We start from the raw sequence: 144,179 nt of genomic DNA, 5'->3' as shown, positions 1-144,179 counted from the left end.
GTTCATGTTTGGAAATTGGATTTTTGTTTTGGGGGGGTTAGTTTTTTTTTTAAAGGTGTGGTCCTAAACTTTTGATCAGCTGAAAAACAGCCTGTTTCAGTTTATTTGTTTTCATTAAATTGAATGCTCCCATTTCTTCTTGTTGCATGTTGAAGCTCTTCTTGGAACCTTGTTAAGATTCAGCAATGCTAAATATGATTTTTTGTCATTTTTCAAGTGGTCTTAAACTTTTGATCAGGACTGTATATATATATATATATATATATATATATACAGACACACACACAAATGGAAAAAATGGCGGCACCAATAAACAGGCAATACATTGGGTGCAGGGGCGTAGCTAGAAATGACTGGGCCCCATAGCAAAAAAAAATTATGGGCCCCCCCTCCCGGATTTCCCACCCCCACACACCTCTCGGACCTCGCCACCACATCCGCAGCTCCTCATGCACTTGCGACGGTTACGCATAGGACTGAGCACATACAGTTAGTCACTGGCAACGCATTTGTGCCAGTGTAGGAAATGTATGAATCTAAATGTCTGTGTATTAAAGAAAATTGTTAAATTGTACAGGGGTCTGTAACACAAGAAGGTGAAAGTACATATTGTGGGGTGTGTATGTGCATTAGACAGAAGGTAGGGATATGTATCTTGTGTAGTTTGGGTATTAGGGAGAGTAAGGGGTATATATCTAGTGCTGATACACGTGTAGGTGAAGAGCCGCTCTGACATAATTCGTCTCTTTCATATTATAAGCTCCCCTTATATATAATTTACTTACAGTTCTGAAGACTCAGGGGTGCTGGCTGGCTTGGCCTCAGGGGTGCTGGCAGGCTTGGTCTCAAGGGTGCTGGCAGGCTTGGTCTCAGGGGTGCTGGCAGGCTTGGCCGGGCAGAAGGAGTGTGGGAGACTGTGAGGCCTTTTTTCTCCAAGCTGCTCCGGAAAAAAAATATTTTTCATTATACCTCAGGTCAGACCACCAATCAGACCCCCAATGTTAATCAGACCTCAGCTAACAGCCCCAATAAGATCCCCAATGGTAATAAGACCACAATAAGACTTCAGATCACACCTCAGCTCAGACCCCAATATGAATGACCCTCAATCAGACCTCAGATAAGAGCCCTCAGTAGCCTCATAGCAGCCTCAAGTAGCCTCATTGCAGCCCCCAGTAGCCTCTCCATCAGCCCCCAGTAGCCTCTCCATCAGCCCCCCAGTAGCCTCTCCATCAGCCCCCAGTAGCCTCTCCATCAGCCCCCAGTAGCCTCTTCATCAGCCCCCAGTAGCCTCTCCATCAGCCCCCAGTGCCCTCTCCATCAGCCCCCAGTGCCTCTCACCAGCCCCCAGTACCATCTCCATCAGCCCCCAGTGCGCCCTCCCCAGTATTAAAATCATTGGTGGGCAGTGTGCCCTCCCCAATTCCCCCCCCCCCCGGTATTTAAATCATTCATTGGTGGGCAGTGTGCCCCCCCTCCCCTGTATTAAAATCATTTATTGGTGGGCCGTTTTTTCCCCCCTCCCCTGTATTAAAATCATCCATTGGTGGGCAGTGTGTGCCCCCCTCCCCTGTATTAAAATCATTTATTGGTGGGCAGTTCCCCCCCCTCCCCTGTATTTAAATCATTCATTGGTGGGCAGTGTGCCCCCCCTCCCCTGTATTAAAACCATTCATTGGTGGGCAGTGTGCCCCCCCTCCCCTGTATTAAAACCATTTATTGGTGGGCAGTGTGCCCCCCCCTCCCCTGTATTAAAACCATTCATTGGTGGGCAGTGTGCGCTCCCCCTCCCCTGTATTAAAATCATTTATTGGTGGGCAGTTTCCCCCCCCCTCCCCTGTATTTAAATCATTCATTGGTGGGCAGTTTCCCTCCCCTCCCCTGTATTTAAATCATTCATTGGTGGGCAGTGTGCCCCCCCTCCCCTGTATTAAAAGCATTCATTGGTGGGCAGTGTGCCCCCCCTCCCCTGTATTAAAACCATTCATTGGTGGGCAGTGTGCGCCCCCCTCCCCTGTATTAAAATCATTTATTGGTGGGCAGTTTGCGCCCCCCTCCCCTGTATTAAAATCATTTATTGGTGGGCAGTTTCCCCCCCCTCCCCTGTATTTAAATCATTCATTGGTGGGCAGTGTGCCCCCCCTGTATTAAAACCATTCATTGGTGGGCAGTGTGCCCCCCCCTCCCCTGTATTAAAACCATTCATTGGTGGGAAGTGTGCCCCCCCTCCCCTGTATTAAAACCATTCATTGGTGGGCAGTGTGCCCCCCCTCCCCCCCGGTATCAAAATCATTGGTGGGCAGTGTGCCCTCAAGCCCCCCCATCAGTGGTGTCAGCGGCAGTTGGTAAGTTACTCTGCAACATACTTACATCATTACATGTGCTGTGGCTGCCTGGCGCTCTTTCTTCTTGTAACGCGTCACAGGTCTGTGCGGCGCATTGCTTATGCTTATAGCAATGCGCCGCACAGACCTGTGACGAGTTACAAGAAGGAGGAGCGCCCAGCGGCCACAGCGCATGTAAGTATGACTAACTGACCATGGCAGCCAGGAATTCAGTAGCGTCCTGGCTGCCATGGTAACTGATCGGAGCCCCAGCATTACACTGCTGGGACTCCGATCGGAGCTGCCGCTGCCACCAATGAGGAGAGGGGGGGCCCCAATCGCACCGCCACTTGAATTTTATTTTTTTTATCCTCAGCCGGCATCCCGGGTACCCAGTGGCGTAGGGCCCCATAGCCATTGCTATGGCTGCTATGGCGATCCCTAAGCCACTGATTGGGTGCTATGTCCAAGGGTGTAGCTCCTTACACAATAAATAATCCAAAAAACGGACAGCACATCCAGTAGAAAAAACTGTGGTTTATTCACCCATGTGGTACAGTGAGGCAATGTTTCGGCTCAAACACAGAGCCTTTCTCAAGCATGAAACACAAGTGAAGTGCAAGGTATAAATAGCTCAAACAATTCATAAAAAAGATAATTACATGATTAAAAGGTGGAGCAATCAATATACATGATAATATTAAGAAAAAACATAATACATAGTAAATACAAGTGAAAAACAACATAATGTGATACATGATTGTAGTTACAAAAACATAATTGCATATAAAATGAATTAACAGTGAATATACCTACAAAAAACAATATAATCAATAAGTGAGACCAATTAGACTCAAGTGCTGTGTATCATAATAATGATGATAAGATGTCAGGGGGTGGGACATTGGAATAAAACATTGGAATAAAACATAAACATACCCATCAGATATACCGTGAATCCACATGAGATCGGCCGCCAAACTCGGCGTGTGATAACTTACAATGCCAGGCGCCAGGTTGCGTCAGGAGTATGTTACTCGATGCCGTCAGTGGAGCATGCGTATCGCTTGCCTCCCCCTTCTCCAGCCATAGCGCAGCAAGTCACAAGAACTAAATCCCAGAGAGCATGCCCACGTGATGTCATAACGGGCAGCGCCATATTGGATATTGGCAAGATTGCCCAGAGTTATTTTACATTATAATAACGGCATGCAGGAGGACAATGGTAGGGAGGGGATACTCCTTGTCAGGGGGTACACCCTCCTCATCAATGGGCATACAATGTAAGCATGATCCGCACTGCCATGCAAATCGCGCAATACAAGACCGCCCCATATGAACCTCCTTGTATTATTTTATTGGGTAAGGAGCTGCATCCTTGGACATAGCACCCAACGTATTGCCTGTTTATTGGTGCCACCATTTTTTCCATTTGAATGTTAGCTTGTTTGGCTGAGCACAATATTTTTGGACTGTTTCATTTTTTGTTGATTATGGGTACAGAGTTTCCATATAGTTCCACCTATTCCCAGAAGGAGACTAAGCGTATATTGCTGGGCATCGGGGTAGATGCCACCTTTTTGAGTACCGAATCGGTTAAGGAGTTAAGAGAAAATTTTAATTTTTATTCAAAAAGACTGCTTCATTATGCCTACATATGACCACCTTGAGGGAATACTACAAGGCCCAAAGAATACCATGGGGTATGAGGTCCCACTTAATACCCAACTTGTTTTTCAATAATTCTGTATTTTGTAAGAAATTTGAAGCTCTCTCTAACAGATACTCTCTGGACTTCATTCTTCTCAATGTGCAATATTTGCAAGAAGAATTATCCTCTACAGCTACGGAGATGGACGGGATCGAACGATCGTTGCAGGCCTCTATGTCTACAGATGAGTATGCTTAATTTACTGATAATATATCGCTTTATGTGTCAAAATTCAAGGCTGAGTCAGAAGAGGGAAAACGTTCTAAATGGAACAGGGACTTGGACGATTATAAAAGGGGTTCTGTGTATTCATGGCAATTTGACAATGGTACTTCCAATCAAAAAGATGCTAGAAAGAGGAATTCAAATATACAGACATCAGGAATTAATCCATAAAGGGCATAAATCACCTAACATTCCTAAATTGTTTGGAATAACGTGCTTTAAAACATCCAGTGTGTGTATACGATCAGGTATGATGTTGTATCGATGAGGTAGTGTAAGGGTTACGCCCGCTTCACAGTGACAGACCAAACTCTGACAGACCAAACTCCCAGTTTAACGCACCGCAAACAACCGCAAACAGTCCATTTGCACGACCGCAAACTCCACATTTGTACAAGGTTGGATACCAAGCTAGCCATGTCCCGTTCCTTGTCCTCACTGACGTCATTGAAGGTCTCTTCCTCCACCCAGCCACGTACAACACCAAGGGTCCCCGAAAGGTGACAACAAGCACCCTGGGACGCCTGCTGTGGTTGGTCTTCCACCTCCTCAAAGCCACCTTCCTCCTCTGACTCCTCTTCTTCAGACCCCTCTCTCTGCGTTGCCGCAGGTCCAGCAATCGACGACGACAAGGCTGCTTCTGGTGGTGATGGTGACCACAACTCTTCCTCTTCATGCTCATCTACGGCCTGATCCAGCACTCTTCGCAGGGCACGCTCCAGAAAAAACGCATATGGGATGAGGTCGATGATGTTGCCTTGGGTTTGACTGACCAGGTTTGTCACCTCCGCAAAAGGACGCATGAGCCTACAGCCATTGTGCATGAGCATTCAGTAACGCGCCCAAAAAATACCCAGCTCCGCAGAGGCTGTCCTCTTTTTTTTTTATTAAAAAAATCTGTTCTTACCAGTTTAATCTCTGTATTGTCCCCTATCAGGGGCCGGTGTATGGAATAGATTTTAGGAACCGGGAGATGGAAAAAGATGGTTGGTCGGTCCTCTTACTTCCAATTAGGGGCACTGCGCGTGCGCCGTGCAATGTACTGTGCCACCCTATATGAGTGGTGTGTTAAGTAGTACTATTCCTATCAGTTTAATCCCTGTTACTTCCCCTATCAGGGGCCGGTGTATGGAATAGATTTTAGGAACCGGGAGATGGAAAAAGATGGTTGGTCGGTCCTCTTACTTCCAATTTGGGGCACTGTGCTTGCGCTGGGCAATGTACTGTGCCACCCTATATGAGTGGTGTGTTAAGTAGTACTATTCTTATCAGTTTAATCCCTGTTACATTCCCTATCAGGGGACGTGTATCGAATAGATTTTAGACAACCGCAAAGTTGTCAATAGATGACACACTCATGACATAAATTTTATTCCTCTATGCCTCAATCTTGGTGTAGTGATGACTGTGCTCGTGCGCACGTTTGGGAGATTGCAGGCGATGGCGGTTTTTCAAAGCCTATGGTCGTGCTGAGGTAGTTCAGAGACAGTTAAGTGACCCAGAAAACAATGATTCTGCAGTGTGGGCCCATTGTTGGCCTAGTAGGCTTTAATGATCACTTTATATGATCACAAAGAAAATTAATGTTTTTTCTATGCAAAATTATCCAGCCGAACGCTTTTGGTCTGTTCACAATGAAGCAACGACCTTATCATCTGGGGTGTGCCAACATTGCCAACACACTCATAGAGGTGATCGCTTCATTGTGATACGCAAGCCCCTTCACCACAACAAGGTAACGATCACGAAGGGGAATTGACACATGTATGTGCATTTTTTTTTGTTTTGTTTTTGCAGCCACAATGCAGCACCAGAGGCCAGAAAAATTAGGCATGTACACATGCCTGAAAAATTAGGTATTGTTGAAATTTTCCAGGCAGAAAGTGCACTAAAACATTGCAGCTTGAACCCTAGTTGGTGGCGGAGAAGTCACGCAAGTCATCCAGCATGCAGAGATTAAATACAGCAGCATGTGGACCATTTTTAGCCCAAGGCATCTCATCAGGCCTTTTTTAGTCAAATGCATCCCCCACTGTCAGTCCCTTCGGGATCCATGCCTCATTCATCTTAATAAAAGTGAGGTAATCTAGACTTTTTTGACCTAGGCGACTTCTCTTCTCAGTGACAATACCTCCTGCTGCACTGAAGGTCCTTTCTGACAGGACACTTGAAGCGGGGCAGGCCAGAAGTTCTTTCGCAAATTGGGATAGCTCAGGTCACAGGTCAAGCCTTCACACCCAGTAGTCAAGGGGTTCATCGCTCCTCAGAGTGTCGATATCTGCAGTTAAGGTGAGGTAGTCTGCTACCTGTCGGTCGAGTCGTTCTCTGAGGGTGGACACCGAAGGGCTGTGGCGATCCATAGGACTTAAAAAGCTCTGCATGTCCTCCATCAACAACACGTCTGTAAAGCGTCCTGTCCTTGCCTGCGTGGTCATGGTAGGAGGAGGATTACTTTCACCTCTTCCCCTGTTAGATTCCCATTGTGCTGTGACATAACCCTTATACGCTGTGTAAAGCATACTTTTTAACTTGTTTTGGAACTGCTGCATCCTTTCCGACTTCCGGTAATTCGGTAACATTTCAGCCACTTTCTGCTTATACCGGGGGTCTAGTAGCGTGGCCACCCAGTACAGGTCGTTCTCCTTCAGCCTTTTTATACGAGGGTCCCTCAACAGGCATGACAGCATGAAAGACCCTATTTGCACAAGGTTGGATGTTGAGCTACTCATGTCCCGTTCCTCATCCTCACTGATCTCATTGAAGGTCTGTTCTTCCCCCCAGCCACGTACAACACCACGGGTACCAGATAGGTGACAACGAGCACCCTGGGATGCCTGCTGTGGTTGGTCTTCCTCCTCTTCAAAGCCACATTCCTCCTCCTCTTCCTCTTCCTCAGACTCCTCTTCCAGCGTTGCCGCAGGTCCAGCAAGCGATGATGATAAGGCTGTTTCTGGTGGTGATGGTGACCACAACTCTTCCTCTTCACGCTCATCTACGGCCTGATCCAGCACTTTTCGCAGGGCACGCTCCAGGAAGAAAACAAATGGGATGATGTCACTGATGGTGCCTTCGGTGCGACTGACTAGGTTTGTCACCTCCTCAAAAGGATGCATGAGCCTGCAGGCATTGCACATGAGCGTCCAGTAACGTGGCAAAAAAATACCCAGCTCTGCAGAGGCTGTCCTAGCATCCCGGTCATACAAATACTCGTTGACGGATTTTTCTTGTTGGAGCTGGCGGTCGAACATTAGGAGTGTTGAATTACAATGTGTCGGGCTGTCGCAAATCAAGCGCCTCACTGGCATGTTGTTTCGCCGCTGAATATCGGAAAAGTGCGCCATGGCCGTGTAGGAACGCCTGAAATGGCCACACACCTTCCTGGCCTGCTTGAGGACGTCCTGTAAGCCTGGGTACTTATGCACAAAGCATCACTTATTCAACTTGCCCAAATTCAATGCCGCCAACAAATTGCTTCCGTTGTCACACACCACTTTGCCGATCTCCAGTTGGTGCGGGGTCAGCCATTGATCCACGTGTGCGTTCAGGGCGGACAGGAGTGCTGGTCCGGTGTGACTCTCTGCTTTCAGGCAAGTCAACCCCAAGACGGCGTGACACTGTCGTCTCCTGGATGAGGAATAGCCCCTGGGGAGCTGGGGGGTGCAGTTGATGTGGAGCAAGACGCAGCAGCAGAAGAGGACTCAGCCGAGGAGGTTAGCGAAGAGGATGGAGTAGGAGGAGTAGAGGAGGTGGCAGCAGGCCTGCCTGCAAGTCGTGGCGGTGTCACCAACTCCTCTGCAGAGCCACGCATTCCATGCTTGGCAGCCGTCAGCAGGTTTACCCAATGCGCAGTGTACGTGATATACCTGCCCTGACCGTGCTTTGCAGACCAGGTATCAGTGGTCAGATGGACCCTTGCCCCAACACTGTGTGCCAGACATGCCATGACTTCCTTTTCCACAATAGAGTACAGGTTGGGGATTGCCTTTTGTGAAAAAAAAATTGGGTACCTTCCACTGCGGTGTCCCAGTAGCTACACATTTTTTGAAGGCCTCAGACTCCACCAGCTTGTATGGTAAAAGCTGTCGGGCTAAGAGTTCCGACAAGCCAGCTGTCAGATGCCGGGCAAGGGGGTGACTCTGTGACATTGGCTTCTTGCGCTCAAACATTTCCTTGACAGACACCTGACAGTGGGCAGATGAGTAGGAACTGCTGAAGGTGAAAGGCGGAGTGGCGGGTGGTTGAGAGGGGGCAAGGAGGACAGCAGTGGTTGACGTGGCTGAAGATGCTGGACCAGGAGGAGGATGGTGGCTTTGAGTTTCTGTGCTGCTTGTACTCATCATGTGTTGATCCCATAGGCATTTGTGATGTGAGATCATATGCCTTCGCAAAGCAGTTGTACCTAGGTGGGTGTTGGGAATCGCTTTTATCAGAGGCAGACACACAAAAAAAATGCCACACTGCTGAACATTGCAATGACGGCATTCTGGTGGTGGCAATAGCATGCGTTGATTGGCGTGCTGTCTGGCTGACCCCAGGTGCCGATACATGGTGTCTGACTGTGCCACTAGCTCCTTGCGATGACCTCCCCCTGCTTCCAACTCGTCTACTCCTCTCTGTCTCCCCATCTGAACTTTCCCCCTGTTTTTCTTCTCTTCGAGCGGGCACCCACGTGACATCCACGGACACATCGTTATCATCAACCGCTTCACTTGTATCTGACAACTCAGCAAAGGAAGCAGCAGCGGGTACAACATCATCATCATCACACCGTACGTCCATGTGTGTAATGCTGCCTGACTGAGACATATCCCTGTTATCTACATCCTCTGGCAATAATGGTTGCGCATCACTCATTTCTTCCAACTGATGTGTAAATAACTCCTCTGACAGATCAAGTGAAGCGGCTGTGGTGCTAGTGTTGGTGGTGGCGGCGGATGGGCAAGTGGTAACTTGAGAGGTGCCCGAAGCTGAGCTGGAGGAGGATGGTGCGTCAAGGTTCCGATCGGAAGCTGTAGAAGATTGGGTGTCCTGCGTAAGCCAGTCTACTACGTCCTCAGAACTTTTTGAGTTCAGGGTACGTGGCCTCTGAACACTGGGCATTATTCTAGGGCCAAAGGAAATCACAGTCCCACAACCACAACGGCCCCTGCGGGGTGGCCTGCCTCTGCCTGTCATTTTTTTTTAGATTAGTGGTACTATGCGTGCAAGGTACTGTGCCACCAGATATGAGTGGTGGGCAGTGGGCACAGTACAGTCTGTGGGCCTGACACTCATTGGCAGGCAACTGCATTGTATTACAGAGAAAAAAATTAAATGACTTTTTTATCTGCAAGGTACTGTGCCACCCGATATGAGTGGTGGGCAGTGGGCACAGTACAGTCAGTGGGCCTGACACACACTGGCAGGCAACTGCAATTATATTACAGAGAAAAAATTTAATGACCTTTTTATCTGCAAGGTACTGTGCCACCCGATATGAGTGGTGGGCAGTGGACACAGTACAGTCTGTGGGCCTGACACTCACTGGCAGGCAACTGCAATTATATTACAGAGAAAAAAATTTAATGACTTTTTTATCTGCAAGGTACTGTGCCACCCGATATGAGTGGTGGGCAGTGGGCACAGTACAGTCTGTGGGCCTGACACTCACTGGCAGGCAACTGCAATTATATTACAGAGAAAAAAATTTAATGACTTTTTAATCTGTAAGGTACTGTGCCATCCGATATGAGTGGTGGGCACAGTACAGTCAGTGGGCCTGACACACACTGGCAGGCAACTGCAATTATATTATAGAGAAAAAATTAAATGACTTTTTTATCTGCAAGTTACTGTGCCACCCGATATGAGTGGTGGGCAGTGGGCACAGTACAGTCAGTGGGCCTGACGCTCACTGGCAGGCAACTGCAATTATATTACAGAGAAAAAATTTTATGACTTTTTTATCTGCAAGGTACTGTGCCACCCGATATAAGGTGGTGGGCACTGGCAGTGGGCACAGTACAGTCAGTGGGCCTGACACACACTGGCAGGCAACTGCAATTATATTACAGAGAAACAATTAAATTACTTTTTTATCTGCAAGGTACTGTGCCACCCGATATGATTGGTGGGCACTGGCAGTGGGCACAGTACAGTCAGTGAGCCTGACACACAGATAATTAGCGCTGCACGTCACTCTGCTGTTACAAGTGTATTGAGAGGATGCTGCTGGACTGGTGATTTTAGGAGAGAATAAGAGAGAATCTAACTCAGCGATCTACATACGATTAGTTGTGTGGGTGCAGGGCACAATCTTTTTACCCTGCCCTGAGCCTATTGACCGAAAAAAATATTACTTATATCCATTTGTTAGTTAGGTGGGTGGCGGCTGCGGCGGCCATGTTATGCAAGCTCAGTGCACCAGCACTGCATCTGAGCTTTTGTGACATTCTAATCCAAGCTTGAAAAACTGCACTAATTATCTGGTTGTAAAATAAACACCCTTTTTTGGCAATATACAACATCAGGTGCATTTGCAGGATTAGTCAGTGTGCAATTTTAGCTCGAAATACAAGCATAATTTTCTGGGTTTTTTAAAACACCCTTTTTGTGCAAAATACTCTATTTTACATCCCTAGCTGCATCTGGACATGTGAAATTCAAACGTTATATACAGCTTTCATATTCTGTTAGTAAAAAACCCACTTTTTTGGCAATATACAACATCTGGATTAGTCAGTGTGCAATTTAAGCTATAAATACAGCCATAATTTTCTGGGTTTTTAAAAACACACTTTTCTTTTGGCCATAAACCACTATTTTACAGCAAGTGTGAAATTCAAGTTAAATATATACAGCTTTCATATTCTGTTAGTAAAAAACCCACTTTTTTGGCAATATACAACATCTGGATTAGTCAGTGTGCAATTTAAGCTAGAAATACAGACATAATTTTCTGGGTTTTTAAAAACACACTTTTTGCCCAAAATACACCATTTTACAAACCTTGCAGCATCAGCACATGTGAAATACCAGGGTTATATACTGCTGTCATATTCAGTTATTAAACAAACACCCGTTAGGGCAAAAAAAGTTTATCTGGCAGCCTTTGCTGCATATGTCATTGCGAGATACACCCTTTATATATTTGGGTTATATTCAGATATTTGAAATACCGCCATTTTGTGCACAAATCTTTAATTGAGGCCTAGTGTGGGTCAGGCCGTGTGAGATACACCCTTTATATACAGGGGTTATATTGTTCTATTAATAAAACACCCTTTTTTGGTGCGCCCTTGCAGTATCAAGACATTTGAAATTCCAGGGTTATATACTGCTGTCATATTCAGTTATTAACCGCTTGCTGTCACACTAACACCAAAAGGCGTGAGTGCAGCGGCTCCCCAGGTCACACTAACGCCGAAAGGCGTCATCTCGTGAGACCCGAGATTTGCTGTGAACGCGCGCGTGCAGCTTAGAAGTTAATCTACAGCCTGCCAGCAGCGATCATTCGCTGGCAGGCTGTAGATGCGATTTTTTTTTAACCCCAGAAAGGTACAGTACAGACCAAAAGTTTGGACACACCTTCTCATTCAAAGAGTTTTCTTTATTTTTATGACTATGAAGGCATCAAAACTATGAATTAACACATGTGGAATTATATACATAACAAACAAGTGTGAAACAACAGAAAATATGTCATATTCTAGGTTCTTCAAAGTAGCCACCTTTTGCTTTGATTACTGCTCTGCACACTCTTGGCATTCTCTTGATGAGCTTCAAGAGGTAGTCCCCTGAAATGGTCTTCCAACAGTCTTGAAGGAGTTCCCAGAGATGCTTATCACTTGTTGGCCCTTTTGCCTTCAATCTGCGGTCCAGCTCACCCCAAACCATCTCGATTGGGTTCAGGTCCGGTGACTGTGGAGGCCAGGTCATCTGGCGCAGCACCCCATCACTCTCCTTCATGGTCAAATAGCCCTTACTTTCAAAGTTTTCCCAATTTTTCGGCTGATTGACTGACCTTCTGTCACGGCCATGGTTCTGGCCGTGACTCCTTGGGAGCCGCATACAGTTGCCCGCGGTTTAGGTTGTTGTTTGAACCGCAGCTTGAGGCTTGATGTAGTTTGCCTCAGGTGCGGTTGCCGCGGACAACAGGTATGTGTGCGGTCCCTTTGGAGTTTGTGTGTCTGTATGTATGCACTTATGTATGTCTGTGTGCACTCTGTCTTATGTTTGGTGTGCACTGACATCTTCCCCTCACTGTGGTTGCCCGTGGCAACGTTTGGTTAGTGTGTACATGTGGTGGCAGTGTCCCGGCCTTCGGGCTGACTCCTAGGACACGGTTGCCACCCATGTCGTTGCTTGCGGCAACAGCCACAGTGTGACTTAGGTGTTGGACACTTTTCCTTTAAGTTGATGTCTTCCCTTCCCTGGTGTTGGAAGGGTTAACTTCCTTCCTAGTGTGTGTGTGCACTGGGTGTGTCCGATTGTGGGTGTGGCTGCATGGGCTATAAAGCCTCAGTTTAGACCTGATGTCTGAGGGGTACTCCAGCCTTGTTGTAAGCTGGAGGAACTCTCCTGGTCACATTTCCATCTACCAGTGAGGGCCACCCTTGTGGTCATAAATTGTGATACACCATGTTATGTGATGTTCAGTTTATATTTTCCTGTTGTATATTGGTGCAGCTATGGATCTGGGTTCCTGTGTGTGGCTGTGTGTTTGCTGGGTTCATTGAATGTTGTGTGGTCTTCAGCTTGCCTGCACAGGGATCCAGTCAGCAAGGCTGTGGCAGGTAAATGGAACTTGTTCACATTACCTGCCATATCCATAGGACTGTTTGTGTTCCCCTTTTTCCCAGCAGCTTGGCCAGTGAGACTCCTCTTCCTTCGTTACCAGAAGGAACAGGTCGTCTTACCCTGCTCCTAGGTGAGGGCCATCTTGAGGGCTAGCAGGGACTTCTAGGTTCCGGAGCATGAGCCCTCCTACCATCAAGGTTGGCTCATGTAGCTAGGAGTCAGGGTCAGGTTAGGGATGCGTTTAGGAGGTGACCTGCTCCCTAATCCTGTCGTCCTGGTCGAGCAGCGACCAGCATCTCTGGACATCGCACGGCTGAGGGTTTTCCCCATCCTCAGCCGTGACACCTTCATTTCTTAAAGTAATGATTGCCACTCGTTTTTCTTTACTTAGCTGCTTTTTTCTTGCCATAATACAAATTCTAACAGTCTATTCAGTAGGACTATCAGCTGTTTATACACCTGGCTTCTCCTCAATGCCACTGATGGTCCCAACCCCATTTATAAGGCAAGAAATCCCACTTATTAAACCTGACAGGGCACACCTGTGAAGTGAAAACCATTTCAGGGGACTACCTCTTGAAGCTCATCAAGAGAATGCTAAAAGTGTGCAAAGCAGTAATCAAAGCAAAAGGTGGCTACTTTGAAGAACCTAGAATATGACATATTTTCTGTTGTTTCACACTTGTTTGTTATGTATATAATTCCACGTGTGTTAATTCATAGTTTTGATGCCTTCAGTGTGAATCTACAATTTTCATAGTCATGAAAATAAAGAAAACTCTTTGAATGAGAAGGTGTGTCCAAACTTTTGGTCTATACTGTATATCAGACACTGTTTTGTTAACAGCGTCTGATATACCTGCTACCTGGTCCTCTGTTGGTCCCTTTTGCTTGGATCGACCACCAGAGGACACAGGCAGCTCTCTAAGTAGCACCAATCACCACACTACACTACACCACACCCCCCCTGTCACTTGTTAACCCCTGATCACCCCATATAGACTCCCTGATCACTCCCCTGTCATTGATCCATTCAGACATCCGTATGTGTTTTGCGGATCCTCAAAACACAGACACCGGCAATGTGCTTTCTGCATTTTTGCGGATCCGCACATTGCTAGAACTATATAGAAAAAGCCTTTTCTTGTCTGCAATTGCGGACAAGAATAGGACATGTTCTATAGGCTCTACAAAAAACGCAGTGTTCGCCCGATCAGGCCTGATCTTGTGCGCACACTTGCGTTCAGTCCGCCCCACCGCAGTGACAGAATATATATTTTTTTGATCACTGCAAAAACACCGTAAAATCGCTGCGGCGCTATAAAGATCACTTTTGAGGGGCATGGCAAGTTCATAGATTTATTTTTTTTGCCACAAGTTAGCGGAAATATATTTTTTAGAGTCTCATATTCAACTAACTTGTGACAAAAAATAAAATCTTACATGAACTCACCATACCCCTCACGGAATCCAAATGCGTAAAAATGCCCAGTGAAATCCTAAAGGTACTCATTGGAATTTGGGCCCCTTTGCGCATCTAGGCTGCAAAAGAGTGTCACACATGTGGTATCGCCGTATTTAGGAGAAGTAGGGCAATGTGTTTTGGGGTGTATTTTTACATATACCCATGCTGGGTGAGAGAAATATCTCTGTAAATTGACAACTTTGTATAAAAAAAATGGAAAAAGTTGTCATTTACAGAGATATTTCTCACACACAGTATGGGTATATGTAAAAAAACACCCCAAAACACATTGTCCTACTTCTCCTGAGAACGGCGATACCACATGTGTGACACTTTTTTGCAGCTAAGATGCGCAAAGGGGCCCAAATTCCAATGAGTACCTTTTAGGAGGGCATTTTTAGACATTTAGATTCCAGACTTCTTCTTACGCTTTAGGGCCCCTAAAATGCCAGGGCAGTATAAATACCCCACCAGTGACCCCATTTTGGAAAGAAGACACCCCAAGGTATTCCGTGAGGGGCATGGCGAGTTCATGTAAAAAAAAATTTTTTGTCACAAGTTAGTGGAATATGAGACTTTGTAAGAAAAAAAATAAAATCATTTTCCGCTAACTTGTGCCAAAAAAAAAAAAAAACTTCTATGAACTCGCCATGCCCCTCACGGAATAGCTTGGGGTGTCTTCTTTCTTAAATGGGGTCACTTGTTGGGTATTTATACTGCCCTGGCATTTTAGGGGCCCTAAAGCATGAGAAGTAGTTTGGAATTCAAATGCGTAAAAATGCCCTGTGAAATCCTAAAGGTACTCATTGGAATTTGGGCCCCTTTGTGCACCTAGGCTGCAAAAAAGTGTCACACATGTGGTATCGCCGTACTCAGGAGAAGTAGGACAATGTGTTTTGGGGTGTCTTTTTACATATGCCCATGCTGGGTGAGAGAAATATCTATGTAAATGACAACTTTTTACCTTTTTTTATACAAAGTTGTCAATTTACAGAGATATTTCACTCACCCAGCATGGGTATATGTAAAAGTACACCCCAAAACACATTGCCCTACTTCTTCTGAATATGGCGATACCACATGTGTGACACTTTTTTGCAGCCTAGATGCGTAAAGGGGCCGAAAGTCCAACGAGTACCTTTAGGCTTTACAGGGTTGCTCAAAATTTAGCCCCGCCCAAAATGCCAGAACAGTAAACACACCCCACAAATGAGCCCATTTCGGAAAGTAGACACCTCAAGGTATTCACTGAGGGGCATAGTGAGTCCGTGGGAGATATTTTTTTTTTTTGCCAGAAGTTAGCATTTTCCGCTAACTTGTGAAAAAAAATGAAATCATACATGAACTCACCATGCCCCTCCGCGAATACTTTGGGGTGTCTTCTTTCTAAAATGGAGTCAGTTTGGGGGTATTTATACTATCCTGGCATTCTAGCACCTCAAGAAACATGACAGGTGCTCAGAAAGTCAGAGCTGCTTCAAAATGCGGAAATTCACATTTTTGTACCATAGTTTGTAAACGCTATAACTTTTGCGCAAACCAATAAATATATACTTATTGGATTTTTTTTTATCAAAGACATCTAGCACAATAAATTCTGTCACAAACTTGTATAGAAATGTAATTATATTTGAACAATTTAACCAGAGAAAGTTAAAAATACTCTTTTTTTTTTAGAAAATTGCGGCCTATTTTGATTAATATAAGGGGTTGAGTCCGCACAACCTGCCTGCAGGTGCACATCACTATGGCGAACTACATACACAAACGGAAAATGCAAATGTGATCGCACACTGCATCCAGCACTCTGCCCTCCATGCTGGATGAGACATTGGTTTATATTTTGGCCAAAGCATAGTAAGTCACTCACCGCGTCAAGGTCGTCTCAATTGAGTGGTCCCTAACTCTTGTTCCTACCTGTTCATGGGCCATGACAGCCACATAAAATCCAGGGAATGCAGGTCAGCATGCAAGCCAAGTACACTTTGCTTGTAACCCCGTCCGGTGCCATTACAGCTTTCATCGGATCCAGGGATGCAAGTACCAACATGCATGCTGAACCCACCATATACTTCTCCTGGAGCCAGATGGCTAATGGTAGGTTCTATATAAGCAGACTCAGTTTTATACTGTCTTTAAAACCAGCCTCCAGGACAGATTAACTGGTCAGGTGTGCTTGACTCAAAGGAGATCGCCACGCCTCCAATATATGCTACAAAGAAAAAAATATAAGGGGTTGAGTCCGCACAACCTGCCTGCAGGTGCACATCACTATGGCGAACTACATACACAAACGGAAAATGCAAATGTGATCGCACACTGCATCCAGCACTCTGCCCTCCATGCTGGATGAGACATTGGTTTATATTTTGGCCAAAGCATAGTAAGCCACTCACCGCGTCAAGGTCGTCTCAATTGAGTGGTCCCTAACTCTTGTTCCTACCTGTTCATGGGCCATGACAGCCACATAAAATCCAGGGAATGCAGGTCAGCATGCAAGCCAAGTACACTTTGCTTGTAACCCCGTCCGGTGCCATTACAGCTTTCATCGGATCCAGGGATGCAAGTACCAACATGCATGCTGAACCCACCATATACTTCTCCTGGAGCCAGATGGCTAATGGTAGGTTCTATATAAGCAGACTCAGTTTTATACTGACTTTAAAACCAGCCTCCAGGACAGATTAACTGGTCAGGTGTGCTTGACTCAAAGGAGATCGCCACGCCTCCAATATATGCTACAAAGAAAAAAATATAAGGGGTTGAGTCCGCACAACCTGCCTGCAGGTGCACATCACTATGGCGAACTACATACACAAACGGAAAATGCAAATGTGATCGCACACTGCATCCAGCACTCTGAAACTGAGTCTGCTTATATAGAACCTACCATTAGCCATCTGGCTCCAGGAGAAGTATATGGTGGGTTCAGCATGCATGTTGGTACTTGCATCCCTGGATCCGATGAAAGCTGTAATGGCACCGGACGGGGTTACAAGCAAAGTGTACTTGGCTTGCATGCTGACCTGCATTCCCTGGATTTTATGTGGCTGTCATGGCCCATGAACAGGTAGGAACAAGAGTTAGGGACCACTCAATTGAGACGACCTTGACGCGGTGAGTGGCTTACTATGCTTTGGCCAAAATATAAACCAATGTCTCATCCAGCATGGAGGGCAGAGTGCTGGATGCAGTGTGCGATCACATTTGCATTTTCCGTTTGTGTATGTAGTTCGCCATAGTGATGTGCACCTGCAGGCAGGTTGTGCGGACTCAACCCCTTATATTTTTTTCTTTGTAGCATATATTGGAGGCGTGGCGATCTCCTTTGAGTCAAGCACACCTGACCAGTTAATCTGTCCTGGAGGCTGGTTTTAAAGTCAGTATAAAACTGAGTCTGCTTATATAGAACCTACAATTAGCCATCTGGCTCCAGGAGAAGTATATGGTGGGTTCAGCATGCATGTTGGTACTTGCATCCCTGGATCCGATGAAAGCTGTAATGGCACCGGACGGGGTTACAAGCAAAGTGTACTTGGCTTGCATGCTGACCTGCATTCCCTGGATTTTATGTGGCTGTCATGGCCCATGAACAGGTAGGAACAAGAGTTAGGGACCACTCAATTGAGACGACCTTGACGCGGTGAGTGGCTTACTATGCTTTGGCCAAAATATAAACCAATGTCTCATCCAGCATGGAGGGCAGAGTGCTGGATGCAGTGTGCGATCACATTTGCATTTTCTATTTTGATTAATATCGGAAAAATGAAAAATCTTAGCAGCAATTAAATACCACCAAATGAAATCTCTATTAGTGAGAAGAAAAGGAGGTAAAATTCATTTGGGTGCCAAGTTGCATGACCGAGCAATAAACCGTTAAAGTTGTGAAGTGCCGATTTGAAAAAAAGGGCCTTTTCACTAGGGGGGTATAAACCTGTGGTCCTTAAGTGGTTAAACAAACACCCGTTTGGGCAAAAAAATATTTTTGGGCAGCCCTTGCTGCAGATGTCATTGTGAGATACACCCTTTATATATTTGAGTTATGTTCAGATATTTGAAATACCGCCATTTGGTGCACAAATCTTTAATTGAGGCCTAGTGTGGGTCAGGGCGTGTGAGATACACCCTTTAAATACAGGGGTTCTATTCAGGTATTTGAAATACATCCATTTTGGGCAAAAATCTTTAATTGAGGCCTATTTTGGATCAGGGTGTGTGAGATACACCCTTTATATACAGGAGTTATATTGTTCTATTAATAAAACAACCTTTTTTGGGAAAAATACACAGTTGTTGCACCCTTGCAGTATCAAGACATTTGAAATTCCAGGGTTATATACTGCTGTCATATTCAGTTATTAAACTAACACGCGTTGTGGGCAAATTTTTTTTATTTTGCAGCCTTTGCTGCAGATGTCATTGTGAGATACACCCTTTATATATTTGGGTTACATTCAGTTACTTAAAATACAGCCATTTTGTGCACAAACCTTTAATTGCGGCCTAGTGTGGGTCAGTGCGTGTGAGAAACACCCTTTATATACAGGGGTTATATTGTTCTATTAATAAAACACCCTTTTTTGGGCAAAATACACAGTTGTTGCACCCTTGCAGTATCAAGACATTTGAAATTCCAGGATTATATACTGCTGTCATATTCAGTAATTAAACAAACACCCGTTTGGGCAAAAAAAATATATTTGGCAGCCTTTGCTGCATATGTCATTGTGAGATACACCCTTTAAATACAGGGGTTCTATTCAGATATTTTAAATACCGCCATTTTGTGCACAAATCTTTAATTGCGGCCTAGTGCGGGTCAGGGCGTGTGAGATATAGCCTGTATATACAGGGCTAATATTCTTCTATTAACCACCTCCGGACCGCTGTACGCACAGACGCGTCCTGGAGGTGGTTGTTTCATTCCTCCTGGACGCGCCGGCGCGTCCTCTCGCGAGACGCGAGATTTTGGTCACAGCCGGCCCGCGCATGCGCATCGCGGGCCGGCAAAAGTTAAAGGACTATTGCATCAGCAACCTGCCAGCCAATGATCGTCGCTGGCAGCTTGCTGATTTTTAAAAAATCGAATCACAAGCCAGATAACAGATCATATTAGTAAATATGATCTGTTATATGGCTTCTCTGCTTCTATGCTGGTCCTTTTCGTCGGTTGGATCATGCAGAGGAGCAGACATCACTGTGAGTACACACAAAACACTACCCTTAGCCCCTGATCACCATCCATCACCCCCATCATCCAAATTAACCCCTTGATCGCCCCCTGTCAATCACTTAGTGAAAGACAAAAAGTGATCAGTGTAAACTGACACTTTTTTTTTTCACTAGTATTGGCTGTTAGGTTTTAGGATAGTTTAGGCCCCTTGGTTAGGTAGTTTAGGGATCAGTTAGCGCCCAGCCCACCGCACCGCAGTCACTTTTATTCGCTGTTTAGCTTATCGCTAATCAGCATTTGTACTTTTATAGTATCTGTAAGTGATCAAAACTGATCACGGTTAGATCTATAATAGTATTAGTGTCACCTTAGCTCGCCCTCCACCCAAAACGCAGTGTTTGCCCGATCAGGCCTGATCGGTCGCCCACACGTGCGTTCACCCACGCCCGCCCCACCGCAGTGACAAAAAATTAATTTTTTTTGATCACTGCATATTTACTTTACACGCTCTGCGGCGATCAAAAAATCAGTTTTGATATTTTTTATCAACCGCAGCGGCCTCCGATACTTCGCTAGCCTCCCCTTTGTAAGACAGGCTTGCTTTTTTTCTTGGGTAGTCTCAGGGAATACCCCTCAATTTAGTAGTCCAAAATGTCAAACAGGGGGTATTCTTCTGAAGAGGCCTACAGGATTCTGACCCAGTCGGATGAGGAATGGGAACCCTCATCTGACGAATCTAGCGGGTCAGAATATGAACCTGTAGAAAGCAGTGGCTCTCTGACCCAAAGTTCGGACGAGGAGGTTGAGGTCCCTGGCAGCACCAGGCGTACCCGGCCCCGTGTCGCTAGGATCCGCTTCAAGAGCAGCAGAGTGGGGCTGTCGCTGCCGGATCACGTGGTGAGGCATACACCAGCAGCGCAGCCCTCCCTGGACCTAGTACCAGCACTGCCGTACAACATGGTGAAGTAGCGAGCACCAGAAGGGCAGTTGAAGCTGGTACGGTGGCACGTGCACTAGTTACCCCGTCGCAGCCACCGCACAGACAGGCCCGTAGAGCCCCTAGAATCCCTGAGGTGCTGGCAAACCCTGATTGGCAGTCACCAACTTCAGCCGCACCATTAGTTCCCCCTTTCACCGCCCAGTCTGGAGTTCGGGTTGAGACGGCTCAGATCAGTACGGCCCTGGGATTTTTTGAGCTGTTCTTGACTGCGGAGCTCTTGGACTTAGTTGTGGCAGAGACAAACCGGTATGCCACACAATTTATAACCGCAAACCCGGGAAGCTTTTATGCCCAGCCTTTCCGGTGGAAACCAGTCCAAGTTTCCGAACTTAAAATTTTTCTGGGCCTTCTCCTCAACATGGGTCTAACCAAAAAGCATGAATTGCGGTCATATTGGTCCACGAACCCGATTCATCACATGCCCATGTTCTCTGCTGCTATGTCCAGGGCACGATTTGAGGCCATCCTCCGTTTCCTGCACTTTAGCGACAACACCACCTCCCGTCCCAGAGGCCACCCAGCTTTTGACCGGCTCCACGAAATTCGGCCCCTCATAGACCATTTCAACCAGAAATTTGCAGATTTGTATACCCCTGAGCAAAACATCTGCGTAGACGAGTCCCTAATACATTTTACCGGGCGCCTTGGCTTCAAACAATACATCCCAAGCAAGCGTGCCCGGTATGGGGTCAAATTGTATAAGCTCTGTGAAAGGGCCACAGGCTATACCCACAAATTTCGGATCTATGAGGGAAAAGATCAGACCCTGGAGCCGGTCGGTTGCCCTGACTACCTGGGGAGCAGTGGGAAGACAGTCTGGGACTTGGTGTCACCCTTATTCGGCAAGGGGTACCATCTTTATGTGGACAATTTTTACACAAGTGTGGCCCTCTTTAGGCATTTGTTTATAGAACGGATTTGCGCCTGTGGCACCGCGCGAACTAGTCGCGTGGGCTTCCCCCAACGGCTTGTAACCACCCGTCTTGCAAGGGGGGAGAGGGCTGCCTTGTGTAACGAAGAACTGCTCGCGGTGAAATGGAGAGACAAGCGTGACGTTTACATGCTCTCCTCCATTCACGCAGACACGACAATCCAAATTGAAAGGGCAACCCGTGTCATTGAAAAGCCCCTCTCAGTCCACGACTATAATGCGCTCATGGGAGGGGTGGACTTCAATGACCAGATGTTGGCTCCCTATTTAGCTTCCCGCAGAACCAGACGCTGGTATAAGAAGGTATCTGTATATTTAATTCAATTGGCGCTGTATAATAGTTTTGTTCTCTACAGTAAGGCTGGGAGAACACGATCCTTCCTCAAATTCCAGGAAGAGATCATCGAGAACCTCCTTTATCCAGGAGGTTCCGTGGCCCCATCCACCAGTGTAGTTAGCCGTCTACACGAGCGACATTTCCCCAGTGTCGTTGCTGGTACCTCAACCCAACCGCCACCCCGAAAAAAATGTTGTGTCTGTAGCAGGAGTGGAATAAGGCGTGACACCCGCTATTTCTGTCCTGACTGTCCGGACCACCCTGCCCTATGCTTAGGAGAGTGTTTCCGGAAGTACCACACACAGGTACACCTAGCATAGGGATCACATCTCACCAGGACAGGCACACAGGGCTATTAGGGCCCTTTCTCTCACAGCTGCTGCAAACCTCTCCTTTCACCTGGGATAAAGTGCATAACGTACTTCGCCACATCTTTGGGCGATTTGCGCTTTGCACATTGTCCCATGGGGAAGGAGAGGTTTGTTCTATAAAGGTAAAAAAAAAAAAAAAAACACTAGTAAGCAAAAAGGTTAATGTTTAGTTCAAAAAGTTAAAGTTAATATGTTCTGTTCCAAAGTTAAGAAAATTATTGTGTTGCGGCCTGGTTTTTTTTTTTTTTTTTTTTTTTTTACCTTCCAGGTGGACCAACCGATCGACTAGCTGCAGCACTGATGTGCATTCGGACAGAAGCATTGCGCTGCTGTCAGATTACACGCAAGTCGGTGTATGCGGCTCTGCAAGACGAGATTTCTCCTCTGCAGTAAAAGATACGTTTGCCGAGGCATATGAGCTGAGGAGGTGGCGGTGTTCCTATGCTTTGGCAAACACTTTGTATATATATAAAAAAAAAAAAAATCCCGGCAAGGATTTATTCATCCACATCGATTGATGTGAATGGAGAAATCTGGTTTGCCAGGGCATACGAGCTAAGTGGGTATGGATGTTGGGCGGAGCTCCTATGTCCTGGCAGACGCCTTTCCCCTCCTTTTTCTTTTTTTGGCAGAGATTTTTTCATGCACATTGATCGATGCGAATGAAGAAATCTGTGCCGTTCATTTTTTTTCTTTCAGCCCAGAGGCTGAACGGAAAAAAAAAATCTCATTACCCGAATGCTCAATATAAGGAGAATAGCAGAAACTCCTAATGCTGACCATACATGTAATGATTGCGGAGACCCTCAAATGCCAGGGCAGTACAAACACCCCACAAATAACACCATTTTGGAAAGAAGACACCCCAAGGTATTCGCTGAGGGGCATATTGAGTCCATGAAAGATTGAAATTTTTGTCCCAAGTTAGCGGAAAGGGAGACTTTGTGAGAAAAAAAATCAAAAAAATCAATTTCCGCTAACTTGTGCCAAATTTTTTTTTTTCTATGAACTCGCCATGCCCCTCATTGAATACCTTGGGGTGTCTTCTTTCCAAAATGTGGTCACATGTGGGGTATTTATACTGCCCTGGCATTTTAGGGGCCCCAAAGCGTGAGAAGAAGTCTGGTATCCAAATGTCTAAAAATGCCCTCCTAAAAGGAATTTGGACCCCTTTGCCCACCTAGGCTGCAAAAAAGTGTCACACATGTGGTATCTCCGTATTCAGGAGAAGTTGGAGAATGTGTTTTGGGGTGTCATTTTGCATATACCCATGCTGGGTGAGATAAATATCTTGGTCAAATGCCAACTTTGTATAAAAAAATGGGAAAAGTTGTCTTTTGCCAAGATATTTCTCTCACCCAGCATGGGAATATGTAAAATGACACCACAAAACACATTCCCCAACTTCTCCTGAATACGGCGATACCACATGTGTGACACTTTTTTGCAGCCTAGGTGGGCAAAGGGGCCCATATTACAAAGAGCACCTTTCGGATTTCACTGGTCAGTTTTTACAGAATTTGATTTCAAACTCCTTACCACACATTTGGGCCCCTAGAATTCCAGGGCAGTATAACTACCCCACAAGTGACCCCATTTTGGAAAGAAGACACCCCAAGGTATTCCGTGAGGGGCATGGCGAGTTCCTAGAATTTTTTATTTTTTGTCACAAGTTAGTGGAAAATGATGTTTTTGGTTTTTTTTCATACAAAGTCTCATATTCCACTAACTTGTGACAAAAAAAAAAACTTCCATGAACTCACTATGCCCATCAGCAAATACCTTGGGGTCTCTTCTTTCCAAAATGGTGTCACTTGTGGGGTAGTTATACTGCCCTGGCATTCTAGGGGCCCAAATGTGTGGTAAGGAGTTTGAAATCAAATTCTGTAAAAACTGACCAGTGAAATCCGAAAGGTGCTCTTTGGAATATGGGCCCCTTTGCCCACCTAGGCTGCAAAAAAAGTGTCACACATCTGGTATCTCTGTATTCAGGAGAAGTTGAGGAATGTGTTTTGGGGTGTCTTTTTAAATATACCCATGCTGGGTGAGATAAATATCTTGGTCAAATGCCAACTTTGTATAAAAAAATGGGAAAAGTTGTCTTTTGCCAAGATATTTCTCTCACCCAGCATGGGTATATGTAAAATGACACCCCAAAACACATTCCTCAACTTCTCCTGAATACAGAGATACCAGATTTGTGACACTTTTTTGCAGCCTAGGTGGGCAAAGGGGCCCATATTCCAAAGAGCACCTTTCGGATTTCACTGGTCATTTTTTACAGAATTTGATTTCAAACTCCTTAACACACATTTGGGCCCCTAGAATGCCAGGGCAGTATAACTACCCCACAAGTGACCCCATTTTGGAAAGAAGACACCCCAAGGTATTCCGTGAGGGGCATGGCGAGTTCCTAGAATTTTTTATTTTTTGTCACAAGTTAGTGGAAAATGATGATTTTATTTTTTATTTTTTTTCATACAAAGTCTCATATTCCACTAACTTGTGACAAAAAATAAAAACTTCCATGAACTCACTATGCCAATCAGCGAATACCTTGGGGTCTCTTCTTTCCAAAATGGGGTCACTTGTGGGGTAGTTATACTGCCCTGGCATTCTAGGGGCCCAAATGTGTGGTAAGGAGTTTGAAATCAAATTCTGTAAAAACTGACCAGTGAAATCCGAAAGGTGCTCTTTGGAATATGGGCCCCTTTGCCCACCTAGGCTGCAAAAAAGTGTCACACATCTGGTATCTCTGTATTCAGGAGAAGTTGAGGAATGTGTTTTGGGGTGTCTTTTTAAATATACCCATGCTGGGTGAGATAAATATCTTGGTCAAATGCCAACTTTGTATAAAAAATGGGAAAAGTTGTCTTTTGCCAAGATATTTCTCTCACCCAGCATGGGTATATGTAAAATGACACCCCAAAACACATTCCCCAACTTCTCCTGAGTACGGAGATACCAGATGTGTGACACTTTTTTGCAGCCTAGGTGGGCAAAGGGGCCCATATTCCAAAGAGCACCTTTCGGATTTCACAGGTCAGTTTTTACAGAATTTGATTTCAAACTCCTTACCACACATTTGGGCCCCTAGAATGCCAGGGCAGTATAACTACCCTACAAGTGACCCCATTTTGGAAAGAAGAGACCCCAAGGTATTTCGTGATGGGCATAGTGAGTTCATAGAACTTTTTATTTTTTGTCACAAGTTAGTGGAATATGAGACTTTGTAAGAAAAAAAAGAAAAATCATCATTTTCCGCTAACTTGTGACAAAAAATAAAAAGTTCTATGAACTCACTATGCCCATCAGCGAATACCTTAGGGTGTGTACTTTCCGAAATGGGGTCATTTGTGGGGTGTTTGTACTGTCTGGCCATTGTAGAACCTCAGGAAACATGACAGGTGCTCAGAAAGTCAGAGCTGCTTCAAAAAGCGGAAATTCACATTTTTGTACCATAGTTTGTAAACGCTATAACTTTTACCCAAACCATTTTTTTTTTTTACCCAAACATTTTTTTTTTATCAAAGACATGTAGAACAATAAATTTAGAGCAAAATTTATATATGGATCTCGTTTTTTTTGCAAAATTTTACAACTGAAAGTGAAAAATGTCATTTTTTTGCAAAAAAATCGTTAAATTTCGATTAATAACAAAAAAAGTAAAAATGTCAGCAGCAATGAAATACCACCAAATGAAAGCTCTATTAGTGAGAAGAAAAGGAAGTAAAATTCATTTGGGTGGTAAGTTGCATGACTGAGCAATAAACGGTGAAAGTAGTGTAGGTCAGAAGTGTAAAAAGTGGCCTGGTCTTTCAGGGTGTTTAAGCACTGGGGGCTGAGGTGGTTAATAAAACACCCTTTTTAGGGTAAAATACACAATTGTTGCACCCTTACATCATCAAGACGTTTGAAATTCCAGGGTTATATACTGCTGTCATATTCAGTTATTAAACTAACACCCATTTGGGCAAAAAAAAAAATATTTGGCAGCCTTTGCTGCAGATGTCATTGTGAGATACACCCTTTAAATACAGGGGTTCTATTCAGATATTTGAAATACCGCCATTTTGTGCACAAATCTTTAATTGCGGCCAAGTGTGGGTCAGGGCGTGTGAGAAACACAGGGCTTATATTCTTCTATTAATAAAACACCCTTTTTGGGGCAAAATACACAATTGTTGAGCCCTTATATAATCAAGACTTTTGAAATTCCCTTTAAATACAGGGGTTTTATTCAGGTATTTGAAATACAGCCATTTTTGGCAAACAAATTTAATTGAGGCCTAGTCTGGTTCAGGGCGTGTGAGATACACCCTATACATACTGTCGTTCTATTCTACTATTAATTAAACACCCATTTAAGGCAAGATCCTAAATTCAAGAAATATGAGGAGAGCGTCAAATAAGGGACGTGGCCCAGGTCGTGGTGCTGCTGGTGGAGCTCCTGTTGCAGGGAGAGGACGTGGTCGATCTGTGCCAGCTGCACACACAAGTGAAACCCCTTCCTCAGGTGTGAGTAGACGACAGAACTTGCAGCGGTATTTGGTCGGGCCTAATGCGACTCTACGAATGGTGAGGCCTGAACAAGTACAGGCGATAGTAGATTGGGTTACTGACAGTGGCTCCAGTACCTTTACATTGTCTCCCACCCAGTCTCATGCTGAAAGACCACAGTTGGCACCTGCAGCCGATGTAAATCAGTCTTTCACCTCACCCCCTTTCAAATCAGCCAAGCAGTCTGAGCCCCAAGTCATGCAGCAGTCTATTCTGCTTTTTGATGACTCTGTTAGCAGGGTTTCCCAGGGCCATCCACCTAGCCCTTCCCCAGAAGTGGAAGAGATTGAATGCACTGATGCCCAACCACTTATGTTTCAAGATGAGTACATGGGAGGACCATCGCAGCACGTCTCGGATGATGATGAAAAACAGGTGCCAACTGCTGGGGCTTTCGAAAGTGTGCAGACCGACAAGGAGGGCAGGGGTGAAGACTGGGTGGAAGATGATGTGGAGGACGATGAGGTCCTCGACCCCACATAGAATCAAGGTCATGCGAGTGACCTATGTAGTTCGGAGGAAAAGGCGGTGGTCGCACAGAGCCACCAGCACAGCAGAAGAGGGAGCAGGGTGCAAAAGCGGAGCAGCCATCCTCTAGACAGTACGCCTGCTACTGCCCACCGCAGCAAGGGACCGAGCACACCAAAGCCAGCTCCAAGGAGTTCCCAGGTGTGGCAGTTTTGCGCATGTCCTTTCACCACCGAGGATTGCAGGGCGCTTCAGTTTGCCTCCTGTTGCTTCCTCCTCCTACTTTGCTTCCTCATCCTCTACCAGCTCCTCATCCGTTCAGCATAACACCTTCACCACCAACTTCAGCACAGCCAGGGGTAAACGACAGCAGGCAGTTTTAAAACGTATCTGTTTGGGGGACAAACCCCACACCGCGCAGGAGCTGTGGACGGGCCTTGAACAACAGACCGATAAGTGGTTGGTGCCAGTGAGCCTCAAGCTCTGCCTGGTGGTGTGTGAAATCTCGTAGCAGGTCTGGGACTAGCCAGTTAGACACACATCCCTTGTCTGGTGCATGTGCTGAATTTGGTGGTGCAGAGGTTCCTTAAAAATTACCCCGATATGTCAGAGCTGCTGTATAAACTGCAGGCCGTCTGTGTGAGCTTTCGGCGTTCTCAGCCTGCTGCTGCTCGCCTGTCAGCGCTGCAGCGTAACTTCGGCCTTCCGCTCACCGCCTCATATGCGATGTGCCCACAAGGTTGAACTCCACCTTGCACATGCTGGCCAGACTGTATGAGCAGCAGCAGGTGATAGTGGAGTTTTAGCTGCAGCACGCACGGGTGAGTCGCTCAGCGGAACAGCACCACTTCACCACAAATGACTGGGGCTCTATGCGAGACCTGTGTTCCTTGTTGCGCTGGCCAGTGCCAGTGCCAGTGCCGATAACGCCATTCTCAGCGTAACTATCCCACTTCTATGCCTCCTTGAAAAAACGCTGCTGGCGATGATGGAAGAGGATGTGGCACAGGAGGAGGAGGAGGAGGAAGAGGGATCATTTCGTAGGGTTTCCAGCCAGTCATTCCCAAGTGGCTCCGAGGCTGGGTTCCTGCACCCACAAACCCAAGGTACACAATTATCCAGCCAGGGCACAGTTCTGGAGGATGACGAGGTGCAGGATGAGGAGATGGAGGAGGAGTAATCATGTTCACAGCAGGGTGGCACCCAGACCAGCTCATGGCCATCACTGGTTCGTGGCTGGGGGGATACAGAGGACACAGACGATACACCTCCGACAGAGGACAGCTTTTTGTTTCCTCTGGGCAGCCTGGCACACATGAGCGATTACATGCTGCAGTGTCTCCGCAATGACCGCCGAGTTGCCCACATTCTAACGTGTGCTGATTACTGGGTGGCCATGCTACTGGATCCCCGTTACAAGGACAACGTACTGTCCTTAATTCCGTCACTGGAGCGTGATCGTAAGATGCGTGAGTACAAGCGCACGCTGTTAGACGCGCTGCTGGTAGCATTCCCACCTGACAGCTTGGGCACAGTGGAAGCACAATGTGAAGGCAGAGGATGAGGAAGAGGTCGCCAACGCAGCTGGGGCACCGCCATCACCTCAGAAGGCATGGTTAGCATGGCCGAAATGTGGAAAAGCTTTGTCAGCATGCCACAACAACCAGTACCACCAGCTAATATGGAAAGCCTTAGCAGGAGGCAGCATTTCAGCAATATGGTGAAGCAATATGTGTGCAAACGCCTACACGTACTGAATGACGGGTCTGCCCCCTTCAACTTCTGGGTCTCCAAATTGGGCACATGGCCTAAGCTTGCCCTTTACGCCTTGGAGGTGCTGGCCTGCCCTGCGGCCAGTGTATTATCTGAACGTGTGTCTAGCACGGCAGGGGGCGTCATCACAGACAAGCGCAGCCGTCTGTCCACAGCCAATGTGGACAAGCTCACGTTCATTAAAATGAACCAGGCATGGATCCCACAGGACTTGTCCGTACCTTGTGCAGAATAGACATGTATACCGGCACTAACCAGCCATTGTTATACTGCAGCGGAATTGCTCATTCTTGTATTTTGGATATTTCACACTCTTTTGGAGTATACCCTAATTTAAAAAAATTAAATTAAAACCAAAAACCTGTGTTGGCTACCTCGTCCTCCTCCACCACCGCTTCCACCTACACCGCTACGTCCACCGCCTCCTCAAACTCCTACTCCGTATGGAACTCCACCTCATAAATAAATGTAAAAAAATGTATTTGTATGTATTTTATTTTATGTCATTTCACTACTTTGTCAGTTACATTTTCTGGTGAAATTCAACAATTTTTGTGTGTGAAGTACCACTGCTATACCTAGTAGACAGGTTAAAAAAAATATATAATTGTCAGTTACATTTTCCGGTGAGATGTACCACTGCTATACCTAGTAGACAGGTAAAAAAAAAAAAAATAATTGTTTGTTTCTTTTTCGGGTGAAATTCAACAATTTTTGGTGTGATGTACCACTGATATACCTAGTAGACGGGTAAAAAAAATATATAATTTGTCTGTTTCATTTTCGGGTGAAATTCAAAAAATTTTGGGTGTGAAGTACCACTGCTATACCTAGTAGACCGGTAAAAAGTAAAAAAAAATTGTCAGTTACATTTTCCAGTGAAATTCACAATTTTTTGGGTGTGATGTACCGCTGCTATACCTAGTAGACGGGTAAAAAAAATTTGGGTGAAATTCACCAAAATCAATTGCACATCAATTTATTAAATTATTTTTTTACCCGTCTACTAGGTATATCAGTTGTACACTGATATACCTAGTAGACGGGTAAAAAAAAAAATTGTCTGTTACATTTTCGGGTGAAATTCACCAATTTTTGGGTGTGAAGTACCACTGCTATACCTAGTAGACCGGTAAAAAAAAATAAAAAAAAAAAATTGTCAGTTACATTATCTGGTGAAATTCACCAATTTTTGGGTGTGATGTACCACTGCTATTCCGAGTAGACAGGTAAAATATATATATATATATATATTGTCCGTGACATTTTTGGGTGTAATATACCCCTCCTCTACCTAGTTGACAGCTTAATAAATTTCAATCATTTTTCTTTAACATTTTCGGGTGACAATAAACAATTTTTTTCTGTCATAGACCCTGCTCTACCAAGTAGACAGGTTAATACATTTTACAAATTTTTCTGTTACATTCTTGGGTTGACACTATACAATTTTAGACGTGAATAAATCCCTGCTCTGCATAGGTGACAGGTAATAAAATTTCAGAAATTGTTCTTTAATTGATGCGCGCTACCTCCTTTGATTTAATGCTTAAACTTTAACAAGTTGTACCTCATTTGCGCTTCAATAATTTGTCCCACAATTCCTCTTTACTCTTTTGGCCAACATTTTGGCTTCTGTAATTTGTACCACATTTGCACCTCAATAACTTTTCCCATAATTTCGCTTTACTTTTTTGGCCCACATTTGGGCTTCTGTAATTTGCCCCACATTTGAGATTTAACAGCTTTTCCCACATTTCCGCTCGATCCCAAAAATTTTTAATAAATTTATCTCCCTTAAATTTGGTCTCTTTTTCTCACACTCCATCTCCGGCGTGGAACCCCGATTCGCCGATAACCGTGATCAACATGGTAGGCTCAGAAAAGAACATCGAAGGTTGATAGAGAAGATATCGAAATGGATGGTGGATGTCACTGGGGCACGTCTACATAGGTGACAGGAACATAAATTTAAAAAAATCGTCAATTACATTGTCAGGTGACATTTTTCAAATTTTGCCGGATAGTAACCCCTGCTCTGCATAGGTGATAGGGAATAAAATTTAAGAAATTCTTTATTAATTAATGCGCGGCACATCCTTTCATTCAATGCTTAAACTTTAAAACGTTGTCCCACTTTTACGCTTTAATAATTTGTCCCATAATTCCACTCCATAATTTTAAATTTGAAAAAATGTATCTTCCCTTGGATGTGGTCTCTCTTTCTCATGCTCCCTCTCCGGCGTGGCACCCTGATTCCCCGCCACCCTTGCCTAGATTTTAGGGAGCTGAACCGTATCACGATTCGCGATCCCTATCCCCTTCCTCACATCCCGGACCTCTTCAACCAAATTGTTGGGGCCAAGGTGTTTTCCAAATTGGATTTGAGAGGCGCGTACAACCTGGTCAGGGTCAGAGAGGGGGATAAATGGAAAACGGCCTTTAATACCCCTAACGGGCATTTCGAGAATCTCGTTATGCCTTTCGGCCTGATGAATGCTCCGGCCGTCTTTCAGCATTTTGTTAATAGTGTTTTCTACCATTTAATGGGGAAATTTGTATTGGTGTATCTTGATGATATTTTGATTTTTTCCCCTGATGTTTAGACCCATCAGGATCATCTTTTTCAGGTTCTGCAGATTCTGCGGGAAAATAAATTGTACGCCAAGCTGGAGAAATGTCTTTTTATGGTATCGGAGATTCAATTTCTGGGTTTTCTCCTCTCTGCTTCTGGTTTTCGCATGGATCCGGAGAAGGTCCGTGCTGTACTTGAGTGGGAGCTTCCTGAGAATCAGAAGGCATTGATGCGCTTTCTGGGTTTTGCGAACTATTACAGAAAGTTCATTTTGAATTATTCCTCTGTTGTCAAACCCCTTACTGACATGACAAAAAAGGGGGCGGATTTTTCCTCTTGGTCGGAGGAGGCGCTTGCAGCCTTTTCTAAGATTAAAGAGAGTTTTGCGTCTGCTCCCGTCTTGGTGCATCCCGATGTTTCCTTACCTTTTATTGTTGAGGTGGATGCTTCCGAGGTGGGTGTGGGTGCGGTTTTGTCCCAGGGCCCTTCTCCTGCCAAATGGCGACCCTGTGCATTTTTCTCTAAAAAACTCTCCCCGGCAGAGAGAAACTATGATGTGGGAGATAGTGAGTTGTTGGCCATCAAGTTGGCTTTCGAGGAATGGCGCCATTGGTTGGAGGGGGCCAGGCACCCTATCACCGTTTTTACCGACCATAAGAATCTGGCATACTTGGAGTCGGCCAGGCGTATGAATCCGAGACAGGCTAGATGGTCTCTGTTCTTCTCCAGATTCAATTTTGCTGTTACATTCCGACCTGGGATAAAAAATGTGAAGGCTGATGCTCTCTCTCGCTGTTTTCCGGGAGGAGGAAACTCCGAGGACCCGGGTCCCATTTTGGCGGAGGGGGTAGTTGTTTCTGCTCTATATTCCGATTTGGAGGCCGAGGTCCAGGCTGCCCAGACTGAGGCACCTGCCCGTTGTCCTTCTGGGAAGTTGTTCGTGCCTCCTGAGCTACGTCACAAACTCTTTAAGGAGCATCATGATACGGTTCTTGCTGGTCACCCCGGGAGTAGAGCCACGGTAGATCTCATTGCTCGGAGATTTTGGTGGCCGGCTCTTCGTAAGTCGGTGGAGGGTTTTGTGGCTGCTTGTGAGACGTGCGCTCGCGCTAAGGTTCCCTTCTCCCGTTAGCCATAACTTCCCGTCCTTGGACACACCTGTCCATGGACTTTATCACGGATCTTCCTCGTTCCTCGGGGAAGTCGGTGATCCTGGTGGTGGTGGACCGTTTTAGCAAGATGGCTCATTTCGTACCTTTCCCTGGTTTACCCAATGCTAAAACGTTGGCGCAAGCTTTTGTCGACCATATTGTTAAATTGCACGGCATTCCCTCTGATATTGTTTCCGATAGAGGCACGCAGTTTGTGTCCAGGTTCTGGAAGGCTTTCTGTTCTCGCCTGGGGGTTCGGCTGTCCTTCTCTTCTGCTTTTCACCTGCAGTCGAATGGTCAGACTGAGCGCCTCAATCAGAATCTGGAGACATATTTGAGCTGTTTTGTGGCAGAGAACCAGGAGGATTGGTGTTCATTTCTCCCTCTTGCTGAGTTTGCTCTGAACAACCGTTGTCAGGAATCTTCTGATAAGTCACCATTCTTTGGTGCATATGGTTTCCATCGGCAGTTTGGGACATTCTCGGGAGGGGCTCTTTCTGGTTTACCTGAGGAGGAGAGATTTTCCTCGTCTTTGTCTACCATTTGGCAAAAGATTCAGAGTAATCTTAAAAAGATGAGTGAGAGGTATAGGCGTGTGGCTGATAAGAGACGTGTGCCTGGTCCGGACCTGAATGTGGGTGATCTGGTGTGGTTGTCTACAAGAAATATTAAACTGAAGGTTCCCTCCTGGAAATTGGGTCCCAAGTTTATTGGGCCTTATAAAATCTTGTCAGTCATCAATCCTGTTGCCTTCCGTCTTGATCTTCCACGGGTTTGGAAGATACATAATGTATTTCACAGATCTCTCTTAAAACCATATGTCCAGCCCACGGTACCCTCCTCTTTGCCTCCTCCTCCGATTTTGGTTGATGGCAATCTGGAGTTTGAGGTTTCCAGAATTGTGGACTCTCGCATTGTCCGCGGTTCTCTTCAGTACCTCGTTCATTGGAAGGGTTATGGTCCTGAGGAGAGGATGTGGGTTCCGGTGTCGGACATTAAAGCCACTCGCCTCATCAGGGCATTTCATAGGGCTCATCCTGAGAAGGTGGGTCCTGGGTGTCCGGAGTCCACCCGTAGAGGGGGGGGGGGGGGTACTGTCACTACCAGAGCTTTGGGACGTTCTCACAGCTCTGTTTCTCCACCCCTGTGATGATGTCACTACTAGAGCTGGGAGGAGTTCTCACTGCTCTGTTTACTTTTGGTTTCCTTCCTCCCAGCTGTTCCTCATGCGTTTGATTTCCCTCTCTTTATATCACCCCTCCTCCTATTGTAGGGCGTGGATTATAGTTCTCATTTCAGTTGTAGCTCTTGCTTTAGTATCTTCACTTGTAGCTATCAGTTCACTGGACCTGTGTTCTGCTGCAGCAAGCACTCCGGATATTGCCAGCTGTCCTTGGATCCGTCTTCTCTGCGGCTGCAACACCTTCAGCTAAGTGTACAGACATTGTTGTGTACCTGATTATTTTCTGACTGGATCTGAGGTGGCCACGGTTCCCTCCATATACTGAGTAGGGCACCGGTGGCCGTGCCCCTTCCACTATTGTAGGGGTTACAGTGGTCATCAGTCTTAGGCACGTGGGCATGCCTCGTTCCGCCATTTGTATCCGGGCATGTGCTTCAGCAGCATAGGGAGAGCTTTGAGGGTCTGACAGGGGTCATCCTTTATCCTCCCTAGTTTGGGTCCGGTCAGTAGCTCTTTTACTGTGTATACTATTGTTGCTCACATACAGCCGTGACAAGTAGAGATCCAAGTTAAGTATTTCAGGTCTGCAATCAAGTTGGACATCAGCAGCCGGATCCGTGTCTTCGTAAAAGATCTCTTTATTGAAAAGCATATACGTCTTAACGTGTTTCAGGGGTCTCAATACCCCCTTCATAAGGAGCAAATACAGGCAATCAGACACAATGTATGCTATAAATAACAAATGGATAAATAACAAAGGGGGGCGGTGCCACCGGAAGTGACCTCATCCGGTTAGCCAGCCCAGGTAAATACCATAAGGTTCATTTTATAATAATAATAACAATAATAGCTAAATCATGACACACATAGTACTGACGGTGGTATTGTCCTACAATCTGAGGACAATCTCTTTTCCCACCGTCGCTATATGTACTCACTTCTTTATATACTGTACATTACAGAGTGTTGACGAGAGATACAAAAGTAATGTAAGCATTGTACCTAGGCATATTCTTTCACGGATCTCTCCGATCCGCTCTGAGTTTCTCCTCTTCAGATAGGAACATTTATTTAGTAAGGCCATCTTACTGTGCCTGCCATTGTACTTCCTCCATAGCTCAAAACAGATCTCCCTTACAATCCTTTGCTTCTAAGACTGGACCGTCCAACATGCAATGCAGGATAAAGATGCAAGCATATAATTCAATTTTTTTTTTAAATACAAGTATTTAAAATAATGTCCTCAACAAAAACAGCAAAAAGTATTTAAGTCTTTGAAGGGGAAATATTAGATTTACTGTTACCGTTATAAGATCGGATTGTATTGTGATTGTATGTGTGTGGGGTCTGAGCAATCGGATATTGGCCAGCTGAGCAGAGATGTACCTGTCTAGTGAAGTGACGGTACGGTATGGGGTGTAAAGCTGGGTCGCCTCCCCGTGGTGCACCCTGGGTAACTCTAAATGAACCAGCAAATACTGGCGGTCTGACAAATAAAACTTCTCCTGAGTCCTGAGCAACAGGACACAAACTCTAATCTATAGATTGTGTTTCTGTGTGTGTGGTATTTAGTGTGTGGCAGGAAATTGATGTGCAATGTGCATGTGAGAGATATTTCTCTGCTGTCCATACATACATGTTACAGACACAGTGCTGTGATGTCACAGCAATACTTAGTACACCAGTCAGTAATATCTACTGAGACCTGATAAAATTAAAAGTTGTATGTATTGCAAAAAAAAAATTTGCATCATTAGCGACGATTTTCGCAATCGCGAATATCAGGAGTTCTTCCTCACTGTCACAAAAATGACTGCCAACCATGTTTTCTAATCTTATCAAACTTCGGGTAGTTTGAAAACAGTTGCTTAACTAGGCCACGCCCGTTTTGTGCATGCGCAATACCCGAATATTACATTGCCGATTTTCGCAATTAAGAAAATAATGAATGGACATCGCAAATTCTCGAATTCACAAATATATTACGAATAATCGCCAAAATATTAGTGAAATATCGAAAATTTGATTATAGCCCCTGCTACTCATCACTAGTCTTTATGACTATTAATTGGACCTTGGTGTGAATTGGACTCACTACGCCGGAGACCAGCTGCGCTCATAGTAGGAATAGCAATTGGGTAAGCAAGTTTTTATTCCTACTATTAGCAACATCTGCATTCCTGGCCTCAAGCAGGCAACAGTCTCCTCTATTTGCTATTTTACTGTATTTTAGCTTAAAATTAACAATATATAAGCTTTTCTATTTGTCTTGTTCTGCATGTCTGTATGGTTAAGTAGTTTGTTTCATACTTGCTCCAATTACTGGTACTTAAATGAATACATATAACTGTTTCATGCTATATTCTGTGATATTTAATTGGAACACCTACATCATCTCCCAGAACTTTCTCATCAGTGAAATGTAAAACTAGCAGCGAATAAATGTTATTGAACCCATAAGAAAAAGATCACAGTCAATGAGCTGTCTTTAGGTCAAGGGATACGTTCTGGATCATCAAAGCTGCTTTCAATGTCCAGAAAAGCAGAATAATACAGACAGTTTGTGACAAAGCTGACACCCAGTACTCCAAAAGGAATGGAATCAATTGTGACATTTTTCATTTATTTGTAAATGCCTCTTTGGCAGTACACTCACTCAAAACGACAATTGCCTCTTGCAGAATAAGGGAGGTGATGGCAAAATAGAGGAATCCTGACAGTTGTTTTAATGAGATTCTGCATTAGGGCCACTTTCTTACACTTTCCCCCGACAAGGAGCGCGCCCTTCACTTTCAATCTCATATCCTAGTAATTTAAAAAACGTTAACCCTATGAAAAACTAAACTAACCTCTGTTTAATCTGCATGACTGGTCCACTTTTTCATCACATCATGCAATTATTTGTGAAAGTAAGAAATCTCAATGTATTTTGGGGCATTTGTTTGCATATACAGTACAGCATGAGAAGAATAAAGTGATGCCTGCAAGATTAATCTATTACTGAATTCACTTTCATTGTTTCAGATTTCATATTGATTGAATAGATGAAGCACTTATCATACTTGCAGTACGTAAAAGTGCAAGTGTAGTTTTGTTAGAGATTTTCTTAGAGATTTATCATTTGCATGGATATGGGAAAAAATAACACTTAGAGTTTCAGATGGTGGCTATAGCCACTCTGTGCACACATTAAAGTAGTAGGTGAAATAAGGAATATTACAGGCAAAACAATGAGAAGATCTATCAAGAAGTGGCATAGAAAGTAACAAAAAGTTATGTTCCTATCCACTGTATAGGGGATACTGTTAGATCTATGAGGGTCTGACCACTTCCTTCAGACAGTACTTTATTAACTTCTTTAAGAGATAAAACATCTTCTGAAACATTGCACTCTAAAGGGATGCACAGTAATTATCTGTGTATAAAGAACAATATCTTTCATAATGAATATGGATAAGCAGATATGGTCACTGGAGCACTCATCTTCCTTCCTGTGATGCAGAAGTCCATGTCCATGCTGCCTCCTGGCTGGCATAGCTGATGGAGCAGTGCTGCTCCATCCACTCCACATAGCTGAGGCTGGCTGTGCGTCTGATATGCCACTCTTCCGCAATAGGACATGTCAGCCTTCTCCAGCTATTGGATGTCCCCACACCTAAGTCATTCCCAGCTAATTGCTTGCTACCTTAGGATACGTTTTAACGCAGCCATTTGTGATAAATTATTTAATAACAAATCAAATTTCTTTTCAAACTTTGGCAAAGCTACAGAATAGAGTTTTTCAAAACTTTGCCCATCTCTAAATATTGGAAAAGTGTCTGAACAATAGGTTATATTTAGAGATGGGCAAAGTTTAGAAAAATTCAATTCTGTAGCTTTGCCAAAGTTTGAAAAGAAATTTGATTTGTTATTAAATAATTTATCACAAATAGCTGCATTAAAACCCTATTCAGCCTATCAATCATTGGCACCATTTTTAAAGGGTTTCTACCACCAGAAATACTGTTATGTAGCTGACTGACATTAGCGATGCGCCAATGTCAGCACTACATAACAGTATGTTTCTAACATTAGTCCCTGCAGCCGTTTTTGTTAAAAAAGCACTTTTATAGATATGCTAATGAGCCTCTAGGTGCTATGTGGGCGTCATTAGCACCTAGAGGGCTCCGTCCACTAACCATTTCAGCCGCCCATCGCGTCCCTCCAGCCCGCCCTGCTCATGTTGATTGACGTGAAACTTCTCAGTATCTTGTACCAATTCCCACACCTGCGCCGTGCTCTTCTGTATTTGGCGCAGGTGCAGTGAGGGAATGCCGCGCTCCTGGTGCCGGCTTCCTCATTGTAACGTAGTTGGCGCAGGCGCAGTGAGGAAGCTGGCGCCGGGAGAATACAGAAGCGCACGCCGCAGGCGCGGGAATTGGTACGAGATACTGAGAAGTTTCACGTCAATCAACAGGAGCGGGGCGGGCTGGAGGGACACGATGTGCGGCTGAAATGGTTAGTGGACGGAGCCCTCTAGGTGCTAATGATGCCCACATAGCACCTAGAGGCTCATTAGCATATCTATAAAAGTGCTTTTTTAACAAAAACGGCTGCAGGGACTAATGTTAGAAACATACTGTTATGTAGTGCTGACATTAGCGCATCGCTAATGTCAGTCAGCTACATAACAGTATTTCTGGTGGTAGAACCCTTTAACGGCCGCTTAGACAGAAATGGACCCATCTGACGTCTGTTAAAATGGTAATAGACTAGTGCAATATGGTCTTTTGGGTTAAAAGAAAAATAATTACTCACCTCATCCACTTGCTCACACAAGACAGTCTGATCCTCTCTTGATTGAAAAAAACCTGCTGAAGGACCTGTGCTGAGTGTGATGACATCACTGTGTGCTCTTTGCTAAAATTTGGACTGGACTCCGCTTCAGATGTTTCGCTTCGCTGAACACTAGTTATAATGTCTAATGTCCTGATAAGGTGTACAATTTTCTTGTTTTGCCTGTTTATGTACTGACTTTACTGCCTGATCTGATCTCTGTCCTTGTACTGACCCTGAGTTGCCTGCCATGAACTTTGGACTTATTTTGGATTGCACAAACTGCCTGTCTTGACCTCGGTTTGTCCTCGACTACAGTTTTGCCTAAACCTTTAGGGGGAGATTTATCAAACTGGTAAAATGTAGAACTAGCATAGTTGCCCATAGCAAACAATTACATTCCACCTTTCATTTTCCAAAAGAGGAGTGATAAATAAAAGGTGGAATCTGATGGGCAACTAAGCCAGTTCTATCTTACACCAGTTTGATAAATCTACCCTTAGTGATTTGCACTGTTGTCTCTTGACCCCCATGGGTCAGCAGCTTCTGAGCTGCGGCTACTCTAGGTGGTAGCAGCCTAGTGGTTTCCCTGTAGAGGAGTCCCAACTCCTGTATATAGGATAAAAGGTGAAGTCCAGGGGGCTGCCAGGATAACACCCTTAGGAGTAGCTGCTTGTGTGTAAAAAATCCAGCATCAAGGATAACAGTTTATCTTTATTTATTCACATATCAGATATAAAACCAGTATTTGGTGAAATATAGGGAGGATCATATTTACACATGTAAATGATGCAGGATAATTTTACTGAATTAGAGAACGCCCTTGTGAATACTAAAAACTGCAAATTTACCAAAGATTTAAATGACTATGTCACAGACACAGATTATAATTGGAAACATAACTGTGAAGGACACACACCTGAAACATAATAATCCTAAAACATGTGGACAGATAACCCATTCACAAGTCACTTTCAGTTCAACAGAATTTGACTCCTCAGAATATTTGGACTGTGATAAGTCAGATAGAAATAGATCACAACAACAAAAATGTGGTCCACTACAGAATAGTACTATACATAGTGGCAATGGCAATCATCTGAATAAGAGTAATCTAAATTTAAAAATAAAAACCAGTTATGGAGGGCAAACGGCAAACATAGAAGCAGAAGGGAGATTTCCTGGGCAGAACAAGAATCTTTAAACTCATAACAGGTATGGAAAGTGTGTTCAGCTTGTCCTCCTTACCTCTATCACCAGAACAGATTGATTAGGTTACATTTTGTACCTGCAAAGCATTATGACAAGTTTGTAACATTGTTGGATGCTAAGAAATTAGCGTAGCGAGATTATTGACAATTCAAAAGACATTTTTATATGGCCCTACAGATCAGCCTTCAGATATTGCTAAATTAGTTAATTGATTTACCATATTTTCACTTTAGAAGATGCACCTGATTATAAGACACACCTACTTTTAGAGGAGGAAAATTTGAATTTTTTTTTCAGCAGACCTCAGATCAGACCGCTAAACTTTTTCAGACCTCAGATTAGACCCCCAGTCTACAACAGACCCCCATATCAAACCCCCAATCTTCATCAGACCCCCCCAATCAGACTCCCAATCTTTATTAGATCAGATCACCATTCTTTATTACTAGTGATGATCGGCACACGGCGGTATTCAGCCGAATACTGCATGTGCTCGTGAGCAATGCTCGAGTCTCTGCCCCGCATGTTTCTTAAACGTGTGGGTAAGTGTTGCCCTCCCTGTAATGCTGTAGCCATGTTGGCTGCTGGCATTACAGTGATTGGCTGGCCAGAACGCGTCATCAGGTGCTATATAGCACCCGATTACGCATGTTCAGCTCATTCTTAGTCAGGGAGAGCTGTGCTGAGGAAGGGACAGTCAGTGTAGGGAGTGATTTAGGAATATTTTTACCACCAAAACTTTTCAGAGACCCAAAAGTCCTTTTAAGGACTATTGTTTGTGGCAGCAGCAATCTATATTTTTAGCGCAACCTGCGCTATATTGCAAAAACTTTACAGACCCAAAGTCCTTCTAAGGAGTATTGTGTGTGGCAGCAGCAATATTTTTTTTTAGCGCAAACTGCGCTAAATAGCTAAAACTTTACAGACCCAAAAGTCCTTCTAAGGACTATTGTGTGTGGCAGCATATCTATTTTTAGCTCATCCTGTGTACAATAGTTAGGCCGCTGCAGACAGCGACATTAGCTGCGCCACATCTCCGGTGTAAAGTGTGCGCATCCCAAAAATATCTGTGACATCCAGTGTACTTTTTCAATAGATGGTGTCCGCTGTGGACAGTGACATTGGCTGCGCCACGACTCCAGTGTAAAGTGTGCACCTCCAAAAAGTATCTGACATCCAGTGTACTTTTTCCGTAGACGGTGTCAACTGCGGACAGTGACATTAGTTGCGCCAGATGATAGCTGGGCAGTTAATGTACAAGGTTACAGTCTGTTTAGAAAGGATCGTCAAAACCGGAGAGGGGGAGGGGTCTGCCTTTATGTAAAGTCCTGTCTAAAGCCCACACTCCGTGAAGATATAAGTGAGGGACATGAACATGTGGAGTCACTGTGGGTAAAGATACATGGAGCTAAGAACAATAATAAATTACTAATAGGAGTTTACTATAAACCACCTAATATACCAGAGTCCACAGAAAATCTACTACTAAATGAGATAGACAAGGCGGCAAATCATAATAAGGTGGTTATTATTGGGGACTTCAACTACCCAGATATAGACTGGGAAACTGAAACTTGTATATCTCATAAAGGAAACCGGTTCTTGGCAATAACCAAAGACAATTACCTCTCCCAACTGGTTCAGGACCCGACTAGAGGGACGGCCATACTGGACTTAGTATTAACCAATAGGCCTGACAGAACAACAGACGTGCAGGTTGGGGGACACCTGGGAAATATGACCATAAAGTAATAACCTTCCAATTATCATTCAAAAGAGCGTTTCTACACGGAGGAACAAAAATACCAAACTTCAAAAAAGCTAAATTTAGCCAACTAAGAGAGGCCATAGGCCTAACTAACTGGGACAAAGTCCTCAAAAATAAAAATACCGCCACAAAATGGGATATCTTTAAAAGCATCCTAAAATCTCATTGTGAGAGGTACATACCGTATAGGAATAAAAGGTTAAGGAACAAAAAGAAACCAATGTGGATAAACAGAACTGTAAAGAAAGCAATAAATGACAAAAAGAAAGCATATAAAACACTAAAACAGGAGGGTAGCACGGAAGCACTGAAAAACTATAAGGAAAAAAATAGAACATGAAAAAAACAAATAAAAGCGGCCAAACTAGAGACCGAGAGATTAATTGCCAAAGAGAGTAAAACTAACCCTAAAATGTTCTTCAATTATATAAATGTTAAAAAGTATAAATCTGAAGGTGTCGGCCCTTTAAAGAGTAATGAGGGGGGAGTCGCAGAGAGGGACGAGAAAAAAGCAAAGCTGTTAAATATTTTTTCTCCAATGTATTCACTGAGGAAAATAAACTGTTAGATAAAATGCTGAATGTAAAAAGAAATTCCCCATTAAAAGTGTCCTGTCTGACCCAGGAAGAAGTACATCAGCGACTTAAAAAGATTAAAATAGGCAAATCGCCAGGACCGGATGGCATACACCCCCGTATCCTAAGGGAAATAAGTAATGTCATAGCCAGACCCTTATTTCTGATATTTGCAGACTCTATACTGACAGGGAATGTCCCACAGGATTGGCGCATAGCAAATGTGGCGCCAATATACAAAAAGCGTCCAAAAACAGAGCCTGGAAACTATAGGCCGGTAAGTTTAACATCTGTTGTGGGTAAACTGTTTGAAGGTTTTCTGAGAGATGCAATGTTAGAGCATCTCAACGGAAATAAGCAAATAACGCCATATCAGCATGTCTTCATGAGGGATCGGTCATGCCAAACTAATTTAATCAGTTTCTTTGAGGAGGTATGTTCTGGACTTGACAGCAGCGAATCAATGGATGTCGTATATCTGGACTTCTCCAAAGCATTTGACACTGTACCACATAAAAGGTTAGCATATAAAATGAGAATGCTCGGACTTGGAGAAAATGTCTGTATGTGGGTAAGTAACTGGCTGAGGGATAGAAAACAGAGGTTGGTTATTAGTGGTACACACTCAGATTGTGTCACTGTCACTAGTGGAGTACCTCAGGGGTCAGTATTGGGCCCTATTCTGTTCAATATATTTATTAATGATCTTGTATAAGGCTTGCATAGTAAAATATCAATTTTCGCAGATGACACTAAACTGTGTAAAGTAATTAACACTGAAGAGGACAGTATACTACTACAGAGCGATCTGGATAGACTGGAGGCTTGGGCAGATAAGTGGCAGATGAGGTTTAACACTGACAAATGTAAAGTTATGCACATGGGAAGGAATAATGCAAGTCAGCCGTACATACTAAATGGTAAAACACTCAGTAACACTGACATTAAAAAGGATCTAGGAATTTTAATAAACAGCAAACTAAGCTGCAAAAACCAGTGTCAGGCAGCTGCTGCCAAGGCCATTAAGATAATTGGTTGCATCAAAAAGGGGATAGATGCCCGTGATGAGAACATAGTCCTACCACTTTACAAATCATTAGTCAGACCACACATGGAATACTGTGTACAGTTCTGGGCTCCTGTGAACAAGGCAGACATAGCAGAGCTGGAGAGGGTCCAGAGGAGAACAATTAAAGTAATAACTGGAATGGGGCAACTACAGTACCCTGAAAGATTATTAAAATTAGGGTTATTCACTTTAGAAAAAAGACGACTGAGGGGAGATCTAATTACTATGTATAAATATATCAGGGGTCAGTACAGAGATCTATCCCATCATCTATTTATCCCCAGGACTGTAACTGTGACAAGGGGACATCCTCTGCGTCTGGAGGAAAGAAGGTTTGTACACAAACATAGAAAAGGATTATTTTCGGTAAGAGCAGTGAGACTATGGAACTCTCTGCCTGAGGAGGTGGTGATGGTGAGTACAATAAAGGAATTCAAGAGGGGCCTGGATGTATTTCTGGAGCGTAATAATATTACAGGCTATAGCTACTAGAGAGGGGTCGTTGATCCAGGGAGTTATTCTGATTGCCTGATTGGAGTCGGGAAGGAATTTTTTATTCCCCTAAAGTGGGGAAAATTGGCTTCTACCTCACAGGTTTTTTTTTTGCCTTCCTCTGGATCAACTTGCAGGATGACAGGCCGAACTGGATGGACAAATGTCTTTTTTCGGCCTTATGTACTATGTTACTATGTTAGATCTGCAGTGTAAAGTGTGTGCATCCAAAAAATATCTGTGACATCCAGTGTACTTTTTCCATAGATGGTGTCCGCTGAGGACAGCGAGATTAGCTGCGCCACATCTCTAGTGTAAAGTGTGCGCATCCAAAAAATATCTGTGACATTCAGTGTACTTTTCCGTAGGCGGTGTCTGCTGCGGACAGTGACATTAGTTGCGCCACATCTCTAGTGTAACGTGTGCACTGACAAAATTCATCTGTGACATCCAGTGTACTTTTCAAATAGACGGTGTCCAATTCTGACAGTGACCTTACCAGGGCCACATCTGCAGTGTAACGTGTGCGTTGAAAAAATTCATCTTTGACATCTAGTGTACTTTTTCAATAGACGGTGTCTGCTTCTGACAGTGACCTTACCAGGGCCACATCTGCAGTGTAAAATGTGCACTGAAAAAAATTATCTGTAGCATACAGTGTACTTTTTATGTAGATGCTTTGGGCAGTGACATTACCGGTAGTACCTCTCCTGTATAACGTTTCCTCATCCCAAATACCTGTGACATTGCCTGTAATTTTTTATTAGCCGCTGGTGACAGCATTGACATTATCTGCGGGATATCTCCTGTTTGACGTTTCCACATCCCAAATACCTTTTTAAATTTTTTTGCACATACTTCCAAATCCTATGCTACAGTACGTGTGACATACTTTCAAGCATATATAACATTAAATATGTAGAAGGCGAGCAGTAAGGGACGGGGAAGTGGCAGTGATGCTTATGGTGCACGCAGAGGCCGTGGCCCTGGGCGCATTGAAAATGTGCCTGCTGCCAGAGCACAAGAAAAACAATCATCCATGATACCTAGCTTCATGTCCCAGTTTTCAGGGCAGTACAGGACACCACTATTGAAGTCAGAGCAGTGTGACCAGGTGGTCGGTTGGATTGCAGCAGATTGATTGGATTAATGCTTCCAGTTGGTTAAGCACCACCTTGTCTTCCACCAAGTCCAGTCTTGATACTCCTTCCTCCCACCGAGGAGAGTCTGGCCAAACAAGTGATCCCACACTCGGATATTCCAAGGACCTCTTTTCATCGCTATTCATTGATTTGGCTCTCTCGCCAAGCACGCTTGAAGAGGGACAGATTTTGTGCCCTGATTCCCAAACTCTTGAGCATCCACAGTCACAAGAAGATGAGGTGGATGAGGATGAGACACAGTTCCCAATAAGTCCACGGCAATTAGAGTCTCAAGAGGTTGATGAAGAAGATGAGACACAGTTGTCAATCAATGAGGTTGTGGTTAGTTCAACAAATCAGAAGGATGAGCAGAGTAAGGAAGTGGAAGAGGAGTCACACCACTGCCTCCTCTTCCCCTATGTTATGTGCTGGCCAATCCCCTGTTGAGGACACAGGCCCGGATGCCTTCCACCCTGCACCTGGACTTTCACAAGCACCATCAGCGAACACATCCACTTCCTTGTCCGAGCGCAGCGTCCAAATGTCCATACCCCAGGCCTTTGAACCCAAGTGCTAATACCCAGCCACCCACCCACCCACAGGCCATAGCACTAAATGTGCAGCTTTCCAAATTACTGGCCCTAGAATTGTTCCCACTTTTCCTCCTCCGCCTCCTCCTCCACTTCCACCTCCGAATTATCTGCGTGCAGCAACAGTCAGCCATCAGTCGGTATCTGGAAGCAGTGTAGCACTGCAGTGGGGAAGCGGCAACAGGCATATGCTGAAGCTGATATGCTTAGGGGACAAACAGCACACTGCCGCAGAGCTGTGGAAGGGGATAAGAGACCAGACTGAGCTGTGTCTCTTGCCACTCAACCTACAACCAGGCATGGTTGTGTCTGATAATGGCCGTAACTTGGTGGCGGCTTTGGAGCTCGGCACGCTGACACACATCCCATGCCTGGCCCATGTCTTAAACTTAGTGGTTCAGCGGTTTCTCAAAACCTACCCCAATTTGCCTGAGCTACTTGTGAAGGTGCGCCGTGTGTGTGCACATTTCCGTAATTCATTGACAGCTTCAGCCGGTCTGTCAGTGCTGCAGCAGCACTTGAAATTGCCAGCTCACAGGCTGTTGTGCGACATGAGCATGCGCTGGAACTCGACGTTCCACATGTTGGCCAGGCTTTGTGAGCAGCAGAGGGCAGTAGTGGAATACCAGCTGCAACATGGTCGTCGCCTTTCCAGTCAGCTTCCGCTATTCACAAGCGAGGAGTGGGCATGGATGTCTGACCTCTGTGAGGTTTAAAGAAACTATGCGGTATCAACCCAGTGAGCGACGATAACGCTATTATCAGCTCAACCATCCTACTTCTGTATCTACTCAAACGCTCGCTGCTCACAATTAAGGCCGATGCTTTGCATGTTGAAGAGGTGGAAATGGGGGAAGACATTACAGATCACTCTCAGTTCGTCTTCTCAGTGCGAATTGGACAATGAAGAGGAGGAGCAGGAGACGGTTGCCTCAGCTACAGAGGGTAGTACCCATGGAAGTTTAATTCCATCTGTCCTACGTGGATGGCAAAACTGGAGGAAGAGGATGAGGAGATTGAGAGTGATCCTCCTGATGACGACAGCGAAGTCTTGCCTGTTGGTACTCTGGCACACATGGCTGACTTCATGTTAGGCTGCCTTTCCTTATATGCACGTTATATGCATTTTAGACAACACAGATTACTGGATGTTCACACTTCTCGACCCCCGCTACAAAGAGAACTTCTCATCTCTTGTTCCTCTGGTGGAGGGGATGAGCAAAAAATTGCTCCAAAAATTTTCATCTGACAACGCTGGCGGCAGAGTCCATAGTTCCGAGCAACCAAGGAGGGGAAACAAGGGGAACACACAACAGTTCCAACAGAGGCAGCGAAACACTCTCCAAAGCCTGGGACAGTTTCACCCCGCCAGCACCCTCACCCTGATACGTGGCCTACTGTCACAAGGAGGGAAAAATTTTAGAAGATGGTGAAGGAGTACATAGCAGACCATGTCAGCGTCCTCAATGATCCCTCAGTGCCTTATAACTACTAGGTGTCCAAGTTGGACACGTGGCACAAACTGGCGTTCTACGCCTTAGAGGTGCTGGCCTGCCCTGCCGCCTGCGTTTTGTCTGAGCGGATATTTAGTGCTGCTGGTGGCATTATAACAGATAAGCGTATCCGCCTGTCAACTGAAAATGCTGACAGGTTGACTCTTATAAAAATGAACACGGCCTGGATGCCCCTGACTTCTCGACTCCATCAGATGAGGCTCTTTAAATGTGTTGTTTATAATGTACTGAATACACTGTATTCCCGTGCACCCCTTCCACCACAAAAAAGGTTATATAGTTTAATCTTCCTTTTCTCATCCTTCTCCTCCTCTTCCATCATATCAACATGCTTATTCGTCGCATATAATGCCCTCGCATATATGCCCTCGTATCTAATGTTTGACAGGGTCAGCTCACCTGCAGGCCCTCGCATATAAAAAAAAATTAGGGTCAGCTCACCTGCATGCCCTCGCATATAATTTTTTAGAGGGTCAGCTCACTAGCAGGCCCTCAACTAGAATCTTTTACAGGGTCAGCTCACCTGCAGGCCCTCGCATATAATGTTTTACAGGGTCAGCTAACCTGCAGGCCCTCGCATATCATTTTTTAGAGGGTCACCTCGCCAGCAGTCGCTCACCTATAATTCTTTACAGGGTCAGCTCACCTGCAGGCCCATGCATATAATGTTTAACAGGGTCAGCTCACCTGCAGGCCCTAGCATATAATTTTTTAAATGGTCAGATCAGCAGCAGGCCCTCACCTACAATCTTTTACAGGGTCATCTCACCTGCAGGCCCATGCATATAATGTTTTATAGGGTCAGTTCACCTGCAGGCCCTCACATATAATTTTTTAGAGGGTCAGCTCACCAGAAGGCCCTCACCTACGATCTTTTACAGGGTCAGCTCACCTGCAGGCTCACTCATGTAATGTTTTACAGAGTCAGCTCACCTGCAGGCCCTGGCATATAATTTTGCAGAGGGTCAGCTCACTAGCAGGCCCTGGCATATAATTTTGTAGAGGGTCAGCTCACCAGCAGTCCCTCACCTACAATCTTTTGCAGGGTGAGCTCACCTGCAGGCCCATGCATATAATGTTTTACAGGGTCAGCTCACTTGCAGGCCCCGGCATATAATTTTTTTAGAGGGTCTGCTCACCAGCAGGCCCTCACCTACAATTATTTACAGGGTCAGCTCACCTGCAGGCCCAAGCATACAGGGAGTGCAGAATTATTAGGCAAGTTGTATTTTTGAGGATTAATTTTATTATTGAACAACAACCATGTTCTCAATGAACCCAAAAAACTCATTAATATCAAAGCTGAATATTTTTGGAAGTAGTTTTTAGTTTGTTTTTAGTTTTAGCTATTTTAGGGCGATATCTGTGTGTGCATTTGACTATTACTGTGCATAATTATTAGGCAACTTAACAAAAAACAAATATATACCCATTTCAATTATTTATTTTTACCAGTGAAACCAATATAACATCTCAACATTCACAAATATACATTTCTGACATTCAAAAACAAAAATAAATCAGTGACCAATATAGCCACCTTTCTTTGCAAGGACACTCAAAAGCCTGCCATCCATGGATTCTGTCAGTGTTTTGATCTGTTCACCATCAACATTGCGTGCAGCAGCAACCACAGCCTCCCAGACACTGTTCAGAGAGGTGTACTGTTTTCCCTCCTTGTAAATCTCACATTTGATGATGGACCACAGGTTCTCAATAGGGTTCAGATCAGGTGAACAAGGAGGCCATGTCATTAGATTTTCTTCTTTTATACCCTTTCTTGCCAGCCACGCTGTGGAGTACTTGGACGTGTGTGATGGAGCATTGTCCTGCATGAAAATCATGTTTTTCTTGAAGGATGCAGACTTCTTCCTGTACCACTGCTTGAAGAAGGTGTCTTCCAGAAACTGGCAGTAGGACTGGGAGTTGAGCTTGACTCCATCCTCAACCCGAAAAGGCCCCACAAGCTCATCTTTGATGATACCAGCCCAAACCAGTACTCCACCTCCACCTTGCTGGCGTCTGAGTCGGACTGGAGCTCTCTGCCCTTTACCAATCCAGCCACAGGCCCATCCATCTGGCCCATCAAGACTCACTCTCATTTCATCAGTCCATAAAACCTTAGAAAAATCAGTCTTGAGATATTTCTTGGCCCAGTCTTGACGTTTCAGCTTGTGTGTCTTGTTCAGTGGTGATCGTCTTTCAGCCTTTCTTACCTTGGCCATGTCTCTGAGTATTGCACACCTTGTGCTTTTGGGCACTCCAGTGATGTTGCAGCTCTGAAATATGGCCAAACTGGTGGCAAGTGGCATCTTGGCAGCTGCACGCTTGACTTTTCTCAGTTCATGGGCAGTTATTTTGCGCCTTGGTTTTTCCACACGCTTCTTGCGACCCTGTTGACTATTTTGAATGAAATGCTTGATTGTTCGATGATCACGCTTCAGAAGCTTTGCAATTTTAAGAGTGCTGCATCCCTCTGCAAGATATCTCACTATTTTTGACTTTTCTGAGCCTGTCAAGTCCTTCTTTTGACCCATTTTGCCAAAGGAAAGGAAGTTGCCTAATAATTATGCACACCTAATATAGGGTGTTGATGTCATTAGACCACACCCCTTCTCATTACAGAGATGCACATCACCTAATATGCTTAATTGGTAGTAGGCTTTCGAGCCTATACAGCTTGGAGTAAGACAACATGCATAAAGAGGATGGTGTGGTCAAAATACTCATTTGCCTAATAATTCTGCACTCCCTGTATAATGTTTTACAGGGTCAGCTCACCTGCAGACTCTCGCATATAATTTTTTGAAGGGTCAGCTCACCAGCAAGCCCTCACCTACAAGTCCAGTCTCACTATCCAAGAGTCTGGTGAACACAATCCTCACTGCCGGGAGTCGCGTAACTAGTTATCATGGAGGAGTCTAGTTCGTTATCGGAATTAACCAGACAAATCACTCTACTAACTAAGAACGTCCATGCACCACCACCCACAGAATCGAGAAATAGCTATCAATCTGTCAATCTTTTCCGTGTCCGGGCCGGGTGAGGTTTCCCGTGTTGAGTCAAATTAAACGCAGGCTCCACTCTTGGTGGTGCCCTTCCGTCAATTTTTTTACGTTTCAGCTTTGCAACCATACTCACCCCGGAACCCAAAGACTTTAGTTTCCCAGAAGCTGTTTGGCGGGTCATTGGAATAACGCAGCCGAATCGCCAGTCGGCATCGTTTATGGTCGGAACTACGACGGTATCTGATCGTCTTCGAACCTACGACTTTCGTTTTTGATTAATGAAAACATTCTTGGCAAATTCTTTCGCTTTGGTTCATCTTGCGCTGGTCCAAGAATTTCACCTCTAGCGGCGCAATACGGATGTCCCTGGCCATCCCTCTTAATCATGGCCCCAGTTCTGATAAATCAACATAATAGAACCGAAGTCCTATTCCATTATTTCTAGCTTAAATATTATGTCCTCTATATAATAGAGTGCCCATGTGAAAAACAGTACATAGGCAGAACAAAGAGATTATTAAAAACACGAATCTCGGAGCACATGAACAAGATTCAAAATGGCTATGAAAAACTTTGTCCAAACACTTCAAATACCATCATAATAAAGATCCAAGCAAATTAACATTTGCTGCATTTGAAAAGATAGAGGCACATTGGAGGGGGGGAGACCATATTGCAAAAATGTCAAGACAGGAAGCTAGATGAATTTATGATTTCAACACCTTACTACCGGATGGCTCAAATTCAGACTTTGAACTGTTTGGCTTCTTGTAAGAACGGGGTAGGTGCCCTTCGCTGATGGGACATCGGAGTCATGCTGTTCTATCAGCACTCCGATCTCCCCTTGGTGGAGAGCACTCTACCTAATATCCACACGACCACACCTCAATATATTTACACATCTATTAAATCTCAATGCTCCTCCATAAACAGTAGAAGTTAACATATGAAAATTCTGAAATAACCAATAAAAAAAGCAGTAGATATTACTTTGTTGGACACTATTACCCAAATAGTATATAAAGGGATACAGTGTGAATATTAACTATGAAAACTAAATATAAAACCAAAATATTAGAAAAACGCATGAAAAACGCATGGAAATCGCACATGCAATTTTTCTATATACTTATACAACTTATACTAAGCTATGTCAACTACTAAGGTTTTTTTCTATATTTTTATCTGATTTTAATCTTATTTATGTTTTAATCATCTAAAAGGGTAATATCACCTTTCCAGGTTTTCGCAATAACCCATAACTGGCTCCAGGTTTTCCAAGTGACAGATAAAAGATATATAAAGGACTGACCTTGTGGGGGTTCAGATATGGCTACTGAGGAAGAGGTCTGGGAATCTCAAAACGCGTTTTTGCCGACATTTTGAAACACCCACATAAATATCTTAAAACAGCGATGAAAGACTTCGGATACTACTAACAGCGATATAACTAACAGCGATTTGTTAGCCGAACATCCGCTGACAACCAACATTACAGCAATCTCTGAATCCCGTGAGAACTACGGTCATCACGTGAGACGTCGAGCCGTAGCAGGAGCAAAAACAAGTGCGCATTCGGACACCAAACCAGAGTGATACCATAGACACCATGATCAAGGGGGTGAGTACACTGAATATCGAGTGGGACGCCACCGCAACCAGTGTAACTCAACAAAACAACTAAACAGTGAATATTAAACACATGAGTGTTCCTTACTAGTGTAACCAACAAGGTTGTTATCACCAAATTCCAAGTTTCAAGAGCAAAAATTAAGCAGTTTCAAGATAGATTAAATGCCACACTGTTGAACTGTGCCGCTGCCGATGCTGCTATAAGTCATTACTATTGCTATTTACCACTGTCACTATAGACTACTACTACCGCTGTTTACAATTGCTGGTGGTACTACTGATTGCTGCAGCTGTTGGTAATCGCTACTATTGACTATTGTTGCTATGGACTATCGCTGCAATTCACTACCACAGCTAACAACTGCTGTTATCAACAACTGCTGCTATTAACAACTGCTGCTATTTACAACTGCTGCTATTAGCAACTGCTGCTACTAACCATTGATACTACTGTTGCTATTGACAACCTTTGTTGATAACTACTGGTGTCACTATTAACCTGTTCCGGACATAGGGTGTACCGGTACGCCCTGATTTCCCGATCCTTAAGGACACAGGACGTACCGGTACATCCTATGTATTTCCGATCACCGCCGCAGGGTCAATGCCCAGGGGGGTCCTGTGACCCCCCCCCCCCGTATCGGCGATCGCTGCAAACTGCAGGTCAAATCAGACCTGTGGTTTGCAGCGCTTTCGGGAGGTTTCTGATCCCCGCGATCAGAAACTTCAAAATGGCTTTATTTTATGTTTAAACCCCCCCCCTGCAGCCCTCTGTGTTATGTGCCGGCGGGCGCAGCGGGGGGGGGGGGTGTGGGACGGTGCGGCAGTGTGGGCGGGAGGGCCGCGATCATCAGGGTGGTGCTGGAGGGGCGGGCAGGCACGCAATCATTTGCCCGCCCCCTCTCTCAGGATGGCCGAACGGTTTGCAGGGTGTCAGCACATTGCTGACACTCTGCTTGAAATGCCTGACATCCGTAGGGACCGCTGTATGGAAGAGGTTAACAGGGAGCTCCCTCCGTCCCCATCACCCACTGTTTTGCTGCGGCAGCGAGTGATGGTTACCATGGCAATCGGACGCCTTCACAGACTTTGTAAAGTGAAAATAAAGTACAGTACACTATATAGTGTACTGTATTATACAGACATCAGACCCACTAGATCTTCAAGAACCAAGTGGGTCTGGGTAAAAAATAAATAAAAAAAAAAGTGAAAAAAGTAAAAATAAAAAAACACATTTATCACTGATTAAAAATGAAAAAAAAAAAAATTCCCTACACATGTTTGATATGACCGCGTCTGTAACGACCTGATCTATAAAACAGTCATGTTACTTTCCCCGCATGGTGTACGCCATAAAAATTAAAAATAAAAACTATGATCAAATAGAAATTTTGCCCACCTTAATTCCCCAAAAAGGTAATAAAAGTGATCCAAAAAGTCGTATGTATGCCAAAATAGTACAAATCAAACTGTCACCTTATCCCGCAAAAAATGAGCCCCAACATGAGACAATGGCCCAAAAAATAAAAAAAAATATGGCTCTTAGACTATGGAGACACTAAAACATGATTTTTTTTTGTTTCAAAAATTATATTATTGTGTAAAACTTACATAAATAAAAAAAAGTATACATATTAGGTATCGCCGCTACCATAATAACTTGCTCTATAAAAATATCACATGACCTAACCCCTCAGATGAATTCCGTAAAAAAAAAAAAAACGGTGTAAAAAAAGACATTTTTTGTCACCTTACATCACAAAAGGTGTAATGGCAAGCGATCAAAAAGTTACACGCACCACAAAATAGTGCCAATAAAACCGTCATCTCATCCCACAAAAATCATACCCTACCCAAGATAATCGCCCAAAAATTGAAAAAACTATGGCTCTCAGACTATGGAAACACTAAAACATGATTTTTTTTGTTTAAAAAAAGAAATCATTGTGTAAAACTTACATAAATAAAAAAAAGTATACGTATTAGGTATCGCCGCGTCCGTAATAACTTGCTCTATAAAAATATCACATGACCTAACCCCTCAGGTGCATACTGTAAAAAAAAAAAAACGGTGTTAAAAAAGCCATTTTTTGTCACCTTACATCACAAAAAGTGTAATAGCAAGCGATCAAAAAGTCATTTGCACCCCCAAAATAGTGCCAATCAAACTGTCATCTCATACCGCAAAAAATTAGACCCTACCTAAGATAATCGCCCAAAAAGTGAAAAAACTATGGCTCTCAGACTATGGAAACACTAAAACATGTTTTTCTTTGTTTCAAAAATTAAATCATTGTGTAAAACTTACATAAATAAAAAAAATAGTATACATATTAGGTATCACCACGTCCGTGGCAACCTGCTCTATAAAAATACCACATGATCTAACCTGTCAGATGAATGTTGTAAATAACAATAAAAAAAAACATTGCCGAAACAGCTATTTCTTGTTACATTGCCTCACAAAAAGTGTAATATAGAGCAACCAAAAATCATATGTACCCTAAACTAGTATGGTTTACGACCACATATGGGGTGTTTCTGTAAATTACAGAATCAGAGCCATAAATAAAGAGTTTTGTTTGGGTGTTAACCCTTGCTTTATAACTGGAAAAAATTATTAAAATGGAAAATCTGCCAAAAATGTGAAATTTTGAAATTGTATCTCTATTTTCCATTAATTCTTGTGATACACCTAAAGGGTTAACAAACTTTTTGAAACCAGTTTTGAATACCTTGAGGGGTGTAGTTTCTAAAATGGGGTCACTTTTTTAGAGTTTCTACCCTAGAAATGCATCAGGGGGGCTTCAAATGGGACATGGTGTCAAAAATCCAGTCCAGCAAAATCTGCCTTCCAAAAACCGTATGGCATTCCTTTCCTTCTGCGCCCTGCCGTGTGCCCGTACAATGGTTTACGACCACATGTGGGGTGTTTCTGTAAACTACAGAATCAGAGCCATAAATATTGAATTTTGTTTGGCTGTAAACCCTTGCTTTGTAACTGGAAAAAAAATATTAAAATGGAAAATTTGCCAAAAAAGTGAAATTTTGAAATTGTATCTCTATTTTCCATTAATTCTTGTGGAATGCTTAAAAGGTTAACAAACTTTGTAAAATCAGTTTTAAATACCTTGAGGGGTGTAGTTTCTAGAATGGGGTCATTTTTGGGTGGTTTTTATTATGTAAGCCTCACAAAGTGACTTCAGACCTGAACTGGTCCCTAAAAATTGGATTTTTGAAAATTTCTGAAAAATTTCAAGATTTGCTTCTAAACTTCTAAGCCTTGTAACATCCCCAAAAACTAAAAATATTATTCCCAAAATGATCCAAACATGAAGTAGACATATGGGGAATGCAAAGTAATAACTATTTTTGGAGGTATTACTATGTATTATAGAAGTAGAGAAATTGAAACTTTAAATTTTTGGTAAATTTGGTATTTTTTATAAATAAAAATGAATTTTATTGACTTCATTTTACCAGTGTCATGATATACAATATGTGATGAAAAAACAATCTCAGAATGGCCTGGATAAGTATAAGTATTTTAAAGTTATCACCACTTAAAGTGACACTGGTCAGATTTGCAAAAAATGGCCTGGTCCTTAAGGTGAAATAAGGCTGTGTCCTTAAGGAGTTAACCACTGATGCCACAACATTACCAACTGATAGTATAAACTGTCACCAATTATATAAAGCAACATACCAAATATTACTAAGTATAACGGGATATATGTCAATGGTTTAAAGAAATATCAACATTTGTTGCCGTGACTACCACCAATCACTACTACAACTTGCTATAAATACTTAGAGCATTGAAGCCACTAGCAAATCTTGCCACTATAGATTGCTATTGATTAAAATTCTGGGACATATGGATTTATAAGTAATAGCAAATAACCATTTATTTTTGGTGAACGAAAAATTGCACGTTATTTATACATTAGCCCTAATTTTTATCTGGAGAGGAATTTTTTTCTGTAGAGATGTTCTTTAAGGGTCGTTTTTAACACATATTTAAAAAAAAAATTCAATAAATGATATAATTGTTCATATTAACCTCTCTTCAAATTGATTACTCTATACAACCAGATGGTGAGTGCCTGCTATTTGGAAAACGCTATACATTGTTATGTGATTGGGTGAAATCACTACTGAGCAAGATCACCAGTCCCTTGCCACATAGAGAGTGAGCCACTATATTTTCTTAAATATTCAGGTGACCCGGCCTGCTTTGAACACTGTAAATTTTTTCAATGGTCAGCTAAGCAGCAGGCACTCTCCCATAATTATTTTAATGGTCAGCTCAGCAGCAGGCCCTCTACCATAATGTTTTAGAGCACCAGCTCAGCAGGAGGCCCTTACCCCTAATGTTTTAGATGGTCAGATCAGCAGGCCCTTGCTCCAAATGTTTTAGAGGGTCACCAGCAGGCCATCAATCATAATTTTTCAAGGGTGTGTATGATGCCCACCTTTATGTGTAACAAAGGTAGTATTGGAGTGCCGGTTCCTTGTAATTTTTGGCAGCTCTTTTCACTTAGTGCATGAGTGTAGAAGTCCCACTACCTGAACAATTGTACCACAATGTGAATGAGACCCTCCTTTATGTGATATGCAGGATGTATCGGAGTGCCTCTTGCTTGTAAATATACAGGAAAGAATGTTTCCTAACAATTTTTCCTCTAAAATCGATTTTATCTTTGGTTTTGTGTGTATTATTGTCAGTCTGTAAAAGTGGCCTACTACTCGGACAACATCATTCCCAGCAGCAAACTGGGAGTCCAAGATGCATCCAGACATCCTCCCCATGCTGTTCCAGAACCATTTTGGTGGTGTCTTCATTAATTTCTGACATTTTCCTATGAACCAGGCACCCTCCCCTCTTCAGAGCAGGGGGTGCCTGGTTTAATGCTCGGGTTCTCCCATTGACTTCCATTATGCTCCTGATGTGTTCGGCCAGAGCACACGAGCACTTTGGTGCTCGATCAACACTATTTATTACACCTCAGATCAAAAACCCCAATCTTTATCAGATCTCAGATCAGACCCCTCAATCTTTATCAGATTCTCATATTTTATCAGAGCTCAGATAGATCAGACCCCCCAATTAAGACCCCCAATCTTTATTAGACCTAAGGTCAGACCTCCAATCTGTATTAGATCCCCCAATCAGACCCCCAAACTTTCAGACCTCAGATAAAACACCCCAATCAGACATCTGATCAGACATAAAATAAATAAATTAACTCACCTTTCCTGCACAGGAACGAACGCTCTTCCTGCACTCATCGCTCCCTGGTCTTCTTCCAGGCTGCACACTGCACTGTGACCTAACGATGCAAAGCGTCAGGTCATAGTGCAGACCTGCTTGCACTACATTCTGAGACTGTACGCAGTCAGGACACTGTAGTGCAGGGCCCAGAAGAAGACCAGGGAGAGGTGATTACTGGCAGCACTACAGTTGCAGCTCCCTGCGCCTCATGCAGTATTCACTTTTTAAGACTTACTGCCATTTTCTCCCACTTTTGTGGGGAAAAAGTGTCTTATAAAGCAACAAAAACAGGAAAATTTGTAGGAACAGTTTGCCCATGCAAATCTGAGAAACCTAGAATGGGACACAAGATATATAGCGTCCCTGACGATAGTGTGGGGATTTGCTCTGGTAGACAGTTTATCGGACGCAGTATAGAGGCAAGGAACCAGGTTGTAAATCAACTTCAGTGTTTTATTCACACTCAGCAAAAACATAACAGTCTTGCTGCTTGTTCACACACAGCAAAACATAATAGTCTTTGTGCTTGTTCACAGCAAAACAAAACAATGGTCACCTGGAATCTTAGGTGTCAGTTCAAACCCGGCTATATGCTCAGCCACAGACAAGTTCACTGCCAGGCTTCCAGTTTGCAGTCCTCAGCACAGAGTACTCCACAGCTTTACCATATGCAATTGTAACAAAACTGCAGCACTCTCCAGCCTTGGTATTTTCAATCTTTTATTCACCAGTACAAATAATGCGACGTTTCGATCTGTGTGATCTGTGTGATCTTGCTTGAGAAAGATCACACAGATCGAAACCTCGCATTATTTGTACTGGTGAATAAAAGATTGAAAAGACCAAGGCTGGAGAGTGCTGCAGTTTTGTTACAATTGCATCTGGATTTGGGAAGTACAAGACTGGCTTCTGAGAACAGCGGGCACCACCACAGTAAGGAACAATATAAATTTTTTGTAGTGCTGCTACATTTTTCTTTTTTCCACAGCTTTACCATCAGATGGAGGATAACACACACCACCTGACATTGCTGACTGCTTTTTATAAGCCTCCCAAGACCCGGCCTGGAACGTGGTGAGAAGCCACCCACCCAGCACTTTGGCTATTTCCAGTAGAAAAAACTGCTCTTACCTCACCGAGGCCAGGAACCTAGGTGACCCATACCAACCATCAACAACGGCCCCTTGTTGCTTCCTACAGTAGAAAAAATCCCTATTGTTACCTCATCAAATTAAAGATTCCAACCCTGAATAATTTTCAACTTGCTGTGGAACACAATTTCATAGATGATTCTTCCCCAAAAAATATGAAAGGATTTAATTTAACTGGTAGTCAAATGAAGGCCATACAAGATTTAAAGACCTCTGAGGCCTTCACAGAACAGCTGTAGTTATACTGAGCATAAATTATACACAGGTGGAATCTATTTGCTAATTAGGTGACTTCTGGTCACACTGGATTTTATTTAGGGGTATCAGAGTACAGGGGGCTGAATACAAATGTATGCCTCACTTGATAGATTTTCATTTATTTAAAATTTAGAAAACCATGTATCGTTTTCTTTTCACTTCACACATACTTGTTACTTTGCATTGGTCTATCACATAAAATCCTAATAAAATACATTTAAGTGTGGAAAAGTTAAAGGGGTATGAATGCCTTTTCAAGGCATTGTATACCTGGATATATCTAAGATAGTAAAATGGTACTCTAATATATTTTTTATAGTTTTAGTTGATTATTCATGGGTAATTTGTGATGTTATATCTCTCTATACTAGTATACCCCATAATATAGCTTTGACTGTATTATCAACTTTATAACTGTAGTACATATTCAGAAGAGCTTTGTACCAATATTTCCTAACACACGTTTTTCTCTGTTTTGACAACAATTAATATTTGCAGGTTTGGGGAGCAGCCATGGGGGTCTGTTTCTCACCATACATTGTGAACCATGGCTTGGTAGGGAGGAAAAAATAAATAAAACATTTTATATATATATATATATATATATATATATATATATATTGAAAACAATACTGTTTCTGGTCAGATATTCTGGTGCTACATCAATGATATACTCATTGTGTTGAATGGTGATTTAGAGTCCATACCAGATTTTCGGACATACATTAATAAGAATTTCTGTAATTTGCATTTCACCGGCCAAGTCCATCAAAGTGAGAAATTTTTTTTGGACCTCACCTTGTATGGCAATATTCAGACGGGCACTGTAGACATTAAGTTGCACAGAAAAGAAGTAACATGCAATACCATACTTCATGCGTCTAGTAGTCAATGATTGTCATACTTTCTCTACTTGTTCCTACATTCATTATGGTTTATATTATCACATGTAAAGCCTGCAAATTAAGATATGTAGGCTGCACTATCTGAAAATGAAATAGATAATTTTCTAAAATCTTCCGGATAACCAGAAATTAACATGTATTAAATGGGTTATGCAGCAATTATATTGATGACCTATCCTCAGGATAGGTCATCAATATCAGATTGGTGGGGATTCTACACCTAGCACCTTCATCAACCTTATATTGATGACCTATCCTCAGGATAGGTCATCAATATCAGATTGGTGGGGTTCTACACCTAGCACCTTCATGTCACGGATGTAGTAGGGGAGAACACCAAAAGACAATCAAGAAGGAGCTGTCGTGTCACAGTGGTTATTCAGCCATGCTGTTTTTTAGTCCTGTAGCTGAAAGGGCCACATGGGCTCTAATTAAACTAATGAAAGCATCACTGATCACTAGGTCTGTAATTTTGATGGTCTCATGGTAGAGAAAGTGCCATACAGTCTTTAAAGAGGACCTTTCACTAGAATAAAACATCTAAACTAACTATATAGACACGGAGAGCGGCGCCCAGGGATCTCCCTGCACTTACTGTTATACCTGGGCGCCGCTCCGTTCGCCCGGTATAGCCTCCGGTATCTTCATAGTTAGGCTTCACCCAGGGGAACCTGCTGGCGTCTCATTCTCCCAGGCTGTAGCGCTGGCCAATCGCAGCGCTCAGCTCATAGCCTGAGAGAAAAAAAAGCCTCTCAGGCTATGAGCTGAGCGCTGTGATTGGCCAGCGCTACAGCATGGGAGCATAAGATGCCTGGAGGTTCCCCTGGGTGGAGCCTAACTATGAAGATACCGGAGCCTATACCGGGGGCGAACGGAGCGGCGCCCAGGTATAACAGTAAGTGCAGGGAGATCCCTGGGTGCCGCTCTCCATGTCTGTATAGTTAGTTTAGATGTTTGATTCTAGTGAAAGGTCCTCTTTAACAATACAGACCCAATAAACATTGCAGCCTTCATTAGTTCATTTAGCGTTACAACTGCGCCCTGTGGTCGTACCCTAAAACAGACCTCATGTTTCATTATTGATATTTGGAGCTTATAATAGGACTTTAATTAATTTGCTGCTTTGGCTTGACATTGTCTTATCATTTCATGTGATACTTCATGTGGATATGCTATAGGGCTGTATTCACACTAAGCTTCTGGAAGTAGAGATCCATACAACCAATTGACTTGGCATGGTTTGGCAAATATACTGCCAAATTTGGTAATGTAATGATTCCAAGAACTGTTATACGTGATATCTGTGGGTATTTAGCTCGAATCCAGGGTTTTTAATCTTGTGATTTCGTGTTTTGCAAATATATTCTATGGATATGCAGAGAATCTCTTTTTCTGACTGCTGAAATTTTATATTTTAACCCCATCAGCCCCGGAGGTGTAGCATTTTTGCATTTTCCTTTTTTACAGAGTTATAACTTTTTTATTTTTCCATTCATATAACGGTATGAGGTATGTATTTTTTAATGGCACTATTTACTTTTGCATACAATGTAATGGGAAGCTGTTTTTACGGCGTTCTCTGTGCTGTAAAACAGACCAATTCCCTTCATTCTCTGGTTCAGTACAATCATAGCAAAAACACATTTGTATAGTTTTTCTTGTGTTTTAATATCTAAAAAAATGAAAGCTTTGGTATAATTTTTTTTTTTTATATATGGATCATCATACTCTAACCCTCATAACCTTTTTAGTTTTATGTTTACAGAGCTGTGTGTGAGAGTTCAGTTTTTGCAAGGCGATCTGTGCCTGGGGTGTGTATTACATTTTGATCACGTTTTGTTCAATTTTTTGGGGGGAGGTTAAGTAACAAAAAATACAGTGAAACGGCCATTTTGAATTATTTTTACATTACACCAATTAATGTATGGGTTAAATACCTTTATATTTCAATAGTTTTGGTGTTTTCGGACAAGGTGATGCCAATGATGTTTATTTTTTATATTGTTTATTTTTATTTTGGGAAAAGAGGAGTAATTTGAACTTTTATAAAAAAGTTTAGACTTTTTAAACTTTTTTTTTAAGTCACCCTACGTGACTATAACATGTAATCATAAGATTGCTATTTGCATTCTGTAATGAAATTTTCCATTAGAAAATAGAGACATGCTACAGTGTTTGGAGTTTTTGAGCATTTCCTCCCATTAAGGCCAATTTATTTTAGTGATTTTTGTTTATATTTATGGAATGTGCCATTCCGCAATGCTGTTAACATTCTAGTGCACCTGTTAGCCTGTGTCACATGGCCTGTTATAGGCCTATTATAGGCTAGCAGCCCTATCTCTTCTCCCACTGCATGAGTGATCTCAATATGGAGGTATGTTGGAGCTTGGCTGTGAGTTAGATCTTAGCACCATTCCGCAACGGGTCAGCCGCCACCATCTTGCTTGAAGATCTCACATAAAATCCCACTCCCTTTCACTGCAACTACTACTTACAAATAAATGTTCTTCGTGATGAAGTAATTAATCACTAAACAATTTTTTTGTAAAATTCATCAAAACAGCCAAATTAAACTTTTGAATAATTCGCTCATCACTACTTTGCACATATTTAACCATTATAATCCATTACCATTAAAAATCCATTACAGAATGCAAATGGAAATCTAATGTTACAGTCACTAGGGTAAATATAAACAAAATATATATAGAAATTAGAGATGAGCGAACATTCCTACTACACCTTGCAGCACTGACTGGAGATCCAAATTGCCATTATACAGCTCTGTAATTCCATCAAACCATTCTTATTAGGGTGCAAGTGCTGTTTGGTACAGGCATTAACAGGGTTTTTACAAGGAAATATTTCTATGTTTTATTTACCTATACTGTATGTTCTAAAGCATTCTTTAGCTTGTATTAGTGGGAAAAAGGGCTTATTAGCCGTTGTGTGGTGAAGTGTGAAAACTACAGCCATTTTTGTCGTGTATTAGTGCCAAAAGTAAAATATATTTGCAGCTCTGCGGTGCAGTTATCTGTTCTAAAGCCCTTTTTCCATGTATTAGTGGAAAAAGAAAAAATATATATTTGCCGCTCAGCAGTGCAGTTATCTGTTTTAAAGCCCTTGTTTGCGTGTATTAGTGGAAAAAAGGAAAAAATACATTTGCCGCTCAACGGTACAGTTATCTGTTGTAAAGCCCTTTTTTGCGTGTATTAGTGAAAAAAGGAAAAATATCTTTGCCGCTCAGCGGTGCAGTGATATATTCTAAAGCCCAGTTTACCGCGTATTAGTTGCGAAATAAAAATTCGTTCAGCGTTCAACTTATTCGCTTTTTGTGTAAATGTAGAAACAAAATTGGGCCTAATTGCTATTCAGCAGTGCAGTGAGATATTTTACAACCCAGTTTGCCGTGTATTAGTGGCAAAATAAAAATGTATTTGTCGTTCATCGTTGCACTTATCTGTTGAAATGCCTGTTGTGTTGTGTAAAAGTTGACAAAAATTAGGGCCTAATTGCCCTTGTGCCGTGCAGTGATATACTCTAAGGCTAAGTTCACACGATCGTGTGTGATCCGTGGCCGTATTGCGGCCCGCAAATCGCGGGCCGCAATACACTGCCACAGTTCCGTGTGAATTCTGCATCACGGATGCGGACCAATTCACTTCAATGGGTCCGCTAATCCGGAATCGCGGAACGGCCGCACGGGACGGGACCCCTCGGAAGCACTACGGAGTGCCTCCTGGGGTTACGTCCCGTTCTTCCATTCCGCAAAAAGATAGAACAAGTCCTATCTTTTCGCGGAACGGCCGGATCGCGGACCCATTAAAGTGAATGGGTCCGCGATCCGATGCGACTGACCTACGGCCGGCGAACAAGCATTGCGGGCCGCTTCACAGACACGGGTCACACACGTTCGTGTGAACCCGGCCTAAAGCCCAGTTTGCCGTGTATTAGTGGAGAAATAAAAATATATTTGCTATCCAGCGTTGCACGTATAAAGCCAGTTGTGTTCTGTAACAGTTTAAAAAAATTAGGGCCTATTTGCCATTTACCGGTGCAGTGATATATTTTAAAGCCCTGTTTGCTGTGTATTAGTGGCAAAATAAAAAATATCTGATCCAACATTTGGTTATTTGATTTAGCAGTATGTCAGGCAGAGAAGTGCCAGGCCCTGCACAGGGGAGTGGCAGAGGCCTAAATGTTTCTGGCGCAGGCAGAGGTCGCAGCAGAGTAAGGGGCTGTGGCAGCAGGGGTCACTTCGAGACGGGCGTTGCTTGGGTCTTCCAAACGCACTCCTCCAACCAAACAACCCGCCCCCCCCCCCCCCCCCCCCCTCCCGGAAAACACTTGCACTGAAGACATTTTGCTGTACTTGCTATACAGCAGCACGTACCGCTCACATCCAATGCCTCCCAGGTGACGTCTCCTCTGATATAGATCTTCTCTGTCATTGTCTTCTCCATTTGGTCCGTACAACTTCTCTCAGCCGTGCCTCATCTCTGTACAGTGCGACACATGAACATCTTAGCTTCCTCACATTTCTATCATCATCTCCCAACCTGGAGTCCCCGCTGTGTTATCCTGCTGCTTGCTGTACCTTCCAATACCCCCAAATACTATCTTGAAGAAAAATTTGTGCCCCCCATAGTAATAGTGCTCCTCATAGTCCCACCAATAGTAATTCCCTTCTAGAATGCCCTCATAATACTGCCCCCTACAGTGCCTCCAACAGTGATAGTTCTTCTCAAGAGTGCCTCCATTAGTAGAACAGCCCTCTAGTATTATTAATGCCCTTACAGAGCCCTCAGTAGAAATAAGACCCCCTATTGTTCCCCCAGTGGTAATAAAGCTCTCTACAGACCCATCAGTAGTAATAATGCCCCCCCATAGTGCTCTTAGTAGAAATAATGTGGATCTATAAGTCCCTCCTATAGAGCCCCCAGTAGTAATAAGAACTCCTAATGTCCCCAGTATTTATAATGCCCCCTACTGTTATAATGCTCACCCTGTAGTGCCCCAGTATTTATATTGCCCCCTACTGTTATAATGCCCTTACAGTGCCCTAGTATTTATATCGCACCCTACTGTTATAATGCTCACCCCAAAAGTGCCCCAGTATTTATAATGCTCCCTGCAGTGCCCCCTGTAGTTATATTCCTCCGTTTACTGTCCTCAGAAATTATAATTCCTCAGCCCCTCCACCATAGAGTCACATGTAAATAACATCACACCATCTCTCCTGCCCCCTCCAATATACAGTCCCACGTAAATAACATCACGCCATCCCCAGCCGCCTTCAACATACAGTCCCATGTAAATAACATCACCCCCTCAATATTCAGTCCCATGTAAATAACATCACCCCCCAGAAACCTTCAACATACAGTCCCATGTAAATAAAATCACCCCATAAACTTTCAGTCCCATGTAAATAACATCACTCCACCCACTGTCCTATGTAAATAACTTTCCTCCCTTCAGCCCTAACATACAGTCCCAGTTAAATAACTACAACTCCCAACATTGCTCTGCCTCTCACACTGAGCATTCTACCATTTCACTTACCTCTCCTCATGTAAATAGCATTACCCCTCAACATTCAGTCCCATATAAATTTTATCACTCCCTCCCATAGCCCCCTATAACATGCGTTCCCATGTTAATAACATCACCCGATCAACTTTCAGTCCCATGTAAATAACATCACTCCACCCACTGTCCTATGTAAATAACTTTCCTCCCTTCAGCCTTAACATACAGTCCCAGTTAAATAACTACAACTCCCAACATTGCTCTGCCTCACTCTGAGTATTCTACCCTTTCACTTACCTCTCCTCATGTACAGACATCACCACAGCTTCTTCCCAGGACTTCTCTTCACTGCTGAGCCATACTCTCCTGCACTGGTCACATTATCGCAGGTCCTTTTCAGCTACTGCATTAAAAACTGATCACATGGACTGTGATGTAACCAAGGTCCTTAAGCTCTTGCAGGGCATTAGATTCAATTGTATTGCCGTCCTGAGTACAGCAATACAGTTGCATCTATCTGGCAGGCAGGACATTCGGGGACAGGGACAAAACATCAGCGCCCCAGGCCCCAAATGTTTTAACCTAGCAACGCCCCTGCTTCGAGAGGCCTGAGCTCCTAGTGTCAACTACAGGTCATGTTGTGACCAGCAACCCAGCGGTTCTTGAATGGTTGACTCTATCTTCGACTTCGTCGGAAGTGACATCAGACACCCCCAGCCAAGAGTCAGTGGGGTCGCAAGACACAACCCTTAGTTGTCATGGCCCGGGAGCAGGCCCTGTGTCCTCACCTTTCCTCAACAAGCCTCTGTCCTTTTCTGTTCCCTCACTGCGAGAAGTATTATATGCTGTAGGCTCAGCTCCACTTTTCAGTGAGCACATTCAGCAGCTACCGCCCACCGAAGATCTGGAGGAGACATCCGCTGCTTCCTACGCTAGGCAGGCAAGTAGTGATGAGGAGATTGGCGTGCGAGCTGGTGTTGAGAGCGGTCAGGCTCCTGACCCAGAGATGGTTAAAAAGGACATCAGTGATGTGCAGACAGTACTCGATGATGATGATGTAGCTGATCACACTTGGGAGCCGGGTGACAAAGGGGCTTCATCATCATCGGGAGAAGAGGGTGGCAGCTTGCCCGTGAGCCAGCAAGTCGCTAGCGTGGGTAGACTACCCGCTTCGCAGGAGCCTACCTGCCCAGCAAGTAGCGGTGCAGGGGCTCAAGGAGGCAGCAGCGGTAGCAGTCGGTCAGTGCGTAGTGTTGGGGGTAAAATTACCTACTCAGCGGTGTGGCAATTTCTTTTTAAACTGCCGGGGGAGGTGAACGTGGCCATATGTCTGTGGGCAGAGGGTGAAGCATGGCCAGAGTGCCAATGTTGACACTATGGCCCTGCATCAACATATGAAGCATCGCCATACAGTAGCCTGCGAGAACCGTGGCTCCGATGTGGTGGTTCAGCCTGCTGCAGCAACCGCTGCATCACCCACTGGCACACACCCGGTTTCTGTCAGTCAAGGCTCCACCACCTCAGCCAAAGGTAGCAGTCTGTCCTTCCCATCATCTGTCGGTCCTGATGCTCCTCCTCCTCGTCCTCCTACTCCTCATCACGCATTCCGTCAGCAATCGATCACCGAAGCGATTGCCAAGAGACAACAGTATGCGTGCACTCATCCAACTGTGCAGAAGCTGAATGTGCTCCTGTACAAGTTGCTGGTGCTGCAGTCCCTCCCTTTCCAAGTGGTGGACTCTGCACCTTTCAGAGAACTGATGGCTTGTGCCGAGCCGAGGTGGAGAGTCCCAAGCCGTCATTTCTTTGCCAGAAAGGCAGTACCAGCCATGCACACACATGTAGAACAGAGGGTGGGCCAGTCCTTGAGCCTGTCGGTGTCTGCCAAAGTGCACGAAAGCGCCGACATGTGGAGCTGTAACTTCGGTCAGGGACAATACATGTCCTTTACGGCCCACTGGGTCAATGTGGTTCCTGCACAGCCACACCAGCAACTTGGACAGGTGATGCCTCTTCCGCCTCTACGTTGCCATGCCATTAGTCCAGCGATAATGTCCGCCTCTGCCTCCTCATCCTCCACTGTGTCCTCAGCCTCCACTGTAGGGACAATTCACAGTGCCCCTCCAGCATAATACATGTGCAGGGCATGGTGGTGTCAAAGGGCATGGTGGTGTCACACTGTTCTGCACCTCGTTTGCCTGGGCAAACGGAGTCACACAGGGGAGGAACTGCTCCGTGTCCTTCAGCAAGAAATCAAATCCTGGCTTTCTCCACGACAACTCAAAATAAGAACCATGGTGACCGACAACGGGAAAAACATTGTGTCGGCCGCTGCATCAAGGAGGTCTGAACCATGCGCCCTGCATGGCACACGTGTTCAATCTGGTTGTCAAGTAGTTCCTGAAGTTTTCCACCCATCTGCAAGACATCCTAAAAGTGGCCAGGAAACTTTGCATGCACTTCAGCCATTCGTACTCCTTAAAGCACACTCTCCTAGAGCTGCAGCGGCAGAACGGCAACCCCCAACATAGGCTGATATGCGACGTTTCCACCTGTTGGAATTCCACCCTCCATATGTTGGACCGACTGTACGAATAGTGAAAGGCCATCAACGATTTCTTGATAAAGCAAGCGGATAGAAGTACTCCCCTGTGTAACTTCGATGTCAGCCAGTGGCAGCTCATGCGTGACACCTGCCGTTTGCTAAGGCCCTTTGAGGAGCCCACGTTATTTGTCAGTCGCCTGGACTACAGGATAAACAATGTAATTTCACTGCTTTATGTCCCGGAACAGATGCTGGCAAATATGGCTGGTCAGGGCACTGGAGACATGGCACCTAGATCTCACGGCCACATGAGCCCTGTGGGGGCTGAACTGGAGGAGGAGAACATTGGAGCACAAGCAATGTGTAGCAAAATGGGTGGTTTTGCTACACATGTGACAGGAGAGAAGGAGCAGGAGCAGCCAGAGGAGCTACAGGGCAATAAGGAAGATGAGGCAGAGGACCCAGACACACCGTGGCAGTATGCAGTGGAGATGGAGATGGAGGCAGGCAGTCCCTCCAAGTCAATTGCGCAAATGGCCCACTGCATGCTCACTTGCTTGGGTAATGACAGCTGAATTGTCACCATTTGGCATGTTCGGCTCATTTGTAGTCAGGGAGAGCTGAGCATGGGAGGGGACAGAGAGTGTAGGGAGTGTAATTAAATATTTTTTTTGTACAAAAATGTTTCAGAGACCCAAAAGTCCTTGTAAGGACTATTGTGTGTGACAGCAGCATTATATATTTTTTTAGCGCATCCTGCGCTAAATACCGTGTAATGGGTAGCTGCGGAATTATTTGTGCCACATCTCCTGTGTAAAGTGTGCCCAACCCTAAAATATCAGTTACATCCAGTGTACTTTTTTCATAGACGGTGTCTGCTGCGGACAGTTAAATTATCCGCGCCACATCTCCTGTGTAAAGTGTGCGCATCCCTAAAATATCAGTGACATCCAGCGTACTTTTTCCGTAGACGGTGTCCACTGCGGACAGTTAAATTATCCGTGCCACATCTCCAGTGTAAAGTGTGTGCATCCCTAAAATATCAGTGACAGGCAGTGTACTTTTTATGTAAACGATGTCCGCTGCGTGTCAGGGAGAGCTGAGCATAGGAAGGGACAGAGAGTGTAGGGAGTGTAATTGAATATTTTTTTGTACAAAAACGTTTCAGAGACCCAAAAGTCCTTGTAAGGACTATTGTGTGTGACAGCAGCAATATATGTTTGTAGCGCAACCTGCGCTAAATTGCTCAGTTTTAGGGAGGGAGAGCTGTGCATAAGAAGGGACAGACAGTGTACTTTTTCCGTAGATGGACACTGCGGACAGTTAAATTATTGTTGCCACATCTCCAGTGTAAAGTGTGCGCATCCCTAAAATATCAGTGACATCCAGTGTACTTTTTCCGTAGACGTTGTCCGCTTCTGACAGTGACCTTACCAGGGCCACATCTGCAGTGTATTGTGTGCTCTTCAAGAAAAATTCTGTGACATACATTGTACTTTTTCCTGAGACGGTGTCCGCTTCTGACAGTGACCTAACCAGGGCAACATCTGCAGTGTATCATGTGCGATTATTTTTTTTTTCTGTGACATACATTGTACTTTTAACGTAGACGGTGTCCGCTTCTGACAGTGACCATACCAGAGCCACATCTGCAGTGTAATGTGTGCGCTTCAAAAATTTATCTGTGACATACAGTGTCATTTTTCTATAGACGGTGTCCACTTCTGACAGTGTCCATACCAGGGCCACATCTGCAGTGTAACGTGTGTGCTTAAAAAAATGTTCTGTGACATACAATTTTAAACAAAAATTTGTTTCGCAAACAGTCGGTTGCTGCTGTGCATAGGGTTCCCACCCCAAGTAATATTTTTACAAAGATCACAGCAGATAAATGAAATGTTCTTTGTGTTTTTCTTTTATTTGGTTTCAAATAGTAACATACGGCATTACGTGTAAACGTTTTCGGCTATGCAAAGCCTTCCTCAGACACTAAGAGATTGCAAAAAAATTACAATCAAGCCCTATTTAGATACTATATTCGATTAACAGCATATAGTTCTAGAAAATAATACATAAATAATATACGAAAATAAAATATGAAAATAATGCAAATAATAATATAAGATAAGATACAGATGTCGACTATGCGATCTAGTAGAACATACTTGTCCGGATCTCGAGGTCGTCTATAGTCAGTCAGTCTTATATTATTATTTGCATTATTTTCATATTTTATTTTCGTATATTATTTATGTATTATTTTCTAGAACTATATTTTTTTGTAATCTCTTAGTGTCTGAGGAAGGCTTTGCATAGCCGAAAACATTTACACATAATGCCGTATGTTACTATTTGAAACCAAATAAAAGAAAAACACAAAGAACATTTCATTTATCTGCTGTGATCTTTGTAAAAACTGTGACATACAATGTAATTTTTCCGTTGGTGGTGTCCGCTTCTGACAGTGACAATACCAGGGCCACATCTGCAGTGTAACGTGTGTGCTTAAATTTTTTTTCTGTAATATACATTGTAATTTTTCCGTAGACGGTGTCCGCTTCTGACAGTGACCATACCATGGCCACATCTGCAGTGTAACTTGTGCGCTTCAAAAATTTATCTGTGACATACATTGTCATTTTTCCATAGACGGTGTCTGCTTCTGACAGTGAACATACCAGGGTCACATCTGCAGTGTAACGTGTGCGCTTCCAAAATTTATCTTTGACATACATTGTAATTTTTCAGTAGACGGTGTCCGCTTCTGACAGTGACCAAACCAGGGCCACATCTGCATTGTAACATGTGCGCTTAATTTTTTTTCTGTGACATACATTGTACTTTTTCCGTAGATGGTGACCTTTTCTGACAGTGAACATACCAGGGCTACATCTGCAGTGTAACATGTGCGCAGACAAAATGTATCTGTGACATACAGTGGGCCCCATTCACTTTAAAGGCAGGCAAACCTGAAAAACCTTCAGCTCATATTTGCAACCACCAAATACTTAGTAGAAGTGTACAAATAGTCCCACAACATGGACAGTGACATACTAGTGGGGGATCAATGATAAAAATTCCAACAAAAAATATGTATCTTAATCAGGGGACATTTTTATGCATCTTAGGCCTCTTTCACACTACAGTATGTCCATTTCAGTGTTTTGCGTTCCGTTTTTCACGGATCCGTTTTTCCATTTTTTTGTTTCCGTTGTGTTTCCGTTTCGGTTCCGTTTTTCCGTTCCGTTTTTCCGTATGGCATATACGGTATACAGTAATTTCATAGAAAAAATTGGGCTGGGCATAACATTTTCAATAGATGGTTCCGCAAAAAACGGAACGGATACGGAAGACATACGGATGCATTTCCGTATGCATTCCTTTTTTTGCGGACCCATAGACTTTAATGGAGCCACGGAACGTGATTTGCGGCCAAATATAGGACATGTTCTATCTTTCAACGGAACGGAAAAACGGAAACGGAATGCATACGGAACACATTCCGTTTTTTTTGCGGAACCATTGAAATGAATGGTTCCGTATACAGACCGTATACGGACCGCAAAACGGAAAAAAAAAACGGTATTGTGAAAGAGGCCTTAAAGGGAAATTCTCTAAAATGTGCCATGTTGGAGTCTAGAATTTTTTTTATTTTAGGCCACGGGAGTACTGGCCTTAAAAATTATGCATTTGCCTGACATAAAATAAATTAGGATTATGTGGCTCGAGGTACATTATGCGGTCAATGGATAAAAATTTTACTGTAGCCCACTGGACTACAGGCCCCAAACATTAGCCATTCACCGGACAGAAAAAATCAAGTGATTATGTGGCCGGAGGTATATTACACGGTTAATGAATATCAATTTTACTGCAGGCCAGTACAAATACAGGTCAAATACATATGTTTAAATGAACTAAAAATATAAAATTGGATTAAAAACATGGCTAACGATTATGAAATCCCCCTCTTGAAAAAAACCCTAATGATAGTTGAAATTCGATAACTTGTGGTCCTCATTGGTGTTGAATACCTCCGAGGCCGCAACAATTATTCATTCAGCGTACATAAAACAAGTAAGTATGTGTCTGGAGGTAGATTAAACGGTCATTGGATATCAATTTTCCAGCAGGCCAGTGTACTATAGGCCCCAAAAATTATGCATTCAGCGTACATAAAAGATCAAGTAAGTAAGTGGCTGAAGGTAGACTACACAGTCATTGGATATCAATTTTCCAGCAGTCCAGTGTACTACAGTCCCCACAAATTATGCATTCAGCGTACATTAAAGAACAAGTAAGTAAGTGACTGAAGGTAGATTACACGGTCATTGGATATCAATTTTCCAGCAGGCCAGTGTAATACAGGCCCCAAAAATTATGCATTCAGCGTACATAAAAGAACAAGTGGCTGGAGGTAGATTACACGGCCATTGGATATCAATTTTACTGAAGGCCAGTAAAAATACAGATCAAAAACATATGTTTAAATAAACTAAAAATATAAAATTGTATTGTTGTGAGATAGGCGAGTGCTTTTATCGGTCACAATCCCCCTTGCTGTGCTGAACTTCCTTTCGGACAGAACATTCGACGAGGAGCAAGCCAACAGTTCCATGGCAAATTGTGCCAGCTCTGGCCACAGGTCAAGCCTGCACACCCTGTAGTCCAGGGGTTCCTCGCTTCTCAGAGAATCCACATCAGCAGTTAACCCAATGTAGTCGGACACTATCCGAAGTGACCAACACATCTTCAAACCGCCCTCTTTTTGCATGCGCTGTTGGATTGGTACCAGCAACTGTTTCTCTGTGAGTGGAAATTCCTCTGCCAGCGCCTGCAAAAGCAGAATGCAGCATTTCTCGAACAAGGCCTGGATGTGCTGCATTCTGACAGCCCTCTGTGATGGTGGTAACATGTCCGTCATTTTTTGTTTGCACCGGGGGTCTAAGTACATTGGCACCCAGTACTGGTCCTTGCAGTTTTAGTTTTTTTTTTATACTGGGGTCCCTCTTCAAACACTGGAGCATGAAGGCCCCCATTTGCACTAAACTGAAAGCGGTGGAGTGGCCTGACCCTTGCTCATCATCCAGGATAATGTCATCCTGGGTCTCCTCTCCCCAGCTATGGACAACACCAGGGATCCCAGAAAAGTTTAAAGCATGCTCTTCTTGCTCCTCCTCCGCCCTGTCACATCCTCCTCTGACTTCCCTTCAGACTCCTGTTGACTTGTCTCAGATGGAGTAGCCCGCCCTGGGAATTCATCCAGCATTGACACTTCCTCATCTTCTTGCCCCTCGACGGCTTGATCAGTGACACGACGCAATGCACGATCCAGAAAGAAGGCGTAAGGTACAATGTCACTGATGGCGCCCTAGCTGCTAATGACCAGTTTGGTAATCTCATCAAATGGCTGCAGAAGTCTGCATGAATCGCACATGAGCAGCCACTGGTGCAGTGAAGAAATACCAAGCTCCCCAGAACCTGTCCTGCCGCAGAGTTAGTACAGGTAGTCGTTAACTGCACGTTTCTGTTGGAGCATCCTATCAAGCATATACAAGGAGGAGTTCCATCGTGTTGGGCAGTCACAAATCAGACGTCTGACGGGCAGGTGGTGTCGCCGCTGCACGTCAGTAAGGCGAGCCATGGCCGTGTAAGATCTTCTAAAATGGCCAGATATTTTCCTGGCCTGCCGCAAGACGTCCTGGACCCCGGGGTATTTAGCAACGAATTGCTGCACAACTAAGTTCAGGATGTGTCCCATTCACGGCACGTGTGTCATTTTGCTCTGTTTCAGCGCGCTCAGCAGATTGGCACCGTTGTTGCACACCACTTTACCAGCTGTCAAATTGAGCGGGGTAGCCACTGATCGGCCTGTGACCGCAAAGCTGAAAGGAGTGCAGGACCAGGGTGGCTCTTGGCTTCCAGGCACAACAGCCACAGCACAGCATGGCAATGTCTTATCTGGTATGTCGAATAGGTTCTGGGGAGCTTGGGGGGTGCTGCGGAAGAGGCGGTAGCAGTGGAAAAGGAGGAGTCATCCAAGGAGGAGACGGAGGATGGAGTAGGAGAAGAAGAGGCAGGCCTGCATGCAATCCATGGCAATAACACCAAATTCACACAGGTGACACGTGTTGCATGTTTGATGGCCATCAGAAGGTTCACCCAGTGGGCAGTAAAAGTTGTGTACCCTGCCCGTGTTTGCTAGACCACGTGTCTGTGGTCAGATATATCTTGGCACCGACACTGTGTGCCAGAGATACATTCACTTGCCCCTGAACGTGGCCATATAGCTCCGGGATGCCCCTCTGGGAGATATATTTCCTTCCGGGGACCTTTCATTGCTGTGTGCCAATGGCCACAAATTTTCTAAAGGCCTCAGAGTCCACCAATTTATATGGCAGTAGTTGGCGGGCTAGCAGTTCCGACAAGCCGGTGGTCAGACGTTGGGCAAGAGGGTTATCTGGCGTCTTCATCATTTTTCGCTTGAACATCTGGGCCAGATGAATGCGACGATGGCACGGTGGAAGGTGGAGTGGAGGACAAATGGGAGGAGAGAGGAGAAGGGGAAGGAGAAGCATGCGATCTTTCCAATACAGTGGTGCAAATCTGCCTGTCTCTCCTGGGTCCCGATACAGCCGATGAGGTTATCTTAGAGATGGCTCACAGAGCCTTTAAGCCTAAACCAGCTCCGTCAGAATCTCCCAGGGACGTGGTTTGTAAATTCCTGGCATTTCCAGTTAAAGAGGCGATTATATCTAAAGCACGCACATCTGCCCCAATACACTGGGATGGCAACAACATTCTAATTTTCCAAGATCTGGCCCAGTCTACCCTGAGGAAAAGAAGAACCATCAAGCCACTGACTGACTGGCACAAAATAATCTATAGATGTCATTCCCATTTGGCATCTCATTCAGGGCCGTCTTTAACAAGGGGCAAAAGAGGCAGCTGCCCCGGGCCCAGTTGCTCCTGGGGGGCCCAAGGCAGCTGCCTCTTGAGCCCTGCTGGCCACTGCCCCGGGTGTCAGGCTGTCCGCTACACAGAGGGTTGCTGCCACCCCATGCCTGCCTGCCGACACTCCAGGCAGCAAACTATGAGAGCTGTGATTCTCTTAAGGACCTTAGATGACATCATCACCATGTGATCAGTAACCTAGCAATATTACTGGTCACATGGCTATGAGGTCATCCAAGGTCCTGTCTACCAGGAGTGTTGCTGAAAGAGAAATTTGCCAGACTTGTGGAGCTTTTTTTGTGGAGATTACATAAGGAAAAGGTGACAGGGGCTGATATACTGATATACTGTAAGCTACTGTATACTGTGGGGGGCTGTATACTGTGGGGTGCTATACTGTTCTACTGTATACTGTGGGGTGCTATACTGCTCTACTGTATACTGTGGGGTGCTGTATACTGTGGGGTGCTATACTGCTTTACTGTATACCTGTGGTGCTGTATACTGTGGGGTGCTGTATACTGTGAGGTGCTGTATTCTGTATAGTTTGGGGTGCTGTATACTGTCAGGTGTTGTATTCTGTATAGTTTGGGGTGCTGTATACTGTGAGGTGCTGTATACCGTGAGGTGCTGTATACTGTTGGGAGCTGTATATTGTGGAGTGCTATACTGCTCTACTGTATACTGTGGGGTGCTGTATACCATTGGGTTGCTGTATACTGTGCGGTGCTATACTGCTTTACTGTATACTGTTGGGAGCTATATATTGTGGAGTGCTATACTGCTCTACTGTATACAGGGAGTGCAGAATTATTAGGCAAGTTGTATTTTTGAGGATTAATTTTATTATTGAACAACAACCATGTTCTCAATAAACCCAAAAAACTCATTAATATAAAAGCTGAATATTTTTGGAAGTAGTCTTTAGTTTGTTTTTAGTTTTAGCTATTTTAGGGGGATATCTGTGTGTGTGCAGGTGACTATTACTGTGCATAATTATTAGGCAACTTAACAAAAAACACCATCTGTTCACCATCAACATTGCGTGCAGCAGCAACCACAGCCTCCCAGACACTGTTCAGAGAGGTGTACTGTTTTCCCTCCTTGTAAATCTCACATTTGATGATGGACCACAGGTTCTCAATGGGGTTCAGATCAGGTGAACAAGGAGGCCATGTCATTAGATTTTCTTCTTTTATACCCTTTCTTGCCAGCCACGCTGTGGAGTACTTGGACGCGTGTGATGGAGCATTGTCCTGCATGAAAATCATGTTTTTCTTGAAGGATGCAGACTTCTTCCTGTACCACTGCTTGAAGAAGGTGTCTTCCAGAAACTGGCAGTAGGACTGGGAGTTGAGCTTGACTCCATCCTCAACCCGAAAAGGCCCCACAAGCTCATCTTTGATGATACCAGCCCAAACCAGTACTCCACCTCCACCTTGCTGGCGTCTGAGTCGGACTGGAGCTCTCTGCCCTTTACCAATCCAGCCACGGGCCCATCCATCTGGCCCATCAAGACTCACTCTCATTTCATCAGTCCATAAAACCTTAGAAAAATCTGTCTTGAGATATTTCTTGGCCCAGTCTTGACGTTTCAGCTTGTGTGTCTTGTTCAGTGGTGGTCGTCTTTCAGCCTTTCTTACCTTGGCCATGTCTCTGAGTATTGCACACCTTGTGCTTTTGGGCACTCCAGTGATGTTGCAGCTCTGAAATATGGCCAAATTGGTGGCAAGTGGCATCTTGGCAGCTGTACGCTTGACTTTTCTCAGTTCATGGGCAGTTATTTTGCGCCTTGGTTTTTCCACACACTTCTTGCGACCCTGTTGACTATTTTGAATGAAACACTTGATTGTTCGATGATCACGCTTCAGAAGCTTTGCAATTTTAAGAGTGCTGCACCCCTTTGCAAGATATCTCACTATTTTTGACTTTTCTGAGCCTGTCAAGTCCTTCTTTTGACCCATTTTGCCAAAGGAAAGGAAGTTGCCTAATAATTATGCACACCTAATATAGGGTGTTGATGTCATTAGACCACACCCCTTCTCATTACAGAGATGCACATCACCTAATATGCTTAATTGGTAGTAGGCTTTCGAGCCTATACAGCTTGGAGTAAGACAACATGCATAAAGAGGATGATGTGGTCAAAATACTCATTTGCCTAATAATTCTGCACTCCCTGTACTGTGGGGTGCTGTATACTATAGGGTGCTATACTGCATACTGTGTGGTGCACTGTAACACTAGGGTGAGCCGAGCCCCGGTCTCCTTCCTGTAGAGCGGTGCACACTTCCAGCCTGAGCCCAGCTGCCCAGAGCACTGATTCTGAGCCGCTGGAGTCTTCAGAACTGGAAGTATTTACAGTCATTCACTGTACTCTACCAGGTGTGTGGATTTTTTTTTTGTGTGTGTTGTGGTGGAGGGAGTGATTGCATGCTAGGGTGTGGGAAGGCGGGATCCAGGGGGCCCCAAGTAAATTTTTGCCCAGGGTCCGATCAATATTAAAGACGGCCCTGATCTCATTCATGCTTGAGGAACGCAGAATCTCCATAACATCATTCCGGGACTTTGAACCTGCATACGACTTTCTAGGATGTGTTCCCTTAGACATCCAAAACTGGGACCCGGTTCAAGATTTAGCCTCTCTGCCAGACCTACCTCATGTGGAGCCGTGGGAAAGACAACGCACACCAAAGCTCCAGAGATTCAGAAGAAATACCCTTGGTCTGACACCAAGACGTCTTTCAGTGTAGAAATGAGGACCCTGGAGGACTTTATCTGATCCATACATAAAGAGAGTATAACATATTCCACCATTTTATACAATTCTCTTTCCTTGCCTTCCCTTCCCATTAAATTTCTTCAATATCTTACTTTCCATGATACCTATCTAAGCTCACTAACCTCACTTTTCTAATTGGTTACTAAATCCTACTGTGGCGAAACCGACCTCGCCACTGGGTTTTGGAGAGGACTGGCTGCTGGCCTCTTGCCCCAGGATTATGGGCCATATACTAACTTTTAAACCCCTGAACCGATTCAAGTGAATTTTGGATAGGTTTGTCCCCACGTTATACGGTTTGAATTAATGTAAGTTATATGTATGGCCAATGTAAACTCACAAAGTTGTAACAATCTATAATAATTGTAACTTGTCAGCTTGGGAGGAAAATGCTGGGTGTGTTTCTATTGTGCCATTGTCCCATTGTGTGTTTAAATGGTGATGTCTGTCCTGTTGTATCTACATGTGTATTGGCGATCTCCCTTTGTTCTGAGAGATAATTGGATTGCTCCTCAGGTTGTCTCCAGACAGAGGGGAGGAGACCATGATGCATTGTGGGGATATGTTGTCCTATGTCCCAGTCTTCATTCTGGTCCTCTGGGGGCGTGAACGATTGGTTGCTGTAGTTACATTGTATGTGTTGTTAATTACTGATTGGTTGTATTTCAAACCCCTGTGGGCAGTACTATGTTTGTGGTTTATGAATAAAAGAGGCTGTACGTGAAGTACAGGCAGACCACTGTTTGACCCTCAACACGGAGCCTTGTCTCGTTATTGGGGGGATTCACTGTATGCTGTTAGAAGACCGATTGCCAGGATTGTATGCTTTTCCTGTTCGTCTGCTAGCAGCTATTCGTGAGGTTCCAGTTTGGAGTGCTACTTTGTATCCAGTTCGGGAGGTTGGTGTATCCTGCAGTAGCTGTGCCTGTCTCTCAGAAAGGGGCATATCGCCTAAACGGATTTTAACCCCTTGTCTGCTGAAACGGTCTGTTACACCTACTAAGGGTGTCCAAATCAAGAACTCAGTTCTTCCTACCCCCCCCTATCTACTTCATCCGGTACCTCCAGAATTTGAGATTTTCTACATCCATATACTTGCATAATGTTATTACTGTTCTTATGGTTAGCATTTGCAGGGTCATCAATCCTTGCTAATTGCTTTGTTCTTGTTTTTGTTAATTTTTGTTTAAAAGGGTACTGCTGTGAACAACGGATTTCTGGACACACAGGGTGGTTTCTTCCTGTGGGAGAGATTAATGCGCTCCTGGAGGCTGAGTACTTGGGGTCTTCACCCCTTCTAACTTTCTACTGCGCCACTGTCACTCACATTTACAAGAAATTATGACCGACCTTCATATTGCCTCATATAATGTTAAAGGCTTTAGATCATCCTCCAAAAGATCTCAAATTCTCTCCCATCTGAAAAAAAAGTTAGCTCGGTCATTTTCCTTCAAGAAACTCACTTTAAATTTGACCAATACCCCAATTTATCATACTCGAGCTTCCCAATATGGTACCACTGTGGTTCCGATTCCTCAGCCTCCAGGTGGGTTATTATTGGTGGCAGGAAGGGATATCCATTTCAATACTGTTTTCATGTCCAGGATCCTGAAGGTCGCTATATAATGTTAAAAGGAATCATAGCGAATCAGATATATACATTCATTAACATTTACACCCCAAATACACACCAACATCAATGGTTTAAAATCTTTTATCCAATTATGGAGAGATTTAAAGAGTGCATGGTCATTATGGGTGGAGATTTCAACATTTCATTGGAACCAATGTTAGACTCCTCTTCACAAAAATCTTCTCTTTCCCCCCAAAAAAACGTAGGGCAATACGCAAACATATCCATAACTCCCATTTAGCAGATGCATGGAGACTCCTAAACCCACAAAATAGGGATTATACCTTTTACTCCAACTTACATAGATCCTACCACAGATTAGACTACCTTTTTATATCTAAGGAACACCTTCAATATTGCACCAAAACTGAAATAGTATCCATACACCTTTCGGACCACTCCCCAATTTACCTTTCTCTTACTACCCCCCCAACAAGTCCCCAAGGCATTCAAATGGAGGCTGAATGAACAATTAATCACAATCCCGGAACTTAAAACCCAGGTACAAAATCTGCTGGACGAGTATTTTCATCTGAACGCCATTCCTGAAACATCCCCACATATTGTGTGGGATGGTCATAAAGCATTTATAACAGGCCAATTCATTAAATTGGGAACCTTCTTAAAAAAGAAATGGTCAGCACGGATGGATATGCCCCTTTCAGAAATCCAAAAAATCGAAGGTTTACAGAAAAAATCCCTGCTGGAAGCACATCTTTCCCAGCTTAATGATCTTAGATCAGAACTAAAAAACCTTCTCAACACTAAATCAGCTAAATACTACTTACACTCCCAATTTAAGTACTTTGCACATGGGAACAAAGCTTCCAAACTGATGATGAGCTTTATTAAAAAGAGGAAAGCACAAAACTTTATTAATAAAATTTATAAACAGAATGGAGACATAGCCATAACAACTAAAGAAATTGCTCTCCAAATTCAAACTTACTATCAAACACTTTATAATATCCCACAACATACTCCCCAGAATACCAACCAAACCCTCTCCAAATCTATTGACTCTTTCCTCAGTTCTGTATCTCTCCCTAAGTTATATGGCGCCCAAAAATCAGCCCTAAGTTCTCCCTTTAGCTCTGAAGAGCTAGAAAAAAAACATAAAAAATCTACCAAAAGGGAAGGCCCCAGGTCCTGATGGCCTCCCGGCTTTATATTACCTCTCATTTAGTAAAACCCTAATCCCTCATCTACTGCAAAAATGCTTGCCAATCGCCTCTCTTCTCTCCTCCCCACTTTGATTCATAGAGATCAGACGGGCTTTGTCAAGGGACGAGAGGGAAAGGACAACTCGACCAGAATTCTAAATGCCTTCTATCACGCAAAAAAACAGGGTTAACTAGGAATTTATGCATCATATCTTGACCAAATTTGATATCCCTACACCCTTCATAAATGCCACATTTACCATGTGTAACATCCCAGAGTTATGTTACTAAACTCTTTTTCCCCGCTACTATTTGTTGGTAACATGTGCCTTGTGATTTAATGTGATTTATGTAATATTCCTCACAAATGTGCAATTTCTAATCCTTGTTACATGTATTTTGCTGTAATTTCCATGTACACCAGCAGGTGGCAGCAATGTTTAGCAAGGTCTTAGGTCAGTTTAGCATATCTAGACTGGAATAGTACATTCCAGTTCAGCTCCCCCTCTATGAGCAGAAGTGGGCTGGCCCATGTCCTGCCTCATGGGGAGGAGAAGGAAGTTATAGTTAGTGTGTGCCAGCCATCCCAGCTAGGGGAAGGTTGTGCTGGTAGGAGCTCCCAGTTCTAGGGATCCCAACCCAGGATCTGTCTCGGCTGAGACCAAAGATATTCATCCCCAGTCTGAGCCTTCAGCCTCAACTGGTGACAAGCAAGCAGCATCTCCAGATCTCCAGGACGAACCATTCCATGTGAGCATAACTGTGAGTAACTATCCAGAGACCAGGAGAAGCCAAATTCCTCCTCAGCTAGTCAGTCCCCAACACAGCAGAAGATAGACAGAGCAGAAGACAGATTACTGCCATATTCTCCAGGCATATGATAGGAGCAGAAGAGATATTGATTCCTGCCATACATTGCCAATACCTGCTGGGACACAAAGACTATTGCTGTACCTCATATGGATTAATGCTGCCTCCAGTAAAGACAAGTTAAACTTTATTACAAGTCTGGATCTCATTCACTGCTACTAAAACCCTCAACTACTCCTACTAGCAACACACTCATTTATTGCAAGTGAGCCAGGATCCAGGAGTCCAACCGTACCAAGGTAGCAGACACTGTTGACACTATACCTACTACCACACAGAGACATTACACCACTCTGGCATTCCTAACCTGGTACGTGAGTTGCAACACCTTAAAGGGCCCTGAGACTGTACCCTGCGCACGCTGCAATTGGCGTCACGAACAAAAACAATAGACTTCTATATCCATATCCAGACCCACTGCATAATTTTGCCGTCCGCCTAACCGTACCACGGTCCTGCTCATTGCACATGTACTTGAATGCCTCTGCAGCAGTGCTAGTAAACGATACACTATCCCCTACATTCAAGAGACGCAATGGTACAAGACAGGGGTGTCCTTTCTCCCCCCTACTGTTTGTAATGACATTGGAACCACTTCTCCAAGCCATCAGACAAGACTCTAATATAGAAGGGATCAAAATGGGCAAACAAGAACACAAAACTGTGGCCTTTGCCGATGATTTATTGATAATTACAACTAACCCCCAATCCTCAATGTCCCTCATATATAATCTATTAGAAAAGTTTAATCCTCTATCCAACTTTAAAATAAATAGAAATATGAAGTCCCAGATTATGAACATTGGCTTACGCTCCTCCACAGTTAAATCCCTAAAACTCAACTCACCCTTTAACTGGGATGCCCCAAACATCACATACTTGGGGATTAAAATTGGTCCAAACCCTAATGATCTCTTCAAACTTAACTATACCCCATTACTCCAAGCTTTAATTGACCAACTGACCCAAATTGACCTTCACACTTTGTCTTGGTTCGGTCGCAAAAACCTAATCTCCTCCTTAGTCATCCCCAGATTCAATTATCTACAACAAGTACTTCCCATTCCAATACCAAAAGACTTCTTTATTACTTTAACTAAACAGGTGCGAAGATTTATATGGAAACAGAAAAGCCCAAGACTAGCTATAACAATCCTTCAGAGACCAAGAGACAGGGGTGGGATAGGTCTACCCAACCCCTTGCTCTATAATATGTATATCACATCCCTCAGTATGTCACCTATCGATAGCACACCTATACCAGTCCTTCAAAGGACTTTTGTGGCCTATTAGCTAGCGTTTGGTGTCCCTAACAGTCTGTCCCTGCTCCACACAGCAACCTCTCCCTACACTGGCAAAAACAGAATGAAAAATGGCTGCCAGATCGGGTTTATTTATAGGGTAGGGTGTGTGTCCATGTGCTGAAACGTCTCAAATGGCTGTCTTGTCCCACCTGATGGATGTGTCATGGGTCAAAGTTCTTCCCAATGCTAAGAATATGGCGCGGGCGGACATCCCCATATGTTCGCCTGTTCGGCAAACCGCAAATGAGCAAAGTTCGCCGCGAAACGACCGCCGGGCGAACCACAAGGCCATCTCTATCTGTCATTATGCCACTCTGTGTTCTCCTCATGTTGCTCCTACCTCCACTCTATGTCACATAGCAACTCTGTGGCCTTCTGATGCTGCTGCCACCTCTAAACTATGTCACCTAGCCACTCTGTGGCCTCCAGATGCTGGCGCCACCTACACATTGTGTCATCATGCCACTCTGTGGCCTCCTGATGCTGCCGCCACCTCCACACTCTGTCATTGTGCCACTCTGTGGCCTCATCCTCATCCCTAATAGCAATTCAAATCACCCCCTTTCCGTAAAGTGAAAATAAAAATAAATAATCATAAAAATAAACCTCATAAGTATTGCCCTGTCCACAAATGCCATGTCTGTAAATTTAAATAGCTGATTTCCTGTTTTTTCATCACTTCACTTCTCCCCAAAAATTTAATAAAAGTGATCAAAAAGTCATACACACTCCAAAATGGTATGACTAAAAACTACAATTGCTGCACCAAAAACGATCCCTTACACTAATGAAAAATGAGTCCTCATGGTGATGATTATTTTTTTTGAATATTAAAACACAAGAAAGATCTATACAAATTTGTTATCTGTAATCTTATCGACACAGAGAAGAATGATAACATGTCAGTTTTACCGCATAGGGAATGCTGTAAACCCATTACTTATCCCACAAAAAATGAGCACTCATACGCCAACGTGAATGGAAACATAAAAAAGTTATGGCTCTAGGAAAGAAGGGAGCAAAACACAAAAATTCAAAAAAGGAAAGTTGCCTAAGGGTCCATTCACACGTCTGTTTTTTCTTTCCTGATCTGTTCCGTTTTTTCAGGAACAGATCTGGACCAGATCTGGACCCATTAATTTTCAATGGGTCCTGGAAAAAATCGGACAGCACAATGTGTGCTGTCCGTTTCCGTTGTTCTGTTCCGCATGTCCGAAAAAATATAAAACATGTCCTATTCTTTTCCGCAAAAATCGGATCCTGGACCAATATAAAGTCAATGGATCCGCAAAAAACGGAAGACATTCGTATGTCATTATGTATGTCATCCGTTTTATGCGGATTCCATTCCTGGAAATTAGGCTTCCTCCCCAGTATTAAATGTGACCAGTGAAAATGTGACCAGAAAATTAATGTGCTTTGTCCGGTTTTCAAATTGCATTTGGTTTTGATGGAATTTCTTCACGCGTATTCTGAACAGCCAGAAAGCTGCCATAAGCTCAATATGCGCCTGAGGGGTTAATTGTGCATATCATAGCCCCCTATAAGAGATCAGGGGCTGCCAGGCAGCAGGGGGCAGACCCCCCTCCCTCCCCAGTATTAAATGTGACCAGTGCGGCCTCACCTCTCCCCCCCCCCCCATCATTGGTGGCCAGTGCGGATTCCCAGTATTAATAAATGTGCCCAGTGCGGCCTCACCTCTCCCCCCCCCCCCATCATTGGTGGCCAGTGCGGATTGCCAGTATTAATAAATGTGCCCAGTGCGGCCTCACCTCTCCCCCCCCCCCATCATTGGTGGCCAGTGCGGATTCCCAGTATTAATAAATGTGCCAGTGCGGCCTCACCTCTCCCCCCCCCATCATTGGTGGCCAGTGTGGATTCCCAGTGCGGCCTCACCTCTTCCCCCCCCCCATCATTGGTGGCAGCGGAGAGTTCCGATCGGAGTCCCAGTTTAATCGCTGGGGCTCCGATCGGTTACCATGGCAGCCAAGACGCTATTGCAGTCTTGGCTGCCATGGTTACTTAGCAATAAATACAAGCATTATACTTACCTGCGACTGCGAGCTGCGATGTGTGTCCGGCCGGGAGCTCCTCCTACTGGTAAGTGACAGGTCTGTGCTAAAAGCAATGCGCCGCACAGACTTTTCACTTACCAGTAGGAGGAGCTCCCGGCCGGACACACATCGCAGCTCGCAGTCGCAGGTAAGTATAATGCTTGTATTTATTGCTAAGTAACCATGGCAGCCAAGACTGCAATAGCGTCTTGGCTGCCATGGTAACCGATCGGAGCCCCAGCGATTTAAACTGGGACTCCGATCGGAACTCTCCGCTGCCACCAATGATGGGGGGGGGGAAGAGGTGAGGCCGCACTGGGCACATTTATTAATACTGGGAATCCGCACTGGCCACCAATGATGGGGGGGGGGGAGGTGAGGCCGCACTAGTCAAATTTAATACAGGGGAGGGAGGGGGTCTGCCCCCTCCTGCCTGGCAGCACCTGATCTCTCACAGGGGGCTATGATTCGCACAATAATTGTGCGGATCACAGCCCCCTGTAAGAGATCGGGTGCTGCCAGGCAGCAGGGGGCAGTCATGTACACAGTTCTTAGTATATTCTAACTAGAAGCGTCCCCATCACCATGGGAACGCCTCTGTGTTAGAATATACTGTCGGATTTGAGTTTTCACATGTTTCCGTTTTTTGCGGATCCGCAAAAAACGGATGACATACGAAAACATTTTCAGGAACAACGGATCCGCAAAAAACGGACAGAAAATCGGATTATAGAAAAATACTGACGTGTGAATGTAGCCTAAAGGGGATAAAGCTTCCTTCTATAAATATATATTTATCCTAAGAGAAAAAATAAAAACAAAAGGATATGCTTTAAGGGCAGACTAGATGGACCTTGTGGTCTGTTTCTGTTGTCACTCTTCTTATTTCTATGTAAAGTGTTTAATGATTTTAAAGTGATACATCAATAAGAAAAACAAGTAAGACTAGAAATATTCCCTCTGCAGATCTATTTTAGTGTTCAAGCAAAGCTGACACAGCAGTCCTTCAAATCACAACCAGGGCCTGAGTATATCACCTCTCACTAAATGTATATTGCTGTCAGAAAGTAATCTTATTTATTAGAGACACAAAGAAACCATGGTTTCTCTATTACAGTGTTGTGATAGTAGTACTTTGCTGTACTTAGCAAACAATAGAGAGCCTGTGTCTAGTTTTTTTGTCGGAGACTGGATTGACCTTGAGTTTGTAACCTACCAATTTCCATGACTTTGCTTAACCATGAAAAAGAAGCAAAGCATCTTTATCTCCAAATTGCTAGAAAGTCAGCTGCTTAAAGTAACCTTCTACAGGGCAATGTTAAATTGGGCAGAAACTATTTTAGAGGTTATCGCTGTTATTACCTGCCGTGTAAGGCTGGTTCATATCTACGTTTTTATCCGGTCACTGTATCCGGTGTACATGCTGGCTTTCAGACGGACAAAAAAAATACTGCACGCAACATTTTTTGTCCTGCTGAAAGTAGACATACAGTATATGCATGAAAGCAGCCAGATTACCGCCGGATCCCATTTCAGTGAATGGGGATCCAGCAGTACAAGGTGGTATCCGGCTTTACTGATACAGTGAACTCCGGCAGAATGTTTCTCTGCCAGAACAGACTGTTTAAGTTCACAAATGTGAACCCAGCCTAATGGTTCTTTTTCTTCTTTTTACTTCTGCTAATGTTAAACAGAATATTTCTTAACAAAAGGAAATTCAACGATACATTTAGTATTTTTAGTATATCACATAATTTTTTTTTAAACTCAATCAAAAGTAATATACAGTATTAATATAATGTATACATTCTAAATGGGTATTCCAGCTTTAGATATTGATGACCTATCAGTCACTGATCAGCTATCATCTCTGGAAATTAAACTGGATAGAGCTGTAAGCAAACGGCTCCATCTATCGTATAGCTGCCATATCGTGTAATCCATCTCAGCTCTGATTTACTTGAATTAAAGCTGAGCTGCAGTATACCAGCACGGTCACTACACAGTGGATGAAGATTTCTGCTTTCACTGTTTAGTTCTCTGAACTGGCAGCATCGAAAAATCGTGGAGATCTCGGTATCTGCCCCCCACTAATCTGACACTGAGGATCTATCAAGAGGATAAATCATCAATATCTAAAAGCTGGTATACCCGTTAAATTTTCACAGTCAAGAAGGTTTCATTATAAACAGAGAGTGATTCAACCAATGTTGACAACTTGGGTTGAGCAAACTGTAAATTTGTTTTCGTACCGAACTTTAGGGTTTTTCGTACCCGGACCCGAACATTTTCGTAAAAGTTCGGGTTTGAGTTCGGTGTTCGGTGATTTAATGGCGCTTATTAAATGACTGCAGGGCAGCCAATCAACAAGCACTTAACTCGTGTGCCCTTAGAAGCCATCACAGCCATGCCTACTAATGGCATGGCTGTGATTGACCAAGTCCCGTGACTCTATATAAGCAGGAGTCATGCAGCTCCGCACATCACTCTGCTCTTACTAGTGTAGGGATAGGATGCTGCTGCTGTGAGGGAGAGATTAGGAAAGACTCTGATATCTGCACTTGGTGTAAAGTCTGCGATCAGCATTTTTTGTTTGGGAGTGAAATGCAACATTTTTGTACCCTGCCCTGAGCCCAGTGAGACAGAATTTTTTTTTTAATCCGTCTCTTAGTTAGGTGGGTGTCGGTGGCCATTTTCTGCAACAGCAGTGCACCAGCACTGTATATGTGCCAGGGACAATCATTTTATCCTGTTCTTGTAGTTCAGTGGCTGACATATACCCATTTTTAAAGTGCACCTGCACTGCATATGTGCCAGGGGAAGGGAAAATAATACCGTCTGTGAGTTCAGGGACCCAGGGGGTGACTTATCCCCATTTTTGTCTGTAAAGTACCCCAGTGCTGCATTTCTGAGAGTGAAATATAATCAGTTAAATCCATCTGTTCCATTGTGGGGTGACATATTTAAATTTTTTGTTGTAAATTACCTCTGAGGCCTGCACTGCATATGTGACAGGAAGGCACATAAATTCAGCAAATTGATCTGTTCCATTGTAGGGGTGACATATCCACAATTTGTTATGTAAAAAACCCCTGTGCTTAATTTGTGAAATTGAAATATAATCTCAGTTAAATCCATCTGTTTCATATATAGTTAAAGAAACCTTTTTTTTTTTTTAGCAATAAAGTACCTTTACGCCCAGTACTACATTTCTGACAGTCCAATAAAACCGCCAAATACTGCAGTTAATTTTTTCATTTGTGAGAGTGAAAAATAATCTCAGTTAAATCCATATGTTTTATTGTGTGTGAGAAAAAAACTTTTTTTGGGCAGTAAAGTACATTTGCTGCCTGTACTACATAGCAGACCAGGCAATAAGTTTAAAAAATTTGTCTATTCCATTGTTGGGTAACATTAAACCATTTTTAACGTAAAAAAAACACTGCTCTGCCTAGGTGACAGGGACCTGCTCGGCATTGTTCACAAGGAACTTAATTTAGTAAAAACGTCTTTTACTTCGGTGGGTGACCGCAAAAATTGAGGAGAGTGTCAAACAAGGGACGTGGCCCTGGTCGTGGTGCTGCTGGTGTTGGTGGAGCTCCTGTTGCAGGGAGAGGACGTGGTCAATCTGTGCCACCTACACGCCCAAGTGAAACACCTTCCTCAGGTGCGAGTTGCGAGTAGGCGACAGAACCTTCAGCGTTATTTGGTAGGGCCGAATGCGGCTCTACGAATGGTGAGGCCAGAACAAGTACAGGCGATAGTAGATTGGGTTGCTGACAGTGCCTCCATTTCCTTCACATTGTCTCCCACCCAGTCCCCTGCTGAAAGATCAGAGTTGGCACCTGTAGCCCATGGCCATCAGTCATTCACCTCTCCCCCTTGCAAATCAGCCAAGCAGTCTGAGCCCCAAGTCATGCAGCAGTCTCTTCTGCTTTTTGATGACTCTGCTGGCAGGGTTTCCCATCCACATAGCCCTGCCCCAGAAGTGGAAGAGATTGAATGCACCAATGCCTAACCACTTATGTTTCAGGATGAGTACATGGGAGGACCACCACAGCACGTCTCGGATGATGATGAAACACAGGTGCAATCCGACAAGGAGGACAGGGGTGAAGACTGGGTGGAAGATGATGTGGAGGACGATGAGGTCCTCGACCCCACATTGAATCAAGGTCATGCGAGTGACCTGTGTAGTTCAGAGGAAGAGGCGGTGGTCGCACAGAGCCACCAGCACAGCAAAAGAGGGAGCAGGGTGCAAAAGCGTAGAGGGCGTTCCCTAAACATTACGCCTGCTACTGCCAACCACACCAAGGTACCGAGCACACCAAAGCCAGCTCCAAGGAGTTCCCTGACGTGGCAATTCTTCAGACAATGCCCTGATGACAAGACATGAGTAGTTTGCATGCTGTCCAATCAGAGACTGAAGCGAGGCATAAGCGTTCTAAACCTGAGCACAACCTGCATGACCAGGCTTCTAAGTGCAAAGCACGAGCTGCAGTGGAGTAGACACCTCAAAAACCAAGAAAAGTCTCTGGCTCCTCCTGCTTCCTTTTCTGCTGCAGTCTTGGACTCTTCATCCCCCTCTGGACTGACAGTGGCACATGCCACCCCGCAAACAGAGGATGTGCCAGCAACGCCACCACCTCGGTCACCAGGCATCTCCACAATGTCCCATGGAAGCGTTCTGCTGTCTATCTCCCCACACACTGGAGCAAAAGAGGAAGTACCCCCTAACCACCCATGATCCCTGGCCCAGAATGCCAAATTCCTGGCCTTTGAAATGCTGTCATTCCGTCTGGTGGACACGGACAGTTTTAAGAATCTGATGGCGGTGGCTGTCCCACAGTACGTTGTGCCCAGCTGCCACTACTTTTCCAGGTGAGCCATACCTTTCCTGCACAACCAAGTGGGGGACAAAATCAGGTGTGCACTGCGCAACGCCATCTGTGGCAAGGTCCACATAACTACGCATACATGGACCAGTAAGCATGGTCAGGGTCATTATATCTTCCTAACAGCACACTGTGTAAATGCAGCGGCGGCTGGGCCTGAGGCGGATAGCAGTTTGGCGCATGTCCTTCCACCACCGAGGATTGCAGGGTGTTTCTCTTTGCCTCCTGTTGCTTCACCCTCCTACTCCGCTTCCTCCTCCTCTACCGCCTCCTCAGCCGATCAGTGTAACACCTTCACCACTAACTTCTGCACAGCAAGGAGGAAACAACAGCAGGCAGTTTTGAAACCTATCTGTTTGGGGGACAAACCCCACACTGCGCAGGAGCTGTGGACGGACATGGAACAACAGATGGATGAGTGGTTGGTGCAAGTGAGCGTCAAGCCCGGCCTGGTGGTGTGCGATAATGGCTGAAATCTTGTAGTAGCTCTGGGCCTAGCCGGTTTGACACACATCTCTTTCTTGGTGCATGTGCTGATTTTTGTGGTGCAGAAATTCCTGAAAAATTAACTCAATATGTCAGAGCTGCTGCAGAAAGTGCGGGCCGTCTGTGCACACTGTCAGCGTTCTCACCCTGCTGCTGCTCGCTTGTCAGCGCTGCAGCGTAACTTCGGCCTTCCCGCTCACCGCCTCATATGCGACGTGCCAACAAGGTGGAACTCCACCTTGCACATGCTGGCCAGACTGTGCGAGCAGCAGCAGGCGATAGTGGAGTTTCAGCTGCAGCATGCACGGGTGAGTCGCTCTGCGAAACAGCACCACTTCACCACCAATGACTGGGCCTCCATGCGAGACCTGTGTGCCTTGTTGCGCTGTTTCGAGTACTCCACCAACATGGCCAGTGCCGATGACGCCGTTCTCAGCGTTACTATCCCACTTCTATGTCTCCTTAAAAAATGCTTAGCTCGATGATGGAAGAGGAGGAAGAGGGATCATTTACAAGGGTTTCAGGCCAGTCATTCACAAGTGGCTCCGAGGGTGGGTTCCTGCACTAACCTAGTCCAGGTACACAATTGTCCAGCCAGGGCACAATTCTGGAGGATGACGAGGTTGAGGATGAGGAGTGGAGGAGAAGGAACCGTGTTTACAGCAGGGTGGCACCCAAACCAGCTCTTGGCCATCACTGGTGCGTGGATGGGGGGATACAGAGGACACAGGCGATACACCTCCCACAGAGTACAGCTTGTCATTGCCTCTGGGCACCCTGGCACACTTGAGCTATTACATGCTGCAGTGTGGTCCGCAATGACCGCCGAGTTGGCCACATCCTAACTTGTGCTGATTACAGGGTGGCCACGCTGCTGGATCCCCGTTACCGTGTTTAATTCCGTCACTGGAGCGTGATCGAAAGATGCGCAAGTACAAGCGCACGCTGGTAGGCGTGCTGCTAATGGCATTCCCACCTGACAGCGGGGGCACAGTGGAAGCACTAGGAGAAGGCAGAGGAGGGGGAAGAGGTCACCAATGCAGCTGGGGCACCACCAGCACCTCAGAAGGCAGGGTTAGCATGACCGAAATGTGGAAAAGCTTTGTCAGCACGCCACAACAACCAGCACCACCAGCTGATATGGAACGTCTTAGCTGGAGGCAGCATTTTAGCAACATGTTGGAGCAGAATGTGTGCACACGCCTACACGTACTGACTGATTGGTCTGCCCCCTTCAACTTCTGGGTCTCCAAATTGGTCACATGGCCTGAGCTTGCCCTTTATGCCTTGGAGGTGCTGGCTTGCCCTGCAGCCAGTGTATTGTCTGAACGTTTGTTTAGCACGGCAGGATGGGGTTATTCCAGACAAGCGCAGCCGCCTTTCCACAGTCAATGTGGACAAGCTCACATTCATTAAAATGAACCAGGCAGGGATCCCACAGGACTTGTCCATACCTTGTGCAGAATAGACATGTATATCGGCCTCACCCAGCCATTGTTGCACTCCAGAACACTTTCTCTTATTTTTTTTTTTATATTTCCCAATGTTTTGGGGTCTACCCAAATTTAAACAAAAATAAATAAAAAGACAAAACCAAAAACCAGTGTTGGCTACCTCCTGCTCCTCCACCGCCGCTTCCACCTACACCGCCACATCTACCGCCTCCTCAACCTCCTACTCCATATGGACCTCCTCCTCCTAGATCAAGATTATTATTTTTTTTGCGTATTTTATTTAATTTTAAGTCATTTCCCTATCCACATTTGCTTGCAGAGCACTTGCCATGATCTTAACCACATTTTGCTGCCTCTTGCAGCCCTCTAGCCTTTTCCATGACTTTTTAGAGCCATTTTAGTGCTCCAGAATTCGGGTCTCCATTGACTTCAATGGGGTTCGGGGTCAAGTTCGGGTTAAGTTCGGGTCCCGGACTCAAACTTTTTTGCGAAGTTCAGCCGAACCCGTCGAACCCGAACTTCAAGGTTTCCGCTCAACTCTATTGACATGAAAAAAAAAAACTGTAGGAAAAAGTGCCAGCGAATGACATTTAGCCAATTGGATATGAGTGACTACAACTAAACAAATATGGTCAAATAAGCAGTAAAAGATAAGTAAATAAGAAAAAGAAACTTGAAAATCTACCTGGTGAGTAAAACCAAGAAAGCCAATGTACACTCCAATGTATTAAGGAGCGAACTTGACTTCTAGAGGGCCCAATAGTAAACGGCCCACCTTCCCTACCTTCTTGACAGTAAAGTAAAATGTAGTGATGCAAATGCAATAGAATACTAGCTAATTTAATTGAGCCAAAATCAAATGATCAATGAAAGTGTCACATCTCAGATCTTTTGCACATAGGTGTATCTGTCTAGTAGAACTAAGCAGAGAAAGATTTTTCCTACACAAACAAAAAAGCATTTTTCCCACACCTTAACCCTGTATTACTGTATTACAAATTTTTGGGCGGATGATCACTAATGAATAGAGTTGAGCAGACACCTGGATGTTCGGGTTCGACGGGTTGGGCCGAACTTCGGAAAAAAGTTCGAGTTCGGGACCTGAACTTGACCCGAACTTGCCCCCGAACCCCATTAAAGTCAATGGGGACCTGAACTTTTAAACACTAAAATGGCTGTAAAAATGTCTTGGAAAGGGCTAGAGGGCTGCAAATGGCGTCAAAATGTGGTTAAGAGCATGGCAAGTGCTCTGCAAACAAATGTGGATAGGGAAATGACTTTAAATAACATAAAATACGTAAAAATAAAAAAATAATAATCTTGATCTAGGAGGACCAGGTCCATATGGAGTAGGAGGTTGAGGAGGCGGTGGATGTGACGGTGTCGGTGGAAGCAGCGGTGGAGGAGGAGGTAGCCTACACTGGTTTTTGGTTTTCAATTTTATTTTTAAAATTAGGGTACACCCCAAAACATTGGGAAATATAACCTGTGATAACCCCCTCCAGTCATGCTAAACACACGTTTAGACAATACACTGGCTGCAGGGCAGGCCAGCACCTCCAAGGGGTAAAGGGCAAGCTCAGGCCATGTGCCCAATTTGGAGACCCAGAAGTCTATCAACTTTCAATGTTCTTTTATGCGCCTACCATAGTGATTACGGGTGGCGGGGAATCAGGGTTCCAGCCCGGAGAGGGAGCGTGAGAAAAAGAGACCAAATTTAAGGGAGGATCCATTTTTTTAAATTTTAAATTAGAGTTGAAATATGGGAGAAATTATTAAAGCATAAAAGTGTGACAACTTTTCAAAGTTTAAGCATTGAATGTAAGGATGTGGTGCGCATTAATTACTGAATAATTTATAAAATTTTATTCCCTGTCACCTATGCAGGTGTTTATTCACGTCTAAAATAATATAATGTCAACCCAAGAATGTAACAGAAAAAGTATTGAAATTTAAGATGTCAACTAGGTAGAGGAGGGTATATTACACCCAAAAATTGGTGAATTCCACCTGAATATATAACTGACAATTTTTTTTTTAACCTGTCTACTAGGTATAGCAGTGGTACTATACACATAAAAATTTGTTTATTTCGCCAGAAAATGTAACTGACAATTTTTTAAATTTTTTTTTACCGTTCCACTAGGTATAGCAGTGGTACTATACACACCAAAATTGGTGAAATTCACCCTAAAATGTAAATGACAATTTATTTATTTTTTAACCGGCCTACTAGGTGTATAGCAGTGGTACTATACACCCAAAAATTGGTTAATTTCACCCGAAAAAGTAAATGACAATTTTTTGTTTTTGTTTAACCTGTCTACTAGGTATAGCAGTGGTACTATACACCCAATTTTTTTTTAATTTCGCCATAAAATGTAACTGACAATTTTTTTATTATTTTTTTACCGGTCCACTAGGTATAGCAGTGGTACTATACACACCAAAATTTGTGAATTTCACCCTAAAATGTAAATGACTAAGTAGTGAAATGATATAAAATAAAACACGTACAAAAAAAAATTTGATTTATGAGGTGGAGTTCCATATGGAGTAGGAGTTTGCGGAGGTGGTGGAGGCAGCGGAGTAGGTGGAAGCGGCGGTGGAGGAGGACGAGATAGCCAACACAGGTTTTTGGTTTTAATTTAATTTTGAAAAATTAAGGTACACTCCAAAAGAGTGTGAAATATCCAAAATACAAACATGAGCAATTGCGCTGCAGTAAAACAATGGCTGCTTAGTGCCGGTATACATTCTATTCTGCACAAGGTACGGACAAGTCCTGAGGGATCCATGCCTAGTTAATTTTAATGAACGTGAGCTTGTCCACATTGGCTGTGGACAGGCGGCTGCGCTTTTCTGTGATGATGCCTCCTGCCGTGCTAAACACACGTTCAGATAATACACTGGCTGCAGGGCAGGCCAGCACCTCCAAGGCGTAAAGGGCAAGCTCAGGCCATGTGCTCAATTTGGAGACCCAGAAGTTGAAGGGGGCAGACCCGTCATTCAGTACGTGTAGGCGTGTGCACACATACTGCTCCACCATGTTGGTGAAATGCTGCCTCCTGCTAAGACGTTCCATATCAGCTGGTGGTGCTGGTTGTTGTGGCGTGCTGACAAAGCTTTTCTACATTTCGGCCATGCTAATCCTGCCTTCTGAGGTGCTGGCGGTGCCCCAGCTGCGTTGGCGACCTCTTCCATGTCCCCTGCCTTCGCCTTGTGCTTTCACTGTGCCCCCGCTGTCAGGTGGGAATGCCACCAGCAGCGCGTCGACCAGCGTGCGCTTGTACTCGAAAATCTTACGATCACGCTCCAGTGATGGAATTAAGGACAGTACGTTGTCCTTGTAACGGGGATCCATCAGCGTGGCCACCCAGTAATCAGCACAAGTTAGAATGTGGGCAACTCGGCGGTCGTTGCGGAGACACTGCAGCATGTAATCGCTCATGTGTGCCTGGCTGCCCAGAGGCAACGAAAAGCTGTCCTCTGTGGGATGTGTATCGTCTGTGTCCTCTGTATCCCCCCATCCACACACCAGTCATATCCATGAGCTGGTCTGGGTGCCACGCTGCTGTGAACATGGTTCCTCCTCCTTCATCTCCTCCTCCTAATCCTCCACCTCCTCATCCTCCAGAACTGTGCCCTGGCTGGACAATTGTGTACCATGGGTTTGTGGATGCAGGAACCCACCCTCGGAGCCACTTGGGAATGAATGTCCGGAAACCCTACAAAATGATCCCTCTTCCTCCTCCTCCTGTGCCACATCCTCTTCCATCATCCCCAGGAGCGTTTTTTCAAGGAGGCATAGAAGTGGGATAGTAACTAAGGAGGCATAGTAACGCTGAGAACGGCGTTATCGGCACTGGCTATGTTGGTGGAGTACTCGAAACAGCGCAACAAGGAACACAGGTCTCGCATGGAGGCCCAGTCATTGGTGGTGAAGTGGTGCTGTTCCGCCTAGCGACTCACTCGTGCGTGCTGCAGCTGAAACTCCACTATCGCCTGCTGCTGCTCGCCAGCATGTGCAAGTTGGAGTTCCACCTTGTGGGAACGTCTCATATGAAGGACGAAGTTACGCTGCAGCACTGACAGGCGAGCAGCAGCAGGGTGAGAACGCCGACAGCGGGCACAGACGGCCCGCACTTTATGTAGCAGCTCTGACATGTCGGGGTAATTTTTAAGGAATCTCTGCACCACCAAATTCAGCACATGCGCCAGGCAAGGGAAGTGCGTCAAACCGGCTAGTCCCAGAGCTGCTACGAAATATCGCCCATTATTGCACACCACCAGGCCGGGCTTGAGGCTGACTGGCACAAACACCTCATCGGTCTGTTGCTCAAGGCCCGTCCACAGCTCCTGTGCGGTGTGGGGTTTTTCCCCCAAACAGATAAGTTTTAAAACTGCCTGCTGTCGTTTACCCCTGGCTGTGCAGAAGTTGGTGGTGAAGTTGCTACGCTGACGAGATGAGGAGCTGGTAGAGGATGAGGAAGCAGAGTAGGAGCAGGAAGCAACAGTAGGCAAACTGAAGCGCCCTACAATCCTCGCTGGTGGAAGGACATGCGCCAAACTGCTATCTGCCTCAGGCCCAGCCGCCAAAGCATTTACCCAGTGTGCTGTTATGGAGATATAACGGCCCTGACCGTGCTTACTGGTCCACGTATCCGTAGTCAGGTGCACCTTGCCACAGATGGCGTTGCGCAGTGCACACCTGATTTTGTCCCCTACTTGGTTGTGAAGGGAAGGGATGGCTCGCCTTGAAAAGTAGTGGTGGCTGGTCACGACATACTGTGGGACAGCCACCGCCATAAGGCTTTTGAAACTATCCGTCTCCACCAGACAGAATGACAGAAATTCAAAGGCAAGTAATTTAGAAATGCTGGCATTTAAGGCTAGGGATCGCGGGTGGGTAGGGGTATACTTCCTCTTCCTCTTCAGCGTTTGGGATATGGGGAGCAGAACGCTTCCGTGTGACATTGTAGAGATGCTTGGCGACCCAGGTGTTGGTGTTGCTGGCAGATCCTCTGTTTGTGGGGTGCCAGGTGGCACTGTCACTCCAGAGGTGGATGAAGATGCCGCGACTGCAGCAGAAGAGGAAGCAGGAGGAGTTAGAGACATTTCTTGGTTTTTGAGGTGTCTACTCCACTGCAGCTCGTGCTTTGCACTTAATTGCCTGGTCATGCAGGTTGTGCTCAGGTTGAGAACGTTTATGCCTCGCTTCAGGCTCTGATTGCACAGCGTGCAAACCACTCGTGTCTTGTCGTCAGCACATTGTCTGAAGAACTGCCACGCCAGGGAACTCCTTGGAGCTGGCTTTGGTGTGCTCGGTCCCTTGCTGCGGTGGGCAGTAGGAGGCTTACTGTCTAGAGGACGTCCGCTCCGCTTTTGCACCCTGCTCCCTCTTCTGATGTGCTGGTGGCTCTGTGCGACCACAGCCACTTCCTCCGAACTACATCAGTCACTCGCATGACCTTGATTCTATGTGGGGTAGAGGACCTCATCGTCCTCCACATCATCTTCCACCCAGTCTTCACACCTGACTTCCTTGTCGGTCTGCACACTTTCGAAAGCCCCAGCAGTTGGCACCTGTGTTTCGTCATAATCCGAGACGTGCTGCGATGGTCCTTCTATGTACTTATCTTGAAAAATAAGTGGTTGGGCATGAGTGCACTCAATCTCTTCCATTTCTGGGGCAGGGCTAGGTGGATGGCCCTGGGAAACCCTGCTAACAGAGTCATCAAAAAGCAGAAGAGACTGCTGCATGACTTGGGGCTCAGACTGCTTGGCTGATTTGCAAGGGGGTGAGGTGAAAGACTGATGGACATCGGCTGCAGGTGCCAACTGTGGTCTTTCAGCAGGAGACTGGATGGGAGACAATGTGAAGGAACTGTATCCACTGTCAGCAACCCAATCTACTATCGCCTGTACTTGTTCAGGCCTCACCATTCGTAGAGAAGCATTAGGCCCGATCAAATACCGCTGCAGGTTTTGTCACCTACTCGCACCTGAGGAAGGGGCTTCACTTGTGCGTGTAGCTGGCACAGAGCGACCACGTCCTCTCCCTGCAACAGGAGCTCCACCAGCAGCACCACGACCTGGGCCACGTCCCTTATTTGACGCTCTCCTCATATTTTTTAAATTTAGGATCTTGCTATAAATGGGTGTTTAATTAATAGTAGAATAGAACGACAATATGTAAAAGGTGTATCTCACACGGCCTGAACCAGACTAGGCCTCAATAAAGATTTTTTTGCCCAAAATGGCTGTATTTCAAATGGCTGTATTTCAAATGCCTAATTTAAACTCCTGTATGTAGAGGTGGTATCTCACAGTGCCTGAACCCCTGTAGGCCTGAAGTAAATATATCTTTGCACAAAATGGCTGTATTTCAAATGCCTAATTTAAACCCCTGTATGTAGAGGTGGTATCTCACAGGGCCTGAACCTTTGTAGGCCTGCAGTAAATATATCTTTGCACAAAACGGCTGTATTTCAAATGGCTGTATTTCAAATGCCTATTTCAAACCCCTGTATGTAGAAGTAGAATCTCAGAGGGCCTGAACCTCTGTAGGCTTGAAGTAAATATATATTTGCACAAAAAGGCTGTATTTCAAATAACTGTATTTCAAATGCCTAATTCAAACCCCTGTATGTAGAGGTAGTCTCTCAGAGGTCCTGAACCTCTGTAGGCCTGCAGTAAATATATCTTTGCACAAAATGGCTGTATTTCAAATGCCTAATTCAAACCCCTGTGTCACGAGGGTGTCAAGAACCACGCCTGACTCCGTTATACCCGGGGTCAGGAAGTCGCAGCGGTTGGCTGCGCTCTCTATGTAAGATAGGACTGTTTCCTAATGGTAGCTTTCTGGGTTTGCTTTGCAACCCTTTTTGGCTCACTCAGGGATCCGTAGCTCCTTCTCCTCAGCTGTTCCTTGTCCAGCACTCCCAACCTCCTTATATTCCCCTCTCACACTTCTCTGGTTGCCAGATATAGAGCTTCCTGCCTGGACATCTATTCTGACCCTCTGGAGCTGTGTTGCTGCGTTCTCTGGTTGTTGGTCCAGAACGCTACCCTCCGGATCCCTGTTGGATCTTTGTTGGGTGTATGTGTTTGTCTGTATTGTCTGTCCTCTCCCTGGTGTTTCCCTCTTAGTGTCAGTGGTGCGTACTAGCGATCCCACCGGCCTGTTCACTATCTAGGGCTCATTTTAGGGAAAGCCAGGGTTTAGGCGCGTGATCGCCGCACGGGTGAGGAACCCATCTAGGGACGTCAGGGCAGTCAGGTGCCAGCCGCAAGGTGAGTCAGGGGTAACCACCTTTCCCTCTCCCTTGGGCAGGGCTTTCCCTTTTCCCTCCCTGTGTGTGACGCCGGTCATTACATTATATCTGGCCCTTATTTTGTGTAGGTAAAAAAAAAGAAAAAAAAAAAGAAGATTTTTTTTTTACCTACTTAGAATCCAGTATGGATCAAATTGCTGCTCTGTCCAAACAATTTCATGGCCTGTCTTTGGAGGTGGCAGGATTGAAGGCGTTGGTCCTCCAGCAACAGCAGCAATTACAATTGACCGCTAGCCCAGCGGTTGCTACTGGTAACCAGGTTGTTGCGGAACCCAAGGTCCCTCTCCCTGACAGATTTTCTGGGGGAAGGGACAAGTTTTTGACATTCCGTGAGGCCTGTAAATTATATTTTAAACTGCGCCCTTACTCCTCTGGTAATGAAGAACAGCGGGTGGGGGTTGTTATTTCCCTGCTGCAGGGGGACCCGCAGTCCTGGGCGTTCTCTTTACCCACTGATTCCCAGGCTCTTCGGTCAGTGGATGAGTTTTTCGGGGCCTTGGGTCTCATATATGACGACCCTGACCGAGTCGCACTGGCTGAATCAAGATTACAGAGACTCCTACAAAGAGAGCGGCCGGTAGAGGAGTATTGCTCTGACTTCCGTAGGTGGGCTACGGATACCCAATGGAACGACCCGGCTCTCAGGAGTCAGTTCTGCTCTGGGTTATCCGAAAGGGTTAAGGATGCGCTTGCATTATATGAGACCCCCTTTTCCCTTGATGCGGTTATGTCCCTTTCTATCCGAATAGATAGACGCCTTAGGGACAGGTTGAAAAAACCGGAGCAATTGGTAACCCCTCCCAAGCAGCAGTTAGTCTGTACAGACTTAGACGAGCCTATGCAGCTAGGAGGAACTACTCGTCAGGTCCGTCCTCCTGAGGCTCGCCGTAGGCGTGGGGTTTGTTTTTTTTGTGGGGAGAGGGGTCATTTCATTAATGTCTGTCCTTCTTTCCTCAGAAACAAAAGACCGTCGGAAAACTACTAACCCCAGGCTGTGTGGAGGATGTCAGCCGGGGGGTATACGTTTCCTCCATACGTACATCGCAATTTGTGTTGCCAGCGGTTATTGTTTTTGGTGTTAAGACGGAGACTATTTCTTTCTTTCTAGACAGTGGAGCGGGGGCAAATTTGATAGATGCCCATTTTGCCCGCACTATGGGTTTGTCTCTCTGTACGCTACAGAGACCTATTCCCATATTTGCTATTGATTCTGCTCCTCTGTCTCAGAGAAACCTCACCCACATTGTTCATAATTTACACCTTCGGGTAGGGGACCACCATAACGAGATGATTTCATGTTATGTTCTGGAGGGGCTTCCCACTCCGGTAGTGCTGGGTCTTCCCTGGTTGGTAGCGCACAATCCAGTGGTGGATTGGCATGCCAGGGAGATATTGGAGTGGAGTGAGCAGTGCAGAGAAAATTGCTTAAATAGCAATTGCTTAGTCGCCACCATAACTACCCTACCTACATTTATTTCGGATTTTGAGGACGTTTTTTCTGAAAAGGGTTGTCAGAAGTTACCACCTCATCGTCCTTATGATTGCCCGGTTAACCTTATTCCCGGCGCAAAATTACCCAAGACCAGGTTATATAATCTTTCGGGTCCAGAGAGACAAGCCATGAAAGATTATATCTCCGAGAGCTTGGCTAAGGGACACATCAGACCCTCTTCTTCACCCGTGGCTACACGGTTTTTCTTCGTTAAAAAGAAAGATGGGGGCCTGCGTCCTTGCCTAGATTTTCGCGAATTAAATCAGATAACCATCCGAGACCCATACCCTCTTCCTCTCATTCCTGACCTGTTTAACCAGATTGCGGGTGCTAGGTGGTTCTCCAAACTTGATCTTAGGGGGGCCTACAATCTGATTCGTATTAAGGAGGGGGATGAGTGGAAGACACCTTTTAACACCCCTGAGGGGCATTATGAAAATCTAGTTATGCCTTTCGGTCTGACCAATGCTCCTGCCGTCTTTCAAGATTTCGTTAATGACATTTTTAGTCATCTAATCGGCAGGTTTGTGGTAATATACCTAGATGATATTTTAATTTATTCGTCTGATCTGAGAACACATGAGGTGCATGTCAGACAAGTACTGCAGGTCCTACGGACGAATAAATTATATGCTAAAATTGAAAAATGTGTCTTCGCCGTTCAGGAGATACAATTCCTAGGTTATTTTTTATCTGCTTCAGGTTTCCGTATGGATCCTAGGAAGGTCCAGGCAATTTTAGATTGGGATCTTCCTGAGAGCCTCAAAGCACTGCAACGGTTCTTGCGCTTCGCGAATTTCTATAGGAAATTCATTAAAAATTATTCACTTATTGTAAAACCCCTTACTGACCTGACTAGGAAGGGGACTGATTTTTCTAAATGGTCTGACGCCGCTAAAGTTGCTTTTTCCTCTCTAAAAGAGAGGTTTACCTCGGCACCTGTACTAGTCCAACCTGATGTCTCTCAGCCTTTTATTGTTGAAGTCGATGCGTCAGAGGTGGGAGTGGGGGCGGTGTTGTCTCAGGGTCCGTCTCCTGGCAAATGGCGTCCTTGTGCTTTCTTTTCTAAAAAACTATCTGCAGCAGAAAAGAACTACGATATTGGCAATAGGGAACTATTAGCAATTAAACTAGCGTTTGAAGAATGGCGTCACTTTTTAGAGGGGGCAGTCCACCCCGTCACTGTGATTACGGACCACAAAAATCTTCTGTACCTCGAATCAGCTAGGCGTCTCACCCCTAGACAAGCTAGGTGGTCGCTATTTTTTACCAGGTTTAACTTTGTGATTACCTATCGTCCTGGGGCAAAGAATACCAAGGCTGATGCACTATCTCGTTGTTTCCCTGGAGGGGGTAATGTGAGTGATCCGGTGCCCATTCTTCAAAGAGGAGTGGTTGTTTCTGCGGTACACTCTGTTCTGGAGGGGAAGGTGTTAGAGGCCCAGGGGGACGCCCCGGTCTCTTGCCCCTCAGAGAAATTGTTTGTACCGTTGAGCCTGCGTTTCGAATTATTAAAGGAACATCATAATTCGGCACTTGCTGGGCACCCGGGTAGTAAAGCAACCTTGGAGCTATTGTCTCGTTGTTTTTGGTGGCCAAGGTTGCGTCAGGATGTATTGGATTTTGTGTCTTCTTGTTCTACCTGTGCGCGCGCAAAGGTTTCACATACACGTCCTGCAGGGTCTCTATTACCACTCGTCATTCCCAATAGACCATGGACACATCTGTCAATGGATTTTATCACTGACTTACTCTTGTCTGCGGTTAAAACAGTTATTTTGGTAGTAGTGGTAAGGTTTAGCAAAATGGTACACTTCATTGCGTTACCCGCACTACCTAATGCTAAGACTCTTGCTCAGGTATTCGTCAGTGAAATCGTGAAGCTTCACGGGGTCCCCTCCGATGTTGTTTCGGCTCGGGGTACCCAGTTTATTTCTAAATTTTGGAAAGCTTTTTGTTCCCGTTTGGGGGTACACTTGTCCTTTTCCTCAGCTTTCCATCCTCAGTCGAATGGACAGACTGAGCGTACCAACCAAAACCTGGAGACATATCTAAGATGTTTTATGTCTGAAAACCAAGAGTTGTGGTCATCATATTTACCGTTAGCTGAGTTTGCCATAAATAATCGTCGTCAGGAATCCACTAGCAAGTCACCATTTCTTGGTGCATATGGTTTTCATCCCCAATTCTGTACTTTCAAAGAGGGGGGGGTCTTCTGGGGTTCCCGAAGAGGAACGGTTTTTGTCATCTCTTTCATCGGTATGGCAGAAGGTGCAAGCTAACTTGAAAAATATGGGAGGTAAATACAAATGCATGGCTGATAAGAGACGGTCGCCAGGTCCGGACCTAGGAGTGAATAACTATGTGTGGTTGTCTACTAGGAATATTAAATTGAAGGTTCCCTCTTGGAAACTGGGTCCTAGGTTTATTGGTCCTTACAAAATTGTAGCCATCATCAACCCCGTGGCTTTTCGCCTGGAGTTACCTCAGACTTTTAAAATCCATAATGTCTTTCATAAGTCGTTACTCAAAAAATATGTTCCACCTCTAGAACCGTCACCGCTGCCACCCCCTCCTGTTGTTGTGGATGGTAATCTAGAGTTTCAGATATCCAAAATTGTTAATTCTCGTCGGGTCCGCCACTCTCTTCAATATCTGGTGCATTGGAGAGGTTACGGTCCTGAGGAAAGAATGTGGGTTCCAGCGTCTGAGGTAAACGCCGACAGGCTAGTTCGGGTTTTTCATGCCTCTCATACTGAGAGACCTGGTCCTGATTATCCGGAGGCCCCTCGTAGAGAGGGGGGGTACTGTCACGAGGGTGTCAAGAACCACGCCTGACTCCCTTATACCCGGGGTCAGGAAGTCGCAGCCACGTCCTCTCCCTGCAACAGGAGCTCCACCAGCAGCACCACGACCTGGGCCACGTCCCTTATTTGACGCTCTCCTCATATTTTTTTAATTTAGGATCTTGCTATAAATGGGTGTTTAATTAATAGTAGAATAGAATGACAATATGTAAAAGGTGTATCTCACACGGCCTGAACCAGACTAGGCCTCAATAAAGATTTTTTTGCCCAAAATGGCTGTATTTCAAATGGCTGTATTTCAAATGCCTAATTTAAACCCCTGTATGTAGAGGTGGTATCTCACAGGGCCTGAACCCCTGTAGGCCTGAAGTAAATATATCTTTGCACAAAATGGCTGTATTTCAAATGCCTAATTTAAACCCCTGTATGTAGAGGTGGTATCTCACAGGGCCTGAACCTTTGTAGGCCTGCAGTAAATATATCTTTGCACAAAACGGCTGTATTTCAAATGCCTATTTCAAACCCCTGTATGTAGAAGAAGAATCTCAGAGGGCCTGAACCTCTGTAGGCTTGAAGTAAATATATATTTGCACAAAAAGGCTGTATTTCAAATAACTGTATTTCAAATGCCTAATTCAAACCCCTGTATGTAGAGGTAGTCTCTCAGAGGTCCTGAACCTCTGTAGGCCTGCAGTAAATATATCTTTGCACAAAATGGCTGTATTTCAAATGCCTAATTCAAACCCCTGTGTCACGAGGGTGTCAAGAACCACGCCTGACTCCGTTATACCCGGGGTCAGGAAGTCGCAGCGGTTGGCTGCGCGCTCTATGTAAGATAGGGCTGTTTCCTAATGGTAGCTTTCTGGGTTTGCAACCCTTTTTGGCTCACTCAGGGATCCGTAGCTCCTTCTCCTCAGCTGTTCCTTGTCCAGCACTCCCAACCTCCTTATATTCCCCTCTCACACTTCTCTGGTTGCCAGATATAGAGCTTCCTGCCTGGACATCTATTCTGACCCTCTGGAGCTGTGTTGCTGCGTTCTCTGGTTGTTGGTCCAGAACGCTACCCTCCGGATCCCTGTTGGACCTTTGTTGGTCTGCTGTGGTCGCCCAACTGGGTGTATGTGTTTGTCTGTATTGTCTGTCCTCTCCCTGGTGTTTCCCTCTTAGTGTCAGTGGTGCGGACTAGCGATCCCACCGGCCCGTTCACTATCTAGGGCTCATTTTAGGGAAAGCCAGGGTTTAGGCACGTGATCGCCGCACGGGTGAGGAACCCGTCTAGGGACGTCAGGTCAGTCAGGTGCCAGCCGCAAGGTGAGTCAGGGGTCACCACTTTTCCCTCTCCCTTGGGCAGGGCTTTCCCTTTTCCCTCCCTGTGCGTGACGCCGGTCATTACACCCTGTATGTAGAGGTAGTATCTCAGAGGGCCTGAACCTTTGTAGGCCTGCAGTAAATAAATATTTGCACAAAATGGCTGTATTTCAAATGCCTAATTCAAACCCCTGTATGTAGAGGTAGTATCTCAGAGGGCCTGAACCTCTGTAGGCCTGAAGTAAATATATCTTTGCACAAAAAGGCTGTATTTCAAATTTCTGTATTTCAAATGCCTAATTTAAACCCCTGTATGTAGAGGTAGTATCACAAAGGGCCTGAACCTCTGTAGGCATGAAGAAAATATATCTTTGGACAAAATTGCTGTATTTCAAATGGCTGTATTTCAAATGCCTAATTCAAACTCCTGTATGTAGAGGTAGTATCTCAGAGGGCCTGAACCTCTGTAGGCCTGAAGTAAATATATCTTTGCACAACATGGCTGTATTTTAAATGGCTGTATTTCAAATGCCTAATTCAAACCCCTGTATGTAGAGGTAGTATCTCACAGGCCCTGAACCAGTGTAGGCCTGCAGTAAATATATCTTTGCACAAAATGGCTGTATTTTTAAATGGCTGTATTTCAAATGCCTAATTCAAACCCCTGTATGTAGAGGTAGTATCTCAGAGGGCCTGAACCTCTGTAGGCCTGAAGTAAATATATCTTTGCACAAAATGGCTGTATTTCAAATGGCTGTATTTTAAATGCCTAATTCAAACCCCTGTATGTAGAGGTAGTATCTCAGAGGGCCTGAACCTCTGTAGGCCTGAAGTAAATATATCTTTGCACAAAATGGCTGCATTTCAAATGGCTGTATTTTAAATGCCTAATTCAAACCCCTGTATGTAGAGGTAGTATTTCAGAGGGCCTGAACCTCTGTAGGCCTGCAGTAAATACACTCACCTAAAGAATTATTAGGAACACCTGTTCTATTTCTCATTAATGCAATTATCTAGTTAACCAATCACATGACAGTTGCTTCAATTCATTTAGGGGTGTGGTCCTGGTCAAGACAATCTCCTGAACTCCAAACTGAATGTCAGAATGGGAAAGAAAGGTGATTTAAGCAATTTTGAGTGTGGCATGGGTGTTGGTGCCAGACGGGCCGGTCTGAGTATTTCACAATCTGCTCAGTTACTGGGATTTTCACACACAACCATTTCTAGGGTTTACATAGAATGGTGTGAAAAGGGAAAAACATCCAGTATGCGGCAGTCCTGTGGGCGAAAATGCCTTGTGGATGCTAGAGGTCAGAGGAGAATGGGCCGACTGATTCAAGCTGATTGAAGAGCAACATTGACTGAAATAACCACTCGTTACAACCGAGGTATGCAGCAAAGCATTTGTGAAGCCACAACACGCACAACCTTGAGGCGGATGGGCTACAACAGCAGAAGACCCCACCGGGTACCACTCATCTCCACTACAAATAGGAAAAAGAGACTACAATTTGCACGAGCTCACCAAAATTGGACTGTTGAAGACTGGAAAAATGTTGCCTGGTCTGATGAGTCTCGATTTCTGTTGAGACATTCAAATGGTAGAGTCCGAATTTGGCGTAAACAGAATGAGAACATGTATCCATCCTCTGATGGCTACTTCCAGAAGGATAATGCACCATGTCACAAAGCTCGAATCATTTCAAATTGGTTTCTTGAACATGACAATGAGTTCACTGTACTAAAATGGCCCCCACAGTCACCAGATCTCACCCCAATAGAGCATCTTTGGCATGTGGTGGAACGGGAGCTTGGTGCCCTGGATGTGCATCCCTCAAATCTCCATCAACTGTAAGATGCTATCCTATCAATATGGGCCAATATTTCTAAAGAATGCTATCAGCACCTTGTTGAATCAATGCCACGTAGAATTAAGGCAGTTCTGAAGGCAGTTCTGAAGGCAAAAGGGGGTCCGTATTAGTATGGTGTTCTTAATAATTCTTTAGGTGAGTGTATATCTTTGCACAAAATGGCTGTATTTGAATTGGCTGTATTTCAAATGCCTAATTCAAACCCCTGTATGTAGAAGTGGTATCTCACAGGGCCTGAACCTCTGTAGGCCTGCAGTAAATATATCTTTGCACAAAATGGCTGTATTTCAAATGCCTAATTCAAACCCCTATATGTAGAGTTAGTATCTCAGAGGGCCTGAAACTCTGTAGGCCTGAAGTAAATATTTCTTTGCACAAAATGGCTGTATTTCAAATGGCTGTATTTCAAATGCCTATTTCAAACCCCTGTATGTAGAGGTGGTATCTCACAGGGCCCGAACCTCTGTAGGCCTGAACTAAATATATCATTGCACAAAAAGGCTCTATTTCAAATGGCTGTATTTTAAATGCCTAATTCAAACCCCTGTATGTAGAGGTAGTATCTCAGAGGGCCTGAACCTCTGTAGGCCTGAAGTAAATATATCTTTGCACAAAAAGGCTGTATTTCAAATGGCTGTATTTCAAAAGCCTAATTCAAACCCCTGTATGTAGAGGTGGAATCTCACAGGGCCTGAACCTCTGTAGGCCTGAAGTAAATATATATTTGCACAAAAAGGCTGTATTTCAAATGGCTAATTCAAACCCCTGTATGTAGAGGCAGTATCTCAGAGGGCCTGAACCTCTGTAGGCCTGCAGTAAATATATCTTTGCACAAAAAGACTGTATTTCAAATGGCTGTATTTTAAAAGCCTAATTCAAACCCCTGTATGTAGAGGTGGTATCTCACAGGGCCTGAACCTCTGTAGGCCTGAAGTAAATATATATTTGCCCAAAAAGGCTGTATTTCAAATGGCTGTATTTCAAATGCCTAATTAAAACCCCTGTATGTAGAGGTAGTATCTCAGAGGGCCTGAACCTCTGTAGGCCTGCAGTAAATACACTGCTCAAAAAAAATAAAGGGAACACTTAAACAACACAATGTAACTCCAAGTCAATCACACTTCTGTGAAATCAAACTGTCCACTTAGGAAGCAACACTGAGTGACAATCAATTTCACATGCTGTTGTGCAAATGGGATAGACAACAGGTGGAAATTATAGGCAATTAGCAAAACACCCCCAATAAAGGAGTGGTTCTGCAGGTGGTGACCACAGACAACTTCTCAGTTCCTATGCTGGCGGTGCTTTGACTCTAGTGGTAGCATGAGACGGAGTCTACAACCCACACAAGTGGCTCAGGTAGTGCAGCTTATCCAGGATGGCACATCAATGCGAGCTGTGGCAAGAAGGTTTGCTGTGTCTGTCAGCGTAGTGTCCAGAGCATGGATGCGCTACTAGGAGACAGGCCAGTACATCCGGAGACGTGAAGGAGGCCGTAGGAGGGCAACAACCCAGCAGCAGGATCGCTACCTCTGCCTTTGTGCAAGGAGGAACAGGAGGAGCACTGCCAGAGCCCTGCAAAATGACCTTAAGCAGGCCACAAATGTGCATGTGTCTGCTCAAACGGTTAGAAACAGACTCCATGAGGGTGATATGAGGGCCCGACGTCCACAGGTGGGGGTTGTGCTTACAGCCCAACACCGTGCAGGACATTTGGCATTTGCCAGAGAACACCAAGATTGGCAAATTCGCCACTGGCGCCCTGTGCTCTTCACAGATGAAAGCAGGTTCACACTGAGCACATGTGACAGACGTGACAGAGTCTGGAGACGCAGTGGAGAACGTTCTGCTGCCTGCAACATCCTCCAGCATGACCGGTTTGGCATTTGGTCAGTAATGGTGTGGGGTGGCATTTCTTTGGAGGGCCGCACAGCCCTCCATGTGCTCGCCAGAGGTAGCCTGACTGCCATTAGGTACCGAGATGAGATCCTCAGACCCCTTGTGAGACCATATGCTGGTGCGGTTGGCCCTGGGTTCCTCCTAATGCAAGACGATGCTAGACCTCATGTGGCTGGAGTGTGTCAGCAGTTCCTGCAAGACGAAGGCATTGATGCTATGGACTGGCCCGCCCGTTCCCCAGACCTGAATCCAATTGAGCACATCTGGGACATCATGTCTCGCTCTATCCACCAACGTCACGTTGCACCACAGACTGTCCAGGAGTTGGCAGATGCTTTAGTCCAGGTCTGGGAGGAGATCCCTCAGGAGACTGTCCGCCACCTCATCAGGAGCATGCACAGGTGTTGTAGGGAGGTCATACAGGCACGTGGAGGCCACACACACTACTGAGCCTCATTTTGACTTGTTTTAAGGACATTACATCAAAGTTGGATCAGCCTGTAGTGTGTTTTTCCACTTTAATTTTGAGTGTGACTCCAAATCCAGACCTCCATGGGATGAAAAATTTTATTTACATTTTTTTATTTTTGTGTGATTTTGATTTCAGAAGAATATTTAATTAATTCAGATCTAGGATGTGTTATTTTTGTGTTCCCTTTATTTCTTTGTGCAGTGTATATTTTTGCACAAAATGGATGTATTTTAAATGGCTGTATTTCAAATGCCTAATTCAAACCCCTGTATGTATAGGGGGTTTCTCACAGGGCCTGAACCAGTTTTGGCCTGAATTCAATATTGGTGCACCAAATTACAGTATTTAAAATCTCTGAATGTAACCCTTATGTATTAAGGGTGTATCTCACAATGACATCTTTATCAAAGGCTGCCAACTAAATTTTTTGTGCCCAAATGAGTGTTTGTTTAAAAACTGAATTTGACAGCAGTATATAAGCCTGTAATTTCACACGTGCTGATGCTGCAAGGCCTGAAAATAGGGTTTTTTGTCAAAAGAGTGTGTTTTTCAAACCCCAGAAAATGATGGGTGTATTTCTACCTTAAATTGCACACTGACTAATACAGATGTTGTACATTGCCAAAAAAGTCTTTTTTTGCTAACAGAATATGAAAACTGTATGCATTAAACTTGAATTTAACACTGTCAGATCTGGAAAATACAGTTTATTTGAAAAAAATAGTGTGTTTTTAAAACCCCAGAAAATGATGGGTGTATTTCTACTTTAAATTGCACACTGACTAAGGCCTCATGCACACGACCGTATTTTGTTTCCGTGTCCGATCCGTTTTTTTTGCGGATAGGATGCGGACCCATTCATTTCAATGGGTCCGCAAAAAACTGTGCTGTCCGCATCAGTATGTCCGTCCCGTTGCTCCGCAAAAAAATTGTGCATGTCCTATTTTTTTCTAGTTTGCGGACAGGGATAGGCATTATTACAATGGATCCGCAAAAAAAACTGATCCGCAAAAAAAAACGGATGCCATACGGAACATCATCATTTTTTCTTGCGGATCCGCAATTTGCGGACCGCAAAACACATACGGTCGTGTGCATGTAGCCTAATCCAGATCTTGTAGATTGCCAAAAAAGTATTTTTTTGCTAACAGAATATGAAAGCTGTATATATTAAACTTGAATTTAACACATGCAGATCTGGATAATACTGTTTTTGGGGGAAAAAAGTGTGTTTTTCAAAACCCAGAATATTATGGGTGTATTTCTAGCTTAAATTGCACACTGACTAATACAGATGTTGTGGATTGCCAAAAAAGTCTTTTTTTGCTAACAGAATATGTATATATTAAACTTGAATGTAACACTTGCAGATCTGGAAAATACTGTTTTTTGAAAAAAATTGTGTGTTTTTAAAACCCCAGAAAATGATGGGTGTATTTCCACCTTAAATTTCACACTGACTAATCCAGATGTTGTAGTTTTCCCCCCAAAAAATGGTGATTTGCAATGTCCCAAAAGCTCAGATGCAGTGGTGGTGCACTGAGCATGCATAAAATGGCCGCCGCCGCCACTCACCTAACTAACAGAATTCTAAAAGTTTGTATTTTTTGGTCAATGAGCTCAGGGCAGGGTAAAATGATAGTGCCCTGCACCCACACAACTATTTGTCTGTAGATCGCTGAGTTAGATTCTCTCCTATGCTCTCCCTGAAATCACAAGTCCAGCAGCATCCTCTCCCTACAGTTGTAACAGCAGAGTGACGTGCAGCGCTACGTGACCCAAGCTTATATAGAGCCTGAGGCACATGCTACTCTGGCTAATCACAGCCATGCCAATAGTAGGCATGGCTGTGATGGCCTCTTGGGGCAAGTAGTATGACGCTTGTTAATTGGCTGCTGTGCAGCCTTTCAAAAAGCGCCAAGAAACCGCCGAACACCGAACCCAAACTTTTATGGAAATGTTCGGGTTCAGGTCCAGGGTCCAAAAATCCTAAAGTTCGGTACGAACCCGAGCTTTACAGTTCGGGTTCGCTCAACCCTACTAATGAACGTTCATATGAATTCTTGTTACCGATCATCTTGAGGTTTAATACTGCCGCCAATTGCAAGATGAACAAGCAAATCAGGCAATGGATCATCGGACAAAAATCTGAAAAAAAAATCATTGTTTGCAGGCGGCATATTGTGGTGTTTAATCACGATCTGCAGCCGGCAAACCCCTATACTGCATGAGGAGGAGCGATGGCATAGCGATCACTCCTCCCCATGCTTCGGGGGAGATTGCTGCATGTAATAGCAGTGGTCTCCTCAGCTAGAGAGCAGGCGATTGCCGGGAGGGAACATTTAAGATCAACCATCACAAGATTCCTCCCATTCATGTAAAAATGATAAAAGTGTAAAATTAATATACATAATGTCAAATAACAATGGTGAAATGGATGACAAAAATTGAATTCCAAAGTAGTTTTCTACATTGGGTGATTTCATAGTTTCTGCAGCATATTAAATCATCCTTTATGGTGGGTTTTATAAACAGGGATCAGCTGCACATAAGCAATGAATCTGTATGGGGACAACGGATCCGTGAAAAACGACCGCAAAACACTGAAAAAGCCATACGGTCATGTGCAGGAGGCCTAAGGCAGAGTGGCCTGGGTATACCTGATTTATAGAAATTTGCTACAAATTAATTTGTATTAAGAATTTTTATTGCGAATATCGGCACTTCAAGAATTTGCTAATATTTAGACTATAGTGCTATATATTCGGAATGACGTACACATCAGGTGATCATTCCTCCCTTCTTCTAGCTTGTGGGCCAATGAGAAGGCTTTGTCACAGCTTAGCAACACCCCTAGCAAAGTTGCCTACCCCTATCAACATTCACTTTAGAAAAAGTTTTTTTTTTCTCTCAGGCTATGAGCTGAGCGCTACGATTGGCCAGCGCTAAAGCATGGGAGAAAGAGACGCCGGCAGGCTCCACTGGGTGGAGCCTAACATATGAAGATACCGGAGCCTATACCGGGAGAACGGAGCGGCGCCCAGGGATAATAGTAAGTGCAGGGGGATCCCTGGGCTCCGCTCTCCATGTCTGTATACTTAGTTTAGATTTTCTATTCTAGTGAAAGGTCCTCTTTAATGTATACTCTAGCTGATTATGGAAATGTATTTCTAATGTTAGCAAGCAACTTATCTTAACCATTCTAGATTTATCTATGGAGCTAGACAGAAACATAAGGGGAAGGAAACTGCAAAACTCTAATCAATACATTCAGCAGTTTACTTTAGAACCATGTGGGAGATTTATCATTTCGCAAGTGCGAATTTTTTAAAAATTGTCCCATCTCCCCTTTTTTGCCATCCTTGCCACTTTTCTGAAAGGGTGCGTGGCATGGGTGTCGAAGGGGTCGTGGCCAGACTCAGCGACAAACTTATCTTTATTTATGCCAGTTTCTGGCAAAAATGAAAACAGAAATCTACAGCAGAAAGCGCCAGTCTTAATAAATCAACCCCATTGTGTTGATGTGTGGAATCTAGTGAGCATACTCCAGCAGTAAAACAAGCAGTATAAAAACACAAATGTTCTCATTAGAGCTCCTGCTCTGGGAAATAACATATTTGACCCAAGGATATTATCAGTAGATAGCATTAATCTCTCCTTCGGAAGCAGACTAGTTCCCTTGACCACTCTAGTTTTAGTTACAGATGTTGGTAAAATGTGAATTTGGAGGTGAAAAATATTTGGATGAACAAACAAAGCAAATATATTACAGGTTGAGTGTTGCCTGTGCATATGCAGTTTTATGGCTTCACTAGTAGAGCCCTTTAATCATGTTGTGTTTGGGTTGATAAATGTATTTAATGAGGTTCACACTGCTGTAGTTAACAAAAACATTTTGATTATGTTGCTGGGTGGGGGGTTCTTGTCACCTTTATTTGTTATAATAATAAAGATACACATGGTGCAATAGGCAAGATGGCACAATTTATCTATCAACACATCTGAGAAAATAGAGGATTTCAGAAAAATGATTTAACAAGATAATTTGATCTCACGCTGATGTTCTTTATGTGTAAAATTCCACATTTTGCAAGATAGAGAATATCTAGCCTTTTCATTACTATGAAAAGTAAATCATCTTTGAAAGCACAGTGAACTAAACTATTTTGAAAAATCTGGACCTTCAAAGTGTGATAATACTGTGTCTGGAACCTGCAAACGCTGCTTTAAAAATAATGGCATTGCTTATTCATAATAGACTGTTATCAAAATGCATTTCTGAATAAGATCCCTGTTTCATCAGAAGTTAATAGTGAATAATTATAAGCACAATAATCCAATTTTAAATAATATTTTCAATAGGTAAAATCATTCCATATGCAACCAACCACATAAAATGCTGAAATGAACTGAACAGAAGGCTTATTGCAGCCAGTAGCTACTGTACCAATGGACCAAAACTATTCAGGCTGAAGCAAATGTTAATTTACTTGTTGAACCTTTTAATACTTTATTAGGCCTCATGCACGGTCCGCAAAAAAACAGATCCTCAAAAAATACAGATGACATCCGTGTGCATTCTGTATTTTGCGGAACAGAACAGCTGGCTCCTAATAGAACAGTCCTATCCTTGTCCGTATTGCGGACAATAAAAGGACATGTTCTATTTTGTGGCGGAACGGAAATACGGACTTACGGAAATGAAATGCACATGGAGTACCTTCAGTTTTTTTTGCGGACCCATTGATATGAATGGTTCCGAATCCGGTCTGCAAAAAAAACGGAGCAGACACGGAATGAAAATACGTTTGTGTGCATGAGGCCTTAGGGTAAGGCTACAATGCAACATATGTTGCCTTACATGGACACCACGGTCTCACATTGCGACACTGCATGTAATGTTTGTTTATGAAGCCGCGGGGCAACTTGTGACTGTTCGAAATGTCAATGCGCCTGTCGGATTATTTGGTTTTAGGTTGCAAGTCGCATGCAACTTTATAATTGTAGACCACAATGCAAATCATATGCACTGCAACTTGCTTGTGACTTTTCAGTCTTAGGACTCATGCACACGACTGGTGCCTGTCTTGTGGTGCGCAAATTGCGGATCTGCAAAACAAGTATACCTGTCATATGCATTGTACATTTTGCGGAATGGAACGTCGGGCCACTAATAGAACTGTCCTATCCTTGTTCTATATTTTTGCAGTGGATGGATCCGCATTGAAGTGGATGGATCCGCATACGTGCCACAAAAAAAATGACACAGAAACTGAAAAAAAATGTGTTTTTGTGCATGAGCCCTTTAAAGCAATGATAGTAATAATAGATATAACAATGATCACAAATTTGGGAATTGTTTCCAATGAATAAAATAAATAAATTTAAATACAGAAACCCCAAAAGAAAGCAGCTAAACATTAAGAAAGAATTATATAGGAAAACAAGTACGGTAGTTCTCTGCAAATAATTGTCCTAATATATTAAAACCGAACAGAAAAACATTGTTACCCAGTGTTCAGCTTTTACTTCTTAACACCTTCATGATCAGGATATTTTAGCTTTTTTTTAGTACAGGCAGGTTCCAAAGCCATAATATTTTTTATATTTGGATACTAAAATAATATTCCTTATTGTTGATACAGGAGGCTATATTTATACGTACTTTTAATTTTTAGCACTTTTTGCTTTTATGTTTTACAACCAGTTAAATGGAAAAGAGGGGGGGGGGGAGTCTATTGTTCAAATTTTTCTTATTATTTTTTAATGGCACAAGTTGCACCTAAATTCTTTTAAAATTGTGTCTCTTTTCCATTACAGTCATTTTTATACAAGGAATACCTAGTTTACAGTTGCCCAGGTAGGGTATAGAAGTTGTGGCATTTTTTAAATGTATTTTTATATTTATTTTATCATTTAATCATATATTTATTTTATATTTATTTCATTGTACGGTCATACAACCTTTAGGAGCAATTTTGACATTGCATTAATATTATTTAACAGTATCTATTTATTTATTTTATTTTTTTTACTTATTTCTCATTTAACAAGGGCTGACATTTTTGCCCCAGGTACAAGAGAAACAGTCTTTGGGGTTTTACTGGAGAGCTGACTTGGTTCTGTTAGGACACAGTGATCACGTGATTGCCGGGTCAAGAACAAACAAAGTAGAAGTTTTTGAGATTTGATTTGTGTGAATCACTCAAAATAATGTCCACCATTTTACCATTTTAGGTGCTTCCTAAAAAGACATCTTTTTAGGGTGGCCTATCACGTTAAATCACAGAAAATACTGATAGGGATGTTTACCGTAACCATTAAAAATAAATTAATCCGTTTACATAAATAGGCCACTTCAATGCTGGGGTGGATAGGTATACAGCATGCGTGAAGTATTGTTGTAATGCACGCTATTACTGTATATATACCTTTACTACCCTTTTCCACCTCAGAAGTGATGTCACTCTACACTGTGAGCTCTAATTTCTGTTTCGCCCCATTGTACTACATCACAGATAAAAAATCACTGTTGGGTCCCTGTATCTTTGTATTGCACTGATCTTTTGTTTAGCTGATCAATTGAGGACCCTAAATATGGCTAGGCTCAAATCTGGTTGGTCTATGCTACCCCTACTCTACGTGTTTCCAAGACCCTATTGTGGGCTTTTCATCAGGAGTATTTGCGGGTATTCAGTTATAATATTAGCAATGTAGCCAAGCAAAGCAGAGAGATCGTCTGCACGTGGAGCATGCGGCGGTACCAGCACTGGTATGGCCGTACGCACCCACGCCTCCCTGCTGTTTAAATAGGGACCAGAATCAGGAGGGAGGCTTGGCTGAGATGGCGAATCAGAGCAAATGAGGGTGTAGTTCAGCACCGTGAACCATCCCACGAGCTAAAGTGCTGCCTCATAGTATGCAGTGTTGCGTCCCAAACCTTCAGGGGGGGTAAATTGGGGGGATATTAAGGCGACTACTCTTTTACAGACATGCCGGCTAGGGATAGGGAAATTAAGTAAACCTCAGCACTTGAGGTATTTCAGACAGGGAAGCAGCTGCACCGATACGTGCATTATAATAAACTATCAGATCCAGTGTATCTTGCATTAGCATAGCACTACATTTACAGAATGGAGAAATACCTTATTAGGGATATAGATAAGTGTAGATAGATCGGGATATATAGATAGGTACCCTGCAGATTACCGGGTGAGCAGATATATATACATGCCACTACGTCTTAGGCCAATAGGTAAGAGGTCCAATGGAATAATTTATACAGGGCTATATGAAGCATGTGTAACTGCTTCGTTCATTCAGTCCCTGCAGCTTTTCTGTACGTAGCCGGAATATCCATTCAACTTCCTTGCATAGTAGTTTGTGTAGCTTGCCCGAACATCCTGAGAACGACCACATTTACAGACAGCATGGGTCAGAGATCCTATCAGATCACACATACATTCTCCTGCACAACGATAGGCGTGATATATGGGGCAAGCTGTCCTTGTAATCTTTTTTACGTAGGCATGACCACACGACAACTAAAAAGACGAACTAGGGAGCATTTCCTTGGTATCTTTGGAACGAAAGATGAAGAAGATCTCTCTAATTTGAAAACCATCCCCCGGCACTTTAAAACATATCATGAATGCAATGGTTCACTCCTCAAGGTAAAGGGGGATTGATAGAATTCTGATTGGCGGGAGGGGTGGAGATTGGAAAAAACTCCTAGCACAGAAAGAGGTCAAGTGGATTTTTGATTTGAACACAATAATGCCGTGTGATCTGAATGAGGCTCTCAGTTTCTCTTAGATAAGTTGTGTTATTAAGTGGATATTTCCCATTTTTCCTCATTTTCTTTGGTCTCAGTGGTACTCCCACCTACTTCGACATTTTTATATTGTTTTTATGATGAGTTTTCATATCCCTTTTTGCTTTGTTTCATTAGGTTGTATGTTGGACCCATATTGACGCATATGTTATGTGGACCAATGGAACAGCGATCATGTAGAAGTGTCCAGTATAGGATCCTGGAAAGTATTGTGAAGGATTGTCCGGTGTATGATCATGTAAATACCAACGTTGTCCACAATAGGATGGTCTTAAATAAGTTTTGTTGTATATTGTATATAAAGAATGGTGTAATATGTGGTTATTACATCTATTGATACATTAACTGAGCTGTTATTTGATTGCATTTAATTGTAATCACATTTTTTACTTTGTCACGTTGCACTTCACGTGTGATTGCACTTGCACTTTCACTTAGTATGCCACTTTTGTTTGATTTTATTATATAGTTTTTTCACTTGTCTCACATTATATTTTTTATAATTTCATTATATACATTCAGATTCTTCATTATTTCTGTAATACCATTATATTTATGTACTTTATTCACTTATTGTATTATCTAAGTATTTTTATATATTACATTGCTATAGGTTATTACTGTTAATTATTGTGTTCACTTATGTATTTTTCATGTATTCAGCTTATAGGCATTGGTCACTGTCCCCCTTATCCATGGTGTTGTCAGTAGATAGAGATCAGCAGCATAGGGCACATATGGCACATGCGTCCCACTGTGGAACACAACCTGATATATTTCTCGGCATTGGTCCGTGATCTCGTGAGATCGCGTGACTATAGTTTTCCTTCATGCGCTGTCGTTATCTCGCGGGATCGCGCTCATTTTGTGCACTGGGGGGGGCGGACCGTGACTTTGGGTTCCACTGTGGGAATACCTCTGATCTGTCCTCCTGTTTAGTAAATCTTCTGTTTGGCCCAGCCTATATGTATCTCTTTCCCATATGTGAATTACGTTTCTATCTTCACCTGCTTTTAAATGATGTATATCCTAAACATGTGTCCGGACACTTGAGGAACCGGAAGTGATGTTGTGCGTTCCAGCCTGGAACACATGCCACTTCCTCTTTTCCCTCTTCTATTTTGATTGCATTAGGTTTCTTTTCCCATATCTATCTAACTAACCTAATGAAAAAGGTATATATAGGTAGTGAGCACACATCACACATATTCCTTGGGAAAGCGACCACAAAACACGTGTCGGGACTAGGACTACATTGGTCTGTATACTTTACAGTGGGGGAAATAATTATTTGACCCCTCACTGATTTTGTAAGTTTGTCCAATGACAAAGAAATGAAAAGTCTCAGAACAGTATCATTTCAATGGTAGGTTTATTGTAACAGCGGCAGATAGCACATCAAAAGGAAAATCGAAAAAATAACTTTAAATAAAAGATAGCAACTGATTTGCATTTCATTGAGTGAAATAAGTATTTGAACCCTCTAACAAAAAAAGACTTAATACTTGGTGGAAAAACCCTTGTTTGCAAGCACAGAGGTCAAACGTTTCTTGTAATTGATGACCAAGTTTGCGCACATTTTAGGAGGAATGTTGGTCCACTCCTCTTTGCAGATCATCTCTAAATCCCTAAGGTTTCGAGGCTGTCTCTGTGCAACTCTGAGCTTGAGCTCCCTCCATAGGTTTTCGATTGGATTAAGGTCCGGAGACTGACTAGGCCACTCCATGACCTTAATGTGCTTCTTCTTGAGCCACTCCTTTGTTGCCTTTGCTGTATGTTTTGGGTCATTGTCGTGCTGGAACACCCATCCACGACCCATTTTCAGTTTCCTGGCAGAGGGAAGGAGGTTGTCGCTCAGGATTTCACGATACATGGCTCCGTCCATTTTCCCGTTTATGCGAATAAGTTGTCCTGTGCCCTTAGCAGAAAAACACCCCCAAAGCAAAATGTTTCCACCCCCATGCTTGACGGTGGGGACGGTGTTTTGGGGGTCATAGGCAGCATTTTTCTTCCTCCAAACACAGCGAGTTGAGTTAATGCCAAAGAGCTCTATTTTGGTCTCATCAGACCACAGCACCTTCTCCCAGTCACTCTCTGAATCATTCAGGTGTTCATTGGCAAACTTCAGACGGGCCTGCACATGTGCCTTCCTGAGCAGGGGGACCTTGCGAGCCCTGCAGGATTTTAATCCATTGCGGTGTAATGTGTTTCCAATGGTTTTCTTGGTGACTGTGGTCCCTGCTAATTTGAGGTCATTAACTAACTCCTCCCGTGTAGTTCTAGGATGCTTTTTCACCTTTCTCAGAACCATTGACACCCCACGAGGTGAGATCTTGCGTGGAGCCCCAGAGCGAGGTCGATTGATGGTCATTTTGTGCTCCTTCCATTTTCGAACAATCGCACCAACAGTTGTCACCTTCTCTCCCAGCTTCTTGCTAATGGTTTTGTAGCCCATTCCAGCCTTGTGCAGGTCTATAATTTTGTCTCTGACATCCTTGGACAGCTCTTTGGTCTTTCCCATGTTGGAGAGTTTGGAGTCTGCTTGATTGATTGATTCTGTGGACAGGTGTCTTTTATACAGGTGACTAGTTAAGACAGGTGTCCTTAATGAGGGTGACTAATTGAGTAGAAGTGTCTAACCACTCTGTGGGAGCCAGAACTCTTAATGGTTGGTAGGGGTTCAAATACTTATTTCACTCAATGAAATGCAAATCAGTTGCTATCTTTTATTTAAAGTTTTTTTTTCGATTTTCCTTTTGATGTGCTATCTGCCACTGTTACAATAAACCTACCATTGAAATGATACTGTTCTGAGACTTTTCATTTCTTTGTCATTGGACAAACTTACAAAATCAGTGAGGGGTCAAATAATTATTTCCCCCACTGTATATAACTCCTGCATGTATTTATTGGTACTGTGGCACTTTGCACTTTATTCATGTGTCTTTGGGATTTATTTCATCCCTCTATATTTGTAGGAGCATCTTACTCTGATGAATTATGATTAGTGGTCATGTGGGCATTTTTCCTGTGAATGTCATGCTGCTAATATATATGTATGTAATTTTATCCTTTAAATTATTAGTCTAATAAAATTTGTTATCTGTTGTACTATATTTCAGGAGCCCTACAGTGGAAGCATTCTCTTACATACATAAATCAATGCAGCATCTGTCACTAGTGCGGCCTTAAAGCGGCCGCTAAAACTTAGTGCATTTAAATCCATAACCCCTCCCATCGCCAACATCCGATAAGTACCTATGTCGACCAGATTTTGAGGCCTTTTGTTTTGTCACTTCCACCTCATGTTTGGGATTCTATGGAAGTGATCAAAAGAGTATACGGTCTTAAGGTTGAAATGGATGTTCAATTAGCTAGTCTGGATGTTGAGGCGTTGTACAATTCAATTCCATATGAAAAAGGTTGTGCTGTGGTATCCTCCTTCTTACAGCAAAGGGGGGTGGACCTATGGTCACATAATGAATTGGTATTACAGCTGTTGAAATTCATTCTAGAACATAACTTCATGTTCAATAAGAAAATTTACCACCAAGTAAAAGCCGTGGTGATGGGGAGCCCGTGTGCCCCCACGTACGCAAACCTTTACTTGGGGGGCTGGGAGCGTGATGAGGTATTTGGAGAAAAAATATGGAATTTGCTTCATCAGTTGTACTTTAGATAAGGTACATTGATGACGTGCTGATCCTGTGGCAAGGAGATAAGAACAGCTTTGATTCATTTGTTCAACTCCTCAATGTCAATGATTGGGGCCTCTATTTCACCTTAGAGATCCATGATTCCACTATTACGTTTTTGGATCTCACAATTTACAAGGATCCTTGAGGCGTGATTGGTACTAGGCTCTTTTGGAAAAAATACAGCAATAAATAGCTTACTTGAATGGCAAAGCTGTCACCCAGTAACCCTCAAACGAGGTATTCCTAAAGGCCAGTACTTGCGCCTCTGCCGCAATTGCACCAATATGCATGATTTTCGGTTGACTGCCAAAGACCTCAGGCAGCGGTTTCTCCATCGTGGATACACCCCCAATGTCCTTAATCAGGCATATCCACATGCCCTGGGATGTGATAGGGAATCTCTATTGACTCCTCGTGTTAGACCATCAGAGTCTGATGAAATTCGAATTATTGGCGAATTTGACGAGGCCCACAATCATGTGAGGGAGATTCTGTCCCGTTATTGGGGAATCTTAAAAGCTGACCCTGATATTGGACACTTGGTGGGTGATACTCCAGCGATCACGTATCGGCGAGGCAGGAATATAAAGGACCATAGTTTTTATCAACCGATTCCTTGCACTCCAGATTGGTTAACTAACTCGATGCGTGGCACTTACCGTTGTAGTGGTTGCATTGCATGTGTGGCTATCAAAAAAGGCAGCACCTTTCAGAGCACAAGTACAGGCATTACATACCACACCAGGACTTTTATTAGTTGTAGAACTGTGGGCTTGGTATACCTGATTACCTGTATCTGTGGAATCCAATACGTGGTAAAAACCATGAGACAATTTAGGAGGAGAATTGGCGAACATCTCAATGGTGTCAAGAACGAAGCAGATACATCGGTCGTCAGACATGTAGTTGAATACCACAATGGGCACCAGCACGCAATAAAGTTTCAGGGCATTGAGGTTATTAGGCCATCCCCAAGAGGTGGCGATTTTGATCGGGATCTCCTGAAGAAAGAAGCACAATGGATTTTTCGTTTGAAAACCATATGTCCCAGTGGTCTAAAGGAGCACATATCCTTTACCTATTTTTTTATAATTAGATCGTGATGCACCTTATGTATGGATCGAGGGTATGTTGTCTCCATCAGCTATTTTGAGTAGATAATTTTCCAATATATTGCTCCCTTTAATTGGACAAAAATAAGCTTCACAGTCTGTGATGTATGTTTACTCCTTAGGGAATACAGTAGGTGGGCATATGCTATATTAATGTATACCTCTGGGGTCTATTTAAATATGCTAATACTGCACAGGTAAGAAGAAGAAATAAAGTGTATGTGAGGCTCTTTCCAATTGGGAGCATGACATTGTTATCTGCCAACTAATGTGTTGTGACGGAATATGCACTGGTTGTGGTATTTATGTTATCTCACGTGCCATATTCCGTACAAATCCTCAGACCCCCTTCTTGACCTTCTTTGATTAACATCATTCCAATTCTGGTGCTCGTTTTGTCCCCTGTGTTAGTATACAATGGTCCTCCTAGGCGATGTTTGTATATGCACCTTTTGATCCCAATTTTTATAAGGGGCTAGGTCCCCAAGTAAGTCCCCCACTTACAGGGCCAGCATTTGTGTATAGTAGAATCACCTCAGAGCTTTCCATCAGGCTCCAATCAGGCTCCTTGTTGGCAATGGAAGGGATTATGGATTTAAATGCCCTTGGTTTTAGCGGACGCTTCACGGCTGCACTAGTGCCGGAGCGCTCCTCCATACATGTGGGGGGTAGCGCAATGCTGCTTTGATTTATGTTTAAAGAGAGTACTCTATGCTTCCACTGTAGGGCTCCTGATGATTGCGAAAATAAACGCGTTGAGCCTGTGAATAATGAGTAAACAGCATAGGTAGTAACTAACTGTAATGAGTATTTAGCGGCAGAGATAGTTTGTTAAACCCTTGGCTGAAGTCCAGTGTGCTTTAGCTTAGCTTCAGCTGTACCAATATACAGCAAGAGTGGAGTCTTTGCGATGTACGTATGTGTCACACTGCTGTTTGAAGATTACAGAGTCAGTTGAATTGGGTTATACAGTAACAGGCTATTTTGAGCGGATAGGGGTGTGAACTATACCCGAGAGTGTGCTCCAATTTTTATTAGTGGTGGCAAATGCACACCTTGAAACTGTATGTGCCTTTGCTATTTGGTGTCCTGTGGGCTTATTTTGCCTGACCACCCGCAGTTAGCATTACCACCACTGATTGGTAATTGTTATTGTACGTTTTTAGGGTCCCAATATGAGAGTTAATTACGTGATTTATGGTGACGCAAACCTGCTTTGGCTATAAAAGCCCTCTGTGAGCCGACAATATAGATATGTTTCATAGGCTCTATGATCCCAAACAAGCTCCATGAGCTTGAACTTTGATTAGGCCGGATGTCTCTGCCACACATAAATCAAAGAAAGACAGTCATCTTTACACATAACCAATGCAGCAATTTCTGGGTGTTATAGAGAAAGATTTAGGGATTTAGATAGAGAAGTTTTAGGTAGGGACAAGACAAGGGTCTTGTTTTACTTTGCTGCAGCCAGTCACTGACAATCCGGGGCTTCCACTGCTATTTAAAATTACTTTTTTACTATTGCACATTTTTTTATATAACCTATGCAAAGTTTATTTAATGATATATGTTGTTTGTGGGTATCAATAAACCAGTATAGCTATAGCATATAGCATGGGTGAAGCATATTTTTGCATCTAATATATTAGTTACCACTATGTAAATTGAAATGAGGTTTCAAATAAGTTGTCATTGCCATAATGTACTGAAATGATAGAAATCCTAGTGCCCAATAGCAAAATTTAGAATGTCCCTACCCATAATTAATATCTGTTAATGGGACATAGTTATGCCTGATATTGTTTTCTGTTATTTCCTTCACACATAGTTTTTGTGGTGTTACTTGGCCACAAAAAAACTGAAAAAAATGGTGTGGTGTTAAACAGTCAGGATGTGCTCAACCCCATATGCAGTTGTGCATATATATATATATATATATATATATATACACAGGGGAGCAAATCCTGCACTTGTGGCCCCTTGCTAATGGCGATCCCCAGCAAAAATGCATACAGTGGAGGATGCCCGCAGCGGACCACAAATACCACAATAACCATCCTACACAAGATAGCAATTATGTGGATGTGATAACCAATATAACAATATAATGCAGGATTTGCTCCCCTGTATATATATCCACAACTGCATATGCAACGTGCTGGTCCGCAGGGGTAGAACACGTGGGCCGAAGGGTACAACAGTTCATCGGTTACTCACGGTTTAGAAGACGCCTCCCTGGGCCAGCAGTGCAGTGAAGGGGAGAACAGCACTGGATTCTCCGGGGCGCACTCTATTACAGGGGACACCGGCCAGGTGGTGATCAAGGTGCCCTTAATGGTGATTGGGTTTCGAAGTGCTTGTGCAGCTGGGCCCCTGATTTAGGTAATGTCGTGACGTCAGCACCTTGGTGGTGTAAAATGATGAGAGTAGTTGTAGAATGAGGCAGGGTTGAATCCAACTAAGAACTTTACTGTAACCAGGATCTTGATAACAGTTTACATCCAGTAATAAAACAGTCTCTTATGAACATGCAGGTTGGATCGGATGAATCCCAGTAACAGGCTGTACATGTAGTTATGTCCCAGGCTATCGTAGGTAGTTATGTACTCACTGATATTCAGCTCTTTGCCTTGCTTCAGTCTCAGTAGAGGTAGTTCAAGTCTTTATCTTCTACACACAAGTGATGCAACCGAAATCTTTTCTGTCCTTAAAATAACGGTGAAGCTGCCGGAAGCTAATAAATCCTTCACCTAGATACAGAGGCTCCTAGAGCATAGAATAATGGCTTTGTCCTTCCTTTGTCTTTTCCACAATCAACTTAGCAAAATCCACTTGACACTCCGGAAGAGTGAATGGTAGAATACAGACTTCACCTCTGCCTATTTTCCTGGCTTGACAGTGAGATATAAATTGCCTCCTCTGGACCGTGGAGCCAAAGAGAGAGCTGAGAGGAGAGGGGACCTCTCCTTCCCGCTTGCTCCTCACTCCATCTCCTTTTTCCTCTAAACTCTAACTCCAACTGCCTGACTAGGCCTGAACTGAGGTATATATACTGTGGTGCTATCCCTATCTACTGGTAGAATGTCTGTAGTGCACCTGACAGCCTGGTAACAGGGATTTCACATAAGAATAAAATACAGCATGATATAACATATGACAAAGCAAGCTTTAGCAGTGCCCACGTACACTAGTGGGACGCTGCACATATGGGTTTGAGCACTTCCTGCCTGTTTAACACCATGCCATTTTTTTCAGTTTGTTTGTATATAGAGATGCCTGGAGGTGTATCAACTCAAATTTAAATGTGCCAATTTTCCATCTACAGGCTACATTTTGGTGCACCTGCGAGGCCTGGGTCATATCAGCCAGTCTTGAATGGGACTCGCCGACTCCTCCCTCCTCCCATTATTAGCATGGCTAAATGCTGGAGGTATCTGGTGAGTTGTCTGTGAGTCGGACCTCACGCTCCTGTAATTCGCCCACTGGCCCCTAGTATTGTCCATATGGCTCAGGTAGGTGAGTTTTAGGACCCGAGCTACTTGAAAAACCTTGGTGCGGTGCTCGGACATGTCCTCCAAGGCAGGACATGTTGGCTAATCTCTCAATTTTAACATCAGTTTGAGGGTTTAGTAAGACCGCAGAGTGCACCGTCTTTGCTAATATTGTTTCTTGGCCACACCTAAAGTATGCTGTATTTTGGAAAAATGCTTTTTTTGTGGTGTATTTTATTGACTTTCAATTAACACTTGGTTTTGAACTAAAATACTGCAAATATATATATATATTTTAAACTATAGTGACAGATATTGTTAACACTTACAGTTGCATATGTCGTAAAAATCATGGTGTTTATCCCAAGCATATTTTTTATTGCATGTATGCCAAACTGCCATAAATACACTGCTTAATCATCTCAGTAAGGTTCATGTCTCACTGTAAATGATAAAGCTCTGGCTGCCAACCACCACTAGAGGGAGCTCAGTACATATACTGTAAAACTACTCAATAGCCTCAAAAGACCATACAGTGAGCTCCCAGTAGTGTTGACTACATGAAAATCACTTATGGTGAAAGAAATTTTCTGCTGAGTTTCCCTTCCCTCATGCAAGGTATGACAATGACTGAAATACAGTCTAAACAATTAGTGATTTCAAGCAGCACTGTATGCTCCTGGTGTGCAGGTACTTCAAGCTCATATAGAAATGGGCCTACTTATGTACATACATTAAGTCTTTGATCTGTTATAATTGACCCACTTACTGGCCTAATGCATACAAAGTTGCAGTACCATTTCAAGTGTACCATCCTATGAATCATTAGTTGATTGACTGGAAATAATGAGCTCATTATCTGCACTCATTCGATGCAGATTTATTTTTATATTACATATAACACAAACATCATGTATACCACACATTGTCCAGTACTTTAATCTATTGCAATGTGATTTTGGGCACACAATTTAATTGCGTATTTTTACCATATAGTGTATGCAATATGGCTTTTTTTGTATTATTCAATTTGCATATTGACACATGGAAATATGTGGTTTGATGTAAATGAATGACATAAATGAAACCAAGAGAAATTAGGTAAGTAATGGTATTCATCAATGAGGCTTAGGCACCTGACAGGTCTACAAAATGTGTTCCATTATTACTGATCCTGTATATGCCTAGGCGGTATTTCCATAAACATACAGTACTGGAGGGTTTAGTCAGCAGGAGTTATGTACAAACACTGTCAACTGATTGATGCGCCATTTACTACTGGCCCAGACGATACTATACACTATAGAGAAAATCCATTAATGATAAACAGTTCCTGATTAAAAAATTAATAAAAAGATACATACCACCTACAGTATGCAGCCTGAGTTGCAACAATGCTCCGAATTCATAAAAATAAACGTCTTTGCAATACATAACAGATTGGATGCTCACATCACCAATCATTATATGAAATTGTTTTGTGGGGAGTAAATAATTCTGTTGAGCATACTCCTATGTGATCGGATCAATAATTTAAGCTGTTTTGTTGGAAAAGTACACTCTCTTTCAAAGCTTCTATAAAATTCAGCTCTGGTCACCAAATTATTAAAAGCATGGAAAGAAGCACAATCAGACAGTCCTAACCTGTCTAACCACCTGTCACATTAAAATTGGAAAAAATAAAAATTCACTTTTATTGTAGATTGTGAATTTATATTTCAAATAAAAAAAGTTGACACAATTCACGGAATTTAAGTGCATTTTATCCCTGTAGTAACGTGACTAATTTTAACCTTAAGGAATAGTAACATTTTCCCCCTTCTGTGTTCCAGTTTTCATAACTTTTTTAGGTCATATGTGACCTTGAAATTTGCAAGATGAATTGCAGTTTTCATAGGTACCCCTTTGAGGTACATTTAGGCCTCTTTCACACGGGAGTCGGGGGTGGGGGCCGGATGCGATGGAGGCTCATTAGGGAAAATCTTGCGAGTAGGCATGCAATTTCAGACAGTTTTGACTGTGATTACGTTCCATTGTTCAGTTTTTTTCCGCGCAAGTGCAATGCGTTTTGCACGTGCATGAGAAAAAACTGAATGTGGTACCCAGACCTGAACCTGGACTTCTTCACTGAAGTTTGGGTTTGGTGTTCTGTAGATTTTATTATTTTCCATTATAACATGGTTATAATGGAAAATAATAGCATTCTTTAATGCAGAATGCTAAGTATGTCAATTGAGGGTTAAAAAATAATAAAAACATAACTCACCTTATCCACTTGATCGTGCAGCTGGCATCGTCTTCTTTCTTCTTCTTTCAGGACCTGCATGACGTAATCGCTCTCACCACATGGTGAGCGTGGTGACGTCAGCGCAGGTCCTGCTGAATGAAGATAGAAGGATTACGTCATCAAAGGTCCTTTTGCAGGTCCTGAAAGAAGAAGAAAGAAGACTATGCCAGCTGCGCAATCAAGTGAATGAGGTGAGTTAATTTTTTATTTATTTTTTAACCCCTCAAGACACATTTTACTAAGCATTCTGTATTAATAATGCTATTATTTTCCCTTATAACCATGTTATAAGGGAAAATAATACAGTGAATAGACTTTAATTGGGTTCAGGGTTGCTCATCCCTATCATCTCCTAGCAACCATGCGTGAAAATCACACCGCATCCGCACTTGTTTGTGGATGCTTGTGATTTTCACGCTGCCCCATTCATTTCTATGGGGCCTGCGTTGTGTGAAAAATGCAGAATATAGAACATGCTGGTATTTTCACGCAACGCACAAGTGATACGTGAAAATCGCTGCTCATCTGCACAGCCCCATTGAAGTGAATCAGTCCGGATTCAGTGCGGGTGCACTGCATGTGCTGCTCTCAGCGCGCTCCAGGTTCTCATCAGCAGCACAGTGGAGCGCTGTGCCATCACTGCCAGCAATGAGAGGAGAGAGGGGAGTAGGAGGAGTGGGGCTGTGGACACTGCTCCACCAATGAAGATAACCCTTACCCATTAATACAAATATAGGCGGCGCGTGCTGGAAGCAGAATCACATACCTGGCACCCTGCCTCTATGACAAGGCGCTGTGATCCACGGCAATTAACCCCTCAGGTGCAGCACCTGAGTGGTTAACTGCCGAGGATTGCAGCGCCTTGTCATAGAAGTTGGGTGAAGGGTATGTAATTCTGCCGCAGGCACCCTCCACCTATATTTGTATTAAATGGTTAATTATCTTCATTGGTGGGGCAGTGCGCCTCTCCCAACCCCCCCAGGTATTAGTCATTAATAGCAGTGGCCCCTGTTCATTGGTAGTAATGGAAGTTCCGATCAGAGCCCCAGCAGTGAAATTGCGGGGCTCCGATCGGTTACCATGGCAGACAGGATGCTACTGAAGCCTTGGCTGCCATGGTAAGCTCCCTGATGCTGTGTGCACAAAGCCCAGGGCAGCAGGGAGAGTGCAGGGAGTGTAGAGCTCTATTAGGGTGAATAGAACAATGGCTTAAAAGATCCCATGGGGGCTAATAAGTCATAATAGTCATAATAATATTATTAAGTAAAAAGTAAAAAAAAAAGTAAAAAACAAACAAACACCAAAATATTAAGTTTAAATCACCCCCTTTCCCAATTTTACATATAAAATATATAAACAACAAATAAATAAACATATTACATATCGCCACTAGAGATGAGAGAATCTTTGACGAAGTTGAATTCCTCACGCTTCGTGGTAACGAATCACATTTCTTTCTAAAATGACTGCTGCATGTTCTAGGACATGGAGCAAAGAACTCTGGGAACGAGGGATCACCTACAATGCCATGCATGCAGCCAATCAGCAGCCAGCCCCTGCAATGTCATAGACCTATAAATAGCCTCAGCCATTTTGGATTCTGCCATTTTCCAGTGTGCGTAGTGCAGGGAGAGCAGGCGCTAGGGACAGTGCTAGGAAAGACTTTATTGTGCTGAAAAAACGATTAACAAGTTCAGGGAAAGATTAGTCAAGGTGTAGGGAAATGATAGGGAGGCATCATCTACACTAGTGTTGAGCACGAATATTCGAATAACGAATATTTTTATATTTCAAATATAGTGCTATATATTCGCTATATCGAATATTCGTGATTTTTAAACATCTGAAAACATGATTCCTCACTGCTTCTTGCTTGTGGGCCAATGAGTCATTGGCCCGCAAGCAAATTAAGCTGGAAGGAATCATTTTTTCATATTGAAAAAATTTGACGAATATTCTAAATAACGAATATATTCGCTATATTGCTATATATTTGTTTTTTAGAATATTCGTCATATTCGCTATATTGCTATAACTTTGTTTTTTAGAATATTCGTTATGATCTAAAACAAGAATATATAGCAATTTAGCGAATATTCGATAAATGCAAACATAGAGCAATTTAGCCGATATAGTGCTATAATCTTTTTTTTTAATAGTCTTAATTTTTTTAAAATGTGAAGTTCAGAAGAGAAAAAAAGTTACAACTATTAGACAAAGAAAATTATGCCACTATATTAGCTAAATTGATCGATTCTACATTCGTTTTTTTCGAATATTCGCTATATTGCAAGAAGCAGGGTGGAATCAATCTTGTTATTCGAATTCCCGATTTTTTGCCGAAAATCGGGAACGTTATGAATGATCGCGTGAGGATGCGATCTTATGAGTGACGTAATCGTGTCACGTGTCTTGTGCCCTGGTTTCAGTTTCGGTTTTGCTACCAGTGGCGTTTGGCAGTCTGACTGAAGTAAAATCGGCGATCAAAAATGGGGCGAATTCAAAGTCAAAAAGAAGAAGTTATTCTCACTGTAAGTAATATTGTGTTACAGCACTGTATTTTATTTCATATTGCATGCATGGCAGAACAATATTTAGCAACACTCGATCTACGTATAAATTATTTATATGTAGATTGAGTGTTGCTAAATATTCGTGTATGCGAATAAGATCTACATTGATACAAATTTTCTTTTATTTATTTTTTCCTCCGCTCCCTGCCCCCCCAATAGTAGATACTACTGATTGGTGCACTGAGTATTCTTGTTACTTCGCAGCACTATGTCAGTAGCATGTATGTATGGACAACAGATAAATATCTATCACATGCACATAGCACGTCCATTTTACTGCCATGCAATATATACTACACACTATATACCATACACATAATATATAGATTTATGTCCATGAGCTTTTTTTGTCAGACCCAAAGTATTTGCTGGTTTATTTAGCATTATCTGGGTGCACCACGGGGAGGCGAACCAGCAGTACACCCAATAACGTACCGTCACTTAACTAGACAGGTACATCGCAGCTTAGCTGGCAAATATCTGTTTGTTCAGACCTCACATACATATAATCGCAATACAATCCGATCTTATAATTATAACATTAAATCTAATATTTCTCCTTTAACCACCTCAGCCCCCAGTGCTTAAACACCCTGAAAGACCAGGCCACTTTTTACACTTCTGACCTACACTACTTTCACCGTTTATTGCTCGGTCATGCAACTTACCACCCAAATGAATTTTACCTCCTTTTCTTCTCACTAATAGAGCTTTCATTTGGTGGTATTTTATTGCTGCTGACATTTTTACTTTTTTTGTTATTAATCGAAATTTAACGATTTTTTTGCAAAAAAATGACATTTTTCACTTTCAGTTGTAAAATTTTGCAAAAAAAACGAGATCCATATAGAAATTTTGCTCTAAATTTATTGTTCTACATGTCTTTGATAAAAAAAAAATGTTTGGGTAAAAAAAAAATGGTTTGGGTAAAAGTTATAGCGTTTACAAACTATGGTACAAAAATGTGAATTTCCGCTTTTTGAAGCAGCTCTGACTTTCTGAGCACCTGTTATGTTTCCTGAGGTTCTACAATGCCCAGACAGTACAAATACCCCACAAATGACCCCATTTCGGAAAGTACACACCCTAAGGTATTCGCTGATGGGCATAGTGAGTTCATAGAACTTTTTATTTTTTGTCACAAGTTAGCGGAAAATTATGATTTTTTTTTTTTTTTTTTTCTTACGAAGCCTCATATTCCACTAACTTGTGACAAAAAATAAAAAGTTCTATGAACTCACTATGCCCATCAGCGAATACCTTGGGGTCTCTTCTTTCCAAAATGGGGTCACTTGTGGGGTAGTTATACTGCCCTGGCATTCTAGGGGCCCAAATGTGTGGTAAGGAGTTTGAAATCAAATTCTGTAAAAAATGACGAGTGAAATCCGAAAGGTGCTCTTTGGAATATGGGCCCCTTTGCCCACCTAGGCTGCAAAAAAGTGTCACACATCTGGTATCTCTGTATTCAGGAGAAGTTGAGGAATGTGTTTTGGGGTGTCTTTTTACATATACACATGCTGGGTGAGATAAATATCTTGGTCAAATGCCAACTTTGTATAAAAAAATGGGAAAAGTTGTCTTTTGCCAAGATATTTCTCTCACCCAGCATGGGTATATGTAAAATGACACCCCAAAACATATTCCCCAACTTCTCCTGAGTACGGAGATACCAGATGTGTGACACTTTTTTGCAGCCTAGGTGGGCAAAGGGGCCCATATTCCAAAGAGCACCTTTCGGATTTCACAGGTCATTTTTTACAGAATTTGATTTCAAACTCCTTACCACACATTTGGGCCCCTAGAATGCCAGGGCAGTATAACTACCCCACAAGTGACCCCATTTTGGAAAGAAGACACCCCAAGGTATTCCGTGAGGGGCATTGCAAGTTCCTAGAATTTTTTATTTTTTGTCACAAGTTAGTGGAAAATGATGATTTTTTTTTTTTTTTTTCATACAAAGTCTCATATTCCACTAACTTGTGACAAAAAATAAAAACTTCCATGAACTCACTATGCCCATCAGCGAATACCTTGGGGTCTCTTCTTTCCAAAATTGGGTCACTTGTGGGGTAGTTATACTGCCCTGGCATTCTAGGGGCCCAAATGTGTGGTAAGGAGTTTGAAATCAAATTCTGTAAAAAATGACCTGTGAAATCCGAAAGGTGCTCTTTGGAATATGGGCCCCTTTGCCCACCTAGGCTGCAAAAAAGTGTCACACATCTGGTATCTCTGTATTCAGGAGAAGTTGAGGAATGTGTTTTGGGGTGTCTTTTTACATATACCCATGCTGGGTGAGATAAATATCTTAGTCAAATGCCAACTTTGTATAAAAAAAATGGGAAAAGTTGTCATTTGCCAAGATATTTCTCTCACCCAGCATGGGTATATGTAAAATGACACCCCAAAACACATTCCCCAACTTCTCCTGAGTACGGAGATACCAGATGTGTGACACTTTTTTGCAGCCTAGGTGGGCAAAGGGGCCCATATTCCAAAGAGCACCTTTCGGATTTCACAGGTCATTTTTTACAGAATTTGATTTCAAACTCCTTACCACACATTTGGGCCCCTAGAATGCCAGGGCAGTATAACTACCCCACAAGTGACCCCATTTTGGAAAGAAGAGACCCCAAGGTATTCGCTGATGGGCATAGTGAGTTCATGGAAGTTTTTATTTTTTGTCACAAGTTAGTGGAATATGAGACTTTGTATGAAAAAAAAAAAAAAAAAATCAGCATTTTCCACTAACTTGTGACAAAAAATAAAAAATTCTAGGAACTCGCCATGCCCCTCACGGAATACCTTGGGGTGTCTTCTTTCCAAAATGGGGTCACTTGTGGGATAGTTATACTGCCCTGGCATTTTCCAGGGGCCCTAATATGTGGTAAGTAGGTAAATGACCTGTGAAATCCTAAAGGTGCTCTTTGGAATATGGGCCCCTTTGCCCACCTAGGCTGCAAAAAAGTGTCACACATGTGGTATCTCCGTACTCAGGAGAAGGTGGGGAATGTGTTTTGGGGTGTCATTTTACATATACCCTTGCTGGGTGAGAGAAATATCTTGGCAAAAGACAACTTTTCCCATTTTTTTATACAAAGTTGGCATTTGACCAAGATATTTATCTCACCCAGCATGGGTATATGTAAAATGACACCCCAAAACACATTCCCCAACTTCTCCTGAGTACGGCGATACCAGATGTGTGACACTTTTTTGCAGCCTAGATGCGCAAAGGTGCCCAAATTCCTTTTAGGAGGGCATTTTTAGACATTTGGATACCAGACTTCTTCTCACGCTTTGGGGCCCCTAGAATGCCAGGGCAGTATAAATACCCCACATGTGACCCCATTTTGGAAAGAAGACACCCCAAGGTATTCAATGAGGGGCATGGCGAGTTCATATAAAAAATTTTTTTTTTGGCACAAGTTAGCGGAAATTGATATTTTTAATTTTTTTCTCACAAAGTCTCCCGTTCCGCTAACTTGGGACAAAAATTTCAATCTTTCATGGACTCAATATGCCCCTCATGGAATACCTGGGGGTGTCTTCTTTCCGAAATGGGGTCACATGTGGGGTATTTATACTGCCCTGGCATTCTAGGGGCCCTAAAGCGTGAGAAGAAGTCTGGAATATAAATGTCTAAAAAATTTTACGCATTTGGATTCCGTGAGGGGTATGGTGAGTTCATGTGAGATTTTATTTTTTGACACAAGTTAGTGGAATATGAGACTTTGTAAGAAAAAAAAAAAAAAAATTCCGCTAACTTGGGCCAAAAAAATGTCTGAAAGGAGCCTTACAGAGGGGTGATCAATGACAGGGGGGTGATCAATGACAGGGGGGTGATCAATGACAGGGGGGTGATCAGGGAGTCTATATGGGGTGATAACCACAGTCATTGATCATGCCCCTGTAAGGCTTCATTCAGACGTCCGGATGCGTTTTGCGGATCCGATCCATCTATCAGTGCATCCGTAAAAATCATGCGGACATCTGAATGGAGCTTTACAGGGGGGTGATCAGGGAGTCTATATGGGGTGATAACCACAGTCATTGATCATGCCCCTGTAAGGCTTCATTCAGACGTCCGGATGCGTTTTGCGGATCCGATCCATCTATCAGTGCATCCGTAAAAATCATGCGGACATCTGAATGGAGCTTTACAGGGGGGTAATCAATGACAGGGGGGTGATCAGGGAGTCTATATGGGGTGATCACCACAGTCATTGATCACGCCCGTGTAAGGCTTCATTCAGACGTCCGGATGCGTTTTGCGGATCCGATCCATCTATCAGTGGATCCGTAAAAATCATGCGGACGTCTGAATGGAGCTTTACAGGGGGGTAATCAATGACAGGGGGGGTGATCAATGACAGGGGGGTGATCAGGGAGTCTATATGGGGTGATAACCACAGTCATTGATCATGCCCCTGTAAGGCTTCATTCAGACGTCCGGATGCGTTTTGCGGATCCGATCCATCTATCAGTGCATCCGTAAAAATCATGCGGACATCTGAATGGAGCTTTACAGGGGGTAATCAATGACAGGGGGGTGATCAGGGAGCCTATATGGGGTGATCACCACAGTCATTGATCACGCCCGTGTAAGGCTTCATTCAGACGTCCGGATGCGTTTTGCGGATCCGATCCATCTATCAGTGGATCCGTAAAAATCATGCGGACGTCTGAATGGAGCTTTACAGGGGGGTAATCAATGACAGGGGGGGTGATCAATGACAGGGGGGTGATCAGGGAGTCTATATGGGGTGATAACCACAGTCATTGATCATGCCCCTGTAAGGCTTCATTCAGACGTCCGGATGCGTTTTGCGGATCCGATCCATCTATCAGTGCATCCGTAAAAATCATGCGGACATCTGAATGGAGCTTTACAGGGGGGTAATCAATGACAGGGGGGTGATCAGGGAGTCTATATGGGGTGATAACCACAGTCATTGATCATGCCCCTGTAAGGCTTCATTCAGACGTCCGGATGCGTTTTGCGGATCCGATCCATCTATCAGTGGATCCGTAAAAATCATGCGGACGTCTGAATGGAGCTTTACAGGGGGGTAATCAATGACAGGGGGGTGATCAGGGAGTCTATATGGGGTGATAACCACAGTCATTGATCATGCCCCTGTAAGGCTTCATTCAGACGTCCGGATGCGTTTTGCGGATCCGATCCATCTATCAGTGCATCCGTAAAAATCATGCGGACATCTGAATGGAGCTTTACAGGGGGGTAATCAATGACAGGGGGGTGATCAGGGAGTCTATATGGGGTGATCACCACAGTCATTGATCACGCCCGTGTAAGGCTTCATTCAGACGTCCGTATGCGTTTTGCGGATCCGATCCATCTATCAGTGGATCCGTAAAAATCATGCGGACGTCTGAATGGAGCTTTACAGGGGGGTAATCAATGACAGGGGGGGTGATCAATGACAGGGGGGTGATCAGGGAGTCTATATGGGGTGATAACCACAGTCATTGATCATGCCCCTGTAAGGCTTCATTCAGACGTCCGGATGCGTTTTGCGGATCCGATCCATCTATCAGTGCATCCGTAAAAATCATGCGGACATCTGAATGGAGCTTTACAGGGGGGTAATCAATGACAGGGGGGTGATCAGGGAGTCTATATGGGGTGATAACCACAGTCATTGATCATGCCCCTGTAAGGCTTCATTCAGACGTCCGGATGCGTTTTGCGGATCCGATCCATCTATCAGTGGATCCGTAAAAATCATGCGGACATCTGAATGGAGCTTTACAGGGGGTAATCAATGACAGGGGGGTGATCAGGGAGTCTATATGGGGTGATAACCACAGTCATTGATCATGCCCCTGTAAGGCTTCATTCAGACGTCCGGATGCGTTTTGCGGATCCGATCCATCTATCAGTGCATCCGTAAAAATCATGCGGACATCTGAATGGAGCTTTACAGGGGGGTAATCAATGACAGGGGGGTGATCAGGGAGTCTATATGGGGTGATCACCACAGTCATTGATCACGCCCGTGTAAGGCTTCATTCAGACGTTGGATGCGTTTTGCGGATCCGATCCATCTATCAGTGGATCCGTAAAAATCATGCGGACGTCTGAATGGAGCTTTACAGGGGGGTAATCAATGACAGGGGGGTAATCAATGACAGGGGGGTGATCAGGGAGTCTATATGGGGTGATCACCACAGTCATTGATCACGCCCGTGTAAGGCTTCATTCAGACGTCCGGATGCGTTTTGCGGATCCGATCCATCTATCAGTGGATCCGTAAAAATCATGCGGACGTCTGAATGGAGCTTTACAGGGGGTTGATCAATGACAGGGGGGTAATCAATGACAGGGGGTAATCAATGACAGGGGGGTGATCAGGGAGTCTATATGGGGTGATCAGGGGCTAATAAGGGGTTAATAAGTGACGGGGGGGGGGGTGTAGTGTAGTGTAGTGGTGCTTGGTGCTACTTTACTGAGCTACCTGTGTCCTCTGGTGGTCGATCCAAACAAAGGGGACCACCAGAGGACCAGGTAGCAGGTATATTAGACGCTGTTATCAAAACAGCGTCTAATATACCTGTTAGGGGTTAAAAAAAACACATCTCCAGCCTGCCAGCGAACGATCGCCGCTGGCAGGCTGGAGATCAACTCTCTTACCTTCCGTTCCTGTGAGCGCGCGCGCCTGTGTGCGCGCGTTCACAGGAAATCTCGCGTCTCGCGAGAGGACGCGCCGGCGCGTCCACCCAGAAGAGCAGGGCCGCCGCAAAGACGCAATCCTGCGTACGGCGGTCCTGAGGAGGTTAAAGACGTAACTACTTTTTGCTTTTTTGTAGTGGATATTTTTTGGAATATTTGTATAATAAAAAAATTGTGATTATATGCTTTCATCTTTATCCTTCAGCGCTTTCTGGAGCGGGGATATCCATGTACCCAGAAAAGGGTTGAAAAAAAGGCCATCGTATGGTCTGTCTGGGCTGAATTAAAATAAAGAAAGCGGCATATGGCACGACCACAAGGCCTTTCAAAAAAAAGTATTGCGACCTGAAGCGCCTACACCTAGATCGGGTCGAAGATTATAGTCGGCGATTATGCCCAGGTACAATGCTTACATGAATTTTGCATCTCTCTCTATGTTTCTATCAGAGGGTTGTAGTCAATGGAGTATATTCAGACCAAGGTCTTGTTACCAGTGGGGTACCTCAGGGATCTGTTCTGGGACCCATATTGTTTAATATCTTTATCAGCGAAATTGCAGAAGGCCTCGATGGTAAGGTGTGTCTTTTTGCTGATGACATAAAGATTTGTAACAGGGTTGATGTTCCTGGAGGGATACACCAAATGGAAAAGGATTTAGAAAAACTAGAGGAATGGTCAAAAATCTGGCAACTAAAATTTAATGTGGATAAGTGCAAAATAATGCACCTGGGGCGTAAAAACCCAAGAGCAGAATATAAAATCAGTGATACAGTTCTAACCTCAGTATCTGAGGAAAGGGATTTAGGGGTCATTATTTCAGAAGACTTAAAGGTAGGGAGACAATGTCATAGAGCAGCAGGAAATGCTAGCAGAATGCTTGGGTGTATGGGGAGAGGAATTACCAGTAGAAAGAGGGAGGTGCTCATGCCGCTCTACAGAGCACTAGTGAGACCTCATTTGGAGTATTGTGCTCAGGACTGGAGACCATATCTCCAGAAGGATATTGATACTTTGGAGAGAGTTCAGAGAAGAGTTGCTAAACTGGTACATGGATTGCAGGATAAAACTTACCAGGAAAGATTAAAGAACCTTAACATGTATAGCTTGGAAGAAAGACGAGACAGAGGGGATATGATAGAAACTTTTAAATACATAAAGGAAATCAACAAGGTAAAAGAGGAGAGAATATTTAACCACCTCAGCCCCCAGTGCTTAAACACCCTGAAAGACCAGGCCACTTTTTACACTTCTGACCTACACTACTTTCACCGTTTATTGCTCGGTCATGCAACTTACCACCCAAATGAATTTTACCTCCTTTTCTTCTCACTAATAGAGCTTTCATTTGGTGGTATTTCATTGCTGCTGACATTTTTACTTTTTTTGTTATTAATCGAAATTTAACGATTTTTTTGCAAAAAAATGACATTTTTCACTTTCAGTTGTAAAATTTTGCAAAAAAAACGACATCCATATAGAAATTTTGCTCTAAATTTATAGTTCTACATGTCTTTGATAAAAAAAAAATGTTTGGGTAAAAAAAAAATGGTTTGGGTAAAAGTTATAGCGTTTACAAACTATGGTACAAAAATGTGAATTTCCGCTTTTTGAAGCAGCTCTGACTTTCTGAGCACCTGTCATGTTTCCTGAGGTTCTACAATGCCCAGACAGTACAAACACCCCACAAATGACCCCATTTCTGAAAGTACACACCCTAAGGTATTCGCTGATGGGCATAGTGAGTTCATAGAACTTTTTATTTTTTGTCACAAGTTAGCGGAAAATGATGATTTTTTTTTTTTTTTCCTTACAAAGTCTCATATTCCACTAACTTGTGACAAAAAATAAAAACTTCTATGAACTCACTATGCCCATCAGCGAATACCTTGGGGTCTCTTCTTTCCAAAATGGGGTCACTTGTGGGGTAGTTATACTGCCCTGGCATTCTAGGGGCCCAAATGTGTGGTAAGGAGTTTGAAATCAAATTCTGTAAAAAATGACCTGTGAAATCCGAAAGGTGCTCTTTGGAATATGGGCCCCTTTGCCCACCTAGGCTGCAAAAAAGTGTCACACATCTGGTATCTCCGTACTCAGGAGAAGGTGGGGAATGTGTTTTGGGGTGTCATTTTATATATACCCATGCTGGGTGAGAGAAATATCTTGGCAAAAGACAACTTTTCCCATTTTTTTATACAAAGTTGTCATTTGACCAAGATATTTATCTCACCCAGCATGGGTATATGTAAAAAGACACCCCAAAACACATTCCTCAACTTCTCCTGAGTACGGGGATACCAGATGTGTGACACTTTTTTGCAGCCTAGGTGGGCAAAGGGGCCCATAGTTCCAAAGAGCACCTTTCGGATTTCACTCCTCATTTTTTCCTGAATTTGATTTCAAACTCCTTACCACACATTTGGGCCCCTAGAATACCAGGGCAGTATAACTACCCCACAAGTGACCCCATTTTGGAAAGAAGACACCCCAAGGTATTCCGTGAGGGGCATGGCGAGTTCCTAGAATTTTTTATTTTTTGTCACAAGTTAGTGGAAAATGATGATTTTTTTTTTTTTTCATACAAAGTCTCATATTCCACAAACTTGTGACAAAAAATAAAAACTTCCATGAACTCACTATGCCCATCAGCGAATACCTTGGGGTCTCTTCTTTCCAAAATGGGGTCACTTGTGGGGTAGTTATACTGCCCTGGCATTCTAGGGGCCCAAATGTGTGGTAAGTAGGTAAATGACCTGTGAAATCCGAAAGGTGCTCTTTGGAATGTGGGCCCCTTTGCCCACCTAGGCTGCAAAAAAGTGTCACACATCTGGTATCTCTGTATTCAGGAGAAGTTGAGGAATGTGTTTTGGGGTGTCTTTTTACATATACCCATGCTGGGTGAGATAAATATCTTGGTCAAATGCCAACTTTGTATAAAAAAATGGGAAAAGTTGTCTTTTGCCAAGATATTTCTCTCACCCAGCATGGGTATATGTAAAATGACACCCCAAAACACATTCCCCAACTTCTCCCGATTACGGAGATACCAGATGTGTGACACTTTTTTGCAGCCGAGGTGGGCAAAGGGGCCCATATTCAAAAGAGCACCTTTCGGATTTCACAGGTCATTTTTTACAGAATTTGATTTCAAACTCCTTACCACACATTTGGGCCCCTAGAATGCCAGGGCAGTATAACTACCCCACAAGTGACCCCATTTTGGAAAGAAGAGACCCCAAGGTATTCGCTGATGGGCAAAGTGAGTTCATGGAAGTTTTTATTTTTTGTCACAAGTTAGTGGAATATGAGACTTTGTATGAAAAAAAAAAAAAAAAAAAAAAATAAGCATTTTCCACTAACTTGTGACAAAAAATAAAAAATTCTAGGAACTCGCCATGCCCCTCACGGAATACCTTGGGGTGTCTTCTTTCCAAAATGGGGTCACTTGTGGGGTAGTTATACTGCCCTGGCATTTTCCAGGGGCCCTAATGTGTGGTAAGTAGGTAAATGACCTGTGAAATCCTAAAGGTGCTCTTTGGAATATGGGCCCCTTTGCCCACCTAGGCTGCAAAAAAGTGTCACACATGTGGTATCGCCGTATTCAGGAGAAGTTGGGGAATGTGTTTTGGGGTGTCATTTTACATATACCCATGCTGGGTGAGAGAAATATCTTGGCAAAAGACAACTTTTCCCATTTTTTTATACAAAGTTGGCATTTGACCAAGATATTTATCTCACCCAGCATGGGTATATGTAAAATGACACCCCAAAACACATTCCCCAACTTCTCCTGAGTACGGCGATACCAGATGTGTGACACTTTTTTGCAGCCTAGATGCGCAAAGGTGCCCAAATTCCTTTTAGGAGGGCATTTTTAGACATTTGGATACCAGACTTCTTCTCACGCTTTGGGGCCCCTAGAATGCCAGGGCAGTATAAATACCCCACATGTGACCCCATTTTGGAAAGAAGACACCCCAAGGTATTCAATGAGGGGCATGGCGAGTTCATAGAAATTTTTTTTTTTTGGCACAAGTTAGCGGAAATTGATATTTTTAATTTTTTTCTCACAAAGTCTCCCGTTCCGCTAACTTGGGACAAAAATTTCAATCTTTCATGGACTCAATATGCCCCTCACGGAATACCTGGGGGTGTCTTCTTTCCGAAATGGGGTCACATGTGGGGTATTTATACTGCCCTGGCATTCTAGGGGCCCTAAAGCGTGAGAAGAAGTCTGGAATATAAATGTCTAAAAAATTTTACGCATTTGGATTCCGTGAGGGGTATGGTGAGTTCATGTGAGATTTTATTTTTTGACACAAGTTAGTGGAATATGAGACTTTGTAAGAAAAAAAAAAAAAAATTCTGCTAACTTGGGCCAAAAAAATATCTGAATGGAGCCTTACAGAGGGGTGCTAAATGACAGGGGGGTGATAAATGACAGGGGGGTGATCAATGACAGGGGGGTGATCAATGACAGGGGGGTGATCAATGACAGGGGGGTGATCAATGACAGGGGGGTGATCAGGGAGTCTATATGGGGTGATAACCACAGTCATTGATCACGCCCGTGTAAGGCTTCATTCAGACGTCCGGATGCGTTTTGCGGATCCGATCCATCTATCAGTGCATCCGTAAAAATCATACGGACATCTGAATGGAGCTTTACAGGGGGGTAATCAATGACAGGGGGGTGATCAATGACAGGGGGGTGATCAGGGAGTCTATATGGGGTGATCACCACAGTCATTGATCATGCCCCTGTAAGGCTTCATTCAGACGTCCGGATGCGTTTTGCGGATCCGATCCATCTATCAGTGCATCCGTAAAAATCATGCGGACATCTGAATGGAGCTTTACAGGGGGGTAATCAATGACAGGGGGGTGATCAATGACAGGGGGGTGATCAGGGAGTCTATATGGGGTGATCACCACAGTCATTGATCATGCCCCTGTAAGGCTTCATTCAGACGTCCAGATGCGTTTTGCGGATCGGATCCATCTATCAGTGCATCCGTAAAAATCATGCGGACATCTGAATGGAGCTTTACAGGGGGGTAATCAATGACAGGGGGGTGATCACCACAGTCATTGATCATGCCCCTGTAAGGCTTCATTCAGACGACCGGATGCGTTTTGCGGATCCGATCCATGTATCAGTGCATCCGTAAAAATCATGCGGACATCTGAATGGAGCTTTACAGGGGGGTGATCAGGGAGTCTATATGGGGTGATCACCACAGTCATTGATCATGCCCCTGTAAGGCTTCATTCAGACGTCCGGATGCGTTTTGCGGATCCGATCCATCTATCAGTGCATCCGTAAAAATCATGCGGACATCTGAATGGAGCTTTACAGGGGGGTAATCAATGACAGGGGGGTAATCAATGACAGGGGGGTGATCAGGGAGTCTATATGGGGTGATCACCACAGTCATTGATCATGCCCCTGTAAGGCTTCATTCAGACGTCCGGATGCGTTTTGCGGATCCGATCCATCTATCAGTGCATCCGTAAAAATCATGCGGACATCTGAATGGAGCTTTACAGGGGGGTAATCAATGACAGGGGGGTGATCACCACAGTCATTGATCATGCCCCTGTAAGGCTTCATTCAGACGACCGGATGCGTTTTGCGGATCCGATCCATGTATCAGTGCATCCGTAAAAATCATGCGGACATCTGAATGGAGCTTTACAGGGGGGTAATCAATGACAGGGGGGTAATCAATGACAGGGGGGTGATCAGGGAGTCTATATGGGGTGATCACCACAGTCATTGATCATGCCCCTGTAAGGCTTCATTCAGACGTCCGGATGCGTTTTGCGGATCCGATCCATCTATCAGTGGATCCGTAAAAATCATGCGGACGTCTGAATGGAGCTTTACAGGGGGTTGATCAATGACAGGGGGGTAATCAATGACAGGGGGGTGATCAGGGAGTCTATATGGGGTGATCAGGGGTGATTAGGGGTGATCAGGGGCTAATAAGGGGTTAATAAGTGATGGGGGGGGGTGTAGTGTAGTGTAGTGGTGCTTGGTGCTACTTTACTGAGCTACCTGTGTCCTCTGGTGGTCGATCCAAACAAAGGGGACCACCAGAGGACCAGGTAGCAGGTATATTAGACGCTGTTATCAAAACAGCGTCTAATATACCTGTTAGGGGTTAAAAAAAACACATCTCCAGCCTGCCAGCGAACGATCGCCGCTGGCAGGCTGGAGATCAACTCTCTTACCTTCCGTTCCTGTGAGCGCGCGCGCCTGTGTGCGCGCGTTCACAGGAAATCTCGCGTCTCGCGAGATGACGCGTATATGCGTGACTGTGCGCAGCGCTGCCACCTCCGGAACGCGATCCTGCGTTAGGCGGTCCGGAGGTGGTTAAAAGAAGAAAAACTGCTACAAGAGGACATAGTTTTAAATTAGAGGGGCAAAGGTTTAAAAGTAATATCAGGAAGTATTACTTTACTGAGAGAGTAGTGGATGCATGGAATAGCCTTCCTGCAGAAGTGGTAGCTGCAAATACAGTGAAGGAGTTTAAGCATGCATGGGATAGGCATAAGGCCATCCTTCATATAAGATAGGGCCAGGGGCTATCCATAGTACTCAGTATATTGGGCAGACTAGATGGGCCAAATGGTTCTTATCTGCCGATCACATTCTATGTTTCTATGTTTCTAACACTCTGTAATGTATATATTCAGTTATGCTGCTAATCCGTACAGATGTAGTATGGTTAACACTAGAGTTGAGCGGACACCTGAATGTTCGGGAAAAAAGTTCAGAAAAAAGTTCGAGTTCGGGACCCGAGCTTGACCCGAACTTGAACCCGAACCCGATATAAGTCAATGGGGACCCGAACTTTTGAGCACTAAAATGGCTGTAAAAATGTAATGGAAAGGGATAGATGGCTGAAAATGTCGTCAAAATGTGGTTAAGATCATGGCAAGTGCTCTGCAAACAAATGTGGATAGGGAAATGACTTAAAATAACATAAAATACGTAAAAATTATAATCTTGATCTAGAAGGACCAGGTCCATATAGAGTAGGAGGTTGAGGAGGCGGTGGATGTGGCGGTGTAGGTGGAAGTGGCGGTGGAGGAGGAGGAGGTAGCCTACACTGCTTTTTGGTTTAAATTTATTTTTTTTAAATTTAAATTAGGATACACCCCAAAACATTGGGAAATATAAACCTCCAGTCGTGCTAAACACACGTTCAGACAATACAACGAATGCAGGGCAGGCCAGCACCTCCAAGGGGTAAAGGGCAAGCTCAGGCCATGTGCCCAATTTGGAGACCCAGAAGTTGCAGGGGCTGATTCCTGTCAGTCAGTTAGTGTAGGCGTGTACATTCTTACTGCACCACCATATCGCACGTCCCCGTGATGTTCACGATCCAATTTGATATCTGCTCTATCAACTTTCGATGTTCTTATATGCGCCTACCATGGTGATTACGGGTGGCGGGTAATCAGGGTTCCAGGCCAGAGAGGGAGCGTAAGAAACCAAATTTAATGGAGATAAATTTATTTTAAAAAATTAGGATCGATAAGAAATGTGGGAAAAGTTATTGAGGCGCAAATGTGGGACAAATTACAGAAGCCCAAATGTGGGCCAAAAGAGTCAAGCGGAATTGTGGGAAAAGCTATTGAGGCGCAAATGTTGGCCAAAAGAGTATAGCGGAAATGAGGGACAAAGTATTGAAGCTTAAATGTGGTACAACTTGTTTAAGTTTAAGCACTGAATCATAGGAGGTGGCGCGCATCAATTAAAGAAGCATTTCAGAAATTTTATTCCCTGTCACCTATGCAGAGCAGGGGTTTATTCACGTCTAAAATTGTATAATGTCAACCCAATAATGTAATAGAAAAATGACAGAAATGAATTAACCTGTCTACTTGGTAGAGCAGGGGTCTATGACAGAAAACAATTGTTTATTGTCACCCGAAAATGTACAATAAAAATTATTAAAATTTATTAAGCTGTCAACTAGGTAGAGGAGGGGTATATTACACCCAAAAATCAGTGAATTTGACCATAAAATGTAACTGACATTTTTTTTTTTAACGGTCTACTAGGTATAGCAGTGGTACTTCACAGCAAAAAATTGCTGAATTTCACCAGAAAATGTAACTGACGTTTTTTTTTTTTTTGTTAACCGGCTTACTAGGTATAGCAGTGGTACTATACACCCAAAATTCGTTAA

Source organism: Bufo bufo, chromosome 4, assembly GCF_905171765.1.
Source record: "Bufo bufo chromosome 4, aBufBuf1.1, whole genome shotgun sequence".
Lineage (NCBI taxonomy): Eukaryota > Metazoa > Chordata > Amphibia > Anura > Bufonidae > Bufo > Bufo bufo.
The sequence above is the reverse complement of the archived record's forward strand: the minus strand, read 5'-3'. Positions refer to the sequence as shown.